A 135,458-nucleotide genomic window follows, 5' to 3' on the forward strand; every position below is an offset into this window, starting at 1 on the left:
CAGCAATTTGAAAAAACATTTCCTTTTCTCTAGCTTGCTTTATTGTAAGAATATAGTATATAATACATACAACGTACAAAATATGTGTTAATCTGCTGTGTTATTCATAAGGCTTCAACGGTAGGCTATTAGTAGTTAAATTTGGGGGGAGTCAAAAGTTACTTGTGGATTTCCAACTGCACAGGGGGTCAGTGCCCCTAACGTCTGCATTGTTCAAGGTTCAGCTGTAGTTTATTCTAAAGTATGAATGAATGCTAACACTGGAGAATCCAGTGGTTTTAAAAATTGTTCAGGTGCAAAAGCACTTTTTCTCATAGTGCTCTTTGTAGAACATTATAAAATGTATATGTACTCCCCCAAAGAACAAATTAATACCACTATGTTACATGTTCAAATCCATTTAAAAAAGAGAGATTGGATGAAGCAGGGCTTTCTTGAGTTTTCAAAGTAAACAGGCTGTTACCTATTTACATGTGTAGTCAGACTTCCAGCAAACGGTAGCAAGTTCCTAAAGCCTGGGAAGATGCACCTTTATGTGACGAAAAATTCAGATTGACAAAAATTCAGGACCCTTTCTGGGAATTTTTACATTTTGAAAGAGGTTTCACTTCCTTCTACCCAAAAAGGACAGCTCTAACAGTGGAATCTCACCCAATGGTGTAACATGTCAAAATAGGAGATCTAGGTGGAGGCGGGGATTCCAAAGCCACTCAACTCATGCCCTTGATGCAGCCCCTTCCTTGTCCTGGCAGTGGCCTCCCCAATGGGTGGGCCTCAGTGCCAAAACACAAGCTTCACCCTAAGGTAAGGTGGAGATAGGCATCCTTGGGAGCCCCCTTGATGGGACTTGACCTTTGTACAACTCCAAGGAAATGAGAAGAGACTATCAACTGAGAGAGCATGACCCAGTAGCACTTGCCCCATTAATGGCCACCTGGGTGGTGGAGCAGGTATTTGCAGGTGTGTCCAGGTTGTCATGTCTACAAGCACGTCAGTCGGCACCCACCCTGCTCTTTTCAGAGAAACCCTCTCCTCTTCCTGGTGTCCTTTGCTCTGGGGTTCAGCTTCCCTGGCCACGACTCGGAATGAGCCCAGGCTCCAGGGAAGACCTCTGTCCCCGCTCTGTCTCTCAGTAAATAGAAACACGTCTCTAAGTGGGGAAGGAAAGGCATAAAAAAGATCACTGACTTCAGAGTGTCAAACCAAAGGCCTGCTGCTTCCTAACTAGGTGGCCATGGCAAGCGTCTCAACCTCTTTTGATAATGTTTCCTAACCTGTGAGTGAAGATAGTGATAGACTCTTCATTAGACAGTTGGGTGGAGATGGAATAAAATAATGCATGCAGGTACTTTAGCACAATGGTGAATGCTCAATTAATAGTAACTTGTATGCTTAGCATCCTGAAAATTCAAGATATGGGATCACGGAATCCTTAGGGAGATGCATGGACCTAGCACGCACTTGTCTCCCTCCATCCTCTCCCTGGTGGCCCAGGGGCTACTTTGTATATGTCTCAGAAGAGAAGTGGCTTTCTCTGTGGGGTAAAGTCCCCCACTGCAGGAGGGAATTCAGAGGGGTGGAACAGACTGGGTGTTGGATTCCTATCTCTGTGGATGACTCACCTGCTTTGGCTTGGAACCTGCCTTTGCAAAATGGGGACAATAAAGTTTCCCCTTTCACTGCCCCTCCCTTGTCCCCCAATTTATGAGGCTGGCTGGGGCACTTGACTAAGCCTGTAAACTGTTCTTGTCTCCCTTGGAGAATAACATCTGATGGAAACGTTGAGGATGGTTGCAGTTTACAGAACTGAAGATTTGTTTTCAAGGCAACCTTTCCTGATACCTGGAATTGAAGACTTCGTCCAATCCGGGCTCAGGCAGGTGTAGGTAGAAATAGTACGGAGCTTATTTAGTCTTGGAGAACCAATAATCCTAGGGTATTTGTGCCTGAATCCATGTAGTAGGATAAATGATTCTCAGACTATTGGTAACAGCAGAGTTTTGTTTAAAACCTTGTGTTTAGGATCACAGGCTCTGGAGTTGGACTCTTGGGTCTGAATCCCAGCTCAACTCTTGATAGCTGTGTGACTTTGAGCTAGTTTACATAATCTCTCTGTGCCTGTTTCCTCATCTGTAAAATAGGAATAATGATATTACTTAACTTCTAGGATTGTTGTGAAGATTGAAAGAAGTTTTGTGATCTCTGGCCACACACTGTTCTTAAGTTTCTGTATTCAGTAATGGTTGAAAGCTGAAGATACTTAAATGAGCTACACAAAAACATCTTAAAGGTAGCAAAGAGCATAAGAACTTGTTTACCATGTAAGAACGTGTTCATTATGCTTCAGAAGATTGGAGACTGTTGAGAATTAGGCTTCGGTTTGATTAATGATTGTGCATTGAGTCCCCTATACAGAATTTTATTGTTGTTAACAACCATTTGATCAATAAATATGAGAGATGCCCTCTCAAAAAAAAAAAAAAAGTAGCAAAGAGCTAAAAGACAGTGAGATTTACTGGGTGAAATCTGGGAACAGATAGGATTCCAGAGGTGAGCCCTACCCTCTGGGCCACTTTTGCTTAGGAATAGTTGTTGATATCAAATGGGTAGCTGAATGACTGAACTGAAATTTTGGCAGCGTCTCAGAGCTAGGGGAACTAAAGTAAGATTTTGAATTCCATCAAGGGAAGGGATCCTGGTAAACCATTTCCATTTTTAGCTGATCTTCAAAAGGGCTATTCCCTAGGAAAATGGGTGAAATGGAAGTAAGCCAATTCTAGCTCAGACTGTAGCCAGTCTTTGAGTCAACAGCGTGGCCTTGAAAAACCTCAGTCTTTCCAATCTGATTAAATTGTCTTGGACAGTACTCTTAGGTGTTTGATAGATGCTAATGAAAATCTTCGTGGGAAGAATGTAACATCATCTTAGGCCTCAAATTATTTTAACAAGTACATTTAAGAATACAATAGCCAACAAGTAATTAAAGATAGTTCGGCACACTGAAAGACAAGACATCGTATGCAAGAGTCAACAGAAATAACAGAAACAGATTCATAGAGATCACTATTAGAATGATTAGAAGCCACCAATAAAACAATTACAGTTATGTTCAAGGAAATTAGAAACTAAGCTGGAAAATCTTGTCAGGATCAGAAAGTGATCAAAGTGACAAAGCAGATTTGAAAAAGAACCAAATAGAATTTTTGAACTGAAAAATATAAGAAACAAAACTAAGAATGCAATGGATGGTTTTACCCTCAGATTCGACACAGCTAAAGAAAGAATTCACAGCAGTGAACTGTAAGACAGGTCAAAAGAAAGTCTCTGGAATAAAGGATGGGGAACCAAAAATGTGTGAACTATAGAAGAGAGGTAATGACACAGAACATCTAATTTACGCTTAATTAGAGTTCCTGAAGGAAAAACAGAACGGAACACAGGTTATATTTAAAGAAAATTTCAGAAAAATGTCCAGAGATGAGGACACATTTCTCCATAGGCACAAGAAGCCCCGCAATTCCCAGACAGAATAAATAGAAATCCGGATACCTCTTTGTGAAACTGCCCCAGGGATTCCCTGTTCCTGGAACGTTCTTCCCACAGTGCCCACTCCAATTAAATCCACAAATCACATCTTATACGTAAATACATCTGATGAAAATTAAAATGCTTCCCGTTCCTCCCCTCCCGAGTTATGAGGTAGGTGTAGCATATGTGCTTACTTGCAGCATCCTGGACTTACTCAGATTTTCAAATTTACCATGCTTGAAACTGTCTCTTTATCTGGCTGTTTCTCACACCAGACCGTGAGCTCTGTAAACGCAAGGAATGTACCTATGTTGCTTCTTGCTGGTCCCGGGACCTCAGCACAGAACCTGCTATGCAGAAAAGTCTGTTGAAGAATGAAAGTTGCCTGAATTCTTTGAACCTTGGTTTTCTCATCTGGAAAATAGTGAAATAATACCAGTCTCATGTATTCTGCTGATGGTTGTGAACATTAAATTGGATAAAACATGTACCAGGCATCTATCAATACAATAATGCTATATATTTGACCTCCCCGACCATCTATTTTCTTATTTGTCCAATGAGCAATTAGTAATACCAGTTAGATCACTGTTACTGTGGGAAAGACAATCTGTCAATCATGTTAGAGCTGACAGTGAACTAACAGGAGTTAAGTGAAACTAAACCCATTTGTCAAATTCTTACTATGTGCCATTTGCTGTGCTAGGAGCTTTATATTCATTATCTCATTTTAAAGTGCTGAAAACATGAGACATTTAGTTTTCTCCTTCTCTTAGATGCTGGAGAACTAAAAACATGCAGGGGTCTCATCACAGAAGAACCATCCTGGAGGAAGAAGAAAGAGAAGGAGAAAAGGTGTTTTATATCCTGGAGAAGTTCTTGATTTTCAAGCTCCATTGTAAACTCTAAGCTCAAGGAGAAGAGAGGTTACTTTGTTGAGCAAGATTCTCTCCTCCTGCATCTTCAGGCAATCCAGAAAATATTTTGTTGGTTACACAAGTCTGCAAGATCCTTGAGGCCTAATATATCTCTTCATATAGTCACTAATCTTCCCAGAAATAAATATTCAGTATAGTAAAAACCATCCTCTTCTATAAAGGAGAGAAGGAGCAAGGGGTCAAAATCTCAGAAAGTTGTTTAAGATGTTTCAAAGCCCTGTGTGCAGTTATGCTCAGCTGGCAGCCACTTGGAGTAGGTACTGCATGACACACTCATACAATTTCCACAACACTTTAAGGTTGTATTACTGTAACAAAACTAGTTGCTACAGTAAATACACCCTGCAATTTTAGAGGTTGAAACAATCAGTTTGTCTTTCCCTCTCTTAACAGTTCAATGAGGGTGCCCCTGGTCAAGGGTGGTTTAGCTCTATAGGATGACTCAAGGACCCAGGCCTGGATGTGATGCAATCAATTCTATTCAAATCTCAGGAGCAAAAATTCATCTTTGGTTACATCTGGGTGCAAGAGGGTCTGGAAAATGTTTGGGCAGCTGCCTTTTAGCAGCAAGTTCATACTATGGGAGAAGTGTCATGGATTTCTGGTGGGCAGCTATTTATCTTTTTTGTAAAAAGTCATCCCCAGTTTTAGATGGGGAAACTGAGGCTTCAGTGCTTAAGTTATTCACCTGAGGTCTGTGGCTAGTAAATGGTGGAAGCAGAATTTGAACTCAGGTTGTAGTTTGTAAATCTCATGTGCTTGCCAGTGTATCCTGCTGGCTCACATGACGAATGAGATGTAGCCTCTCTGTCAAGAAAAAGATGATGTCAGACATGTCCTTGGAATTTTATCTTCAAGAATAAAGCACTTGAGATAAGCTAAATAAGCACTTGAGAACAAGTACTTTCACAGTCATCCATCCACAGGCAGAGCTCAAATGCCACCTTCTCGGAGGAGACCTTCCTGCTCCCCTTATCTTCTAAGTACCCTGTACCCACAGGCACTCCGTTTCATATAATCTTGTGTGTTTTCTTCATAATGCCATTGCCACCTGAAAGCAGGTACATATTTGTTTCCTTGTGGGTTGACTATCTCTCTGACTAGGATACAAGCCCCCCTGCAAGCAGGGAGCTTGTCTGTCTTTCTCACTTTCTATCCCAGTGCCCATCACAGAGCCTGGAACACAGCAAATCCTCAACACATCTTATGAAATGAATGAGTAGGCAAATCTACAGTGTTATTGGAGTAGCTGTGTTTATTTATTCATTCTCCCATTCATTCATTCATTCACTTACGAGTTATTCATTCATTCACAGACTCTTTTTCAAATGCCAGGGTCTGATCTGAGGATGGAGAGATGCTAGTCCTTGGTCTAAGAGTAGACTGTGATGCCCTGGAAAGCTACTGTAGGTTGTGATATTTAATTGTGGTATTAATTGTGGTTTGTGGTAGGGATGTCATATTATTTTTTTGATTTTTTTATATCTTCACTTGACATCTGACCAAATGCATTGCTACCACGGGTTTTCTAAGTTACCACTGTTCAGCAAGGAGACCAGCTTGGCTATCACTTCATGACTGCAAAGCTCCAGAACCATATAAATAATATACAGTAGAGATGGGCTCACAATGGGGTAAGGTGGGTTTGTCCCTTCTGTTTCACTTCAAGGGGACCACGGGCAGATTCTAGGTTTATAGCAAAGGGCTGGCAGCTTTCTTCAGCCTATAAATAAAATGGCCCTGCCATCCACATGATAGCCAGGCCATCTCGAATTCCTGAGGCCACAGCAATGCCAATGTCACAGCTGTAGACATGAGTGTCCCAAAGGAGAAGTACTCCCTGTTTTTGTTAAATCTGAGTTCTTGCTTTCCAATGTTCTTTTCTGGCAAGCCAAGTCAATGGGTATGGCAGCTACCTCATTCCTGATGCTAATGAACATGCTTAGATAATGTCACAAGCGGCATGCCTGGCACAAATCAAAGTTAGGGTCAGCTGTTGGAGAATTTAGTATTTGACATTTCCCCCGAGCCCTGGCACTGTGAGTCTGGTGCTGCGGGAAGCTTTAGGGAACAGAATTAAAGCAAAGACCCAAGTGTTCCAAGGACTATTTACATCTTTTGGGGGATGTTCTTCTTATAACGTACTAATAAAATTTCAATGTCTGAAATTTGAAAAATGCAAACATTCAACCAAGTGCAAGCAAAAAAGAAAATAAAAGTCATCTCCATTTTCAAGAGCCAGAGGTAGTCAACTTAGCATTTTTAAAAATTTAATATGTGTTTTATTTTGGTATCATTAATCTACAATTACATGAGGAACATTATGTTTACTAGACACCCCCCATCACCAAGTCCCCCCAACATACCCCATTACAGTCTCTGTCCATCAGGTAGTAAAATGCTATAGAGTCACTACTTGTCTTCTCTGTGTTGTACAGCCCTCCCCATGCCTCCCCTCATTATACATGCTAATCATAATGCCCCCTTTCTTCCCCCCCCCCCCTTATCCCTCCCTTCCCACCCATCCTCCCCAGTCCCTTTCTCTTTAGTAACTGTTAGTCCATTCTTGGGTTCTGTGAGTCCCCTGCTGTTTTGTTCCTTCAGTTTTTTCTTTGTTCTTATACTCCACAGATGAGTGAAATCATTTGGTACCTGTCTTTCTCCACCTGGCTTATTTCACCGAGCATAATACCCTCTAGCTCCATCCATGTTGTTGCAAATAGTAGGATTTGTTTTCTTCTTATGGCTGAATAATATTCCATTGTGTATATGTACCACATCTTCTTTATCCATTCATATACTGATGGACACCTAGATTGCTTCCAATTCTTGGCTATTGTAAATAGTGTTGCCATAAACATAAGGGTGCATATGTCTTTTTCAAACTGGGCTGCTGCATTCTTAGGGTAAATTCCTAGGTGTGGAATTCCTGGGTCAAATGGTATTTCTATTTTGAGCTTTTTGAGGAATCTCCATACTGCTTTCCACAATGGTTGAACTAATTTACATTCCCACCAGCAGTGTTGGAGGGTTCCCCTTTCTCCACAACCTCGCCAACATTTGTTGTTGTTTGTCTTTTGGGTGGTGGCAATCCTTACTGGTGTGAGGTGATATCTCATTGTGGTTTTAATTTGTGTTTCTCTGATGATTAGCGATGTGGAGCATCTTTTCATGTGTCTGTTCGGCCATCTGAATTTCTTCTTTGGAGCTGTCTGTTCAGCTACTCTGACCATTTTTTTACCGGATTATTTGTTTTTTGTTTGTTAAGGTGCATAAGCTCTTTATATATTTTGGATGTCAACCCTTTATCGGATCTGTCATTTATGAATATATTCTCCCATATTGTAAGATGCCTTTTTGTTCTATTGGTGGTGTCCTTTCCTGGACAGAAGCTTTTCACCTTGACATAGTCCCACTTGTTTATATTTGCTTTTGTCTCCCTTGCCCGGGGAGATATGTTCATGAAAAAGTTTCTCATGTTTATGTCCAAGAGATTTTTGCCTATGTTTTTTTTTTCTAAGAGTTTTATGGTTTTATGACTTACATTCAGGTCTTTAATCCATTTTGAATTTACTTTTGTGTATGGGGTTAGGCAATGATCCAGTTTCATTCTCTTACATGTAGCTGTCCAGTTTTGCCAATACCAGCTGTTGAAGAGGCTGTTATTTCCCCATTGTATGTCCATGGCTCCTTTATCATATATTAACTGACCACATAGGTTTGGGTTATTATCTTGAGTCTATCCTGTTCCACTGGTCTGTGGGTCTGTTCTTATGCCAGTACCAAATTGTCTTGATTACTATGGCTTTGTAGTAGAGCTTGAAGTTGGGAAGCAAGATCCCCCCCACTTTATTCTTCCTTCTCAGGATTGCTTTGGCTATTTGGGGTCTTTTGTGGTTCCATATAAATTTTAAAACTATTTGTTCCAGTTCATTAAAGAATGCTGTTGGTATTTTGATAGGGATTGCATTGAATCTGTAGATTGCTTTAGGCAGGATGGCCATTTTGACAATATTAATTCTTCCTAGTCAAGAGCATGGGATGAATTTCCATTTGTTAGTGTCCTCTTTAATTTCTCTCAAGAGTGTCTTGTAGTTTTCAGGGTATAGGTCTTTCACTTCCTTGGTTAGGTTTATTCCTAGATATTTTATTCTTTTTGATGCAATTGTGAATGGAATTTTTTTCCTGATTTCTCTTTCTTCTAGGTCATCATTAGTGTATAGGAAAGCAACGGATTTCTGTGTATTAATTTTATATCCTGCAACTTTGCTGAATTCAGATATTTGTTCTAGTAGTTTTGGAGTGGAGTCTTTATGGTTTTTTATGTACAATATCATGTCATCAACAAATAGTGATAGTTTGACTTCTTCTTTACCAATCTGGATGCCTTGTATTTCTTTGTTTTGTCTGATTGCCATGGCTAGGACCTCCAGAACTATGTTGAATAACAGTGGGGAGAGTGGGCATCCCTGTCTTGTTCCCGATCTCGGAGGAAAAGCTTTCAGCTTCTTGCTGTTAACTATGATGTTGGTTGTGGGTTTGTCATATATGACCTTTATTATGTTGAGGCACTTGTCCTCTATACCCATTTTGTTGAGAGTTTTTATCATGAATGGATGTTGAATTTTGTCGAATACTTTTTCAGCATCTATGGAGATGATCATGTGCAACTTAGCATTTTGATATCTCTCCTTTCTTCTGTGTGTGTTTTTTTACAGAAATGAGATCCTGACATCTTTGCAAACTGCATTTTTCACCTAATAACACATTATATACATTATTCCATTCCATTTCATCTGATTGTCTCCTACAAGACTATTTTGAATGGCTACAGATTATTCTATGGTATGGCGGCACCCTAGTTTATTTGAAAATCTCCCTATTGGACGTTTAGGCTGTTTACTACTTTTCTGATGAAAACAAATATTGCAATGGTTATTTTTGAGGTTAGGTATCAAGTCAAATGATGTGCACATTTTTTAAAGCATGACTTAGTTTTCACCAGCAAAAATGGAGAAACCCCTGTGGCTCTAGCTGTGCAAATTAAAACAAAGGCTATTTAAATAAAGCATGTGTATTGTACATTTGTGTGAGTGTGTGTGATATGATTAACTGTAAATACAAAAATTAAATGCTCATTGCTTTGAAGAAAGCTACTCCAAAGGTATCATTTTGATGCCATTTCCTTTTCCTCTAGCTGAAAAGAAAGGGATGTTTCCCTGGGGAGCAGTAGGTGTGGTGGGGCCACCAGATTTTACCTCTTTTCAGGACCCTTTTGCATCTGGAGATTTTACAGGGAACTTAAGAGGGCTTGGCAATACTCCATTTTGTTTGAGGGATTGATCCTGCCTCTAGGTTTGGGTTTCTCCTGAACCTTGCTCTTAGATGCTTTTTTATTCTCTCCATCTTCTCAAAGAAGAGAAATAGACACACAACCAAAGGCAGTTTCCTGGGATGTCAGAGATATACCTTTTTCAAAGGACAGAGAAGTTTTTAAGGAGCGCTAAGAATAAGGATTCCCAGCTGCTAGACAGGACCAACAGGTTGCACCAGCAATCCCAGGGGGAGTTCGGGTTCCTGTCCATGAAGAGTTTTAATTCTCTCTCAACAACCATGCCTGCTTCAATAGTCAAAGGCAGTTCCCTGCCAATCCATCTGGCTATTCAAAGTTGCTCCCACTTATAGAATGTGCACCAGGCAGTAAACCAGGCAGCTTATACCCATCAACTTGCAAGGTGGGCATTAGTTTCTCTATTTTGCAGATAAAGAGACAGAAATTGAACAAAGTTGGCTAACTTGTTCAGGGTCACACATTCAGGAGGTGGAAGGGTCAGGAATCTGCTCCATCTGATTCTAGAGCCCTCAGACTCTTGCCACTATGCCTCATTGCTCCAGTGGGTTATTGTTACCCCTGTGTTTTACAGTTCAGTTTATAAGTAAACTTTAAACTCATCAGGGTTAGGAAGATTTCTACTACTAAAGGAATGGTTGTTTTTTTTTGCGGGGGGTGGGGGGGTTGTCTGTGTGTCTGTGTTTTAAGGATCCAGCAATGACATTTCCTATGAATCGTAAATTTAATTGTCTGAGAAACTAGGAGATAAATATAACCGGAGCATCCTGAGAATATGTTGATGCTTTGATCTGATAATGTGGGCTTCTGCTGCCAATGATGAAGGAATCTACTCATCTCTCGGGAATGGACTCAGGACCTGCTGGAAACCTTTCTCGATTCTCCCATCCCCAGTTCTGGATGGGCTGTCCTAGCACCCTACGCCTGGCACCAGAGAGATGACATCATTATGAAATGTTCAGCTTTGATGTCAGTCTCTTCCAGACATGACAGCCTCTGGTCACCCATGCTCTCTGCCTTGGGTCCCCAACAAAGGAGTCTGGGCTTGATTTTCTAGCTCAGTGGTTCTCACTCCCTCACTTCCTGCATTCGTCCATTCCACTCAACACCCATTTAGGAGGCATCTCAAGCCCCAGGTAACTAAGCCAGCATGGCAGCCTGGGGGAGCCCAAACTAGTGGAGAGAACCAGAAAGCAAATCTGAATACTGAATAGCAAAGAAACGAAAATATATGAATAAGAACAACCTGTATCAACATGGGTTTTTAAATCTTTTTTAAAAGTTAAAAATATTAAAAAATAGAATGTTTAATAAGCATGAAAAGTTGCTGAGTGACATATCCACTATGTTATCCCTTATTTCTAGTGAAAAATACTGAACAATCTCTCACATTGTGAGGTGATACAAGCCTATGTATGATAAACACCAAATTTATGAGAATGTCTACCTCAAGGAGATAGGGAGGGGGGATGACCATTGGGGAGGAGCACATGTGGCTCTTCAGTTGTCTACGTGACATTTTATTTCCCAAGGGAGCAGTGTCAGGCATGCTAGTTACATTGCGTTATTCTCTATACGCATTTGTCCTCTTTAATATTTCATTTAAAAAGGCAGGCTTTAAAGATAGACACAAATACATACACACACCTAATCCCATCTCAATTTTTTACTTGAAAATGCATTTATGTTTGTTGTAGAGAAAAGATGGGAGAAAATACAAGATTAAAGCACGCGAAATTGTCATTTTTGTAGGTTAAAAATGGTCACTTACCAGCAATCTCATGTTCAACCTAATACACCAAAACACTGACATTCGCTGTCACTTAGAGTGGGATTTTGAATTATTTTTTCTTTTTAATTCTTTAATGTCTTACCATTTTTTCCTTTTGATGAACACGTTACCCTTTTTGTATCAGAACTGTCCGTGTGTATCGTCTGAGAAGGGAGAGAGCAAGCTTTCTGCTGCCCTCTTGTGTGGCGGCAGCATAGGGCTCCCCTTCCCTCCACCTGCCGGTTAGTTAACCTGGGCTGCGGGGCGGGGCCTGGGGCAGGTGCTGATGGCGCAGGTGCTGGGAGTTCACGCAGGATAATTATGTAACAACAGACACTGCGGGCGATTAGGATCCTCGGCATGGAAACAGCAAACAAAGTGGTTGTTACGGAGCTGCAAAGATTATCCTGCAGCTCAAGGACTAGCAAAGTCATTGAACGAATGTGAGCATCTAAAATCTAGCCCAGGGATAGAAGTCCCCCTTCCCACACCCCATGAGCTTTTTTCCCCTTTAAGGGCCATTGATGAAATGGAGAAATCAAGTGAGGGCTACAGGAAAACAAACCTGATGTTATTTATTCCATTTGAAAGCAGCATAAAATGTTCTATTAGTCGTTAGAAAAAAACATAATAATGGAGGATAGTCAACTATTCATGTTACATATGTAAATCACTTAGCATAGGTAATATATTCCAGTTTTACAGCCATTTAAGGAAGAGTGGAGACAATGAGCACCGGTGAGTAGAATAAAAGAGGAGTAAGGGAGAGGAGGGAGGAAACTAATATTTATTGGATTAGGTACTTTGTTAGGAACACGCGCTCAGTACCTCCACACAACTCTGAGAAGAAGCTATAACTGCTCTCACTTTCTAGATGAGGGAACATGAGCTTGGAAAGATTATGGAAAATATTGCTGGTCACATGGGCTGTAAGCAACAGCAATGGGATTTGGATTTACTTCAATCTGATCACTCCAAACTTCTTTCCTTCTGGTCCACTACATGCCAAACAGGTGAGACAAGAGGGGCAATGGACTACCAGGGAATAGGATGAAGGCTGAAAGGGAAAACGGGACAGACAGAGGCACACTGAGGCCCACCACCACCAAGACAAGGAGCCGCTAAGGGTTGACATAGCTCCATATGCTCATATGCACACACCACATGTGCAACACACACACACACACACACACAACAATAAAAGATGCAGAAACAAAGCCTGGCAGAGAGAAAAGAAGGATAGCTGTTGAATAACATTTTTCCTGGCTGCCTACCCCAGGACTGTCACAGAGGATAATCAAACCGTGATGCACTTTCACAACAGTAGGTACAAAAGATGCAATTAAAGCCTCCGCCTTGGCACCAGAGGCTCGCCATCCTGAACTGGTCCCTCTCAGAAACTCTGCCACTCAATCAGCTGCACAGAGCATCCATCCTGGCCACATTCACTTGTGGAATGGGTCTGGGTGGTGGGGTGAGGTGATGCTCTTTGCCTTGAGTATTTGATGTTTATGTTTGTCCTCTGTGTGCATCAAATAGTATGACATATACCATTGAGTCAAATTCTAGTATTACATAATCTGCGATAGCTTGGACGTGGCGGAGTCGATATTAATTTTGGCATAGAAAGCCCTGTCTTTACAGGAAGAGCAAATGGACAGCAAAACAAGATTGATCCGAGGGTGAAATAGTGAAAGAGGCAGGGGAGCAAGATGCCAGGGCCTCTGAATGGCCAGAAAAGCTTTTCTCAGGAAAAGCTATATGCTTACTACAAATTTGTATTAGCTGATAAAGCAGGTCCCTAGAAGAACTCTGCAGGGCTTCAACTTGAAGGACAGACTATATTTTGTTGTTCTAGGAAATTTTTTTTAATTAATTTAACTGTACACAGAGTACACAATGACATTGCCCTTATTAAAAAAATACATATGAAGATAAGGTCATTTTCACTCTTGTTCCTCCTTCTTCACTCTTACCAATTTGATATTTATCTTTCCAGGGCATTTATTACATATTTAAGTACATGTATATGCCTGTGGAAAACATACAGTTCTTGCATTTTGTTTTACGTCGTCATTAATTGTATTTTACCTAAAAGCTACATGGGAGGTATTACTTTGCCACATGCTTTTTCATTTGACTGCATGTCTAGGAGAAAGATCCGTGTGAGTTCATGGAGACCAACTTCATTTTCCCTCCACCTCATCCCTTTAAACTGTTGCAGAGTTCGAATATATGGCTGTTTATTTAAGAAGCTGTTTTCCTATTAATGGATATTTACATTGCTTCTAAACACCATATGCCTTCAACATCCCTGGACACACCTTCTAGTGCATGTGTGCAAGATTTATCTTAGGCTATAATGGGATGTGCTTTTCCTGGGCCATTAGGCTTTTAGAATATTACCAGGCACTGCCCAAATTGCCCTCCAAAGTGGCCAGACTAGTTCACCTCCCAACAGCAGTGTGTGAGAGTTCTCATTTCCCCATGTCCTTCATGGTATGTTTTTGTAAGTCCTAAACTCCATTTCTTTAATAAAATTCTACTAGTTACATTTTTTTTGACTAATTTGTATTAAATGCTCCCTAATGAGGTTTGATGATTCTTTTAGTTAACTCTGGTGAAGGTGGTACAGCATCCATTTGATTCACAAGTACTTCTTCCCTTTGGCCTTTAGATATAATTTATAAGCAGTATTGATTTGCACTCAAAGGGAAACAACGTCTAACACAGGTCTCTGCTGAGAGAGGAGAAACTAGCTCATGCAAAATTCTACACATGGGCTCAAAGGCCAAGGGCTTATGCAAGAAACGATTTTTACAAAAAGGACAAGTGTTGGCATTTCTGTCAGTATTTCCACACATTCTTCATTTTCATATGATTTGTGGTGACAAACCGTCTTCTCTGGTTTCTGAAGTCTTGCTGTCAGTCTTTGTCCCTGAGGCCACAAGTTTCTAGAGAGCAATGATTCAATGTCATTAAGCTGATTCTTTCAGTGTGTCTGGGGCTTGATGTTTTTACTTAATCTTTACAATTCTTCCTCCCATTCTTATGTTATCATGGTCATTTTCACTTAAAAATATGAAAATTATATGCATAGTATAATATAGTAGTTAGAGCATATATTCTGGAGCGAGATGGCCTAGCTTCAAATCCTGGCTCTGCTGCTTTGTGACTTTGAGCAAGTCACTTAGCCTCTCTGTGCCTTAGTTTTCTCATCTGTAAAATAGGAATTAAAAATAGTACACATTGCGCTGGATTGTTGTAATGATTAAATAAAATAGTATTTGTAAGGTTATTAGAATGGTACCTGAGTTCAGTAAACACCACAAAAGTTTGTCAATATGGCCATTTCTATTGCATTTAGCCTTCACCGTTATTATTGCCTATTTACAAGCGAGGAAAAGGAAACCTGGGAGGTTAAGCAACTAACCCACGATCATGAAGTCAGTCAGTGATAGATCTGAACCAGAACCTGGGTCTCTGCCATCCTGTCCAGGGGGATTTCCACTACTGGCACTGCCTCCCAACTTTACTAAATAGGAGCAGAGGGCTTGTTGCAGGCCTCAGAATGTCTGTGTAAGAAACGGCGAGGCCAGGCACAATTCAGACTCTTTCTTCCTGAAAAAAAAAAAAGAAGGATCTGTAGAGAAAGAATCTCAGGAACTTCAGTGAAGCATGTGAAACATTCCACACCAGTTCAGTCCACTTCCATTTGATGATCTTTTACTAGCACGCACGTCCTCTTTCCACTCTACCTCCTCTCTTCCCCCCCATTCCAGCCCCAGCAGCAGCATTGAAATCATTTGTCTTGGGACATCGATAGGAGCTGCCTACCCGGCATCCCCCTTCAAGCCATTCTCCTCACTGTAACAAGACATATTTCTAAACAGACTGATGATGTCAGGTCCCATGGTGGCTGTCCATGGTGCTAAGGACTTGGGCTAGGCCCCTTCATATGCCCCATGAGATTGGGCTGGAGCCATTCCCTGCTGCACAGCTCAAGCCCCATGCTCCAGCCAGGTTGCATGTTCTTCAGTTCCTCAAAACTGAGCTCTGGTGTTGGACACACAACCCCTCTCTGAACTCTTTTAGTCTGGCTAAGTCCTACTCATCCTTTAAGTTTCAGCTTAGAACTCAGCAATTCTGGGAAGCCTTTTTGTATGTTGCACTTCACTTTCTGCTCTGCAGGACTCCCTACCTCCTTTTTGATAACAAGTGTCCTGCAGTCTTGTAATTGCCGTGTCCTTGCTTGTATGTCCCACTGGAATCTGGGCTCCTTGAGGGCAATCACCATGTCTCTTTAGTTCAGTGTTATGCCTGGATTTTAGCACAGGGCCTGAAATGAGAGGCACAGATCTAAGACAGCAGATGCTGGTTAAAACTGAGGAAGTGGAGGCTATTGCCAAAGAGGGACTTGTAGGTAGAGAGAGAAGATGATTATTAAGGGCAGAAGTATTAGGGACATTCCCAGGGGAGTGAAAGAGGTTGGTTAGAGGTCCAAGAGAAGAAGATGGTAGCATCACGATGGGAAGAGAGAGTTAAGAAAGAGGAACTGGAATGAGAGAGAAAGACGGTGTTAAAGGTAACTAAACAAGGAGGCCATCAGGCTGAGGTGGCTCTAATGCCTCAAAGCCTACATAAGCAAGCCCAGACCTAAGCCAGAGTCCATGAACTCTAGTCAGAGAAAGTGGAATTTAAGAGCAAGCAACACAGCCAATGACGTTTCCCCCAGTAAGGCAGTGTCTTAAGCTATAGCCAATCAAATAATGTCTTTGCTTTGCTTCTGTGTCCTCTCTACAGAAACCTTTCACGGTTGGTTTGGAACTGGCTGATTCCAACTGATGTATGCCCAAACTCTTGAAAATGTTAATGTGCCTCAGTTTGCCTTTTATTGCAGAAGAGAGGGGATAATTAATGGAATTCGGTTCCTAAGTAGGTAGGTGTGGATTAGAGTGGCCAACTGTCCTGGTTTGCCCGGGTCTGTCCCTACTTCCCAGAGGAAAACCTAGGCTGGTCACTCTAAAGCATAATCCAGATTACCAGAGGAGCCAAAAGCTTTGGACAAGCGCTGCCTCTCCCTTGAGTTATGGGGGAGGGTGGAGAGGTAGAGGAGGGCTGGAGGAAATAAAGAGTATGGGCTTTGGAACCAGGGAAAACTCTGCTTATGTGGTGGGTGATCTTGAAATTACTTAACCTCTCAGATTGAGTGTCCTGTCATTTGGGATAATTAAACAAAAATGGGCCATGTGAAAGCGCCTATCCCACCTGCAGGTTTACAGCTGGAGCTGTGATTTTTTTAGTTTCCTTGCTTTCCCACTTTTGTCGCTGCTCGAGTCTCCCACTTTTCTGTCACCTTCCATCTCTCTCCTTGACCTTTCCCGGCTTTGTTTCCGGGTCCCACCTGCTCCCCGCTTAGAGTACCACCCACCGCTAGGGGGAAGCGCCGAGCCAGCAAAGACGCGTGCCCCTCTGGCTCTCCCAGGCGAGCTCTCTATGCTTCCTGCCCACCGAGCCACGCGCGCGGAGGCGAGGAGGGGGTGGGAAGGGGTGTGTGTGTGTGTGTGTGGAAGCTGTCACGTGATCAGGGTGCCCTGCGCGGGCGCTGGCGTGGTGGCCGCGTCGCTGTCGCCGCGCTCCGTCGCCCGCGCCCCTTCCCGGTCCTCGCGCCTGGGTCGGCTGCCCGGCGGTCCTGCGGCTTTCCCTCCCGCCGCCGCGGGCCGCGGGGCCAAGGCCATGTCCCGAAAGCAGGCGGCGAAGAGCCGGCCGGGCAGCGGCAACCGGAAAGCCGAGGTCGAGCGCAAGCGGGACGAGCGGGCAGCGCGCCGGGCCCTGGCCAAGGAGCGGCGGAACCGACCGGAATCCGGCGGCAGCGGCGGCTGCGAGGAGGAGTTCGTCAGCTTCGCTAACCAGCTGCAGGCCCTGGGGCTGAAGCTGCGGGAGGTGCCGGGGGACGGGTGAGGCGGGCCCGGGAGCGCGCGAGGCGGCGCCGGGGGACGCGCCGGGGGACGCGCCGGGCATGGCGACTGTCGCCCGCTCCCGTCCACCCATTCATTCAGGCGGTCCCGGGAACCAGCCGTTTCCCGGTGCGGGAGGTCCGGCGGCGGGCTAGGCGGCGAGGCCCCTCCGCTCGAATCCCAAATTGCCCTAATGGTGGCAGAGGCCACAAGGGCACTGTAAAGACAGAGAGAGTAACGGACCAGGTCTCCTTTATTTAGATCGGTGCCCTGGAAGGTCCCTCTAAAGGGGGCATATAAGCTGAGACCTGAAGGAATGAGATGGAGCCAGTCACTCGAAGAACAAGACAGCACATAGAGCAGTCATAATGACAGTAAGACAAACAGACGCGTAAGCGATACTTGGTGCAACGCCTTGCCTCTGAATTGTTACTGTTGGGTACTGCCCTCCTTTTACACTTGGGAAATTAAGTCTGTGAGGGCCTGTTGTTTACTCGTCTGAAGGCATCTTCTCTAATTCTTACTTCCACCGGCCTCAGTTTCTCCTGTTAGCAAAGATGCTTACCCAGGCTTACTTGGTGCTAGACTGGAATCTAGGTCCAGCTCTTTAAGGGAACACTGGATAAATAAGTGGGATGGGAGGGAGAGAATAGAAAAAGGAAAGGAAAAATGATCTCAGGAAAGGGGATAAGAACCCAGGAGCATAGAGGGAAGAAGGAGAAGGATAGGGGAGAAGGAAGTTAGCATCCGCATTGTCGCAGGGTAGGTACGAGAGGGTCTGGGTGCCAGGGTGTGTCACTCAGGAGGAGACAGTATTAATAACAGCCTGGCCTTTGTTGTTTCTCCTCCCTTCATTTGAGGGCTCGGATAGGGCAGAGGAAAGAGTAAGATGAAGCTAGAGTCCCTACAGAATTGCCTTAGCAACTAAGTGTGGAAAAAGGGAGGAAAGTGTTTTCTGGATTTCATATTACATTGCAGCTTATTCATCAGGACCATTTATGAACTGGCTCTAATTTACCTTTCCCACCTTTCCTATATATGTTCAGTGCGTTGGGCACATTGGATTTAGAGCCTGATTGCATTTCATTTACCACCACCTAGCAAGTACCTAGTACAGAGGCATTCAGTGCATTTTTGTTGAATGAATGAATGATAACAATATAGAGAGAAGCCAACTAGACCCTCATCAGGGCCTCTTAATGGCCTCCTAAGATTTAAAAGGCTTGCTTTTAGCCTAGTACTTTGATTTTGTCAAATATAGTTTATTAAGTATTTAGGGTCTTAACTTATCCTAATCAAACTCACAAGCACAAGACACTGCTATATAAACCGAAATATCAATTGAATACAGTGGAATTGGGGTGGGGCTGATCTTTGCAGTGGTTGGATTGCTTGTGTCTGCTATACTGGGCATGGTATTCTGAGTGTCAGAGTGTCCAGAAAACCAAAGTACTCAACAGAAGGTTGGTTATAAGCAGGAATCACAGCACAGGGAGTTGTAAAATCTTGGGGGTTTTCGTAATGCTAAGGGAAACTTTGGGAGTATGACTTCTAAACACCCCCACCCCCAAAGAAAACATACTTCTTTAGTTACTTACCCCCTCCTCCCCCAAGAGAACATACTTTAGTTAATTAAGCAAACATTGGTTGACCAAAGTGCTGAGAATATGTTGATGACTAAAATGCTGAAGACATTGATAATCTAGTAAGAAAGAAACGTAACAGTGGATCTCAAACATTTTGGTCTTAGAACCCCTTATACTCTTAACAATTAGGACTCGAAAGAGCTTTTGTCTTTGTGGATTATAGTTATCAATATTTTCGATGTTAGAAAGTAAAACAAAAATTAAAAACACAAGTATACACAAACATACATTCCATTAGCTATCAGAGTGATAGCCTCATATAGACCAGGTAGCCTTTGGAAAACTCCACTGTACACTTGTGAGAGAATGAAAGTGAAAAAGATAAATAACATCTTAGTTTTGAACTCAGATAACTGAAAGGATCCCAGAGACACACCCACTCTCCCCCACCCCCCAAACTGGGCCATGCTTTGAGAATGGATCTCACAAATGATTAAAATATAGTTTGATATATTCTTAGCGGTGACTGATTATAGTGGTGCTATTGAGAAGGAAATATTTCAAAACTTTCTTTGTGCTGAATGCCTCTCAGAGGAGGTCATACTCAGACTGGGTCATGAATGACCAATAGAAATATGCCTGGAGAATTTTCTAAGATATGTAAAGGCATCGGAGCACATTGTTTTTGAGAGATGTGCAAGTTATTAGGGATGACAGGAGTATAGGGTACAAGGGTAGAAGTCAGGGCTATCCAGGCTGCAGAGACCAGAGGCCAGCTTGACTGGAATGAGCATGTCTCTTCTGAGGTCCCTTTTCTTTGGACAATGTTAGATAAAATGATAATGATAATTCCAACTGTGTGGGCTCCATGAAGCTAACTCCAGTTCACAAATTCTTCCTGTGGGCACCATGAGATGGACTGTGGTTCTCCTCTCCTTTAGTATTGTGGCACTTTTGAATATGGTAATGGCAGGCTCTGTCACTGCAGTGAATGGTGTTTCCTGTGTGTGTGATGAGTGAGCAGTTATCAGCAGATTCTCTTATTAATATTTGAGTACTCTTGGTGAAATATAAAGTTATATTAACATAAAAAGGTAGTTCTGTTGTTTGGAGGTTAGACGTACAGAAACTGGATTTAATTTCAACACAAAAAATAAATATTTTAACCTTGATATTGTCCTTAAAAACGTGATTGGCTGTAGCATGAAAAGACTCTCTATAATTGGATTAGGTAGTATAGTATTAGCATCTCTCTAAACTATATCCAGTTGTATCTTACTAAATGTAACCCTAAATTACATTACTAATTAGAAGTCTTCTAAAATTAAAACATTAAAGAATTACTCATTTTAGCCATTTGCCTCTGTTCCAAATAAGTTGTTTTATTTTTAATTTTAATTTTGTTTTAATGTAGGATCTCAGTGATGGACGGGCATTTACATCATCTTGTCTAATTATCCATTAGTAGCTGCATCACCTGTACAGCAGCCCCGTCTTTTGTGTCTAACCCAGTGATTTTCAACCCTGGTGGTACAGTAGAATCACTTGGGGAACCTTGGAAAAAATATAGTGTCTGATCTCTTCCCAAGATCAGTTACAGCTACACCAGTATCTTAGGCAGCAGGGTCTGGTTATTGATAAGTTTTTTAAATGTGCACAGATGGTTGTAATGTGCAGCCAGACTTAAGAGTCACTGATTTAGAGTGGCTCTAAATTTAGATCTAGATTTTAGACTAGTGTTTCTCAAACTTAAGTATGCAACAAAATCTTCTGGAGGGCTTGTTAAAATCTGGGAGGGACTAGATTGCTGGGCTCCAACCTCAGAGGCTGACTCAGTAGGCCTGGGATGGAGCCTCAGGACTTTCATTCTGAACAGGTTTTCAAGTGATGCTGGATCACACCTTGAGAAGCAGTGATCTAGACCAGCACTGTCCAAAAGAAATTAAATGAGAGTCACATATGTAATTTAAATTTTTTTCCAGTAGTCTCCTTAAAAAAGTAAACAGGTGAAACTAATTTTAATATATATATATTTAAGCCACTAAATCTAAAATATGATTTCAACATATAATCAACATAAAATTTTTAAATCAGAGTCCTGCATTTTAAAAATGTTATTAAGAATCTTGTATGTTACACTTAGAGCACAGCTCAGTTTGGATTAACCATATTTCAGGTTCTAGTGGCTACTCTGTCATAGAGCACATGTAGCAAATTCCTGAGGATTGTCAAATGATAGAAGTTTGTAAAATCTTCATACAGCTTATGGACTACTTCGTAGAGATAAGATAAAATTTCTTTTCATTTCCCAAAGTCTGTGTCTCTGTAGCCCCCAAGTTGTAGTTTTATTGTGTAAGTATATAATCTCTTTGCCCATGACAAATGGTTGGAGGTAGCTGTCATGTCCCCCTGACGCTTCTTTAGGCTAAATGTCACCAGCTGTTTATGTTCTTCATGTTATGTAGTTCAAAGCCACATCCTCTCATCTGAACATATCTCTTTTAAAATATAACCAGAATTGAATCCAGTATTCTAGCTGTGGTCTGACCTTAGAGAATAGAACAAGACCTGCTCTCCGCCCCCTGTTCTGCCCCCCACGCTTTTCTGCACATTTACTATTATTACTGTAGCCAAGGAGCCCATTCATTTTTTTAAACATCTATGAGCTCCCCAAACTCTTATATGCTACTTCCATAATTGGTTATTTTTGTCAACTCAAATGCAAGGCCTTACATAAATTCCTACAGTGCAGTGGTTCTCAAGTGGGGTTGCTTTTGCCTCCCAGGGAACATTTGGCAATGTCTGGAGACATTTTTGGTTGTCGCAGCTGGCTGGGAGGAGGTGGCGGTGGTGCCCGTGGTGTCTAGGGTGTAGAGGCCGAGTGTGCTCCAAAACATCCTGCCGCGCGCAGGACGGCCCCCATGACAAAAAGCTAGCCCCGAGTGTCGGTAGCCTGGGGGTTGGGAAGCCCCGCTGTAGTGTAAGGGGTGAGGGTGTGGACTCCGGAAACAGCTGGGATCTCCTGGAGGTCCTTTAGGTGCTGGTCGCCTTGTTCTCATGAGTGTCATGGGTGTCCTTGCTGGGCTCCCTAAGGGACCCCTGGTCACCTGTAGTGTTTGTTCACATTTCCTGTGTCACTACATTGTAACTAGTCAGAAAAGGAAGTGATTTGTCCCCCTTGATTTTTCATTTTGATTACTTATTTTTCGTGAGCTGAAGGAAATTTTGGTAAATAGAGAAAGGTATATAAGTTTAACAGTTAATCCTGATTCTACTACCTAGGGATAAGTACAGCTAACATTTTGGCTTCTGTTTTGAATGCCTAGTTTTGTGAACTTGGGCAAGTTACCCTAGGGGGATAGTAATAGTACCTGTCTTGTACAGTTGTGAGGCCTAATGTATACATACAGGTATACATATAAATACGTATAAAGTATTTAGAACAGTCCCTGGCACATTGTGAGAGTTGTTTAAGTGATGGTGTTTTTCTGTGTATGTATATAGTGTGCAGGTGAACGTGGTTAAGCTCATGGAGTGTACAGTTTTATCCCCATTTTATTCATTTATATGGAAAGCATTTGCCATATTATTAAAAGTTCTTAGAAAGTGTGTTACTTTTTGTAGAACACCATAAATTTTGATACACTAAATATAAAATAAGTAAATGTGTAATTGTGTGCTGAATCACACCTCCATTTAAGCTAGATTCAGTAATAGACTAGTGCTGGCAGACACTAAAAGTTTAAGAAAAGTTTGAGAGAAAAACTTAAAATTGAAAATGTTTTATCCATTAGCTTACTTTTTTCTTATGGTTGAAAAAACTGCCATTGTTAGCAACAGACACCTCAGCCTTGTGTATAAAACTGCTATATTCCAACCCCTTCTAGAATCGAGAATTGATGAAGTTTCTTGGTTTCTAGTTCATAGAATTTTCTTTAAATTCTCCATTCATCCTCTGGGGAAAAAAAAGTATAAATCCTGATGTTTGAGAAGATTCCTGCCTCTCTATAAGTTTCTGTTGAAAGCTTACTTTTCTGAGTTGAAAAGCAAAAGACCTCTTTCTCTTACACATGAAGTCCTTCTGGAAGTGATGAGTTTATATTTTTGAGTCAGAATATCATAGATTTTCACTTGGAAGAGTGAACTGGAATGAAATTGGGTCGCTGTTAGACTTTATAGAGTCCATACTTTTAAGGAAGCCCAATGATGTTTGTCTTGTTTTAGTCTCTGTATCTGGGCTATTGTGTGATATAGTTTGGAATTTTAGAATCCTTTGAGGAGTTTGAAGGTGAAGATAACTCTTAAAGTTTATTATCAGCATTTTAATTTTAGAAACAAAACAAAAAATGGTGTTGAAAGTTTTCATTTGGCAGAAGTTAACGGCAGTATCGTGGCTTTCCGGCAAGAGGTGGGCAGCCGAGGAGAGAGCGTCATTGTGTAGCATGGCTGTTTGTTCTCCAAGTGCTTTGCTTTTCGTGGCTTTTTCTACCATGTTCTTAGGACCAAAATACCATGCTGAGTTCAGTGGTTTGTATTGGGACAAATTGCTCTCTCTTGGTAGATGAATGATGAGTTACCTGAGCAGTTGTAGTGAAACTACAGTTGAGCACTTGTTTCAGAAAAGAGGATTTATCATTTGAAAGGGGGGTCTGAGAATCATAGCCTTTAGGTGTGGAATGGCCTCTACTGTCTGGACCCTGCCTTCAGGCAGTTAGTGTATCACCAGCTCCACTTGAAGCAGCTAAGGCCCTGGGAAGTTCAATGGCTCTTCTGAGTCCACCAGCTGATAAGTGGGGAATAAGATCCTTGTTTATTGCCTCTCAGGAAGGTAAGATGATTGAACATCTGCCCTAGTGCCCTGCCCCCAGTATCTGGGAAGAATCCTACAAGAGGATTTATCTCTTCTCTGTGTGGAAGATTTCCACGGATGGCCTAGCATGAAACACCAGTGTTTTAAGTGGACTAAGTTCATTTTTAAAAGATCTTGACCAACATTTTTATTTTAATAGCAATTGCCTGTTCAGAGCTCTTGGTGATCAGTTGGAGGGACACTCACGGAATCATCTCAAGCACCGACAGGAGACTGTGGACTATATGATAAAGCAGCGGGAAGATTTTGAACCCTTTGTAGAAGATGACATTCCTTTTGAGAAACATGGTAGGTTCACCATGGGATATTGGGTACTCTACAAGTAATGCATTGGGTAATTAAATCCATCGTCATCCCCCACCTTCCCAGCCAGGGGTTTGATTGAATAAATTATGACATTGTTTTATTCAACAGATACTTATATGTCTGCTCTATAATAGGCTTCATGCTAGGCAGATGGGAATCAATAGGTTTAGGTGTATATACTCTTAATAAAAATGTTTATGTTAAATGACCTGAAGAGCTATTTATGACTTCTTATTAAAGAGGGGAGAAAAGCAGACTATAAGGTAGTGTGTATAGATTGGTTCCATTTTTAAAAGGTACATACACACAGAAACACTAGGAAAAGTCTGGAAAGATACTAACATTGTATGTTTGTTAATTCTTGGCCCCCTTATTTTTCAGAAACCACTCTTAACAATTTCTATTAAGAGGAGATAATAATAGCACCTAATTTATAGTTTTTTTTGGTAAAGATTAAATTAGATGATATAATTAAATAAGTTCTTAATAGGTGTAAGCCATCTGGGGATGGTGGGACAATGAGTATTTTATATTATCTTCTGTAGATATTGCTGATTTTAAATGATCATGTATTTCTTTATAACCAGAAAAATCAATAAGGTCGTTTTAATTTTTCACCAAAACCTCAAACACAACCTAGTATTTTTGAGGCAAGTCAGTGACTTTGTTTCTTAATAGGCTCAAATCTAGTAAGAAAATACATATGAGCTTTTAAACTCTTAATTTTGACAAATATTTACTGAGGCTCTACTATGCAAGGTGCTAATATAGTTTTACAAATACCATTTTCTATTTTCATCACAGGCCTCACAATCTTATCTGTCTCCTACCAGACAAGAGAATGTCTTGTGTTTTAGAGAGCTAACCCTGGCAACCATGTCAAGAATGGATGGGGAGAGAGACTGAGAGGGGAGACAAGTTAGAAGGCTCTCCACACGGGCCACATGAAGGACGGAGGGAGCTCCACTGAGGCAGCTCCTGGGATGGCGAGTAGGGTCCGCACCAAGGCACAGCTGGCAGTTGAATTAATTAACAGGACTCACTGGAGGTGGGGAAGAGGAGAGAGACAAAGGGGATTCTGCAGTTTCTGCTTGGGGAACAGCTAGATAGCTGTTCTGTTAGCAAGATAGAGGCCCGCAGGAGGAAGACATTTTGGAGGGAAGCTGTTCATGACCTCAGAGCCTTTCTCATTCCTCACTAGGAAAGAACTCATTTGTTGGGCACCAGTAGCAAAACATCCTTTGAGTAGTTTATACTGGTCACTGAGTTCCATTGGTTTCCTCTCCCTGGATCACTTTGTATCTAGCACATAAGTACCAGTTTTCCAGATGGTCAGCAATTTACAAATTAAATGTGGGCACATGGGGCAAGTTTTGTAGTTTAGTGCTGTGTAAAGTGTGTCATTGGTCCGGTTGAAATATCATTTTGGCTGAAGTGAGTTTTTAGTTTGTGACTTGAAATTCCACATTGAGCATCTTCAGTGAAGGTCATGGGGTAGATTGGGGTGTTCGGTGGACAAGGAGCTCAGACATTTAGTTGTCAATGTGGTACTCACTTTGGCTGTACAGTAGGAAGGTCTTTTCTTGGAATGTTATTGTGCATGCCTGTGTTGGTTGGTACCATGAGAATTTGAGCTTCAAAGAAGCAAGAAGTGCCTCTGACCGCCAGAGCAGAAATGAAAAGAAACAGAAATCTCCACACTGTGGGTCAGCTGGAGACTAGACCTACTACACTTATCTTTTAGTTCTCTGTTTTTAATGTTGGTCTCTATTGGTAAACTGAGGTTCTTGAGGGCAGGGACTGTTCCCCAGTGTGGCAATGCCTGCATATGGTAGGCACTTATAAAATATTTGTTGAATGAATAAATGAATACTTAACTCTTCAGGACTTGGTTATTCTTGTATCTGGCTGCATCTTTTAGAATTGTTCCTTTCCTTGCAACAGTGGCTTTGGAGAAAATCAGCAACAGTTTTTCCCCAACTATACAAATACTCAAGTCAGAGGCCTGAATATTCTTAATGCCTTCTCCCCCTCCCTCCTCATACCCAGTCATTCATTAAGCCTTGTCACTTTTACCCCATTGTTTTTTCTGTCACTGCTTCTGCCTCATAAAATCAGGCCTCCGTGGCCATTCACCTAGATTCTTTCAATACTTTTTGGACTGGTCTCCTTGCCTCTTGACCCCTTCAGTTTGTTTTCCACATTGCAGCCAGAATAGTGATCTAAATGTACACCTATATGTCTTTTTTTAATCTAAAACCTGTCAGCAACTCCTTGTTGACCTTGAATAAAGTCCAAACTCTAGCCCTTCATGATCTGTAATTTTCTTGTTTCTCTGTACTCATCGCTTGCCATTTCCCTCTATATTTTCTGGTTCCCCAGCCCTGCATCTCAGCATTCTAAGTGCCTGCCATCCTGTATAGTCTACACACTCATCCTTCTCTCTCCCCCCTCAGCTTGGAACATCATTCATTCCACTTCTGTTTCCTCTTTGTCATGTGGAAATCAGCATAGCTGAGGGCACAGTCTTCCACAGGCCTTCCCTCCCTTCTGATACCAGTTGCAAATCTGGAGTTCCCCAAAACCACTCTTGGATTTAATAATTTGCTAGAAGGACTCAGCTCACTGAAGGCTGTCATACTCATAGTTATGATTTGCTACAAGGAAAGGATACAGCCCCAAATTAGCCAGAGGGTAGAGGCTGGGAAGGTTACACAATACACAGAGAGTATTGTTAACTAGGGATGCTCTCCCAAACTTCATTGTCCAGATTACTGGGGCTTCATTATATAGACATTATTGATTGGTCATCTATGTGGTTGCACTCAGTCTCCAGCTCCCCAATCCCCAGGTCTTTCTAATATCCATGGTCAGAGAGGCCCACCAGGGGTCACTGCATTAGCATGAGCTATCAGGTATGGCCAGTGGGCCACCTAAATAACAAAGACAGTCACTTGGGAAATCCCAAGGATTTAGAGGTTATCTTCTTGGAGCCAGGGACAAAGTCCAGACTTCTCTTTAGTTAAGGCCAAATTCTTTATTTGCAAACCCCTTTCCTGCACTGATGCATCAGTGGTGTCTGTTTCTTCTTTGCTGCCCACTCGTTGTGAACTCGTTGAGGCCAAACCGTGAAGGGCTGTGTAATGGAGTGGCCAAGAGCCAGGGTCTTGCAGTCAGACTGCTTGGGATGAAAACTGCTGTAGACTGGCTCTGCGACCTGGGCACAGTTGTAAACTACTCCGTGTCTTTATCTTTAAGAAGGTGTGCATGATAATGCTTCCTTCAGAGGGTTGTTTTGAGGATTGAAAGTGATGCTCTATGAGAAGTGAGTGAGCAGTGCTTGACACATAATAAGCATTCATTAATGCAAGCTGTTACTACTGTGGTTATTGTTAACATTTCTCGTGTCTTTTATAGAGTCAGGCATATAGGAAGCATTCAGTAAATATGTACTGAAGGAATAAATAAATGAATCCACTCATCATGAGTAACAGTTGCCCTCCTGAGTAGCAGTCTACCACATACTGTTCAACCAACTAAATTCCTCGACTCTGACAAAGCTCATTGACTTGGCAGATGTACACCCTCATTTCTCATTATTTGGGATGAAATAAATACCAAAGCCTGTTTGCTTTTGGATTTTTCCAGTATAAAGATTTCGTTTTTATTTTCTCCTATTTCCATGCAGTGGCCAGTTTGGCAAAGCCTGGGACATTTGCTGGCAATGATGCAATTGTAGCCTTTGCAAGAAATCATCAATTGAATGTGGTGATACATCAACTTAATGCCCCTTTGTGGCAGGTAGGTGACCTATCAGGACTTTATTTTAAGCTTTTATTTATAAATTAGCTTTGGGGATGTCCTAGGATGATGGGGCTTGACCTGTGATGCTCAGCTATGGGGGGTAACTTGGACTGTGAGCCTCACCAGAGATGGGAGGCCTGTGGCGGCTTGGAATTAAACCCTGGCTATGTGCAAATGGAGTCTGAAGTACAATTTAGAAATATTTAAAATTCCAGAAGTATTCAGCAGTTAATAGGGTAATTTGAGGGCAGAGAGCCTAATGTGGAAATACTTTAACTTGGTAAAAATATGTAAGCAAGAGTTGAAAGAATTAGAGCATACAAATTTTAGTTTGAAGTATTCCTGTTCCCTGTGTATGTTTTTGTTTTGTAGGCAGAGAGAAACAACAGACCAAATTCACGGTAATGGTTAATTGCTAAGGAGTATGCTCTGAACAACAAAATTTTATTTCATGACCTAGCGTATTAGGTCCTATTTCTGTGTTGCTCAGCTATACGTAATTGTTTCAGTGTTTTGTTTTTTAACAAAATAAGATTTTACAGCCAGTGTTAAATTTCTGCTGTAGGGTGGCAGAGCACATTGTTGAGTCATTTAGGGCCCGTGACCCCCTACACTGTGAAGTAGCTGTCCATTCAACTCTTCTCTCCTTTCTTTACCTTTGAAGCATATCTACACATGTATAGACACATCCATGCACAGTATCCCTGTGTGTTATAATTATGAAGACATCAATGGCCATTTCCTCATGTTTTTCATATACCACTTGCACATATATATTCCTTCATAAATTGCTTATTTGTAGCCTTTGCACATTAAAAAGAAAGTCAACTTTATAGAGATATAATTTACATAGAGCAAAATCCAACCTTCTCTGGTCTACAGTTCTATGTGTTATGACAAACATAGTCATGTGACTACCACCACTATCAACATAGAGACTATTCTCACTACCCCAAAATTACTTCATGCCCCTTTGCAGCCCACTAGTCTCCTCCAGCCATCCCCAGCTTCTTGTAACCACTAATCTGATGTATTTCTTACAGTTCTGCCTTTCCAGAATGTTGTATAAATGGAAGTAGTGTTTTGTGTCTGACATAATGTCCTTTTAACAAAATTAGACTACAACAAAGTAAATTAGACACTCCATGGGTTGGTGGGGAATTTTACCTTACAGGGCAACAATGAGCAGGGGGGAAACAATATCTGTATGTATTGTTCTTTGGGGGAGTGTTGTCAGATTACTGATACCAGGGAGAGGGATCATATTTTTAGTGAGGCTTTCTCTTTCTAAGGAGGATCTTTGAGCCAAGAATACAGAGTACTGGTCACCTTCTTCTTTGTCCCATTTTTTTATCATTAAATTTTTATTGTTTAGCAGAATTCATCAGAATCATTTGAAGACTACATAATGACCCCCATTCATGAATGAAAATACTCGGTGCCAACTTAGTAACCGTAGCCTGACTTTTCCTCCATTGATAACTTTTTTTTTTTTAGTTTCTTTATTACCTAGGTACTTTTAGAAGACAATTCTGCATGGTTAGAAAATTCTTTTTCACACGTCTTAGTGGTCTCTTTCATGGATTGCTAAACATTGAAAGTATGTTTTTAAAATAAATGCATTTGCTGTATAATGAAATTATCCCCTGGTTCCCTCCTTACTTCCCCACCCAAGTGAAGCAATCTTACAAATTTAAGAATTGAAATTGCATTGGTTGATACTGTCATGGGTAAGAGCTCTTGCATTAACAATGAGTAGAATTATTCTCACAACATGGAGATACAAAAATCTACATTTTTTTCCTGTTTACAAACAGAATATATGCTTCTGTGAACAATATAGGCATGGGTGACAGGAAGAGTTCTCTGTAATCTGCCTCCCGTGAACATCACAGTTAACAATTTGGTGATTTTTCTGTCCAGTTATTTTTTCTATTCATGTGTGTATGGTATTGTTAAATATGTAAGTGCTCTAGGGATTATTTCACTGAAACATTCTAATTAACTAGTTTACTTTCTCGGTATTCTTCTGGGGAGATAAATGGTGCTCTTATTTTTTATGTGTCAAAACCAGACGCTGCACTGTGAGGCCTAGATATTACACCTGGAGAAAACTCCCATGGTTCTGACTTACAGACCTGTGTGGTTCCTGGCTTTTGCTGTGTTTTTAGACCACAGATGGTGGTTTGAATAATTAATAGTAGGATTTTACTATTTAACAAATAGATAGTTACTGGACTTTCTGAGGGACAGATTCAGAATTACTTTAGTGTTTCTGTGGAGGTGGTGGTATTGTGAGGGTATACCCAGACTGAACCTGCGGTTTCTAGGGAGCACCATTCTCTCGGGTTGTGCCCCGGGGGTACTGTGCACATAGAACACCTTGAGTGGTGCCTGCAGGGTTGTGCATTGCAGTTGTACTGCTTGGCTGTATATCATTTTGTTTTGAAATGGATATAAGTGGGAGAGTTTTGAGTTTGTTGTTAATGTTTTTCAGTATGTGGTTGATGGAAAAAGCTATTTTTGATTTAACAATGGGTGGATTTGCTGTGAAGCAAGTGAAACGTAAGTGTCAGGTCCCTCATTTTTATGGCCCCCTTTCAGGGTTTTGGGAGGGGTTCTAGCAATTTTGTATTTGTAATTTTTATTCTTTTTCTCAAAAAGGCCCCAAATTATTTGAGCTTCAAGCCCAACAAATCTGCATCTGCCCTGGGCCTTCTGTCTTGGAAGGGGCCTGTGCATTTGAGCGGCTGAGAGGTACTAATGTCCCTGAACTTAAGCTTATTTACCTTTCTTGTAAATCTGTCCTTGGTATTTGAATATGTTTTTATATGGATTTGTTTCCATATAGTTACATGTTAAGCACACAAAGCATACATACATGAGTGGGAGAAAAATAATTCAGAAATTGCCTAAGCAATTTTTTTTTAAGGAGAAATTTTTTTTGCCCACAAACTAAGTCAGAGGCTAGAAACACAGCCCTCTGAGTCCAGGCATGTAGCACCAAATTTCTTAGTGCAGCAGATACTTTTCAGATACTTAGTCTTCCAACCCACCCCTCTGGCACGTCCCAGTCATACTCCCAATTCTTGTTGTGTAGAGCCTGTTGACTGAGCTTCCTGGGCAACCCAGGTGGCATTTCTCTCCCGAAGTTGATACCATCCAAATTCTTGCTATCATCTCCCCTTCTTTGGCCTGCAGATTCGTGGTACAGATAAAAGCAATGTGCAGGAGTTACACATCGCGTACCGGTATGGCGAGCACTATGACAGTGTCCGGAGGATCAATGACAACTCGGAGGCACCTGCACATCTCCAGACTGATGTGAGTGGGGCCCCGTGTTCTTCTTTGTTCTTTTCTGTGAAGGAACCTGGACAAGAGTTTGTGTGTCCTGGAGATAAAAACCAGTGATGTTTTCACACAAAGTTGCCTTTTAAGAATCTGTGGGCTTTGTTTTTAAGTTTTTTTTAGCTCAGGTGAAAGCGGCAGACGAAACTGCTGTGACTCCTTTGCTTTCCCTAATAGCTACGATCACATGGATATAATTTATATAAAATGTCAAAATTACTTTCATGTTTTAAAATTAACCCAGGCTTCCTGTGTAAAGTTTGGAGCTAGAAAAAGTGAAGAAAATAGAACGTACACCACATCAACTGCCTGGACACAATTTTTGTTACTGTTTTGGTATTTATGTAGCTTTGTTTCCTGCTTTTTTCAGTTAGCATTATTTTATAAGGCTATTCTCACATTATTGCATACTTTCTGTGTAATTAAAACAAAGTAAGAGTCCCTCTCCCCACTGTGTTTCCTCTGTGGATGCAGCCTGTGTTACCAGCATCTCAGATGCAGAGGTGTCTTACATATAAAGCGGAAGTCTGTCTGTGGGTATGTATTCCACTTCGGCTTTGGCTGTTCTCGCACTGTCCTGGTCCCCGACAGTAGCATCCTACACATGCAGTTCTGCACTGAGCTTTTCAAATGGAGCATATTTTGGAGTTTAATTTATAGCAGTACAGAAGGACCTTCCTGAACCTTTTTAAATGGCTGCACAGTATTCTGTTGTATAGATGCATTGTAAGGTATGTCCCTTTGATGGCTTTTAGGTGGCTTTCAAACTTTTGCTTTTACAAACAACATGCAGTGCCTTATATGTACATCTTTTCACATGTGTGACTGTATCTGTGGGATAAACTCCTAGATGGTCCTTACGCATTAAAGGATGTGTGCATTTATAATTTGATAGGTATCACCAAAATGCTCTCTATAGAGTTCTTAACAGTTTACACTCCACTTGCAATATGTGTCTTCATTTGCCAGTGCAGCGTGTTAACAGAGTTTCTAATCTCTGCCAGTGTTATGGAGAAAGTTGTTTTCTTAACATTGTTCTAATTTGTATTTCTCTTACTAGTGGGTTTATGCATCTTTTCCTGTGTTTAAAACCTATTTGTATTTCATTTTATTGGCCTATTTTTTTCCCTAAATGTTCTTAGTGATTTTGGGGAGACAACCCCAAATTAGTCCTTGTCTGTGGTATGAGTTACAGATTTCTTTTCACAGTCTGTTATTTGTCTTTTTATTCTTTCCCTTAGAATCTTTGCTATGAAGGAATTTTAGCTTTTTATGTGGTTAAATTTATGAAGTTTTCTCATAGGTCTTCTGGGTTTTGGGTCATAATTAGGGAGGTCTTCCGCAGTTTATTTTAAAAACTTTTATGGTTTCATTTTTTTAAAGAACCTTATATCTTTATTTAGAATTTATATGTCTATAAATGTATGAGGGTATGGATCCAGCTTTGTATTTTTCCTTGTGGTTACCTCATTGTACTCAAACCATTTATTAATCACACAGCTTTTCTTTCACTGATTTAAAACGCCGCTTTTCTCATAAATTCCCATATATAGTTGGGCCTATTTCTAGACATTGGTTTTATTCCATTGTTTTCTCTACTTGTGTGAATGTGTTGTTTTAATTAAATAAGAGTATACTTTAAAGTCTAGGAGAATTTTTCACACATCATTACTTCCCTTTTTTATAATTTCCTATATAGTCTTGCTTTTTTGTTATGTAGATGAATGTTGGTTTAAATTTTCCTCAGTACAAAGAAGTCCGGTTGATATTTGTTTTTATTGGGATCTCATTAAGTTAATAGATGAATTAATAGATAATAATAACTTAAGGAAAAATTGTCATCTTTATGATGTTAAATGTAGCCAAGAACTTGATAAGCATTTTTATTGGTTTAATTGACTTTTTTGGTGATCTGCAGGAACATTTCATGTAGATCTTACCTATGGATTCCATGGATTTGCCATGATTATTTAACCAGACACACACTACAGACCACATGTCATTTATCCATTCATCTACTGATGGGCATTTGGGTTATTTCCACTTTTTGGCTATTGTGAATAGTGCTGCTGTGAACATCGGTGTATAGTATTTGAGGATCTGTTTTCAATCTTTTGGATATATACCTAGGAGTAGAATTGCTGGGTCATATGTATGCTTAACTTTGGGGAACCACCACACTGTTTTCCGCAGTACCTGAACCATTTTACGTTCCCACCAGCAGTGTATCAAGGGTTCTACTTTCTCCACGTTCTCACCAACACTTGTTATTTTTCTTTATTTTTAAAATTATGGCCATCCTACTAGGTGTGAAGTGCTGTCTTGTGGTTTTGGTTTATACTTCTCTGATGACTAATGATGGTAGCATCTTTTCATGTGTTTGTTGGCCATTTGTATATTTTTGGTGAAAAATGTCTGTTCAAGTCCTTTGCCCATGTTTTAATTGGGATATTTGTGTACTTCTTGAGTGATAAGAGATCTTTATGTATTCTGGATACTAGATTCTTAAAAATGTATGATTTACCAGAATTATTTTTGTTTATAGTAGTTTTTTGGTTGATTCTCTCTCTCTTTTTTTAGGTATAGAAGTACATCCTCTGCAAATAGTGATAACCTCTCTTTTCAATTTTATACTTCTAGTTTTTTGTTTTTTCTGTTTTTGACTAATTGCATTGGCTCTTACCTCCAAACATTGTTAAATACTCATTGTAGTAGAGAAAATCCTTATTGTGTTCTTAACTTTAATGGGAGTGAAGCATCATTCTTTTACTGTGGTTATTTAACTATACCCACACTATGAAACTTATAGGTTGCTTCCAGTTGTATACCACTGTCAGCACTCTGATGCTCACCTTTACAGAAATCTTTTCTATGTTTAACATTATTTCCTTTGGATAAGTTTCAAAGACTCTTGATACACATTGCCAAATTGTTAGGATATGTAATTCTATGATAGGTTGCTTTTCATTAACATTCTAAGGTATATAGTGCACATTGCTGGATTCCACTTGCACTTTTACACGCAAAAAGTAGCAGTGTCCTTGCATATTTCCCCTCTCCCTGTGTTAATAGGAGGCAGAGGGAGAAGGTGGCTGAACAGCCATGGAAGGATGATTTTAGCTTTTGTGAAATAGGCTTAGGCCAGAAAGGCCTCATAGCTACCAAGTGAACTGCTCTTTGTGTTTTTAGGCTTTGGATTGCCAGATTCCCTTGAGGGTGGTGGTGTGCACATGAGGTTAGTGGAGTCATGCTCAGCTGTGATTGTCCAGCTGGGATAGGAACTTCACACTGAAGTGTGTTGATGGTCAGAAAGGGCCTGGGAAACCAGGTGAGAGTTGTGTGTATGTTTAAGACAAGTTGTCCTGCTGCAAAAGCTCATCAGGTGCTAGTGCAGAGGATCTCTTATTTTATTAAGGTCACAGCTCTGGAAATCAGCTGAAACAAATGTGTGCTGTCTGAGTCAGCAGTCATTGCCAAGTGTTGGTATCTGGAAACTACAGCTCTAAAGCCATTCTTACTGAATAGTTTATCTCGTATCTTGGGCCTTTCTTCTTTTTTTTTTTTTTTTTTATACTTCTGTTGTGGCCTAGAATCCCAAAGTCTGCATGAAATTTAGCCTGCTCATTTCTATTCCCTTAAGACTGTTCCCGGAATCTTTTCCCCATACATTTGAATGTTTTTGAGATTAGAGTATCTTCCTATGCCGAAGATTTTGAACAGAGTTTGCTTGAGTTCCATGATTATTACTCTTTATATTTCCTTTAGTTTCAGATGCTTCGTCAGGATGAATCAAATAAAAGAGAAAAGATCAAGACAAAGGGAGCTGACTTAGAAGATGACCTGACAGATGAAGTAGAAGATGCTGTCCAGAAAGTTCGCAATGCAACTGGATGTTCAGTTAGTATTTCTGTTGGGAGTAGTTATGATTCATAAGCAGGCGTGGCTATGCCTAGTTCGCCTGCCTGCTCTCCAGCACCAGTCTAGCGTGCCACCGCCGGATGGGCCAAAGTGGGTTCACGGTACTTACAGTTTGATTAGGTCGTGATAAAACTTAATGAGAACTGTTTTCATTTCCCTCTTTGTTTGCTAGACTTTACCCAGTACTGCTCGAAATCCTAAGGAAGTATGTGGATTTACTTTTTTCTGACTAGTGTTTGCACTAGTAAAAGTGCAGCTTTATAAAAGGAGTTCACTTATGTTAAATGGTTATTTCAGATGACCAACCTTATTGAAAATTAAGGTATTTTATGATTGGAAGAGGTCTTGAAATCATGCCTCAATTCTCACTATTACATCCTTTTGTTTAACCAAATTGTTGAAGTAGAGGGAGGTAGAAGACTATACTCAGAGTCTTGAAGTGTTCCTTTGTTTCTTGGATAGGATTTTAATTTGATAGTCCAGAACCTGGAAGCTGAAAATTACAATATTGAGTCTGCAATAATTGCCATGCTTCAGATGAACCAGGGGAAAAGAAATAGTAAGTCTATAATTGATATTAATAATATGCTTTCAAAATGATTGTATTGGTGATTTTCCAAATATTTATTTTTAATCAAGTCATAGGTAGTAATTATACTGTCATTTATTTGTTCAACAGTTGTTTACTGAGTACTTTCTATCTGCAGGCCTTTTATTATGGTATCATTGAGCAACATTGTGGTTTCAACATTCACCCATATTATCAAGTCCTTGCTGCCCCCATTGCAGTCCCTGTCTGTCAGCATAGTAAGATGGTATCGAGTCATTACTAGTCTTCTCTGTGCTGTACAATATGCAGGCATTTTTTTACTGGCCCTACATCAGAGAGAGTATAGTCTGGGGGGAAAGAGGTGTGTCAGAGACACATGAGTGAACTGATACAAAACATATAGTGGAGTTGGTACTGGGTGCTAGAGAAATGCCTGGAAAGGCCGCCTGACCCAGTTTTGAGGAGATGGAGGTTGTCAGGGAAGACTTTGTCTTTTAAAAGTAAGATTCTCTTACTGAACCAAGATGATAACTGCAATAGAATGGAGCGAAAAATACCTTATTTTTCTAATGGAAATATTTAGATTGTAACAATCCATCAGCTGGCAATAATTGAGAATTATTTTACTTGAACTGAGTTTAATTCTGTGACTCAGAAGAAGGAAAAAAGATGTAACTTCTCACTATTTTTCCCAAGTTATTTATTTAAAATGATTTCAGTACTTACTGCCAGATATTATGTGCAACAGATATAACTGTCCCTGGCATTACAGTTTTCTATGTGATCGAGTATTGCATTATTCTTTATATATTTGCTGTACCTTCTTAGAAAGCTATAAGTAACTTGGTTGTTGCAACTTTAAAGCAGCACACTGTCCGGCATCTGTGCTGTCCTGTGTGGTGTGTCCTCGACTGGTGTCTAAGTAAGACTGAGAAACTAAATTTTAAATTTTATTTAACTTCAATTTTAATTTAAATAGTCATTATGTGGCTTGTGACTACTGTATGGAAAGGCTCAGCTTTACAACCTGTTTCTTTTCTGGTTTTGGAGTGCAAATGAAAGATTTTTCCCTAAAAATTTATGTTAAAAAGTGTTTTAATTTAATAAAACACAGTTGATGGGAAGCTGATGATAAGGTGGTCACCAGGTTACTTTTAAATTTATCCTCCAAATTTTATCAATTTTTTTTTTGGCTGTGTTCCCCACTATATTGATATCAGAATTTTGCTTCAAGGAAACTTGCTCTCCAGATGACAGCGATTTAGGGCCCTGGGTGATTTTGGAGCCATTTAACAATAACCACATTGCACAACTATCTTAGGTTCTCAATTGTAATAAGATTATCTTTTCTTGGAAGATGCAGAGGAGAACCTTGAGTCCAGTGGCCGAGAGCTGAAGCAGTGCGGCCCTTTGTGGGAGGAGGGTGGCAGTGGAATCGGAATCTTTGGAAATCAGGGTTTAAATGAAGGCAGGACTGAAAACAACAAGACGCAGGCCAATGCTACTGAAGAAAACAAAGCAAATAAAACCCGACTCCCAAAGGTATGAAAGCTGGGATGGCAAGGGCACATGATGGGTGGTGGTAATTCTGTGGCAGTGCTGGAACTTCAGCTCATTTTTGTGCATGATTTTCTTTTGCTATATAAAACTAGTTACTGTAGACAGTAGGGAGAGTGCATAAAAGGATATCCAGAAGCAGCATAAAGACCTTGCTTGCCCTGTTCGGTGTATGCAGTGACAATTGGAAGGAAGTATACCCTGGAATTGTCCTCTGTGTGCACATGTATAGCCTCTTTTTCCCGCCCAAAGTTACTGCATGCCTGAGTGCTTTCCATGTTAAGCCATATTTTAAAATCCTATTTTTTAGTGCATGCCATCATCTCCAGTGAAAAATTTTAACATATAAATCTTTGTATTTTACATTATTTTCTTGGCTCAAATCCCAGAAGAGGTCAGGTTAAAGGGTATGGATATTTAAATCTTTTTAAGGCTTTTCAGTAAATTGTCAGATGATTTCCAGAAAGGCCATGTATCTCAGTTCCCTCCCCCCACGCCCACAAGTAGTATATGGCACCGTTCACTTTACTGAATTTGGAATTCATTTTAAAGATTCATTCAAGAAGTTCTGGGCTTAAAATGCAGCATAATGTAAAAATCCAGAGGCAGAGGCAAAAATGAAATAAGCTTCTGAGGATTTTGTTAGGATTACCTGGGGCATTCAATCATGTAGGGAAGGGTGTCCTGTGGCATATTTGAGTGTTATCTCTTGCTGGACTGGGGTTAGTGTTCCCTGGGTCATTTTGAATTGGCTTACGAGGAGAATGAAACTGATTTTGTTAGCTAACTCAGCAAGGGGTATCAATTTAAATGTAAATTTGAGTGAGAATGGAAAACAAATCAGTTTTGGTCTTCAGTGGGTCTTTCTCTGTTCTCAGTGAGAGGCAGTCTGTGCCCTTTGCATCCGTCAACCGCGCGTCTCCCTTGAGCAGGCAGCAGCCCGAGTCAGCCGTGCTGGCTGCTCACCCAGTGGTCTTCTCTTTCAGGTCAGCAACAAGCAGCGGAGGGAGCAGCGGCGACTGGAGAAGCAGCAGCGGCAGGAGGAGCGGCACCGGCCCAAGGCGCTGGCGAGCAGGAGTAGCCACAGGGACAGCAGCAGGAGCGAAGCCGACGCGGGCGCCCAGGTCACCTTGGTGAAGACCTTTGCCGCCCTCAGCATCTGACCGTGGCCCCCTGGGAGTTGTAAGGAGCAAACGGAAAACGGATGCCGTGTGCCAGGGTTCCAGCGAGGCCGTCCTTCTACGAAACGGAACGACCCACAGGTCCACACGTTAGCTCACACACTGCGTGAATGTCAGGCGGCCTCTTTTTCCTTCAGTTTTGTTAGTGATGTGTTTTATTTCTCAGTGAAGCCATTTATGTTCTATAATTAAAATACTGAGTTTTAGGGGTGGATAGCTAGGTCAGGGAAAACCTTTAAGGTGTGTTTTCATTAGAGTTCGGTGACCCTGGGATCTTTCTTAATGGTTAGTGTGCGTTTTGCTGTAATTGTTCATGAAGTAGTTTAGATTAATTTCTATAAATTCAGAATGACAAATGTCCTTTGTTTCTCTTTCATTTTCAAACAGAGATTAATATACAAGATAGTTTATAAATGATCTCCAACTCAGGAACATGTTTGGATTTAATTTTCTTCTAATCCTAGTTAATCAGAAAATAATTCAGGAAGTGTTTTCCCAAAGTAATATGATATGAGGGTTGTGGCCTGTTGTCAGGGTGGGTATGAAAAGCTCCATTTCTCTCCTTCCTGCTTCGGATGCCATTTCAGACGAGGTGCAGATGCCGCTGACTTGCGTGCACTCGAACCATAGTGAAAAATACTCCTGACTGTTAGGCCTGGGCTTTGTGGAAATTTGATAGTGTTGTTGAGTTTTTGGTACTTGTTTCTTGGCAACGAGAAGATGGTGTGTTACTGTGTATGATAAAATTCCGCAGTTCCGATAGTATGGAAAGTAGAATCCATAGTTGGAAAGGGAGAAATCAAGAGATTCCTGAGTTTTTGCCTGGGAAGATTCTGAAGTTACTTGACTGTGTTTGGGAGAATGCCTGGAAGAATATCTAATGGTTTTCATAGTCATGTTTTAAATAACTGTATTTTCTTCCCTGCTCATCTAGACTTAGCGATATGCCTTAAGAGAAATAAAAGGGAACTTGTTGCTTAATTTTCTTAGTATTGTTAGAATGAAATCCCATAAAAGGCCGCATTTATTTCTTTTTACTCGAGCCCTGTTTGGGATCTTGATGTTGGAAAAGCCCCTAGTACCTGCCGGAAGGTGTCAATATCTCAGGTAAGGTCAGCGGGCAGAGAACTTCGGCTGAGGTCTTTGAATGACTCCTCAGTTCCAAAGTACACGGATAGGGGCAGTGGAGAGGTGTCATTCCTAGAACTGAGTTAGGAGGATATGAACTTTTAAAACTAATGTATGAAGTGGCTAGTCTTAGATAGTCTTTGCCTTTTGGGGACCTAATACTAGGATAAATAATAATGCTGGATCAAAAGGTAAGTTATTACTTTCCTCTCCCACCTCGGATTTCATAATTATCGAAGTTCTGAGGCCAAGGGAAACCTATACAAAAGTTTGGACATGTATAGAAGCGTCATTATTGTCTGGGCTGGCCCTGGATTCACTGAATTGTCTTTATCAGGAGGTGATATGCTTTCTTTGGTTTGGATGATGTATTTGAATTCTTTATTTGTTTGACTTTGCTGACTTTTTGTGGTTGGAGCATCAGTAGTATTCTGGAATCGCTCTCAGGACACTGTGCTGGGCTCCTGTCTGGTACGCTGCATTGTCATCCTTAGCAGATCTACAAACTGCTCAGCGTTTCTTCCTTGCGCACTGGGGAGGCCTGTGTTTGAGGCTCTAGTGCTCGGTGTGAGCAGAGAAGGGACTCGTTGCCTTACTGTCTCCGAGGGTGCGCTCTACGGTCCCTCGCCTCGCTGTCCTCGCGGCTTCCAGCTCCGGGCGCGTTCCTGACTGTGCCTCAGTTTTACCGAGTGAACAGCCTTGCTTTTCTGCTTGGCACTGTGAGAGCGCAGGAGACCAGACCGTCTCAGAAAAGATCAAGCTTGTGTACCAGAAATTTGGCAGAATTAGGAGTCAGAAATAGCTTAAGGGAGACCCATTGTCAGAAGTGGTAAAATTGCTTTATTTACTTGGTTAATGAAGGTGTCCTTGGGCCCTATTGGGTTTTAGAAGCTGCTATAAAAAATTACTAAAGAATATTGGACACATTTATTTATAATTACATAATTCCGGTAATAGGCTTTCATATTTCTGGGGTAGAATAACAGAGGATTTTTAAAACTAAGTGGCTTCAGCAATATTCTTTCATTACCATTTCACAGTTTTCCTGTTATAACTGGTCTGTGTGTAGTATGTCGGTTATTAGGAATGGGGTACATGCTTCCAACTATAGTGATATCTTCTAGTTAAGGGTGTGAATTTAGACTTCACTGTCTCAGTCTCACCAAAGTATGAGGTAGGTGGAATCATGCTTAGCTGCCATGGTGGGCACTTGACAATTACTGTATTCGTAGTCAAGATGGAGAACCAGTGTGTTTAGTCCTGGGATGCCTGTTGTCAGTAACTGTTACTATTATAGTTACTCCTGTGAGCTCCATATTAGAAAGGGAATCTTTCTCCTCTGTTACATCTTGGCTGTTAGTTTTATGTTATGTTTGATTATGTTGGTAGCTTTAAGTGAGGTCAGGAGAGAAGGGATGGGGCAGTGGTGCATAGCTGCTTACTAGTCTTATGAACTGTATATAAAGGTTTTAAGGATTAAAAAAAAGATTTTTTAAAAGTCAAAATAAGAAATAAAATTTTAGTGACAACAACTTTATACTAGAGAGGTAGATGTATTGAAATAATGTAGAACCACAACTTCTAAATGATATAGTTGCCATCAGGAGATATTAGAGAGATAGAATGTATATTTAATTTTTAAGTAATATAAACAAACATGCATTTAGGAGCAAGGACTGGTTGAGGAATTGTGGCAGAAAGAAGAATCTTAAATCTTGGTTGAGGTTGTCCATAGTTTCTTTTATAAGCTCTGAAAGCACTTCCAAACCCATTTTGATTCTGAGGGCTTATGAAGTGGGCCCTCCCTTATGGGCAGCTAGCTAGGCCCGGAGGGAATCTTTGTCCAGGTGACTTATACCTGCTTTCCTGGGGAGCTTTTACAATGTGAAAGAATATGCTCCTAAGGGGTGGAAGGAGGGCCATGTTAAGTGGGGGAGAGTTGCTCACATATTAAGTAGGCAGATATCAGATGGACTTTGGCATTGAACTGTACTCATAGTGAATCCCTGTGGTCAATGTGCAATTTCTCTCATTCTGAGAAACTCTAGAGTCTGCCTGGGTTTTACTGGGTCAGCATAGAATGCTATCAGTTTACTTCTCTGAGACGTTCATCTTGAGTATGTATTTGGTTAAAGGAAACCTGGACTCCTGGTCAGAGTGACCAGCAGTCACGCTGATCAAAAAGGTCTTTGTGGATGGGATGAAAATGTAGCTTCTTTGTGTCACTGTGTCACATCTGTGGCCCTCTCTGGCTCCTGTTCTGGGTAGACACATAGCTCTTTACCTTTTTACCTCAAGGCTCTGTCTGTAGCAAGCCTTTACACTCAGAGTCTGATGCAGTTTTTCTATTTTGCCATTTTCATTATTCACCATTTCATTCATCTCAGCTTTCAGAACAGGTGTTGCTAAAACTCTGGGGCCTTCTGACAGTTGTTCTGAGGTGACTTAATAATGGCACTTTTTACATGGTGTGTGTTCGTGACTCTAAAGCAATTGTATTTTTCCACTGACAATGTTGAATTGAAGATCTAGATGGCGTATTTAAATTACAGCAAATCTTCTGCCATCTCATATTAGAGGAGCAGATGGGTAATTGGTCTGAAGGGGAGAGAGCCCCAGTCACCAAGTGCTGGCACAGCGTGGAGCTCTCCTTGTGTGCCACGGCACCTGGCCCCCAGGGAAGAGCTGGGCCTTGTGGACCACCTGGTTCTGTTCTGTCCCAAGATAAAATGCCCTGTAAAAACCTCAGGCTCTCAAACCATCTCTTCTAAGGGGTTACTCTCTGGAGTCTGTCTGTCCTAGTTAGGACTACTTTGTAGCTCAGTTAAAATGTTTAGCATCTTTGCAAATTACGTGAGAAGGGGCTGGTACCAGTGAAAAATGTATTTCTCTAAAAGCACGAACTTCTGCATGGTGACTATTATAAGCAGGCCATACCCATGGTGGAGAGCTGCTTCCATTCACTGTGCTGGTGATCGGGGAAGGAAATGATCACTGGATGAGACCTCCGTGGTCTGGCCCTGATGCTTTGTGTGTCAGCATCCACGCAGGTCACTGTTGTCAGCTGCCTGTGACGATCATTTGAGCTCAGAGACCTCAGCCTGTGGTTTGATCCCCTGGCAGGTCCCTCGACCAAAACTTGAGGGATGCTGCTGTGGGGCTCCTCACATCTTCCCCCTCGTTCATTTTCACGGTGGGAAGGGCTCACGCTCCCCGGCCACCTTCCTGCGTCCTCCACCAGCACTGAGCGTAGGGAGAAGAAGGCAAGAGGCAGGAGCAGTTCAGAACTACGGTTTTCTTGCTGAGGTAGAAGTGCCGGTGGACGTTAACCCTCTTTGTGAAGGAGGGCAAGTGGGTCTGGAGAACATGGGCCTCCTCAGGCTCTGGAACCTTCTTTTATCTGGTTGCACTATATGTGTTCTAGCTTCAGTCTGGAGATACTCGAGACCTCCATGGGGTCATGACCCATGGACTTAGCACATCTTGCCTTACCTGTGGAGCTCAGCGGGGAGAAGTGTGACCATTGTCTGATGTCCCTAGTTCATTTCCTCTAGGTTGTTTCTTTCCACAGGTTGTGTTAATCTGAACCTTACTATTATTTTTTTAATTTACCAAAGTACTGTACTTGGCTATTTGCAGTGTTTTGAAAACCAAATGTTTCTTTTTTTGTGTGTTTTTAATCTTCAATACTTGGTGCAATAGAAGCTGCAAAGATGTGCCACTTTATCTATGAAATAGAGTTTTGTATACCAATAAATTCTAGTTTAAAGACAAAGTTTCAAGTTGCTTTTGTCACTCTCTGACCTCCGTTTGAGTGCGTAAGTTTTGAGCGTGCCAGCCCCTTTGCGTGGCAGGTGTGTACCGTTCCAGTGCATAGGTGGTTGGGGTTTACCTAGTTGAAAGCAGCTGGCGGTAGCTCTAGTCCAGGGGAGTTCAACCGTGACGCAGAGGCGTCCTTAGGGACTGAACGCTGACGAGCTCTGCTTGACAGCTGAGATCGCCTCTGATGAGCAGTTGTCCGGGTGGGGAGCTGCTGTCTGCTGGCCGCCACCTGTGGTTTCCCTAGGATCCTGAGGGAGCTTAGACCCCATTTTAGGAGGGGACACACTGCCCTGGACACTCAGAAAACCAGAGGGACAGGGGTCCTGCAGCATGTACAGGAGAGCAGCCCACACGAGGGCTCTGGTCAGTTGTGAGGTCAAGATGGGGGCGGCCTCATCAGGTCTTGCCATGTCCTTGTGATTTTGGCCCCAGCACCCCTAGTCTCTTGTCGTGATTTTGTGCTCCTCAGAGAGCCTTTGAATTGGCTCTCAGGACTGTGATACCACAAGGTATCCAGTACCATCCTGGATGCAGTGAAAGAATGTCCGGGCCACCAACAAGGATGTTCTCCTTCCATCACTGTCCTGTGATCTTCACCTCAGTCTGTGGTACATCTCTGGGTACATGAATGCTACACGGTTTCTGAGCCATGAGGCCCAGATTCTGGACCTTGTTAGCCCAACTGAGAATCTTTCTGAAGGCTCCTCCTGGGACCAAAGTGATGTCCTGATACAGGTGCACCCTCCCCCAACTGGAAAACTCCTGGCCGCCTTCGTTCAGCCCCTGCAGTGATTCAGCTGGGGCCAAGGGGTTGCTGCTAGGCCAGGTAGGGCTCAAGGGGCTTCCTGCCTGGGTTGGTGCAAGGTCCCGCCTGTGAGACCAGGACAGAGAAATGTTCTCAGGTCAGGTAGGGAACAGAGCATACAAACTGTATTATTTCTGTTTTCCTCTGAGCTATGGCCTTGCTTACTCTGGGTGACATTTATGCCAAGGATTGAAATACCATAGGGGGAAAGCAGCTGTTCCCGTGTCCTTCCTTGGTAACAGCTCACGGTTGCTTAGGAGAAGGCCAGGTTGAAAACCTGGGTTTAAATAAAGTTACCCGTTTGCCGGACACGCCTCAAGCCCTTGACCCAACTGCACAGAAAGTATATGCTTGCCTTGAGGTAGAATAAACATTTGTCATAAAATGTTCCACTGTGGTTTTGGTTGGACTTGCAGACCAAGTGGGCACTCTCAGGTCATAGTGATGCAGTGATTTACTTACTGGTTGTGAAGGACCAAGACCGGTCCTGCCACTTCATAGGTTCTGGCTTGGCAGAAGGAAAAATTTTCTATCTTGGAGAAACTTGTCTGAACCTGCGTTTGGAAGAGGGACTTAGATATCCCAAGATACTTGTTTTTTTTTTTTTCAATTTTTTTCTTCCATCTAAAAATCCAAGAATCCATCCAATATTTACTGAAACTGGACTGTGTGTGGGTCCTTATTTCTGGGCATAGAAGCAGACATGGACCTTGTCCTTGAAAAGCTTTCAGTGTAGGAGTGAACATGGACACAACCCATGACCCAGGAGAGCACAGGACTTGAAAAGGAGGTACTAATAGGAGGCTGTGAGTTCAGGGCGATCAAGGAGGCTTGACAGAGGAAGAACATCTGGGCTAGTTAGGAAAGTGGAGGTGGGATGTGGAAATGGCGAAGGTATTTTGTATGGAAGGACCCGCATAAGCAAAACCCCAGAGTTGGAAATCCCATGTGTTTAGGACAGTTTATAAAGGATATAGAGTTCGTTTGGAGAAACACAACTTCTTTCTTTAGACACTTGCCATGTGTCTTTTGCAACTGGAGGATCAATGCCATGCTGGCCGAACCAGTCCCAAAGAGCAGGCATGCCTAGCCCATCCAGACTGGTTTACAGGGTCAGGAGTTGGCCTGTGTGTGCACTTTAACTTTGGGACACATCTCAGGTGGCAGCCCTCCAGGAGAAGTGCTGCACTCTGTCTTCCCAGCCAGTTTAACCCCGTTCTCTTTGTGGGACATCAGCCCAGGACACTGAAGGTTAATCATTTCAACACATATCCATGTAAGATAAATGAGCACTCAAAGTAGCAAGCCAAGGGACGATTCAAGTAAACTACTCTAGTTTTTATCATCTATATGATGCCACTTCTCTAGAATAATTACAATTATCAGGTACCCTTAGGTTCAACTGAACTGATATTTACTTAGCATCTACTGTGTGATGGATGCAAATGAGGCAAAAATACATAAAATGACCCAGCATAAATGGAGCTTGAATAATGCTCCAGGCACTTTGAATACATTGTTGCATTTAAACCTTAAAGTGTCCTGTGAGGTTGGTGGTTCTATGCCCATCTTACACACAAAGTGAATAAATAACTGGCCTGCAGATTGGTAGCAGAGGCAGTATTTGAACCTGAACCCAAGGCAATCTGCCTCCACTATACGGGAGTCCAAAACAAGGATTGAAATAAGTAACCCCCAGGAAAGGTATAAACACGTTGCTTGGCAGGTCAGAGGAGGGTGGAATCTGCTCCATTTGGAAAAGCAGCACTGAAAAGGTGGCATAAACGCACCTGGATTTTAACATGGTGATGAGGACCCTGTGATCAGGAAGCTTCTGGCTGAAGGAAGCTATTGCCGAGGTGTGAAGGCAGGAAGGCAGTGGCCATGTTCTGGGAATGGTGAGGAGCACAGAGATACAACGAGGCTGGAAAGGCAGGTGATACTAAGCTTTAATGCTGGTGGACCATGGGAGCTGCGGATGGTTCAGGGACAGAGGAGTGATGCGGTGGAAATCAAACTAGAAAGGCGAAGCTGGCCTCCGTGGACGGGATGGACATGGATGAAGAGCCTCTGCTTCTGACTCCAGCCTCAGCCCTGTTCAGGCACTAGTGAGGAAAGCTGGTGGTGTCGCTCTGCCAGTTGGCCACATCTGATGTCATCTCTGTCTCTAGCATTCAGCAAGTGACACTGCAGAGAACCCCAAAGAAGCAGACGAATGTCCATGAAATTGTAATTGGACTCTTAACTCGGGAATTCCAGTGGGGCTTGATTCTAATCATTTATTCAGCAAGTGATTTAATTGAATACTTCATTAATAGCTTTTGTTAGGGGTTAAGTGGGAACAAAGGGAAAAACAATCCAAATCCTGTCATCAGATTTGGAGAGGCAAGCTATGAAGCACTGGGGTAACAAAATCCTTTCCCCCACCTTGATGTAGCCCCTGTGCCTCATTCATTCATTCATTCATTCATTAGTTTATTCATTCAGCGAATTAAGGAACATAAAACACAACAATGCCTAGTAAATGCCAAATGCTTAATAAATGTCAGCTATTATTGTTATTTATTTATTTCTTCATTTGTGGAATATGGATGTTTATTATATACTGGGCATTATTTTGTGTACTTTCACACCTGCTAAAATATTTAAACCTTGCCACAACCAACCTCCCAGGGAAATGTCATTGTGCCATTTCAAAAATGTAGAAAAACCGAGGCTGTGGCCATATGTCAACGTTCTTTGGACTTTAGGTGTACATGAATCACCTGGGGATCTTGTTAGCCCATAGATTCTGAATCAGTGGGTTTGGGGTCAGGTCCAATACCCTGTGTTTCTAACAAGCTCCCCACTGCTGTCCATGGGCTGCGCTGAGCTGCAGGATCTAGAGCAGACCCTGCTCTGTTCTACCTGGTGGAGCAGAAGTCTCTAACCTGGAAGCTGACTTCAAGTTCAGCATTCTCCTTTCCTTTTTCCAGTTCTTTCCACAAGTCTTCAGCTAGAAATCAAATGTGTGTACTATAGACATACACATTCACACACACTCACAAACACAAACAGAATTTAGACACATTGATTCATTCACCAAACATTTATTGATCCCTGGGAAAACAGGCTGCACGAGGGTCTTGTTCTGAAGTCCCAGTTTGCACCTTACTGGATGGTCACACACGTAATAAGATGACAGGTTCTGGTCCCTGGCTACCTCAAATCCATCACATCCAGAATATGTCTCCATCTCTCCTGAGCCAGTTCCTTCTGCCTGTGTTCCTCACTTATGCAGTGGCACCGTCATTCTAAGATGTTTTTAAGGACTTAATGTTATTTCTCAGCGTATTTATTATTGAAAACACGAAGGGATTGATTTGACTCTCCTGGAGGCATGCTTTGACCCTCTGATGAAGAAAAATTCAGGTTTAATACAGGTTTCCTCCTTGTAGCCTGAACAAAATGGACACCAGAGGGCGCCTTGGGACCACTTTTCTAACATGCTGGCTGGCTCCCTTCCCTAGGCAACCCAGTTTTAAGACCTGGTCTCCTAGTGATTCTTTACAGAGGAATAGCTTCAGCCACACCAGCAAAGCCGGGACACCGGCACCCCGCCCTTCTTTGCCAACACAGAACTTCCTCACCCTTTAAGGTTTATGATGATGATCCCTTTGATTTCTTCATGCCCTCAGTCCTAAATGTCATACACATGACATGAAAAGACAAAGGGAGTGAATTTATTGTATGTGCTGTGAGCTTTTCCCCATGCAAGTCCTTTCTCTCTCATTGAATAGGATCATCTCAATCCTGGAAGAGTTTATCTGCATATTAGGGATTGTAAGTATAGATTATAGATAGTATATTTATATTTAGGAGTAGAATCTGCTGTAGTACATTGCTTCCAGAATAGTCTGCATTCCACTTGGTAGAAATCCTTCGGCGCATTAAATCCTTCATGGCTCCAGAGGCAGCTCTGTGATGTTGGGGTCTGAAATATTTCCTCTTCCCCTCCCTGTGTTAGAATCCGGACCCAGCCTGGGCACCCTTAGAGCTGACCTTCCCTGGGCACTCTGGGCTTTCCAAGATAACAACCAGAGGGGCTGGTAACACGGCCATAGCAGAGTTTCACAGGCTGATACTGACTCGTGAAGAAATGGAGACACACTGGCCTGGGAGTGGGGACACCCTGTCAGGTAGGACTTCCCCTTTCTGACTCCTATATTTGCTGTTGAATCAAAGGAAGGGTTTGGATAAGATGATTCTAGAAGTTCTTTTCACTCTTAACCAGTCTGATAATGGGAAAGACTTGAGGCCTGATGACACATTGGGGACAATATTTTTAGTTATTTTTTTCATGCTGCTCACATTGCACTATACAGCCAGAAATACTCCTTCCAGAGATGGCTGTTAGGGTCTTGGGTGAGATTGTGGAATGTTAGAAAAAGAGAATCACAAAAACTTACTGTAATGGGAAGTTTAAAGGAGAGAATGCTGGAGTTGCACACGGGGGCTACCCGTGTCAGATTTGTCCCCACTGTATGCCAGTGCTCAGCACATTGCTGGCCCATAGTAGGTGCTTAAAAAATGAATGAATGAATGGAAGTGTAAACTACTTAAATCCTAAAAAAATGAATGAATGAATGAAAGTGTAAACTACTTAAATCCTACAGTGACAGAAGCTGAGAATCAGACAATGTTAGAATGATGGGACAACATTATTCACTTATTCTGAAGAGGGGACTGAGATCCCAGGCGTGGGTTCTCAAATCCTCTGAGGGCTGAAGTGCCCCGTGGCTCCCGGGGCACAGCTCTTCCTAAGGGGAAGACATGGCCTGGTTGGCCAGTGATGGTCCAGACCTCAGTCTGGGACTCTCAGGCAGGGATGGGCTTGCAGGAAAGGAACTCTCCAGAGGGAGGGCCTCTGGTGCCAATGTTCCCAGGCCTGGGGCTGCAGCAGCAGGAGGCAGACGCAGGGACGAGCCAGGACACAGCCTTAGCAGGGCGGAGTGGGTCCCGTGCACAGCTGGTTGGCGTAATGGGCATATTTGCTGTTGTAGGTGCCCAGGTTGTCGCGAAAGCAGAGCGCAGCCCTCTTGTCACACTCACAGGTCTGCTGCTGGCAGGTAGTTGTGCCAGCTGGATGGGACAGGAGAGTCAGGGACGGCGGCGCAGGCTTCCCGCTCTCAGACATGCCCGGGACCGCTCTGGGGTCCACATCCTCAGCACTGCTCTGCTGGTGGCCCCTACTCACCAGAGGATGGGGAAGCAGGGCAGGGCGCAGAGGCCTGGGGGGCCCAGGACCGGGGAGGCCTGCGGGCCTGTCCTCGCTGTCCTTCCCTCCCCTCCCAACCAGCTCGCCTGCCTTGGCCCTCTCCCCGAGGGAGGCCAGCTGGTTCACTGACTCGTCTTCCCCAGCCCCCAGGGGATGCACCATCCACGGTGGAGCACAGCCATGGAGCAGGGAGGAGAGCTATGAGATGATGGCAGGCGGACGTGTCCCAGAGCCTCCTCTCCTCCCCCCTGCCTCTGTCTGCCCCCAGGGGCTCTGGATCCTTTTCTTCCCGTATCAGGAACACCAGGGTTCCTCATGCCCCCAGACAGAGGTCAGCCTCCCTTCCTCATCAGGCTTCTGCCCCACGCCTGCTATTTTGGCAAAACACAGTGTTGGAAGGGGCGTGACAGTCCTTTTGGGCAGTTCTTGCCGGGAGCTGGGCTAAGCCAGGGAAGTGAGTGTGACTGTCTCCAATTCATAGATGAGGAAACTGAGGTTTTGAGGGGTTAGTTACATCGCTTGCCGGAAGTCACGCAGCAGGGGGCAGGTGGAGCCTTGAGCCCATGGCCCCATTCACCTGACACCTCCCCTCCCTCATCCCCTCAGCCGTCCCTGACAGAGGGATGTCCCACCTTGCCGAGCCCCCAGTGATGGGAGCTCACTGCCTACAAAGTTGTCTTGCTGAGTGGACGGCTGCGGCAGCCAGAAGCTGGGCTAAACCTGCCTCTGGGGCTAAGTCTTCCCCAGGACAGACGTGAGAGGCCTGGGCCTGAGCTGAGTCCCTCACCCTCTCAGCTCCTTCCCCTGGGCCTGGCCCTCCTTCCAGGCTGTTCCTGGTTTTACAGTTGGAAAGAAGGCTTCGTTCTCTGATCTAGGCTCCTTGCACTGGGCCTGGCTTTGTGGCTGCCTCCACCCTCCCGGGCTGGGGACCAGAGGAGAGCTAACTGGTCCAAGTGGGCACTGGATTTGGAAAGCTGAGCAAATGGGCTCACGCCGCCAGCCCCACTGTAGCGGGAGTCAGCCTTTGGGAATGGGGTCTGCTGTTCCAAATCGAAGCTACGTCCCTGCACCTGGGACCTCGAGGCCCTGTCCTCGGGACTTCACTCTTCTTCAGCTGCCACTCAGGCTCTGGGAGGGTCTGTGAGTCCAGCTCCTCTGGGCCCGGCTCAGCCCTGCGCCCCTTTGCTCCTCCGCCCAGAGGTCAGAGCTGGGGAGGCCTTTGCGGGGGGAAGTGCCTGGGGCCAGGGCAGGAGCCGATGGGTCATGGGGCTCTCTAGACAGGGTGCCATGAACATCTGGGCAGCTGGACGGGCCTCTCCATCATTCCGTGATGGTGGCAGAGCCCACCTCTCTAGCCCAGGGTCTGGCCCTGATGAGCCTCAAGGGCCACCGTCAGGAGGGGGTTCCTGCCTGATGCCATATCCGCTCCCTGCTGTCTGAGGTGCTCTGTGCTACTCACTTACCACAGGAGATGTGGTGCCTGTCAGCAGAGAAAATGTATCTTTCCAGTTTGGGTTCACAGCCCAGCTTCTCCAGACGTTCATAGCAGCAGTCATGGGCGTGGCAGCACCTATAAGGGGCCTGGCTGACCTGGGGGTCCTGTGAGCCAGGCTGGGCTGGACCTGGGGCTGCTTGGGGGCCAAGGGCTCCCAGGGGCTCAAAGGAGAGATCAGTGCACACTTTCTAGGTGTCCCCAGCTCTCCCCGCCCCCCCAGCTGCTCCACCCCCAGGGAGGACCTCCTGCTGGGCCACGCTCACCAGTCTGTCTGGTCCACTGGCCAGTGGGAGCCGCCAACCCCACAGTAGCAGCCATAGTCATTGTACTGCAGTGCCGGCTTCCCCGTCAGCCTTTCAATCATCACCCCAAACTGGACCAGGTTCCCACCAGCCAGGGCCACTGCGGGAAGGCAGGCAAAGGGCCGAGCCTGGTCCCCCGCAGCCAGCCTCCAAGACGGCCCCTCATATCCCGTGCCAGCCATCTCTCTTACTGTCCGGTTAACCTCCCCTCCCCAACAGCAATGATGCCAGTCAGTAATATATTCCCATGCCACCCATCACCCCTTGACCCCTCGAGCTCACCCCATGGTGCCTGCACACCCCATACCCTCCCGCATTCCACCCCCAGAATACCACCTGCTCTTCCTCCAGTTTGTTCCCCTCTGCTCCACACAGGTCCCCCAGCAGGTCCCCGGGTGTCAGCCCCGTCCGCCCTCCCCCCGCAGGAGCACTCTGTCCCCACCAAGTCTCATCAGATGCCACTGGGTGGCTTCCTGGCTGCCCGTGCTTCCCTGAGCGCCTCCAGATCCTGCTGATGCAGTGGTGGGGGCTGCTCCCCGGGAAGCTAAGGCAGGGGTGGAGCGCAGGTGGCAGGAGCTCTGTTGTGTTCCCTGGGACACCAGCCAGCCCCTCAGCCCAGCCCCCTCGTCTGCCCAGGCTACACTGTCCCCCTGTCTCCTCTCTCTGCTGGCTGGTGCCAGCTTAGCTCGGGCAGAACTGGCCTCGGGATGACCTACCACACCCTCCCAGGGCCAGGCTCAGGGTCCTCCAGGGAACTCAGGGCTCCTAGATGGGGTGGGGGAAAGATGAAGGTCACAAAGGTCACTTACCCAGGAGACAAAGGGGGGCCAGAAGAGGGGGAGGCTTCATCCTGAGGGAGGGGAGGTGAACAGGGGCTGAGGAGCTGGGCTGCAGGAGAAGGAAGTGAGTGGATGCCTCTGATCTCAGGGTGCCTCCCTAAGTAGTTAAATATCTGGGTGCTGTCCACTCCCCATCGTTAACCCTCAAAGGCCCAGTGATGCAAGATACTTTCAGGTCTGACATTTAGGCCAGATCCCCAGGGGAGGCGCTAGCCTGGGGCCCATGGGCTCTGCTTCCAGACAGTGTGGGGGCTGGGGAGGGGGCAATCTGTGGCTCTCTCTTCTCACTGCCCTTTCCGTCATCTACCCCTTTTCAGAAGTCATGGTGCCAGCTCCCACTGACGGCTGTGAGCCAGGGGCTGGGCCACTGGGCCAAGTGCTTTTCATTCTTGGTATCTTTTCCTCATCCCCATTTTCCTGGTGAAGCAACTGAGGCCCATAGAAGCTGATGAACTTTTCATGGGGCCAAGGCTATGCCGTCTCTGTGCCCCTAGCTACCTCAGCATGCCCTCTGCTCCCTGCCTCTCTCCCAGCCTGACAGCAGCTTGACCACACGACAGGCCAGACACTGGGGGCAGGGATGGCCATGTGTCCAAGAACACTTAGACTGAAAGTTGGGCACTCAACCAGTTGAGTTTAGGGGTTATTCTTCATTGTTCTTTCCTGGGCAGACTCCTGCTTGTTTGACAAAATGCCCCTAAATGTGACTTCTGTCTCCCCAAATCCCTGTCTGGTAGCAGAGCCTGGCTGCCATAGAAATAGGTTCTGAGTCAGCCGGAAAACCCACATTCCAGCCTGGACTGAAAACATCCGTCCTTTTGATGTTATCTTAGGGGCTGGGTTGGGGAGACAGTAGTCCCCCCAGCCCAGCGTGCCCCTCAGGGAGGGCTGCTGTCCCCACGGTCAGGTCAGGACATTGAGACCAGGCGTCAGAGCTCGGCCAGGAGTCAGAGGGATGGAGGGGAAGGCCCAGCTCTGTCGTGGTCAGAAACTTCAAAGCCCCACAGGTCACCGACTCACAGTGGCTCCATTTGCTAGCTGCCGTCCACTCAGGTGGAGCTGGACGCAAGGCACCTCTGTCCCGGCCTGTGGCTTCCTCCTGGCTCCTGGTCTGTGGCTGCGATAACTTGACCAGCCGCTTCCATCAACGTCCAGGGCCTGTGACCTGCTTGATCTGTGCTCTTGAAGTCCTGGTTCCACTGCTTCGTACGTGGCTTTGGGCAGGTCCCTTCCCCGGCCCGGGCCTCAGTCTTCCTGTTTGTATTATGGGGTCAGAAAGCATCCCACCCTTGCCTCACCCACGGGGAAGCTGGGAAGCTCCAGTGCAGCTGGGCAGCTAGCCCCACTGAAAACTTGCTCACCCCAGGACAGTGCCAAGCCCTTCTCCAGCAAGATCTCGTGGAGCTTTCAAACACCCTGTGACTCAGTGCTCTGATTATCCCCATTTTACAGAGAGGCAACCTGAGGAACGCGCGTAAGTATGTGGTGAGCCAGAACTTGAGCCCAGGTAGTTCAAAGGGCTTAACTTGTGCCAACAGGAGGCATGGGGCCTAAGCTCCATGATACTTTTGGGCACTCACAAAATACCTCTAGGGGCTCCCCACAATGTTCTAATTTCTTTAAAATCAGAATGACTATAATCCAGCCTGGATTGTATTTGTCTTCATACCAATGCGGTCATAACATGTTTTTCCTTTTTTCCTTTTTTAATGGCAGAAAGGGCCCCCGAAAGCCCACAGGCCTAGAGCCCACATCAAAGGCCATGTGGCTGCCCTGAGCTTGACACCAGGCCTCTGGCCTCTTCAGGAGCTGATTCTGGGCCTGGCCTTGGCCTTCTTTCCTGGGAGGAGGCTGGGTCTCCTACCACAAACAGGAAAGACTCCCTACACAAATTCCCTGGCCCCACCTGTCCCTGGGGAAGTGTCCTCTCCGAGTGGGGAAGAGAGGGCTGGGTAGCAGGGTTCCCTGGCTGTGATTTGGGACTGAAGGTCTTTGCCCCATGTGGAAAGCCGGGTAAATGCTGACTTGCATGGCTGTAGCCCTGCCTCCTGCCTCTCCCTTTTTCTGTTACTAAGGCCTTCTGGAACCCTTTTCTTACTGGGCTCCGTTCGCCCACTTAGAGTAGGCTTGGTGGAAGAGAAACAGGGAACTGCATGCCCCGGGCTGGGACCACCCAGCAGCTGGGAACCATGGTTTCCAGAGAAGGGGCTCCCCTTTGCTTACCACTGCCTTTTGATTTTAACGAGGGCACCTCCTGGCAGCCCCTGGCTCCTGGCCTCGGTCATGAGAGCTCAAACAGTGAGTCACTGAGGAGCTCCATCCTCAACAACTGAAAATTAGCTTTGATTCCTAGGGAGGTTTGGCCCAGAGCCCTTCCTGCACGGCATTAAGGGTGTTTCTGGGGAAGGGCCGGTTTCTGAGATAATCCCTTTGGTGAGCCATTTAAAATCCTGGCCTGGGCAGGATGGGGCCTCTGCAAGTCCCTGCCAATGTGTACTTGCAGCAGAAAACAGAGGACTATGGAGCCAGAGCCAGGCAGGGAAATCCTAGCAGGCTTCCAGGCAGAGGTGTTCTCAGATGAGGTTTGACATGGGGGTGTTGGGAGGATTTAGACTTGGAGGAAAGTTTTAGGTATTCAGGAAATACAGTTGGTTTTACGGTTTTCACACTAGTGGCACAATGTGGTTCAACGTGCCAGGTTTTTGCATCAAGCAAGACTAGGACTTGAGTGTCTGCATTGCCACTTAGGGGCTGTGTGACCTCGGCCAGTCCCTTCACCTCTCTGAGCCCAGCTTTGTCATCCATAATAATGGGATAATTAAAACTAGCTTTCAGAGGTTGAGACCAGAGGAAAAGGAAATGAAATATGTAAAGTTCTTTGCAGGATGCCAGGCCCATCTGAGGAACACATAAATACTGGGTCCTTCCTCCCCTCCCGCATTACCTGGCCACATAGGAGGCTGCTACTGTCCCAGGAGCTCAAAGCACTTACCTCCACTGCGGTGCAGCATGCCCCTGGACCAGGGCCCCCAGCGTCTCAGTGGCATTATTGTCCCCATTTGGTGGATTTTAACTTTCACGGTGGAGTGGGCTGGGGTGGAAGGGAACAGAGAGGAGGGAGCCCAGTCTCGCAGCAATGTTTTCTTTCTCTTGGTGTGAACTTGTCCCTCATAGTTTACAAGTCATCATCATCTCCATCCTCACGTTAAACATGGCAAAACAACTGCCATTTACTGAGCTCCACATGGGTTGCAGGCACTGTGCTTAGAGTTCTTAATGTGTTTATCTCATCACTCCTGTGGCTTCCCTCAGTGTGTGAGAATCCTATAGACCTTTCCCAGCAAAGGGGGATAACCTGAGTCCTGGAAGGATTCATTGCCTGTTCAGTTAATAAACTGTATTAAAGACTTATTAAGAACTGCAGATACACTGGAGAGCAAAGCCAGGTATGATTCCTGCCCTCATGGAGCTGACAGTCCAGCAGGGAGACTGACATTAGGACTTACATACTGAATGGCAACTTATGAATAGGGATAAATAGGTTGATGGACTGTTCCATGGGGCTATGTGAACATTTAATGGGGGTGTCTGACCTGGGCAGGGGGTCAGTGAGGGCTTTTCTGTGAAAGAAATAATTTGGCAGGGATCTCAAGAAGTTCACTGAGTGAAGAGGGAAGTGGGGAGCCTGTGCAAAGGCCCGGTGGTCTGAGGGACATGGCTCCCAGGAGGAGCTGAAAGGAGGATGGGGTAGCTGGGCTGGTGGTGGGTGAATTTTGCAGGACATGGTTCCTTGGGAAGCTGAGCCTGGGACCTTAACCTCACCCCACAGTATGCCTTTTGCTTGTGCCTGATGGGCAGGCATTCTAGAGCTTGCAGAATGGTGGAGAGGGCCCGGGAGGCCCCCAGGAGAATGAGGTACCTCTCCGAAAGAGCCAGTGGTATTTTCACCCCAATAGAGAGCCTCCAGGGGCACATCATCCCACAGCTGGGGTCTCCCATTTGTGATGGAGAGTAAAGAACAGGAATCCTTGGCGTGGGCCTGTTGTCCTTGTAAAATGGCACAGCTGTGCCTTCTTGGCTTTTGTCCAGGGAACAATGGAATGCCAGTGAAGGGCTTTAAACAAGGAGGCGTCCTGCTCATATCTGTGTTTGGCAAGATGGTTTGGGCTGCTGAAACGAGAGGGACACCAGGGAGGATGAGAAGCCAGTGAGCTGGGACCCCGCACTGGGTGAGTGGTGGAGCCTGAGGAGGGGTGTGGCTGCATTTGGCCAGCAGCCTTCATGGGTGCAGGGTTTGTGGGGAGGGAGAGGAAACAGAGGACCCTTGTCCCACAGGAGCTCCCCTGCCCCAGGTGACTCAGGAAGGTAGAAGTGGGGAGAGATGCGGGGTAGGGACGTCCACGCAGGCACAGGAGGGCGCCCCATGCAGCAGGAGCCTGTGTGTTTTGCTGGGCTGAGTGCGTCGGTAAGTTCCTGTATATGCTGAGGGACATAGGGACCCAGCCCACTCTGAAGGGCCCCTTTGCCCCAGAGCATATTGTGTCCTGGTTGGGAGGATACCATGGGTTCTGGGATCAGTTGCCTGGCTTTACCGCTGGCTCACTGGGTAGTCTTGGGCAAAGGACCTCACTCCCCAGGGTCTCAGTTCTCTCCTGTACAATGGTGATGATAATCGTATCTGATTCCTAACATTGTTACACAAAACGCTTAGAAGAGAAAACTGCATAGTATAATAGTTATGCCTATTGGTGCTATTAGTAGCAGTAATAAGCACAGGTTTGGGGACCTCCCCTACAAAACCCCTTTCCTGCCTGGAACTGCCTGCCCATCCCTCTTTCCTGCAGGCCTCAAGAACCTGTTCTTGTTGGTGATGTCAGGCTCACCCCTAACATTTTAGGGTTTGTGAGGTTTGGGGTAAGAATGCACGTGGGAGCCTTGTGCTGTGTGTCTGTCTAAATATTCAAAAATTATCAATTAAACTATCAAAGTGGGGAATAAAGCATGTTCTATCTTATCTAAATATACTTTCCTAACAACAAAGTAAAGAATATATGGAAAGCCACAGTTTTTATAAAACTGAAAGTCAGAAATATGTCCAATTGGATTGAGTTTATTATTGCATGTGTCTGAGTGTTCTGTTGATGGGCTAGCAATATTTGAATGACTTATAAAATAGAGACATACATACTTCATAAATTATTATACATTTATTCTATAAAATTTGTTTTTCTTGCTTTCATTTCAGCAAAATCCCCAATTATAATAAAATTTCATGCAATTTGTCTTTCTTTGACAGTAATCATCTAAACGGTTTTTTATATGCATAAAATCTGATTAATCTTAATAAGTTAAAATTAGTTTAAGAGCACTAAATTATTTTAATATGATTTTAAAAGGATTTTTCTTATACAATGCTCTAAAACCTCTATAAAAATTAAAAGACAAAATATAAATTATAGCTAATGAACATAAAAAATTTTTAATAAAATTATTTCAATAAAGTTGTCTTTTTAAATGCTTTTATCTATTTATTTTTAATTGAGATGTAATTAATATACAATATTCTATTAGTTTCAGGTGTACATCATAATGATTTGATAGTTTTATGTTATGAAATGATCTCCATGATAAGTCTAGTTACCATCTGTCACCATACCAATTTAATATAAGATTATTGACTCTGTTCCCTATGCTGCATATTACATCCCCATGACTTGTTTATTTCATAACTGGAAGTTTACATCTCTTAATCCCTTTCACCTGCTTCACCCACTTCTGGTAACCAACAGTTTGTTTCCTGTATCTGTGAGTCTGTTTGTTTAGTTTTGCTAAGTAAAGTCCTATGGTATTTGTCTTTCTCTAAATTATTTCACTTAGCATATACCCTCTGGACCCATCACATTTTTGCAAATGGCAAGATTTCATTTTTTATGGGGGAGTAATATTGCATTGTGTATACATACCACATCCTCTTTATTCATTCATCTATTAATGGGCACTTAGGTTGCTTCCATATTTTGGCTATTGTAAATAAGGTTTTAGTGAACAAATTCTCTTTGAATTAGTGTTTTCATTTGCGTTGGATAAATACCCAAAAGTGGAATTGCTGGATGGTATGGTTAGTTCTGTTTTTAACTTTTTGAGGTATCTCCGTACTGTTTTCCATGGTGGCTGTACCAATTTACATTCCCACCAACAGTAGATAAGGGCTCCCTTTTCTCCACATCCTGGCCAACACTCGCTATTTCTTGTTTTTTTGATACTGGCCCTTCTGGCTGGTGTGAGGCGATACTTCATTGTAGCCTGGATTTGTATTTCCCTGATGCTCAGTGGTGCTGAGCATCTTTTTGTGTGTCTGTTGATCATTTGTATGTCTTCTTTGGAAAAATGTGTATCTAAATCCTCTGCCTATTTTTTAATCTGGTCATTTGCTTTTTGATATTAAGTTGTTTAAATTCTTTACATATTTTGGATATTAACCCCTTATCACTTTTTGGTGGTTTTACTGCACAAAAGCTTTTTGGTTTGATGTAGTCCCATTTATTTATTTTAGCTTTTGTTACCTTTGCCTGAGGAGACTGGTCCAGAAAAATGTTGCTGAGACTGATGTCAAAGAGCACACCGCTTATGTTTTCTTTTAGGAGTTTTATGGTTTCAGGTCTTACATTGAAGTCTTTAATCCATTTTAAATTTATTTTTGTGTATGGTGCAATATAATGGTCCAGTTTCATTCTTTTGCATGGAGCTGTCCAGTTTTCCCAACACCACTTATTCAAGAGACTGTCTTTTACCCATTGTATAGTCTTGCACCTTTTGTCATAGACTAATTGACCATATATGTGTGAGTTTATTTCTGGAGCCTCTTATTCTATTCCACTGGTCTATATGCCTGTTTTTGTGCCATTACCATACTGTTTTGATTACTATAGCTTTGTAGTATAGTTTAAAATCAGGGGGTATGATACCTCCAACTTTGTTCTTCTTTCTCAAGATTGCTTTGGCTCTTCAGGGTCTTTTGTGGTTCCATATAAATTTTAGGATTCTTTTTTCTTGTTCTGTGAAAAATGACATTGTTGCTTTGATGGGGGTTGCATTGAATCTGTCTATTGCTTTGGGTGGCATAGACATTTTATTTGTATTATCTTCAATTTTTTCCATCAGTGTCTTATAATTTTCAGAATGCAGTTCTCTCACCTCCTTGGTTTAATGTATTCCTAGGTAGTTTACTCTTTTTGATGCAAATATAAATGGGATTGTTTTTTAAATTTCTCTTTCTAATAGTTCATTATTAGTTTACAGAAATGCAACTTATTTCTGTATGTTAACTTTGGATCCTGTGACTGTACTGAATTTATTTATTAGTTCTAATAGTTTTTGGAGGGATCTTTATGGTTTTTAAATATGTACTGTTATGTCACCTGTAAATGAATAGTGACATAAAATAGTGACAAATTTATTTCTTCCTTTCCAATTTGGATGATTTTAAATTTATTTTTCTTGCCTAATTTCTGTGGCTAATACTTCCAATACTATATTGAACATCAGTGCCAAGAGTGGGCATCCTTATCTTGGTCCTGATTTTAGAGGAAAAGCTTTCAGCTTCTCATGTTGAGTATGATATTAGCTATGGATTTATCATACATGGCCTTTACTATGTTAGGTATGTTTTATCTATACCCATTTTGTTATGAGTTTTTCTCATAAATGGATGCTGAATTTTGCCATATGCTTTTCTGCATTTATTGAGATGATCATTTGATTTTTGTCCCTTTTTTAAATTAATGTGGTATATTTTGTTGATTTATTTGCAGATGTTTAACTATCCTTGCATCCTTGGAATAAATCCCACTTGATTATGGTGTAATGTACTATTGAAATCAGTTTGCTAATATTTTGTTAAGGACTTTTGCAGTTATGTACATCAGGGATATTGGCCTGTGATTTTCTTATTTTGTAATGTCTTTGTCTGGTTTGGGTATCAAGGTAATGCTGGCTTTACAAAATGAGTTTGAAATCATTCCTTCTTCAATGTTTTGGAATAATTTGAGAAGGCTGGGCGCCTACTCTTCCTTGAATGTTTGGTAGAATTCACCTGTGAAGTCATCTGATCTGCAAATTTTGTTTTTTGGGAGTTTTTACATTACTGATTCAATTTCATTACTTGTAATTTGTCTATTTAGATTTTCTATTTCTTCATGATTCAGTTTTGGGAAATTGCATGTTTCTATAAGTATATCCATTTATCCTAGGTTTCCAGTTTGTTGGTGTATAATTGTTTGTTGTAGTGACTCATGATACTTTGTATTTCTGTAGTGTTGGTCGTAACTTCTTTTTCATTTCTGATTTTATTTATTTGAGACTTCTCTCTTTTGTTCTTGATGAATCTGGCTAGACATTTATTGATTTTGTTTATCTTTTCAAATAACCAGCTTTTGGCTTCATTGATCTTTTCTTTTTTAGTCTCTATTTCATTTTTTTCCACTCTGATTTTTTAATTTCCTTTCTTCTACTAACTTTGGGCTTTGTTTCTTCTTTTTCTAACTCCTTTAGGTGTAAACTTAGATTGTTTATTTGGGATTTTTCTTGTTTCTTGTGGTAGGCGTCTATTGCTATGAACTTCTTTGTTAGAACTGCTCTTGCTGCATCCCATGGATTTTTTTTTTGAAAGTTGTGTTTCCATTTTCATTTGTCTCAAGGTATTTTTTGATTTCCTCTTTCATTTCTTCATTGACCCATTGGTTGTTTAATAGCATGTTGTTTTGTTTCCATGTGTTTGTGGGGTTTTTTCCCAGTATTCCTCTTATAATTAATTTTGTAGTTTCAGACTGTTGGGGTCAGTAAAGGATGCTTGATATGATTTCAGTCTCTTGAATTTATTAAGATTTGTTTTGTGGCTTAACATGTGATCTATTCTGGAGATGGTTCTATGTGCACTTGAAAAGAGTGTATATTCTTCAGTGTTTGGATGTAGTTCTGGATGTAGCCACTATGTCCATCTGGTCCAATGTGTTGTTAAGGCCAATGTTGCCATATTAATTTTTCTTTCTAGATGATCTGTCCATTGATGTAAGTGGGTTTTTAAAATCTTTTTTGTTGAAATATAATCAAGTCCCACCAAATATTTTAATAAAAATGGAACTATTTGCAATTCTAGTGTTCAGTGTCATTTAGTTGCCAATGTAAATAATTGCTATATTGACACACATGTTTAGACCTACATTTACATAATTTTTTAAGTAACATCCTGTTGGGAGCAAATCTGTGGGCCTTTAAGCAGATTCGGTCACAGGAGCCTTAAGACAACAGCAACGTTTTGAGTAAAAATCTTTCCTGTAAAATCAGCTGGAAATCTTGCCTATAAAGTCAGCAACAATGAACCCATCCACACGTTGGAAACAAGTTTTCGCCTATCACTAAGAGGCACATTTGGTGAACTCCTAGGTTAGAGCTGGGGTTAATTTACCTAGCAACATTTGCATTTCTAAGTCAGAGTTAGCAGTTGGGCTACCTCACAGCATGTGCCTTTTCTGTCCTTTGTTAAGCAAGAAACACCTCCCCCGCCCCCAGAATGGCAAACCCCCCGCTTCTCTTTCGGGTCCTCCGTTCCCGTCAGGGCCTACCAAGACCCAATCACCCTTCTGCACCTCCCCGCCGGCGCCACCTAAAGTCCAGTTATCTCCTGACCCACCCCTTACTTGCTACTTGTATAAATTGAGCCTGTAAACAATAAACTTTGCCAGCTTGATCAGACATCCTGTCTTGCTGGTCATTCTTTGTGTCTCTTGCTTGTCTCATTTCTGCAGGCGTCTCCGGTACACTCCACGTTCGTCCCGCGGACCGGGACAACATCCATTGTTTGATATTGCCAAATATTCCTTAGTAACCCAGTGAATACCTCACTAGTTCACAAACCCTGTCAGACACGTGAATTAGAAGAGAACAGATACAAGAAAATGGATGTTTGGAATCAGTGGAAAGTGATATTTTACTGTGCAAGAACTAGTGCATTCATGCTCTCTGAGGGGAAGGAACTGATGAGTTCATCCATTCTCAAGTGTCCTGCTGCTCAGTCCTCCCTTTGACACAGCATCAGTCGCTGATATGGCAACCGTGCAGCCTAGAGCCTTTGTCCTACTTCGATGCAGTTGCCTTTTGTCTCGAAGACACAGGGCAAGAATGTGAGGGAGTTCTTCACTATGGCCTGAGAACGAATGGTTGGGGGTTGTACTACTTCCATGCTGAGTGCCCAGCAAGAGACAGAGGCACAGATGGGCCTCTTAGTAAGTTAAGTGTGTGTGTGTGTGTATCTCTGTGCATGAGCATCTGTGTGTGCATGTATGTGTACGTATGTATGCGTGCATATGATGGGGGTGTGCACGTGCATCTGTGTGCATTCATGTGTATGTCTGTGTGTAAGTGTGTGTGTGTCGAGGTGTGTCTGGGTGATATATGAGGTCTTCTAGAGCGGGGACCCTGAGCAGGGGCCTTTTGCCTGAATCTCAGGGTGGTACTGGTGGTAGAGATTGCCACCATCCATTCAGCACCTCCTATATTGTTCTAGAGGCTCTACATTTAATGTTCACCAACCCTGTGAAGTGGGTATCATTGTTTTCTGTTTTACAGATGCTGAAACTCAGGCTCAACATTCTGCCAAAGAAGTAACCAGCCAAGGCCACACAGCTACCCAATTCACAGGATGTGCCAGAAGCCGGATGAGCCTGGTGCCGCTCCATGCTGCCTCCCAGGGGTGAGTTAAGAGCAGGCCTGATGTCTGCTCACTGAGACACCCCAGAGGCCCAGGGTCCTGGAGTTGTGTCCAGCTCCATAGAATGCCTGAAGCTGACCTCAGCTGCCTCCTCTGACCATTTGTGTTTCAATGTTCCAGAGCCTGCTGCTCTGCCCTCCCTAGAGTTACCCAGATGCCCAGAAGCTGAGCCTTAGGGCTTCTTTGGCTCCTGACCTGGATTTCCTAAAACTGCAAACTTTCTCTCTCTGGGAATCCATCATCTGACATTACCAATGCCCCAATACTCAGGATGTTGCCCCATTAGAACTTAAGGAGCCTGAGATACAGGCTGGAGGAAAGAATTCTAAACAGGGTAGTAAGAGGTCAGGCTTCCATCTCTGCTGCACCTGCTGGGCCTCTATTTTCTGTGAGAGCTGTGAGAAGATGATGTAAATGAATCTGCAAGAGCCCTCGCAGTTCTAAATCACACCCGTGCCATGGCCATGGACCTGGTGGGATTCTCAGCCAAAGGTCTGTGGCTTAAAGCAACAGCAATTTACTATTTCTCGCAATTTCTCCAGCTGTGAGCTGGAGGGTCCACTGTGTGGGAGGGTCCAAGATGGCCTCACTCCCATGTTTGGTAGTTGGTGCTGGCCGTTTGCCGGCGTACCTCAATTCTCGTCCCCCACCAGGATGAGAGGTGTGACAGCTCATTCTCCACTGGGCTAGACCTGCTCCCTTACATGAGGGTCTTGGTGTCCCAAGGGGTAAAGGTGGAAGTGGTGCCCCTCCTGAGGCTCCGGCCCTGAACCTGCACAGGACTGTCCCTCTGCCACATTCTATTGATCAAAGCAAATCACTAAGCCCATCTGGATGCAAGGGGTGGAGAAACACGTCCCACCTCTGAAGGACTGGAGTGGCAGAGTCACGTTACAGAAGAACCTGTCTACGGGAATGGCAAGAATCTGTGGCCATTACATAATTTGTCACAGACTGATAGAAGAGGCGCCATCCTCAGGGATAGCTTCAAACAAACTTGCACCACGGATTGGCAAACTTTTTCTGTAAAGGATCAGACAGTACCTATTCTAAGCTTTACAAATCATATAGTCTGTTGCACTACTCAGTTTTGCCCTTATACCTCAAAAGCAGCCGTAGACGGATGCAAACAAGAGGGCATGGCTGAGTTCCCCCCAAAATTATTTATGGACACAGGCAGCAGACTGGATTTGGCCCGTGGATCACAGCTTGTAGTTTGTCATCCCTCGACTCTCACACATGTTAATAGCTACCCTGGATGCATCTGGCAGGTGGAACAGCATTTCATAGAAGTGGCCTCTGTTTTTAGACACAGTGAGTTCCTTTAGGAGCTCACACTGTTAACAGTGCTAGACATGTTACTTTCAGCTTATTTATTCATTCAGTAAATATTACTGAGCTCCTACTATGTGTGAAGTGCTGTTCCAGGTACTGGGTAAGCCAAATAGTTCACTTACTTTCTTGGAGCTTACTTACATTCTACTGATCGTAAGGAACAGAAAACAAATGGCTGTGGGTAAAATCGCACTATTTTCAGAATCTCGACTGGCTTTAGGGCAACTCCATATCAATAGGTGTTTCCAAGGGCAAACAAAGGCTTATCTGGACCAGAGAAGTTGGGTGGGGATCTCTTCTTCTGTGGCTGGGTGGAGAGAGATGTGGGCTGGCTGCTTGTAAAAAATAAATGGGTTTCTCCCACTTTATTTCTCCCTTTGACTGATTTCAGTTTCAAAGGTAATTTGTCCCAGGTTTTTCCCTTGGAGTTACAATGGCTTAAACATTACCCGGAGTTTTGACTCAAGTAACTAAAGACTCCATAGGCACATCTTCCTTCAGGCAAGGCTAGATCAGGACGCAGGCCAGGTTTCTCTCTGATTCTCCGCTTGCGCCCTCTCTCCTCCATGTTTGGGTTTGCCCTCTTTCTTTTCAGTCTAGCCTTACTCACGGAAGTGACATGAGCACCGGCCAGTGGCTTCCTGGGGCTGCCTGCTTCCTTGTTTTCATTCCTGAGCGAGGCTTTGAGACAGGGACAGTGGGTGTAGTCAGAGTAGGGTGAGGGCCTCCGGGAAAAGCTGGGCAGAATATTTACAGTCAGAGCAATGTAGCAATGGGCAAAGAAGTCCCTATTGAAAGTCTGTGCTAAGCATTATGCAAAGTCAAGGTCACACTAATTCTCTAGGGTAAAGATATGGGCATCTTCAGGGAGATCAGTTAAAGGTCAAAAGGCCAGGAGCAACTTGGTCTGGAATGTTTGAGTGTTCTGCAAGGGTATCAGCATAACCCATGACCTGCTGTCAGCCCCAGCAATCAGACTGTGACCCTGCCCACCTTGAGGACAGGGCAGATGAGGGAAGTCCACACTCCTAAGTTTTTTTCATGTTCTTGAAAAATCCTCAACTGCCTATAAAACCCCCTAGACAACGCACCACTACAGGCCCTCTTGTCCCCCCCCCAACCCCCCTGGCATGAGCCAGGAGCTCTTCCCTCTCACTTTATTTCTAAACAAAAGCCTGTACCTTGTCTCCTACCTTGAGTGTTTGTGAAGCTCATTCTTCGGCTTCGTGAACAAGAACCCCGGCATCAGCTTCGCCCTCAAATACCAACAAGAGCCCTAATGGATCCATCTTGGTTCGTGCGCTGACTGAACCATTCTTTGTGCCTGGGAAAATGGCAAGTGATGGTGGCTCTGATTTTGGTTAAGGCCAGAAGGATGGTAAACCCTGATGGTGTACACCAATCAGAACCTACTCCCTGGGGCTGGATCTAGGGTCAGTCTCATCCCTTCCCTCTACACAGTGGTGAGGGGTAGGATGGATGCTAGAGAGGCCATCACACTGAAAAAGAATGATCACAAAGCAAAAATCACAATGTTTCTTCCTGTCATTCTGTAAGAATCAGTGAACGAGGGGGCAAGGTGTCAAGCAGTGGAGTGCTTTCCATCTTTGTTCTGTGGTTTCCGAGTTGCCCTGAGCAGTGACCTCAGCCAGCAGATAGGAGAAGAGGGAAGGTGGGGAAGACACACCCATTTCTTAACCTGTTTTAGCCTGGAAGTGATAACCATCACTGCTGCTTACATTCCATTGGTGAGAATTGATCATATGACCTCACTCAGATGCAAAGGAACCTGGGCAATGTAGTTCCTGACTGACTGGGTTGCTCCCCTTATTCCAGTAACCAAGGAAGGGGAGCCAGAATCTTTGGTGTTTCTGCCAGAGAAGTCTATTCCATGCTTTTAAGTCACCTATTCTCTTCCCTCACAGTACTCATCACATTTTATTAGCATTTAGAAATTTTTGATGACTATTTGACTATCCATCTCCTTTTGCAGACTATTAAGCTCCAAGAGAGTAAGAAATTCATCATTGTATCCTCAATGCTTAGTATATAATGTGTTCAACAAAAGTTTATTATTGAATGAATAAAAGAGAGAAGATATATGTATATATATCTTATGCATTTGTTAAGTGACTTTTTATATGACCCTATATATTTACATATTGGTGCTTTCCATTGCAAGTAACAAAAGAACCAATTTTCCATATTAAATGATACGGTGGATTATGGGCTCAAGTCAGGGAAGATTCTGGAGGCATGGTAGCTTTCAGGCCTGGTGGGATCATGGCTCTGGCTCTGTATCCTTTGCAGTTCTTTCTGTCCCGCTCTCTCCCAGTGTCACCTGTGTTCTTCAACTGGCTTCTCTCGTGGTCGTAAGATGGCTACGCACACCCAGGGCCTCATACTTCCTCATTCGCACTGGGAAAATAAGGGGACGCACAGCTGCCCACAGGAATGGCATCAAAGTCTTCTGCTTTGCTCTGATAAGACTAACCTAGGACAATCTCTGCTGCAAAGGGGATGAGATGGAAGCTCACCCACCTATCCTTTGGGCCCGTCCTTGGATCTGCGGTTGGGAATATTTGGCCCAATTGAATGGCTGCTATGCAACAGGGAAGGAGCAGATTCCCAAAGGAAATGCTGGGTTCTGTTAGGAAGGCTTTAGAAGTCAAATGGATGCTACAGAAACACAGAGCATGTCCCTTTCAGTACCATGTTTCCAGAAATGAGGGCATTTCTAGAAATGCTTACTGTAAATCCAGAAATGCTTGTTTAATTGGAGATGAGGTAGGGAGATGGGCCCGCTATTGTGAGGGTGCCGAGAAACACCAAACCCAAGCCAAGTCAATGAAACTGTGGAGCTGAAACTACTCATAAAGAAAAATCCAGAAGAACCCCAGCTGTGTTTGAACAATTCTGAATATTTGCTCTAAGCTCCAGGGTGTTAATCTAAGGATATGAAGTTTGCTGCTATAATTTGTGGGAGATAGGTAAGTGAAGTCCAGGAAGTGAGCATACTAAGAATTTCTCAGGGTGCCTCCCTGTCAGCCAAAGCACAAAACGAATAATTGGATTTCCTTAGAATTGGATTCCCTTAAGAGAGAAATGACAACCTGAGCAAGAAAAACCAGCAAGATAAGATGCAAGAACAAAGAGCACATCTCAAAAACAAAGCCAAGCAGTTCTGATGCTCCCGGAAAGTCTTACAACACAAATAAAGGAGCTGCCAGAAGCCAGAGCAGGGTAAACACTCCAGAGCTGCCTGGAGAAGCCCCAAAATAGGTGCAAATTAATGGTTCCCAAGTCCTTACAAGGAGAGAAAAGAATTCAACACATTCAGTTTAGCAAACATTTAGGATTCTAACACCCGGTTGGTTGCCAAGATGAAAAGACTCCATGCCAATCCCAGTGGACAGAGAAGTAAATGTGTGAGTGGCTGAAACAGAAGTGAGGTCTTAGGCACCCGGGAGCAACAGAGCGGGGGACAGTTCATTCCGCCTGGATGGCCCTCACTCAAGGAGAGCTGCAAGGAGGAGCTGTCCCCTGAGCTGAGGCCTCCAAGAGTGCTTGGCGCTGAGCTGGTGATCGCCCCAAAGTGGAAGTCCAGTAGGAGCCCTGGGTACAGAGGCCCAGGGGCTCAGAAGCGCTGCGGACGTCTTTGCTTTTTTCTGCTCAGAATCCGTTCTCTCCTGCTTTGATACCATCATCTTCCCCACCTTTTTTTCCTTTTCTTCATTCTATATGGTCCTGGTGGAACTGACAGTCACAATGAGGCTCCACTCCACACAAGGCCAGCCAGTCAGCCTCTCTCCTGGGACTCAACGTCCGCAGAACGATGCACTAGCTTAAGATGCAGCAGAGCCATTTGGTCCTCACTGTCATGAAGTGATGGCTCGTCAGGTTTTGCTGCTGAGATTTCTTATCTTTTGTCCCCCCCAAGGCCTGCTGCATGAGACACCCAGCTTCCTTTAACCAATTCATTTTTGGCCTTGGTTAGCCAGAATAAGTTTCTGTAGCTTGCAAACAAAGCTCTTCCATTGATGTAAAAACTGAAGATTCTAAGTACTGGCCCTGAGGGAAGTGGAGCATCTGGGATAGGTTCCCGGGACCATGGAACCATGACTTGGCACACTGCTGCCCTTGATACCCACAGTTGCTAAATAGCCACATGCTCACCAAGGGCAAAGCTTGTGGGGGCTGGGGATTGCTGACATATAGCAGTTTAAAGGGGATGAGGAATGCACAGGCCTCGTGATGGGACGGTTGACAGAACTAAGCTAATTAAAGAGGGATGTAGTTACCATGATCTGGCACCACCTTGCATGCACTATGTCATGTTTCTTTCTTTATTTCTTCTGTTGGTCCCTAGTAGGATGTGGGTTCGTGGAGGGCAGGCACTTTATGTTCCTCACTGCTCTATCCCCAGTGCCCAGACCGATGCCTGGCACATAGCAGGCATGTACACATTCGATGAGCAAATGCACGTGTGAATAAACAGCAGGCTCAAGTTTAGGATTTCTGGAATCTGAAGCAGAAGGGCTATCCCAGAAAGAATGGAAGGAATCTGCCAATTCATATTATCCAAAATCTGGGGAGAAATTGCAGGAAAAGATGTTGAGGTTCCTCTGAAATGTTGGGTCAGGTTGGATGTATTTCCACGGGCGCTCTGGCCCAAAGTTCTGTGATTCAATGTGCTAATTTGGACAGCATTGTGTCTCATGTGGCCTGGGTTTGTGAATTCAAATGCTGGTCCCTATCACATGACGTGAAAAAGCCAGACTCGTCATCTTAACCTGGGGGAGGAATGAAACAGCGTTAAGGAGACGTGAATTCCTGATTGTTTCTATCCTGGGCATCCCGCCTCCCACCCACCCTCTCACTATCCTCCTGAGAGGGTCCAGATGCCTTCTCTGTCTCTCTCACTTTGAGAACCAGATGGGTGAGGGGGGAGGGGAGCGCACCATAATTTTTTAAAAGGCTTGTCCTTTCCTGGGCTTTTCTTTCTTGGCCAGCAATGCTGGTGATGATTCCAGAGGGGCTGAGGGATGCGCGGGAGGCCAGCCAGGAGGCAGTGGAATCACCAGGGCCAAAATGAGCAACATCATCATAATAGGCAGTTGGTGAGGTGATGAGATCCCACCATATGGGCCAATCCATGTGAGTGTCACCAGAAGTGAAATGGGCCAGTCACCACTGAGGTCTTGTTTGATTCGTGTAATTGACACATCTGAATGACAGGACGGTGACATTCCAGCATCTCCACTTCACTGAGGTTCCTTAGGGTCCAGCTGCCTGCCAGGATAGCCCTTCTAAATTAGAGGGCCACTCAGACTGGCATTAGAATTCCATCAGGCATAGCTGTCATCATTCTGGGACAACCTTTTGTTATCTTTGCGATTCTGAGGCTTTTTTTTTTTTTTGGACTTTGTGTCTTCACCTTGGCTTACCCTCTCATGTCGTTGGAATGCACGCTCACGTAATTTTCTAGGAAAAAGACGCAAACTTCCAAATCCTTTCGTGCCCCAAGGTATCTTGGTTGCCTCATGCTTTTCTGGATGTAGAACTTGAGCCCAGGGATTGGCAAACTATGGCCCACGGACCATATCCAGCTCTCTGTCTGATTCCTGTTGCTTTGTAGATAATCCATTTATTTCCCCCTCTTTCTCTGAAGCTTTTAGGACACTTTCTTCATCTTCAGCCTTCAAAAAACTTACAGTGTTAGTGAGGCATCCGTGTCTTCCCCAGCTGATTTCCTAGCACTCAGTGGGGTCCTTCAATCTGAGAATTGTTGGGCTTCAGCTCTGGGAAATTCTGATGTTTCTTTGAGAATGTATTTTGCTCTGCTTTCTCTTTTGGGGTTTCCTGTAAGTTGAACTTCCTGGGTTGTTTCTCTGAGTCTCTTATCTTTTCTGTTGTATATATTTTAAACCCTTTTTGTTCTGTTTTTGAGAATTACTTTGACTTTGTCTTCCAACCCTTCCTTGATTAAAAAAATTCCAGCAGTCATATATTTTCTTAAAATTTCTAAGTGCGCTTTCTTGTTATCCCATTACGACTTTAACATAACTTCCTGGTGTTTTATGAATGTGTTATTTTCCTGAATCTTTCTGAGAGTAACACTTCAAGATTTAAAAGTATGATCTCTGGTTCCTGAATTATCTCTGTATCTTCTGGACATCTACCCCCCCACCCCAACCTTGTTTGATTATGTTGGCCTCCTTCATTTTTTAGTGTTTCTTAACATTTCTGGTGGTCCTTGATTGTTAATATTTACAAACAAGACGCTAAGCATCTCCATGCCTGTGAGAAGGGTCTGTCACTCAGCGGGTTCTGCTCTCAGGTAAATGCACAGGGACACAGAGCCCTTATGGCAGCATGAAGAGCTCTTTTAACTTGGGCATTGAAATCCACACTCGTTGTCCTAAATTATTCCCAGAGAGCTTGTTGAAGTAGAGAAAACTCCTCTGACTTTTTTTGCTAATAATGTAGTGGTGATGGTATGGCAGGGGAAGAATGGATATCCTGGCCCAGGGCATCCTTTGACATATGTGTGTTTGTGTGAGTATGAATGTGTGTGCATGTGTGTGTGTGTATGTGTGTGTGTGTCCACGTGTATGCGGTGTAGTCGGAAGGACTTTTATCAATACCTTCTCTCCCTTTTCTTGGTAATAACTATTTTTTACCATTCCTCGCCTCCAGTCCCTGTGATCCTGCAGGGTTGTGTGTCATGCCCTGTACTTTCCACTACAAGGTGGACTAGGACCCAAGATGTCCAAGTGCATCCTTCTTTTCTCTTGGCCCCAGGGGTGTTTCCAGGTATAGGCACCCAAACTGGACCTATCAATGTTTCATTAACTTTGATTTATGGGTCTTCCCTTTGTGGATAACGTGAAGGTTCCCTTTGTGGATAACGTGAAGGTTCCTGCAGCCAGGATTCTCACCTAGTCCTGGTTGGCTAGCTCACTACACACATGTGGGCAATACATTGTTATTGACTCTGTATAAAGAGCTCCACCCAGTGCTCTGGGCTACACAGTGGCACAGCTGCAGGGCTGCAGGAGAGCAGAGGCTGGAGTGGTGGCAGTGCTGAGGACAGAGACAGAGACAGAGACGGCTGCAGGGGCGGAGAGGCCCAGAGGCAGGGACCAGCTTGCTGCACGCAGACTCGCTCTGAGTGGACGGGATTCTAGTGACTGACCTGCCACTGTGGGAATAAAGTTGGGTATAAACCCTTTCACCCCAAGAACATTCCATTGTTGTTCCTTGGTCTCACCCAGGTGCTGTGGTTGGAAACCTCAACAGAGATCTGAGGCTCAACCTTGCCTTGAAGAGAGTATCGCCCCAGCCTTTCAAATGGGCCAAAGTCTCCCTTGCTCAGTGGTCAGTCACACCATGTGTGAGCTCTCAACAGCCAAGCTCAAGCTCATCCATTCCTCATTCTTCCTCACCAGGAGTTAAAATAGCTTCCAATCTTTTCCCACCCAAGGTCTCCTTGTTATCCTCTGATTTGAGAGAAAAATTTCAGATCAGAAATAATCTGTTAATCCCCTCCTTAGCTGCTGAGATAACGGAGCAAAGGGATCTAAGAAGAGATGAAAGCAAACGAGATGAAGTGACTTCCAACATTAAGAAAAGGCCAGCAGTGAACTAACTATATAAGGAAAAACCAAGCAGCAAATCGGACAACATGACATACAATCTGCAACGTAGGAATAGCTTCAGAGTTCCACTATGTGGGAGGGGATCTGATGAGGGTGGGCTGACCCAGACCTAGGCTTCATGTCATACCTAGAAGGTGTTGGGGAATTACTTAATTCATAAATAAAACAGACCAAGGGGCATAGCACAAACAGTTGTGATCGTTCACTAAACAAATGTTTTCTGAGCATCTTTTACATGCACAGTTTCGTCTGGGTAGAAGACAAATAAAGTAGGTAGCCTGTTCTCCAAGTTTATTGTCCCACAGAGAGAGAAACAGGTGCAGAAATAACTAACTCTCAGTGGAAAGTGATTAGTGGCATTGGAGAGCTAGAGATACAGTTCTATAGTATTTGTGTTAAAATGTTTAAAGAAAATTAGTCTGTGAGATAAGTTGTTCTTTGGATCTGAGTTAATAAGAGACAAAGTTTAAAGTTCACTGCAAAAGCTATCTACGTGCCAAGGGGAAAAGAGTATTCTTTAATGACCTTGCCTTCAAAACCCAAATCTGACATCAACTAGGAATTTAAGAAATAGATAAGGAATAGAATTAGGAAAGCAAATTTCAAGTGGTGTTTGAGGAAAGCTGCTGTTTCTGTACAGATGGAGCTTCAAGTGACAATCTTAGCACACAAAGGGAGGTTCATGGGGAGGGACTTAGCAAAAACATGGGCCATGCAGGCCTTAATGAGTAGGCTACTTCAACCTGGCCTTGAACTAGAAGGGCCTGGCTTTAGCACAGTGCAACAGAGAGCAGGGACCTTCAGCAAATACCTAAGGTCATGGGAGCTTCAGGCAGCCTGCACAGTTGAGGTAAGGACACAGTGTGGGGCGGAAAGAGGCTTCCCTAGGCAAGTCCTGCAGTCCCTGGGCCAGAACAATGATTGAGTGCGCGTTCTATTTCTTCAGCTTGGTCTGCAAGCCAGGACTTCAGCTTCAGTTAAATTCTAGTGTGTTTCTACAGGGCAAGGCTTCTCAAACTTTCATATGCCTGTGAATCACCTGGGGATTTTGTTGAAATGGAGATTTTGATTCACTTAGTCTGGGTTGGACCCTACTGTGAGTACCCAGGAAGGTCCCACCCCTGACCTCTTGAACCAGGATGTGCATTTTAACAAGATGCCCAGGGTAATTTTCAGGCATGCTGAAATTTGGGAAGTGCTGCCCTAGAGCATGAGGGTTTTAGCTTTCAGCAAAGGCCTACGAGGGCCACATAGATCCGCTGCCCAAATTCCTTTCCGTTTCAGATGCTCTGAGTGACCACAGAGCCACAGGACTAAATGGGAGAGGCATGCTCTCAAACAAGGGTGATTGAGGCCCCCAGGTGATGTTTGTCAATGTCTGGAGAGGTACTTGACTATCCCAAGGGGGAGGATGCTGCTGGGATCCGGTGGATGTTGGCCAGGGATACTGTTAAATAACCTGTAGTGCCCAGGACAGTCACACCAGAGAATTCTCTGACCCAAAATGTCAATAGTGCTGAGGTTGAAAAACCCTCCTGTGGAGAGATCAGCCTTGAATTTAGATGGCTTTTCCAATGTGGTCAATCCCGCTTAAAATCTAAGTTGGGCCTTTAGTATGTATATTTTATTAATTACCAAAGCCAGACTGTGACAAAGTACTGAGTTCACCCATGGAAAGATGGTAGGTCTTGTAATAGAGAAAAAAAGCGAAAAAGAATGAGTACTCTTATTATAAACATAACATACCATCTACTTGTAGCGAGGTATAGAAGTGATGCAGTTAGATTGTCAACAGGAGGGTTAAGAAAGCAATTAACCTTCTTAGTTAAAGCAGCCTGAATTTCTAATACTGTCTCTAGGGATCAAGTTCTTCAGGAAATTCAAAAAGGAGCCAGAATTATGTGGGGACTATGCTTTCAAAAATGAGTTTTTTGTTTGTTTCCAATTTGAACAGGAGAGGCGAAGGAGGCAAACAAAAAGGAAAAAGACAGGCTAATTTAGGGGGAAGATTACCTTAGCAGAGTGGTTCTCAAATGTGGACCCCCCACCAGCAGTGTCAGCATACCCCGGGGATTGTTGGAAATGCACATTCCCAGGCCCCACTCCAGAACTCATGAATCTGAAACTGTAAGGATAGGGTCCTGGAACGCATTTTTACAAGCCCTCCAGGTAATTCTGGGGCTCCCTCCAGTTGGAGAATCACTGCCTTAGCAGAATGTCCTGAGATCTGAGGGACTGCCTAGAAACATAAAAGGAAAAATGAGATCTTGAATCTTCTAGCTGAGACCAAACCAATGAGGAATTGAGGAGATATATTTTGGACCCTAATTCCCTTGGGGGTTAGCCTGCAAGGTGAAAATCATATTCTTCTTAATATGTTTTGGTGCTCACTTTTCTTTGATCTTATTTGAGGTGGTCAGTGGAACGCTTGTACACAACTAGATTAAAAAGTTGCTGCCTGTCAGACAACTGTGAAGTGACAGTGATTTTAAGATATATCTGGATTGCATTCAATCTACATGCACTAAAGTGAGGTGGGGGGAAACGTGCATTTTAGAGTAAATGAATTAGGGTAATTTTCAGACTACTTTCTTCCTGTGAATTTAGTAATAGGAGAGGGCTCATATTCAAATGAAGGGTACTTTATTGTTGAAATTTATTATTGGAGTATGTTTCTGATGTCCTTTGAACTCATTGCAGAACTTCTAATGGGCTGTGCTGGCCCAGAGGCTGGACATGAAATGGGAAACAGAATGTGGAATGGATTTCCTGCTTTGGGTTTGGGGTGGTGTATCAAGATTAGGTTCAGCTGTGAATGATAGAAACCCAAAATAATGGTGGCTTAAACAAGATGGAAATTTTCTCTCTCACAGAAAAGAAGCCTGGAAATAGGCAGTCTTGAGTATAAAAGTGAGTCCACAGTCATCAAGGGCTAGGTGTCCCCCATCTTGCTGCTCTGCTATTCTACGTGTAATACCTTATAGTTCAATATGGTTGCTTGCATGCCAGCCATCGCATCCACATTCCACTTAGCAAGAGGGCTCAGGGGAACCCTGGTCAAGTAAAGAAGGAAGGAAGCCTGCAGAGGAGATAGAGAAGGAATGGCCAGTGAGTTGAGAGACCAGGAGGGCTTGGTCAAAAGGGAGGAAGGCTCATCCCACAGGAACATGTAATGTTTCTCATGGCCTTGTCATTTTTAGTTAAAGAAAAAAATCTTTCATCTAAGTCATAAGTGTGTACTTCTCTCTCTTGCACCTATTGCATATATTGGGCACAATGGAATAGAAAATGCTGGAGAAATGCCTCAAAACTAACCATAAGCACAGCAACCACTGTTCCCCCCCAAATCCTGTGTCCTGCACATTTTGTATTTGCCCTTCCAGCTCTGTTCCCGAGGTCCCTGCATCCCAGGAGACTGACCTCTAGGCTGCATCAATTGGTCCCTTTGCCCTCTGGCTTCCTGTTTGGTTTGGCCACTGTGAGGACCAGCAGGAGAATCAGAGGAGGGAGGCGGGTGAGGTCAGAGAGTCTGTTCCCCTGGGCCCTTCTCTGGGGTGTCCCCTGACTGCAGCCACAGCTCCTGAGTCCCTCCCTCACCACGCCCTAGGGTTCTGGTGACCGCTGCTTTCCTTGGACTTTTCAGGCATTGGGATGGAAACAACTACCCCACTGCTCCGTCCATATCCCTTGAGACTTCCCTATACCTTCCCACACCTTTGCCAAAAGTCCCTTCATCAAAGTCTCCTTGAGTTACCCAGTTTGAAGGGGCCCCTCTTTTCTGTGGGACCTTGACTGACACACACTCCGGTCGGTCAGTCTCACTCCCAGAGTTTCACCACACAGCTCTCCCTAAGGTCACCAATGACGACTATGTCGCTGGCCCAATGGCCGATTCTCAGTTCCCGTATTAGTGGACCTTCCGCAGCATTTAACATGCTGATCCCTCCACCTCCTCAGCCCAGGCTTGTCCTGGCCTTCCAGGACCTCACCCTCTCCTGGTTTCCCTCCTGCCTCCCCGGCCACTCCTGAGCCTCCTTTGCCGGCTCCTTCTCATCTTCCCTCCCAGCCTGCCCCACTGGGGTGCCTCTGGTTGCCCTTGAACCCTTTCTCCATGCTCTCTCCCTTGCTGATGTCATCAACTCCCACAGCTTTTAAACACCATCCACTGCTGCCATGTTTGGCTGGTGGCTCTCAGGTTTATATCTGCAGCCCAGCCACTCGAGAGGCCTTCATTCGTCTGTCTACTGGACATCTCCACGTGGATGTCTAACGGGCAGCTCTTGGTGGTGTGGACCACCACGAGCCAACTCCTGACCCGCCCCATAGAACCTCTCCACGGTCTGTCCCAACTCAGCTGATGGCATTTCTCCTAGGTGCTCAGGCTAAAGACCTTGAAGTCATCCTTGACGCCCCTTAGTCAATCTGTCAGGAAGTCCTATTGGCTGTCCTTTCAAATTATATCCAGAAACTGCCACTTCCCAGTGCCTCCACCAGCCCTACCTTGCCCGCACTGCCACCGCCCCTCACCTGTGGGCCAGCAACAAGGTCCTTCCTCCTCGCATCTTTTGCATCCTCCAGTCTTCTCAACACGCTGGCCAGAGTGATCAGTTATGTGCAAGTCACTTCATCTCAGTCTGTCGCAGAGCGAGCGACAAAGTCTCACTGTGGTCACAGGGCTCCACGAGGCCCAACACCCTGTTCTCAATCTCTGTTATGTTCTCTTGCTCACTCTGCTGCAGCCAGGGTCTCCTGGCTGGTCCCCCAAAATGCCAGGTACGCCCTGCTTGGGGCCTGGGCCCTGGCTGTTCCCTCTACCTGGCAGGCTCTTCCCGCAGATATCTGCCTGGTTGACACCTCATGTCCTTCAATTCTTTGCTCGAATGTCACTTTCTCAATGAGACATCCTTCCCCCTATTTACAATTACAACCCCCCAAGCCCACTTCTCTTAACCTGTTGTGCTTTTCTGTTTTTATAGCATTTGTTCCCTTCTAATATACCACACAACTTACATTTATTGTTCATCAGTTATTTCCCCCTACCCCTGCCCTGGCCAGGGCAGGGACGTTGGCCAGACATCTGTTTTGTTTGATGTGCTCTGAGCATTTGAAACAGTGCTGTGACATAATAGATGCTTGAGAAATACTTGTTGAATGACTGTGTAAAGAACCTAGTAGGTCTAATTCTATGCTCTATAAATAGAGGCTGTTCCTTCTAGTCAAGTGTGTGGGGGATGTAAACAAAAACGAATCATGTGTTAGGTCTCAAAGAAATCATCAGTTAATTTTTTGAAAAGTAAAGATAGTACAGACTTGGTCTACAAGGTAGTAAGAGCAACAATGACTAACGAAAGACGAAAGAAAAACGCCCCAATCACTTGGAAGGGTGTTTCTTCCAAACATCTCTTACATACATAAAGACATTTTAAATACTACAGCACATTGAAAACATAATAGTGAAAACACAGTATTTCAAAGTTACAGTTAGGATCAAACTATACATAGAAAATGTATAGAAATGTATAGCCTTAAATGCATTCATAAGCCAGGAAGAATGAAATGATGAATTAACCATTCAATGCAAAAGATTAGAAAAAGAATGACAAACAGAAAGGAGTGTAGGAAGGAAATGACAGAGATACAAACAGGTGTTAACAAGTAAAAATATAGAACAATGGCAGAATTGACCAAAGAGCTGATTAAAGAAATAACCTAATAACATAATCTCTAGTCTGTTTAATCTTTGGAGCTCTGAGTTGGAATCCTAACTGCCATTAATTAAGAATTGTGTTAATTGATTTTTTTCCACTCTGTTTCTCATCTATACAGCGAAGTTAATAATAGTCACTTCATCAGGGAAGTTGAAAAATAGTAAACATTAGAAATGTGTGCAAATCATTTACAACGATTTTAATACAAATAACAGAAAACCCGACTTGAACTGCTTAAACAATAAAAGAAGCTATCGACTTATGTAAGGGAAAGAGTAGAAGCTTTCAGGTATGGTTTGATCCAGAGGCACCAGCTTATTATTATTATTTCCCAGACTGTCCAGATAGCTGTACATCTCTTTCCATATTTTATTCCAGAAACCTAGGATTTTTCTTCTTTTTCTTCCTTTCATTTTCCTTTTTCCTTGCTAATCTGCCTGAGAAGACATTTTGCACAGAGGTAAGATTAAGCAGCCTCGATTTCATGTCCTGCACTCCTCTGCTGACTGACCACACCTACTTTTGGTTCTTTCTGTTTCTGTTCTGCACCATCATTTCCTTCCTTCTGTCAAATATATCAAGCTGGGTCCTGCCCCTGTGCACTTGCCTTGGCTGTTCCCTCTGCCTGGACTGATTCTCCCTTGATCATATTAGGGCTGACTCCTTCATATCATGCATGATCTCACTACAAACACCTTCTATGCAGCAACTTTCCTGGCCACTCTATCTCCGATACATATCCTGCCTGCCCCCTACCCTCTCCTATTCTCCTGTTTTATTTTCTTTATATTACTTACTACTCTTTTTTTCCCTATAATTTGTTTACTGGCTGCATCTGTCTCTTCCCAGTGGCTTATATATGCCAAGAGGCAGGAACCTTCCCTGTCTGGCTTTTGCTGTATCCTTAGTGCCTGGTTCTGTGCCTGAAACATTATAAGTGCTCAATAAATGTCCTGTTGAATGAATGAAATGGAGAGGGGGGAAAAACAATATTGTCTATCAAAGGCTTGCTAAGAGAATTGAATGAGAAAATACATTTAAAATGTTTGGCCTGGGACTGGCCACAGATGTAAGTGCCAGTAAGTGGGGGTTGTGGAGACATCTGTTTTTGCTGCTGTTGTCAACATCCTGGCTTCTGAGTACCTTTCTCCAGCACATTCTCATTGGGATGGGAGTGACTCCCAGGCCATGACCCAGCTGGAAAGTGGGAAAGCCCGTCAGCCAGCCAGCTGGCTCTTCCGTCTCCGTGCTGCATAAAGTGGTTGCTGTGATTTATTTCCCTTGGGGAATGGGACTCATCAGTAGCTTTGCCCTGGCAAAGCCTCCTGGGCTAGGGTTGAACTAAATGTGGGAAGCTCAGATGGTCTGGATTTCATTTTCAAGGTCTTCAGAGACCAGTCAAAGCCTCATCACTTCACTGGCCAAAGAAAAGCCATGGAAATCGAAGTAAAGCTGTGGGTGTGGGAAGGTGACTGCAAAGAAGGCTGGCTTTTTCTAAAGATTTAGCCTTCCCTGAAAGAGCCTCTTCTCTGGAACAAATCTTTTTCTCTAAGAGCCCATTCTCAGAGATTCTTGACCCAAGCAGAGCAGCAGTACTTCTAAACCTGGGTAGCAGGGCCCCTGCCGTGGGGTGAGGACTCTGCAGGCCGAAGGACGTGCCTTCCTGGGGCCTGTGGTCCCCCTTCTAGACCATGACCTGGGTGCCCGTGACTCTGGAATTTCCTCACGTGGGATCCACGTGGGTTGGTTGCCCAGGTTCTTGCTCTTGACTTAATGCTGTGTGAACAAGAAATAGGCAAAAGTGGTGGCTGAGAATGAGAGGTGTCTGGAATGGGTGCGGGAGGAAGGAGATGAGGAGCGTCCGCTGAGAGCTTGGAAGCAGCTCACGCAGTGGGGACTGGGGCTACTTCCTTGAGCTTCCTGCTTAAAGTCTTTTAGGAGATCCAGACTAACTCCTGAGGAAGACTCTTAGCCCACTGGCCGCCTACTTCGCTCTCAGTGTGGAAGGGAGGGCATCTTGTTATCAAAAGATACTGGAGGCCCCATGTGGTACAGTGGAAGCTGGGTATAACGGGAGGGCATGAGTGGAGCTCAGTGACTCAAGGCACAGGTGTGTTAGGCACCATTTATGTGTCTGCCCAGATTCTTGCAGCCCCACCTGTGCCCTGGGCCCTCAGCAATTGTAGCATCCTGGCTAGGCCCCAAGCTAAACCAGGTGTGGCTTCTATCCTTAGGTTGCTCCCAGTCTACCATTCCTTCATTCAACGACTTAATTAATGTCCCCTTTTATCATGTGTAGATTTTCAGTCTCAGATGGTCACCTTTCTGCCACTCAGAAATGGACCTGACTTTATCCTATGTGCTATCAGGCAGGATGCATCCTTTTAACTCCATCCTAAAACTGGGGTAACAGTGATTTTGGGATTATGCATGATCTCTGTTAATATAGATGAGAGATCACAACCATTGAGAAATGGGTATTTCATTCAGGCCAGACTGTCTAACGTAGGATCCAGAGGCCCAGCTGGCCAGCATGTCCACTGGCACCCATGCGCACATTCCAGTCAAGGTTTCCAATGTCATGGGTGGTAGAAAGAACAGACTTTGGTTCAAGACAGCTCTGGGTTTGAATTTTTGCTGTCCCTTACACATTGCTCATGTATCACTGTGTGTGTGTATGCATGAACTCAATTTTTAGGGCAAATTTCCAGAAGTGGGGTTGCTGAGTTAAAGTATAAATGCATTTATAATTGATCAGTTACCTAGCCTGTCGCACCACAGTTTCTCCTCATAGCACACAGTTATTATAGGTTTGTGCAAGACATTGGCTTTGTTTTATCTCATTCATTTTTTTTCCTTCATTCTCCGGCTCCACTATCGATCTGTCCTTCATGTGGTTATTTAGGTATATGGTTCCTTGAAGAACCTCCAGTCTTTGCATACTTTTAAATCACACACAAGATTTCATGCCCTGCATTACCCTTTTTCTTCTGCCAAGATTGCAAACTGACACAGGCTGATATCTCCCTTTGCCAAAACCAATCTGGCAAAACTACAGATCTGAGAGGGAAGCTTGGAATTGAAAGATAACCAAAGAATGTATCCAGGGTCCTGCAGGGAAATTGGAAGCTGTTCTGGGCTGCTGGCTATGGCTGTTGGGGAGAAGGGGCTAGCCCTGCCCTGAGCACAGGACAACCATTGTGGCAAGTACTGGATTGGTTGGGAGGAAGCTTCTTAAATCCTCTTCTCCTCTCCCTCTGCCTGTTCACCCCAGAAGCCAGAACTGAGATGCTCCAGTTCTGGAGGTAAACATTGGAACTGTCCAAGAGCTCTACTGGGGCAAGGAATTGTTGAGGAACATGCAGGCTGCTCAGCTACTCTCAGGCTCTCATCTGCTCATGTCATCCTTCACTATTTCCTCCCTGCACCCCCCCAGTACCAGGCAGGGCCGATTTCAATCTCTGGAGGCAGCTTCCTGTCAGAGCTGCTGCTTCCCAGGAGTTGAGTGCTGAAATGCTGTCCAAGGCACCTGTCTGTGGTGGCAGCAAATGACAGTTGCCAATCTAGGACTCATCCCCTCCCCTCACCCTAAACTGAGGCACACAGACTACACTACGAAAAAAGGAAATGTACGTGACAACATATACCATCTGAAACAGAATCGTCAGATGGCTTAACAAGAAATTAAGCATGTCAAAACATATGGATGTAAGTAAGGGAAGACACAAGCCAAAAATAAATCATCAAAAAACAACCCTAAGTGTAAATGCTAGTTATGAAGAATATAATCATTGAAGTGGGATAGTCAGCTGAAGAAGGATACAGGGAGTTAGAAGCTTAGTCAGAATCCTCCTAAGAGAAAGTGGAAGGAAACAGTAGAAATAGAAAGTATAAAAGAAAACCTAAGAGATATGGAAGATAAACATGCCAACATGCAGATAACAGAAGTCCAAGGAGAGAGGAAAAATGGAGAGAAATAGTCAAAGAAATAATAAATATAAAACTCTTATACTTAAAGGTGAGAGGACCCAAGGACGCACACAGGATAGATGAGAAAAACTGATGACTGGACACGTTCTGGTGAGAGTGAAGCACATCGAAGACAGAGGGAAGTTCTAGAAGCTTCAGAGGGAAAAGCATATAACCAACCAGAGGTTAGGAGTCAGATTCCTGTCAGACTCATCAGCAATACTGGATGCAAAAAGAAAACAGAGGAATATGTCTAAGGCATAAAAGAAAAAAATTGAACCTAGAATATTACATCCTTTCCTATTGTTACTCAGTGTGAGGTTGTAAAAAACATGTTCTCAGGAATAGAAGGCCTCCAAAATTTTGCACATAAAGAATTTATGTTAGACATTTTCTTGGAAGAACACTCGATTAAAAAGTACAAAGTCATTCCTGGAGTGAGAAATGTGACGGAGCAAGTAAGCCACCCCCTTCTCTCCCCTCAGAGCAAGGCAGAAGAAAAGAGCCGTGGCTGGCTGGCATCTGACTGCGGCTTTTCTGGGAGGGCATTTCAGAGCCTCTCTTGCAACTGAAAAGCGCTTGTGGAGAAATGTGAGTCCATCCTCTGTCTGGGGGTCCTGAAGGGTAGGAAGAAAGGAGACAATCTATATACTCACCCTGAGTCAAAGACTGAAACATGCTGCTAATTATGAAACCACTTAAGGGCCTTTGTCTTTCCTCAATACAGGGTCCACCAGTGCTTCCCCAAGTGGGGTTCACGGGGTCAGGACCCTTGGGTGAACTGTTTCCCAACCATGGTGAGGGACATACAGAGATTAAGAGTGTTTAGAAATTTCAAAGCAATTTGACAGGGTAATTTTTGTTTATTAAATCAAATAATAAAACATCTGTATTCTCATATGTCTTTTCTTTTGCAAAAGTCTTTTGATCTTTTTTTGTCTTTTGATCTGAGATGACCAAAGACAAAAGGAACTGGTCCTCCACCAGGGGTAGTTTGAGAAACACCTGATTAGCCTTGGGATGGGCAAATTTTTCCTGTCAAAGGCCACACATTCTCTGTTGCAATTATTTTGTTGTGCTATTATAGTGTCAAAGCAGTCGTAGATAATGTGTAAACCAAAGATCATGGCTGTGTTACAATAAAACTTTATTGCCACTAAAATGTAAATTTCAGATCATTTTAATGTGTCACACAATATTCTTCTTCTTTTGATTTTTTCAACCATTTAAAAATGTAAAAACCATTCTTAGTTTGTGAGCTGTACCAACACAGGCAGGATACAGATTTGGCAGGCAGGCTGTGGCCTTGTTGCTGGGCAGCTGCATCTGGGGAGGTCTCTCCCTGTGTACCAGGTGAAACCTCAACCAGGACAGGGGAGCGTTCTTGGCTCTGGGCAAGAAAGAATTCTCGAACAGGTAGGACAAGTGTAGGTGAGGAAGGAGTTCATTAAAGCATAAATACAGGGAATGGCAGCTGCCTTGCAGGCAGCAGAGCACAAGGAAAAACAGAGGGAGGAAAGGGAAGCTCACTGAACTCCTGCTTGGCATAGGGCAGATCCCTTACCAACTCCTAAAGCCAGGGTCACCTGGCGTCCAGCATTCGCTTGAATCTGCATAGTGTGGGAACTAAGCCCCTACCACCCCAGGATTTAGGGGAGCCACAGAGCACTGGATGGAGTGAGATTATGTTCTGAGAACTTCCTAAAGGCAAAGAAGGAGATTTTCTGGCAGGCTGCTGAAGAGCATGATTGTACAGCTGCAGACCTGTCCAGGTCACCCAGGCAACAGGGACTTGCAAGCCCAGATCAGAGATCTCTGTAGTCCCTCCCTACTTGTCTGAAAGTAGGAGAGAGAGAGAGTGAAACCTTGTAAGTCTAGAAAATAGAAAGAAATAACAGTAACAAAGGTGCTTACCACTGGAGGAGCACAGAGACAAAATGTAAGTTGAGCAGAGAAGTCTTTATTTAAGGCAAAAAGTACACACTCGAAGAAAGGGGAGTGTGGGCAGCCTCAGAGAGGAGGTGCACTTGAGGGCTTTCAAGAATGGGGCAAAGGGCGGAGCAGTGGGGGTGGGGGTGGGGTGTAGGCTTGACATGTGGTCTCTGATGTCTCTCTCCTGTGAGAGACAGGTCACCATCCAAAGTCAGTCCTCTAGCTATTCTTTAAGATGGACTTAACACAAGGAATTTGTTGATCCTGTTCTTCTCTAGGATAGTGGTTATCCTCAAGGTCTGGGAACATATCCGTTCCGACTGCCTGCCCTGCTTTAAGATAGGTTGTTGGCTGGATACCAAAGAGTATGTTCGGAAGCTTACCTCCTAACTCCCTGGTTTTTAAAATGGAATCAGCTTTAGGATGGCGCCCATCCTGTTCTTACTCTGCTGTTTATATCTCTGCTTTTTAAATCACAGGCAGGAGAAATTAATCATGCTGCTTGTCCCATGTCCCTGCCCTATCTCAGTTTGCCAATCCCTGGATTAGACTCTGTTGTCTCCTAGAATTACTGTCTGTCTAAGGGAGAAGAATGCTTATGTGTGTTTGATGAAGCTAATATTCTTTTGAATAGGAAATACATTCACAGGACTAAACTGAAATTAAGAATTTTTTTTATATTGTATATTGAGAAATCTCCCTCTCACCCCATCTGTGCCCACTGCATTTCCCTGCCAGCCCTGCTCCCTGTAGAGGTAACCATTTTAATTAACTTCTTGTGTGTTCCTTAAGTATTTAAGGCAATATTAGCAAATACATATTCACATTTCTGCCCTTTCCTATAAATGCAGCACACAGTTCACAGTGTTCTCCACCTTTGCTCTTTTTAGTTGTCATCATGTCCTGGAGATTGTCTATACTGCACCAGAGGAAGCTCCCTCATTAAGCAGATGTGTATTCCATTTTGAGGCTGTTTCGTTGTTTATATAACTAGTCCTCTCTACTGGGCACTTGGGTTGTTTGCAACCTGATTCGGAGCAATGTGGCAATAAGAGAACTTCCTGTGAATCACTGAGTATCCTTCTGTAGGTGTGCATGCACCCAGAGGGTACATTTCCAGAAGTGGAGTCTTGGAGCCAAAGAATAAACACATTTATGATTTTGATACATATTGCCAATTTGCCCTTGGGGTGGGTGTTTTGCCCTTCCACCAGTCACCTCGGAGAGCTGCTTCCCTCGCCAATGGAGCAGGTTGTCTCACTTTTGAATTTTACCCATTTTAACAGATAAAAGTGGTATCTCTGTGAAGTTCTAATTTGCATTTCTCTCATTATGAGAACGGACATGATTAGGGCTTCTGCCAGCAAATGGAGCGTCTTGGTGCAGAATTAGAAAAAGGCGGCCCTCCTGGGAAGATGAATTACAGAAAGCCACCCCTCTGGGCTGAATGCAGAGCTTGCTGAGCCGTATGTGCATGGGTGAAGTTCAGCTCTCACCGCCACCCTAAGCAGGGTGCCTTTGTGCAGGGGTCCATGCTCAGCAGCCTTGAGGATTACTAAAGACACAGATGGGGCCATAGCTGGTCCCAGTGGGAACACCCCTCCAGAAGCCAGTCTGCAGGAGGGGAGGTAGCATCCAGGTGAGAGTAGGACCAGCTACATAATTTGCTGGTCCCATGCAGAATAAAATGTGGGACCCCTGGTTATGAAGAATTTCAAGACGGCTGCAGTGAAGCATTCAGCTAAGTGTAGCATCTGCACGTGCGGCCCTGGGGGACTGCACGGGTTGCATACCCAGGAAACCAGCACCTGGGTGAAGGCATAATGGCCAGAGGATCCGCTGGTGGCCAGCATTACACTGACCCACCTTCACCAGGCTGACAACGCAGGAGAAGATACCGCGCGGATGTGGACTGTAGCTCGCAGAACATTCAGACCCAATGTTCCTGTTTTCTCACAACAGGCCAGCAGGAGCTGCTCTCGCCCAAGGAAGCAGAGACGGACAGCTGGGTTTCCCGGGTAAGAAACATGCCAGACCCAGTGCTACACATTTGCAGACCTCTTTTAATTCTCCAACAAGCCCATGCCGTTGGCACCAGTGTCATCTCTGTTGAGATGAGGGCACGAAAGCTTAAGGAGGTGGGGGAGTGGGGAACAGGTTCAGCCATTCTGACTCCAAAGTCTGTGTTTTTAACCTCTTACACTATACTCCTTGTACCAGTTTGGCGCGCGCGCACACACACACACACACACACACACACACACACACACACACACACACACACACACACACACACACACACACACACACACACATTCAGGTTTTACCAATGAATTGCTTTATTCAGAAGAGCCTCCCAGGTGTGGAGCTACCACTGCTAAGCAGGACGTTGGGCTTGGAGGAGCAGAGTGGAAATGGAGAAACCTCCTGTTGGCCAAGAAAGCAGATGGAAAGGGGCCAGGCATAGGTGCCCTGGGCTTTGGGCTTCTCATTCTGGATAGAAGGCTTCTTTCTGGGGATAAAAGTGCTCCTGGCTCGTCTCTAGAAGTGGAGAAGGGTGTTTTCAAATTCACTGTCAGGGAGCTTGGGTGAGGTAGGGATGGGGGGTAGGCTTCCAGGGTAAGGGGCCCCCCACTGTGCCCCAGGTTGTTGTCATATTGGTACTTTTTATTATAGATGTTCAAGATTCTCACAAAACAGTAGGCAGCCATTTTTCACATTGACACAGTTGACTCCTACAGTGGTCCTGTTTTGCTGAAATGACAAGAAAATAAATCAGATGGATTTTTTTCCCCATATGCTATGGCTACCTTGTGGGAACCCTGGGAGAGAAAACATAGCCCCTGTCTTCCAGATGCTTCTAGTCTAAGACAAGCACCCTAGGCTGCTGACATCTGTGACTGATGGGCAGGCAGAACTCCTGCACTTGGGAAGTTAGCCCCCCGTTCTGATGGGGCCACACAGGAGCCAAGCAGTGGGCGTTCGCGTCAAAGGCCTTCCTGATAGCCCTTGCCTCTCTCTTCTTGCTAATAGATGATGCCATCTCATCCTGGCAAGGTGAGGCCTTGAGACTTGAAGCTGCAACATGTGTCTTGGCACCACAGGTGTAGATATTGCCAACACTGCAGAGCATAAGGTTGGGGAAGGCTGGGTCCTTGATGGCGTGGCCCTGGCACTGCTCTCTCCCAGACTTCTGTTACGTGAGTTCGACTTCCCCACTATCCAAGCCTCTTTCACTTAGGCATCTTGTGGCTTGCCATCAAGGCCTGCTAAAAAGGATACATGACTCTATGAAGAGGTCATGATGGGAAGACATGATTTCGGCCCTCAAGCTGTTGGGCGAGAGCCCATACTTCCTTAGAATCTTTTATCCTGCAACACGTGCTAAGAATTTAAGTAAACACTCCCTGATGCCAGTCCTGAAAAAATCAGTGTGGCAGAGGTGGTGGCACTCATAAACGTCTTGTCGGTTCCCCACATTCTCCAGGACCAGGACCGGGAGACCTGTTCTAGGCAGCACAGCATGAGCACTGGCGCTGAGGACCCCTTCCAGTCTGAAACAAGGTAAAAGCCATGCGCAACACCTCAGCCTTTTTCTGCCCCTCATGTGGAACTAGAAGGGGAGCAGGTTGGATCCCTGAATCACAGCATGGAGGTCATCTGTCCTGGAGAGACCCACAGACCCTCAGTGGTCTTAGTGTGAGCCAGAAATCAACTTTTGTTGTTTTAGGCCACTGATCATGACCGCAGCCTAGCTGTTGTGTGCCAGGCTCAGCCTATCAATAACTGATGTTGTGTCTGAATCAGCCCTGATTGCAAGATGCCCTTCCTGCATTAGCTGTCAGGAAACTTTGAAAAAAATAAAGGTTTATTACTTACAGGACCTGGAAATCACATGGCCACCTGGAGCCACGCAGCGAGGTCATAGGTAGAGAGAGAGTGTGTGCAGGCCTACGATTCTGCTTTATTGGGGCCTAGGGTTTCTTGGGGTCACACTTTATTGGTGAATTTAAAACATAGAAGTGGGAATTTAAAGCATTATGAAGAGAAAAAGCCAGTGGTCCCAATAGTCACTGTCTTAGTGGAAAGACAGATCAAAATGAACCAAGATTTCTATAACACAGGAGCTTCAGTGTGGGGAGGCAGCCTGGCTCTATCTAGTCCTGTGGTTGCAATGTGCATATTTGAGATAGGTATCTTTGCGGGGGGTAAGGGGGATATGTCTTGAAATCAAAGCTTAAGTCAGGCACTTGCATTATAAAAAAGAGAAATAAATAGCCCACCTGTCATGGTTTACACTATAATAGCCTTGACTGGCTAACACCATCCAGGCAGCTCTCATCTTGAGGATGCAATTTAATCGTGTCCCCCACCAAATTCCTATGTTGAAGTCCTACCTTCCAATACCTCAGAATGTGACCCTGTTTGGAAACAGGGTCTTTGTGGAGATGATTTGTTAAGATAAAGTTATCAGGGTGGACCCTAATCAAATACAACCAGTGTCTTTATGAAAAGGGGGAATTGAGACACAGAGGCACACACACAGGGACTCCTGTGAAGATGAGTCAGAGTTGCCTCCACAAGCCAAGGAAAGCCAAGGACTGCCAGGAAACGTCCAGAACCAGGTAAGAAACTGGAACACACTCTGCCCCCACAGCCCTCAGAAGGAGCCCACCATGCCCACACCTTATTCTCTGCCTCCAGAACTGGGAGACAATACATTTCTGTTGTTTAAGCTACTCAGTTTATAGTACTTGGTTACAAAACCCTAGCAAATTTACAGCCTCCAGGGATCTCTGTCCGTCTGCCTCGGTCCTTGCACTCTGGGATGTTCGCTGTCCTGGTGCTTTAGGCCTAAGTCAAGCTTCAGGGGTGATGGGCTAGAATTTTTCCTCAATGTTTGGAACACTGCCAGTCTATGATAGGCAAACTGTCTCCCTCTTCTGGTGGCCCCTGGTGTCATGTCCAAGCCACATCACTCAAGGACTCTGGTGACATCACACATGGCTTCTCCTTTTCCTGTCTTTTTGGGAATTTTTCCGAGAATTCAAAGCCCATGATTTGGCCTTTTGTCAGCCTCTTTCATCCAAGGACTGATTTAAACCCTTTGAATGCACCAGTGAACAAAACAAAAATTATGCTCCATGGGGCTTCTGTCTTAGTGGAAAGGCAGACAAAAAAACAAAAGACAGGGTAAGTAAATTATATTGTATGTTAGATGGTGGCAATGCAGTGGAAAGAAGCAGTAGAGATGGTGATGGACAGTAGGAGTGTGAGAGGCTGAAGGGAGGTATGTTGCAACTTTACACAGGATCGATGTATTCAGAGGGGATGCACTGTGAGAAGAGTCAGTGCTCAGAAACGTTTTTTTAAGTTATTAATAATTTAAAGAGCTTATTGGTAGAGTTTGTTTTCAATATAGGATCATGTTTGAAATTTTTCTACTAATCTGTTTCCTAATTTTGTGTTGGATTTTGTCAAATGATTTTTCTGCCTCTGTTGTTATGATTCTGTGGTTTTTCTTCTTTAACCTGTTGATATGACAGAATACATTAATTGATTTTCCGATGTTAAATCAAACTTGCATATCCAGAATAAATCCCACGTGGTTGTAGGGTATACATTTTATACACGATTGGATTCAATTTGCTAATTTGAGGGATTTTTATACCTATGTTCATAGGAGATGTTGGTCTGTAGTTTTTTATTTCTTGTAACATCTTTATCTGGTTTGGGTATCAGAATCATGCTAGCCTTACAGAAAGAGTTAGGGAGTATTCCCTCCACTTCTTTTTTCTGGAAGAGACTGTAAATAATTGGTATAATTTCTTCCTTAAATATTTGGTAGAACTCACCAGTGAAATCATCTGCGCCTGGTGGTTTCTGTTTAGGAAGGTTACTAATTATTGATTCAATTTCTTTAATAGACCTATTCAAATTATCTACTTCTTTTTGTGTGAGTTTTGTTAGTGTCTTTTCAAGGAATTGGTCCATTTTATATAGATTCTCAAATCTGTGGGTATAGAGTTGCTTATAATATTCCTTATTATCCCTTTAATGTCCATGGTATCTGTAGTGATACCCCTTTTTAAGATATTAGTGGTTTGTATATTTTCTCTCTTTTTTCAGAAGCCTGGGTATTGGTTTTATTGATCTTTTCAAAGAGACAGTTTTTGGTTTCATTGTTTTTCTCTATTGATTTTCTGTTTAAAGTTTCATTGATCTAATTTTTCTTTCTTTCCATCTGCTTACTCTGGATTTAATTTACTTTTATTTTTCTAGTTTTCAAGGTGAAAACTTAGATTATAGCTTTTAGATCTTTCTTTTCTAGTGTATGCATTCGATATTATAAATTCCTCCCTAGACACTGCTTTCACTGTATCCCATACATTTTGATAAATTATGTTTTCATTTTTATTTAGCTCAAAATATTTTCAGATTTCTCATGAGACTTCTTTGACCCATCTGTTACTTAAAGTGTGCTGTTAAATTTCCAGGTATCTTGAGATATTCCCAGCTATCTGTCTATTATTGATTAGTGTTTAATTCCACTGTGGTCTGCAAGCATACATTGTATGATTTCTATTCTTTGCAATTTGTTAAAGTGTATTTTATGGCTCAGTATGTGGTCTGTCTTGGTGAACGCTTCATGTGAACTTGAGAAAAATGTGTCTTCTGCTGTTGTTGGGTGAAGTTCTCTATAAACGTCATTTATGTACAGTTGATTAATAGTGGCATTCAGTTCAGTTTTGCCCTTTCTGATTTTCTGACTCTGTCCAGGCCTGATACGGGGTGTTGAAGCCTTCAGCTGTAATAGTAAATTCATCTATTTCTCCTTACAGTTCTATTAATTTTGGCCTTGCCTTCTTTGAAGTTCTGTTGTTAGGCACACACACAAAAAGATTTTTTACTTCTTGGAGACTTGTACTCTTTATCATTATGCAATGCCTCTCTTTATCCCTGATAAATTTCCTTGCTTTATCTGAAATTAATAGAGCTAGTCCTGCTTTCCTTTTATTATTGTGGGCAGGGTATAGCTTTCCCCATCCCTTTATTTTTAATCTATGTATGTCTTTATATTTAAAGTGGGTTTATTGTAGACAACATTCCTGGGTTGTGTTTTTTTTTTTTTGCATCTAGGTTTCTGAATTAGATTTAGGTGCTGTCAGTAAGATACAATCTTATGAGTCTTGGATTCAGCACTGATTTGATGGGAGAGAGCCAGGGTCTGTGGCATCCATTTTGCTGGCACAGTTTATAGCAACGGTGTTTCGATTCTGGAGCTGTGGTCCACCAGCAGCTTCTGGATTTGACCTGTCAGTTTCCTGATTATGTCAGGGGCAGCATTTCTCTCTGTAGCTTACTTGGGAGATTAAAATATGAGTGTCCAAGTGAGGAAAATTTTCACTAAGGTATGCAAAATTGGTTCAATTAAATAGTAAGTTAATTCCATATGGAAATACCTCATGGCCACTGTGGGCTCCTGCTGCCACTGGGACACTAGGCTCAGACAGAACACTTAGTTGGCAGTGAGGTACAAATATGGAAGAAAGGGTGTGCATGGCACTTGAATAAACAGAGACAGACTATGGAGAATAAGGATGAACTGGCTTATTCTATATCTATTTCAACTCCTTTCAGTGTGCCTTTCTGCACTGCAGAGGCTGGGAAGCTTAAAACTACGTTTAAGATAAGACTTCCTGGCAGGAATATTTTGAGATTCTGCCTAACAGATATATTTGAGATTTGAAATCAGACCTGAGTGTATGGGAAATGGGGCAGGATGTAAGGCATCTGTTTGCTGGCACAATGTCATCGCAGTGGCACGATTCTGGTGATGGAAGCTGTGACCACAGCTTCATGATTTGATGAGTGGAATCCTGCTGCGGCAGGGGCAGTGGCTCCCTTGGCAGACCAGTTTGGTGATGTGACTCTGGGAGTCTTTTCTGGAAGCTTAGCCTGCTTTCCCAGCATTCCCAGTGATTCTGTAGGATGCACTGTCCTTCTGTAAATATTTTTCTTCAAAATAAGCCTGACCTTCAGAAAGAAAGGGCAGTGAAAACAGCCTCTTAAAGATGGATTAAAAAAAAACACATGCAAAACACTGATTAACATTGTTATGAAATATCTCTTATCCCCTTATTTAGAAAACAGATTACAGAGCAGGAGCCTAGGTCTTCTGTTCTGTGTGTCTGTCTGCATGTCCTGCTGCTCCAAGTAAGACCACATACCAGTGGCCTTGCGATCACCAGGGAGCTTGTTAGAAATGTGGAAATCTCAGGCCTCACTCCAGACCAGTTCATCAAAATCTGCGTCTTAACAAAATCGCAAGTGATTTACAGACACAGTCAGATTTGAGAGGCACTGCCCTAGACCATGAAAGCTAGTCCAGTACAATATTAGGCTCTGAACAAAGAAAGAAAATAATCTTTACCATGTAATCTGTAATCAAGAATGTGTGTAATATATAAAATCATTTACTGCAACAATGCTATTTTTTAAATTAATAGACTTTGAACAGTTATGGCTTTACAGAAGAATTGTATAGAATTTCATATATCTCCTCCCAGCCCCGACACATGCATGATTTCCCCTATTATTAACACCTGGCATTAGTGTGGTACAGTTATTACAATGAATGAACCAATATCAGTACATAATTATTAACTGAAGTCCACAGTTTATATTAAGATCGACTCTTTGGGTTGTATATTCTATGAGTTTTGACAGATGCATAATGTTATGTGTTTACCTTCCTTCAGCAGATGTTACAGAACAGTTTCATTGTCCTAAAAATCCTCTATGTTTCATCTATTCATTCACTCTCCCCATCCTGAACCCCTGGCCACCAGTGATCTCGTTGCTATCTCCGTAATTTTGTCTATTCCAGAATGTCATAGAGATGGAATCATACAGTATATAGACTTTTCAAATTGTCTTCTTTCACTTAGGAATATGCCTTTAACCATCTTCTAGGTCTTTCTATGGTTTGATAGCTTATATATTTTTACTGCTGAATAATATCCCACTGTATGGATGTACCACAGTTTGTTTATCCATTTATTTGTTGAAAGACATCTTGATTACTTGTGGTTTGGGACAGTTATGAATAAAGCTGTTATACTCACTAGTGTATAGGTTTTTGTGTGGGCATAAGTTTTCAACCGAATTGAATAAAAACCTAGGAATGCAATTGCTGGATCCAATGGTAAGACTGTAAGAAACAAACTGTCTTCCAAAGTGGTTGTCCCATTCTGCATTTCCACCAGCAATGAAAGAATATGTTCCTGTTCATTCCTATTTCCCCATATCCTCACTAGCATTTGGTGTTGCCAGGACTTTGGATTTTAGCCATTAAAAGAGGTATGTAATGGTTGTTGTTTTAATTTGCATTTCCCTGATGACATGTGATGTGGAGCATCTTTTCATCTGTTGATTTGCCATCTGTTTATTGTTGGTGAGGCATGTGCTCAGCTTGTTCAACCATTTTGTAATTGGGTTGCTTATTTTCTTATTGTTGAATGTCAGGAGTTCTTTGTACAGTTGGATAAAGTCACTAACCATACGTATATCTTGCAGGAGTTCGCTCCTGGTTGTGGCTTTTGTCTTTCACAGAGCAGAAGATTTTAATTTTAATAAAGTTCAACTTAAGAATTCTTTCCCATTTCCACATTCAGTGGTGTCATATTGGTAGGTTGAAGTCAGTGCTAGTGGAAGTACTTACACTTTGGAAATTGGCAAACTGTACAAATTAAGGTTTTTATTTCCCCCATAAGAGTTGGATGTCAAACATTTGCCAGTATCCCACCGCCTCCTATTGAATCATCCCAGTTGGTCTGATTATTACTTTACTAATGATTTTTTAATGTACCAGAGAAGGGTTTTGTTTTATGTGAATATGTAAAATACTGGTATTTTACTTTTCTTTTGATATAATTGCTCTTATTTTTCACATTTTCCTCACAAACATAGGAGATACGGTTATTTTTTATCCTAAGTAACAAAAAAGTTTTTTTCTCAATTATTGCTGTTCTTTATTTATAAATTACTTAATATTAACAATAGATAAAGTTCTGATTATTGATGCAATGTCATCACAAATTATTATTTAAGACATACAAAATAATTTTATATCTAAAATTAATAATCACACAATTTAATTAAACCAATTCAATAAAGGAGACAACAAACTCTTATAACTTCAGAAAACAGATTTTTTGGAAAATATCTAAAATCAGTCAAAGTGTAAGTAATAATGATCTTTTGTGAATTTTTCAGAACTTAAAGAATCAAATGCAATTGATATGACAATACCCTCTTATATTGCTTTACTGCAATCTTGGTAAAGCACCTGTCATATAGTAGGCACTCAATAAATACATGTTGAAATAACGAATCTATTAAGGTCAAGAATAGATACCTGCTATTACACCTGGAATTCAATATTTTACTAGAAATCTTGGGCAATGGACAAAAATAAATAGGAATAAAATTTAGGAAAAACAGATAGTTGTCAATTGCACACACTATGATTTCTTTTGTAGACAATCCAAGAGACAATCACAGTTATAAACTGATAAGAGAATTTGAGAGTTGCTAAATATAATACAAACATGCAAAAGCCAAAGGCATCCTCACATATCACATAATCAATTAGAAAATGTAATAGAGGAGAAAATATGCCATTCACAGTAGGATAAACAAATAAGGGATTTCTAGAAAAAAATTAATATGTGTAAAAACCTTTAAGGAGAAATATCATATAACATTACTGGAGAACATATGAGAAGACCTAAAGAATGGAAGGTAAGACGTGTCATGTTCAAAGTTGGCAACACTAAGTATCAACAAGCTATCTATAAAATTCAATGTAATTCCAATAAAAATCCCAATGGGAGTTATCATGAAACTTGAAAAGCTGATTCTAAGATATATATGGAGGATTAAAAATCAAAATATTTCTAAAGAAGAAGGAAGAAGAGGGACTTTCTTTAGTGTATGTGAAGACTTAAAAAGTTATAGTAATTAGGCAAAGTGATTTCAGGGCAACTGTAGACAAATAGATCTAAGCAAAATAAAGAAAGCACAGAAACACTGGGTATTTATCTGAAGAAAACAAAACACTAATTTGAAAAGATATATGCACTCCTGTGTTTATTCCAGCATTATTGACAATAGCCAAGACACAGAAGCAACCTAAGTGCCCATTGATAGATGAATGGATAAAGAAGATGTGGTACATACACACAATGGAATATTATGCAGCCATAGAAAGAATGAAATCTTGTTGTTTGCAACAACATGAAGGGAACTAGAGGGTATTATGCTCAGTGAAACAAGTCAGAGAAAGACAAATACCATATGATTTCACTTATATGTGGAACCTAAATAAAAATTAAGCTAACACACAAACAAAACAGAAATAGACTCATAAATACAGAGAACAAACTAAAAGTTGCCACAGGGGATGGGAGTGGAGGATAAGTGAAATAGGTGAAGGGGATAAAGAGGTATAAAATAAATAAGTCACAGGGATGAAAAGTACAGTATAGGGAATATAATCCATAATATTGTAATAACTGTGTATGATGACAGATGGTAACTACACTTTTTTGTGGTGAGCATTTCGTAATGTATAAAACAGTCAAATCACTTTGTTGCACACCTGAAACAAATATAATATTGTGTATCAACTATACTTCAATAAAAAAAAAAAGAAAGCCCAGAAATAGATCCAAGCTTTGGCGGGAACTGATGTGAAAGAGGAAGCATTAAAATCAGAGGGAAAAGGTTGGACTGTTAAGCAAAAGGTGTTGAGATAATTGACCTTCCTTATGGAGGCATGAAATGCATCCTGCCTCGTGCCATACACAAAAGCAAACTCTAAATGGATTAAAGGAGTGAAGACCAGAATGTAAAAACTAAAAATTTAGAGACAGAGAAGAAAATGCAGAAAAATATTTTTTGACCTCCGAGTCATAGGGACATTTCAAAGAAAATACTAAAACTGATGGATAACTTCTATTATGTAACAGTTGAAAACTTTTATATAAAAGATGCCATACATAAAGTTGAAAGACAATTGGCATACTCAGAGAACAACATATATAGCAAAAGATTGATGTCTTGCCAGTCTCCAGCTTCCTGAAAGTGGCTGATCTGGGGAGGAATGTACCCCTTTCACCTCATCTCTGCCCCTAAATAGAGCTGAGCAGGGGAAAGATAGGGATGGAGCTGAGGACAAAATGGGCGGGAATTAGCACAGACGTGAACAGACCATTCATTCATTAAAGAGGAAGTCCAACCAGCCATTAAGGATATGCAAGACTGCTCATGACATTAATGGCCAGGGAGTGAAAAATGACAGTGATACACTACTTCATACCGATCAGATTGGGAAACACTGGCAAATGTGTCTTTATCAATTGTTGACTATGGTGCTGCTGTTTTGGAATAACAAGTAAAGGTGAAAATGTGCATAAAATGCTTAGCCCGATTACCATGAGGGAACAATCAGACGAACCTACATTGAGGGGTATTTTGCAAGACAACTGGCCTGGATTAAAAAATGTCAGTGTCATAAAAGACAAAAAAGAAAAAAAAAGATTGAGGAACTCTGTAGATTGAAAAAGACTAAAGAGGCACAGCAAATTGCATCTAAATACAATGCCTGATTCTTGTTTGTATTCTGGATTGAAAAAGAGCAAATGAATTGGATGTAAAGGACATTATTGGGACAACATGGGAAAACTGGATATTAGACATTTAAAACATTTTTTTAAATTGAAATATAGTTTCCATAATACAGTAGTTTCAGGTGTACAACCTTGTTTTATGATACTTATATAGACATTAGATATTTTTAATGTATACGAGATGGCAGTGTTATTGTATCAATGTTAAATTTCTTGAGTGTCATCATTGTATTTGGGTTATTTAAGAGATGTCTTGTCCTTAGATGATAGATGCTGAATTATTTAGGCTGAAATGTCTGCAATTTGCCCTCCAAACTGTATGTGAGAATGAGAAGTAAAGTAGTTGTAGCCAAGCCTTAACAATTGGTGAACGTAAGGCTTTATGGGTGTTAATTGCACGGATCTTGCAACTTTTCTGTAGATTTCAAATTTTTCAAAATATAATTTTGGGGAAAAAATGTGAAGACTCTATGACTCAACATTACCCTTTTCAATATACACCCAAGAATAAATCAGATCTATAGGGATCAATAGGAATAGAGTGAATAAAAGAAGTTGCCAGATGCTAAGTACATTCTCATTCCATTTGTGCAGAAATAAAAAACAAGAAACACAGTTACATATTGTTTACGGACACACATTTGTAGCAGGAGTACAGACTCTGGCCTGGATACACATCAATTTCATGATCTGGTTACCCAGGGGCAGAGAAAGAAGGAACAGACAAGGATAGAAAGAGGGCAGGGGTGGGGGCAATGAGGAATTCAAGCTTAATCCGCAAGACTTTAGTTCTTTAAAAAAAAAATCTGAAACAAAAGCAACAGTCAATATAGACAAACAAGAAGAAAGAAAAATAAAAATTATTCTTAACAGTTGTTATCTTAGATGGATATGGGAAAGTTTCACTTGTAACTTTCCACATTTCGGATTGTTTTTTAATGATTTGTTTCTCCTCTCTGACTAAGAGGAAAAAAGGATTTAATATCTGTATTATGTTTAAGGACTGTATCAGTCCAAGTAGGGGCTGCCAATCTGAATAAACCGTCTTTCTAAGCTCTGGGAGCCTCTGGTTAGCTGTGTGACCTTGGCCAACTTCCGGGACTCCCTGGCTGAATAACACTTTTCCCCATCAAGTTGATGTCTGTATTAAATGGGATACCCCTAATATTATTACTGCTGTGATGGCCGTTGTTATTATTCCCCAGCCTGCCTGCCTGACCCCCGCTGCTGTTCCCTGCCCCCTGCCCCTGCCCCTGCGCTTCGCCAGCGTTTTGGTGAACTGCTCATTCACATGCTGTCTCCACCTTAAACACCAAGCAAGCAGTTGTGGGTCCCCCGCCCCCCAGCCAAGTCTGGCCACTGGTCCCCACACAGAACTCACTTACGGAAGTTTGCTTCTCCGAAGGCTCCACCACCACTCACTCTACTCCAACTGTGCTCCTCCCCACCTGCTTTCCTGGGTGTCCCACCCCCAGGCTCTGTGACCCCGCTTCTGCCTCAGCCAAGACTGAGGACCCCCAGTCCTCAAACACTTAATAGATTGTCGGATCCTTAAGAAAGTTCTGAGCTCAGGGCCCAGGTGGGGGCGATGGCTCCAGGCTGAGGGGATTAGCAAAGGTCCTGTGAAGCCGGATAAGGCTGTGACCTGGCTGTTCCAGGACTCAGACCCACTCCCACTGGAATTCTCTGGGTGACTGCCCAGGCCCCTTTGGCAGGAGAGCCAGCCCCAGGCTCTGCGTTTTTGCTGGATTGCCTGTATCTGTGCGGGCAGTTGGGGGCCGACAAGGGGAATGTCTGCCCAGGTCCCGGCAGAAATTTCTTCTCACCACCTCCAGGCTGGTCTTCCCAGCGCGCTCCCATTCACGGCTTTAAGATTCTGTAGGCCAAGAGTCTTTGGGGATCCACAGTCCACGGACCCCACTGCTGCGGCTGGAGGCAGGGAGCCAGCAGGGCCTGGGGCGCCAGGCTCTGCCCAGTGAGGCTGTTCATAAGAGCAGGCGGCAGGAGCAGGAGCTGAGGCCAGGCCGAAGAGGTCAGTTGGGGGGCGGGGGCTGCATAAACCGGGGAGGGCGAGCTAGCTGGAACGGAAGAGACTGGAGAAGGTGGGCTCTGGAGAGCAAAGAGGGCTTCCTGGGAGGTGTGGGCAAGGCGCAGAGCCTGTTAGAGGAGTCTGCCTAGGGCTCTGGGGGCCTTTCCCCTGAGATGCCAAACCTGTGAGCTGGGCTGTTTTTAAGGAGGCAGGAGGGCGCCTAAAGGGAAGACGGAGAGCACACAGATCATCTCTGACACTAGGGCAAAGCCCGACAGGGTTATAAACAGTGTCAGAGTTGGGGTTTGTGTTTATGTTCATCAGGGGCCTTGCCTGAATTTCTTTTTAACTCAAGCCACAAGGAAATAGCCATCATTGGGAAAAGGAATCGCCAACAATTCCTTCACCTTTTCTGAGCATCCACTATATGGCAGCCACTTTCGTACACGTAGAAAGAATACAGAGACGAGGAAGGTGCCCTTCTTGACACTTGTAGGGAGATCTTTCCACTCCCTTCCTCTGTCTCTTTCCAGCCTCCCTCTCTGTGCAAGGCAGTATAGCTTTGGGGTAAATATATGTGGCCTTGGGAGTCAAACTGATTAGGTTCAACTCAGAGCTTTGTCACTTACCACCTGTGCGCTGTGGGTGAGCCATTTCTTTTCCTTTGATCCTCGGTGTCCTAATCTGCAAACTACATGACTGCAGTGCCTACCTCATAGGATCACTTTAAGGATAAATTGGGATAAGCCACATGAAGGACTTAGCATGGTGTCTGTTTCATGAGCATTCACTATTTCTATTAGTCATTCAACAAACCTTTTTTTCTAGGACCCAGTCTGTGCCATACAGTGTGCTAGATGCTGCCAGAAGTAGAGATGAATGAGAGCGCCTCAAGGATCCGTAGTCTAGTTTGGTCATTCATTCATTGATCCAGATGACACAGTATCCATCCCCAAGTTGCTCTCAGTCTGGTGGAGAGACATTGCAATGTACGTGACTGGTGCTATGATGAGGACGCTCACGGGGTGCTGGGGAAGCACAGAGAAATGTCACCCATCCTGTTGTCAGGGGGCAATGGGGTCCCAAGAAAGCTTTTAGGCAAAGATAACCTAATTTCCTTAATGTTTCTCCAACTAACAGGCATGCTTCTGCTTCAGGACTTGTGTACCGACTCTTCCCTCTTCCTGTAGCCTTCTTTTCCAGGATAGCCCCGTGGCCGGCTCCCTCACCTCCGTCACTGCTTTGCTCAGACATCACCTCTGCAATGAGACCTTTCCTAGCCGCCATCCAGCCCCGCCTCCCACAGCACTCCCACCCACCTTTCCTCAGGTTATTGTTCCCCGTGGCATTTCTCACCACCTGCCAAACTGTATATTTTATTCATTTACCTATTTCCTCCTTCTCCCACCAGAAGGCATGGTCCATGGGGGTCAAAAGGGCAGAGTTCTTCTTCTGGTTTGTTCATTGCTGTTTACCCAGAGCAGAGTCTGGCACATAACAGGTGCTCACTAAACAGTTATTGAACAAGAAGCATGTGAAGCCTAGAAAGATGAGTAGGAGTTGAGTAAGAGAAGAAAGTGGAGGGAATAGCCAGGGAAAAGGAACTGAGGGAGAAAAGGAGAGAGACTGAGAGGGACGGTAAGGAAGGGAAGGTGGGAAAAAGGAAGAGAGGAAAGAGGCAGGGAGAAGGATGTGTTTGGGAACTGAAAAGGTTTACGTCAGGCTTCTTCCCAGAATGCCCTGGGGAGTGGGTGGTAAATAAGGCAAGGCTGGAGAGGGTGGCAGTGGGGCCATGTCGGAAGGGCCACGTGCCCATGGAGGGAGACAGGTACCTATGTGATGCACACTGACACAGAGGGTACGATTGACCCAGGAGCACAGGAAGCCGTGAACTCTGCTCAGCAGGTACAGTGTCAGGGGCAGTCTTGAAGAGGCCTACCTTCTTTGGCCCAGGACAGAGTTCAAATGTTAGTCTAGGTGTCATGGGCATTCCAAAGGTCAGGGCTCATGTCCACCCTCCTTACAGACAGACCCTAAATCACAAACTGAGGAGTTTAGCTTTGCATCTGTTCCCAGCAGTGCCTAGCTGGAGCGCTGCCCACCGGAATTTGCTCAGGAAATGGTTGCGGGGTTGGACTGGGATTAAGACAGTGGAAAGGCCTAGAATTGTGAGTGTCTCAGGATCAGGAGCCCTTGGGTGCCATCTAGGGTCTTGCCAATCAGAGCAATACCCCATTCTAGGGTTTCTCCCTCCTCCAAAAAAAAAGAGATAATTTTAAATAGGCTTTTACCAGGTGAAAAAGGAAGTGAAGAACATTCCAGAATGAAGGAACAGCAGAGATAAAGAAAGAAAGGAAGGCTATTTCAGGGCATGTTCTTGAGAGTGAACAGTTTGATTGGTTTTTCAAAAATAAAACAAGTATTTGCTGTCAGGTGGATGTTTGGATTTTCACTGTTCACAGAAGTTTTGGTGAAAGGTGGACACCAGGTTATGACTGAACAATAGCTGTCCCATATGTACAAATAGACCAAGACCAAGACAGCACTAGCTGTGTGTATTGTCAGGGCAAGCTGCCAACTTGCAGAATGGCTGAAATCCACTGAGGCTGGCTCCTCCTCCTAGACTTAATTGGTTCATCCACCCAATCATTCTTTCATTCCACAAATAAGCATCCACCATGAAATATGCATCAGGTAGGTGCTGCGCTAGCTGCTGATAATATGAAGAACAACACAAGTTTCCTGCCCTTTTAGGGAGGGGTAGGAGATGTGGGTCATAAACAAGTAAAGAAGTGAATTAAAGGATCAAAGCTGATGCTATGTGATACAAAGGGAAAAACAGTGTTAGGAGATTAACAGGAGGGGGAGGAGCTACCTTGGGTAGGTGGTCAGGGAAGGCCTCCAGGAAGAGATGACATTTCAGATGAGACTCAGAGCAAATACTAATGCTAGGTATTAGCCTTCTAAGCAGACGGAGCAGTAAGTGCCAAAGCCCTCAGTAGGAAAGCTTGGAATGTTTAAGAACCAGGTTACTATGACAGCACACACTGTCACAGGATGTCAGACTTCCTGGGCACCCTGGGGCTCTTCCAGTCCATACCCCCACTCTTTGCAATGTCCCAAACTGTTGTCACTCTTTGCAACATCCCTGAACTTGACTCCAGCAGGAATCAATGGGGTGGGGAGCACAGAATATTTGACAGCTCTCTCCATGCCATAGAGAAACCAAAGGGCTCCTGATTTCTGTTTGTTGTTTTTAATCTTGGTAAAATGTAATTTTTTTTTTTACACTTCCAGTCTAGGTAGAACCTGTGCTTCATATTTGACATAACTGACTTCATGTGCTTTGGAGTCTCATGTTCCCAACTCTTAAAGAAAGCTGGGTGTCACGATCCTGTCTCCACCCCAGAGATGGCCACTACAGAGATGGCTGTATCACCCCCTCTGCCCTTGTGTGGTTTCTGTTTTGGGGGATTTCCAGGCAGGACCTATCAAGTCTCTTCCTGTTGAGCTCACATCATTTTGCTATTGATCAAAGTCTGCGACACCATCAGGAGAAAAGTCTGAACTCCTGAGCCAGACACCCAGGACTCTTTGTGATGTACTGTGCTGCGTCTCTTCTCACCACTCCTAAATTTATAAGAAACATGTAAAGAAAATTCCCTTTTTGAGAGATCAAGTAGGGGCCAGTCCCACATTCCTAGTAACAATCGCAAACATTTCTTGAGCCCTTATCTGTGTCAACACAATTCTAAACACCTGCAATGTATCAGCTCCTTGTAGGGATGAGGCAGGTACAATGATTAGCGCTGTTATTTAGGTGGTACACTGAGGTACAGAGCAGTTAAAATCAAGCCCAAGATCACACAGCTAATAAGTGGTGTTCCAGAATATGGGCTCTTAAATACCTGCATCCTGCCTCAGTTAGTGGTGTGTGGCTGCTTACCTCCTCCCAACTTCTCCTGCACTCAGTGACAGTTGTCTTTTCGAGACTGCCTTATTTCACTTAGCATAATGTCTGCAAATTCCACCTATGTTGTAGCATTTGTCAGAATTTCCTTCCTTTTTAATGATGAATATTCTACTGTCTGCCTGTTTATCTATTATCTATCTATCTATCTATCTATCTATCTATCTATCTATCTATCTTTCTATCTATCATCTATCTGTCTATCTGTCTATCATCTATCTATCTAATCTATCATCTATCATCTATCTTATTGATGTATCTACCTCACATTTTGCAGCTAGGAGTCTCCATCCAGAAATTCGCTTTTAGAGGGAAAAGAAAGCTGGTGAGAAAGGTCGGCAGAGGCAAGGGGTGTCTTCCATTTTCTGGCATCACTTTGCTTGGTTTAGGGTGCTGAGGCCTGTGTGTGCCCACAGGCACAGGAAGGAACTGACCGGGAGCGAGAGGTGGAAATGCAGAACAGAGAGGAGTTTCCTCACAGCAGCGATTGCCCTGGATGTAGTGTATATTTATCTGATGCTTTACTGTCTGTTTCCAGCTGCCAGAAGGGAAGCATGTGGGGGCTGGGACTCTGTCGTGCTCCCAGTGAGTCCCCAGAAGTGCCTGGCATGTAGGGGACACTCAATAAGTACTTTTTGTATTGAATTGAATTCACAGGGTTCTACAGGGTGCCTAGTGGTTAGTCTTAGGAAGAGAAGAGCTCCTCAGGCTTGAGGAGGGGCTTGAGGAGAGAGGGAGTAATTCAGTGGCTTTTTGGCAGGGGTCGGGGCAAGGCCCTGGTTTGCCATTAATTGTAGGTATAATTTTGGGCTTTTATCTCTTTAACGAGCTGAACATGTTCACGCTTTTGTTGTAGTATCTCTTTAAGCGAAGAGACTTCTTTAATTAGAGAAAGTTTTACTTGCCTGATGGGGTCAGTGGAAGAAGATAAGTTATGAAGTACTTCTAGAGTAGGATTTTGAGGTATGGGGGCGCCTTTTGGAAGAGAGGGATTATACGGAGGGGGTCTATAACCTATGTAGGTGGTATTATAAAAGGGTGGCGCTGTAGGGCGCCAGGGGTCTCTTTCAGCCTGGCAAGGGATGGTCTGATTTTCTAGGGGTTCTTCAGTTTGCGATTTAAAGGACGTAAGTGCAGGATAAATATTTGGAATCTTAGGGGGATCAGCTATGTCCTGGGTATCAATTTTATCATGGGTATTTGGAGGTTCTGTGTCTGGTCGAGATTCGGGGGATTTGTCAGTATGGGTTATGGGTTCATCAGGAATATCTACGGCTACAGAAGGGCAGGCAGAGGGCGGTCGGGAGTCCTCTCTGAGAGCTTTTTCTCCTGTTTTGATTATAGTTTTAATGTCAGGATCTTGTGAATGAACCTCAAGGACGTCATGAATAAGAAAAAGAAGTTGAGTGAGAACGACCAGCAAGGGAGACCTTAGGTGGCGCTGGCGGGGAGGTGTTTTCACACATCCTCAAGGTCTCCCTATTTTCAGAGCGAGGAGTCTTGGCTCATCTTCAAGGACAAGATATGTTTTTGTGAGCAGATAACTTCCAAGGACTGCACCGGTTGCTCTCAAGCTTGTGCTTTCCCATGCTGCGTTCAGACGTGGGGGAAGGGACATAGCCCCGGCTCCCAACATGAGGGGAGGAAGGAGCTCACAGACATGTCTTCTCAGGAAAGTGTGTTATGCGGAGGTCAGGGGTGGGATGGGGCGGGGACTAACAGAAGTAGAGAATGGAGACTAATAGTCACCTATGTCCTGGTAAGAACATTCTAGAAGGTTCCTTATCATTTGTTAGTGTTCTTTTGCCACTGCTCTGATACAAATGTACTAATTCATTTAGTTCTGACAACAACTGTGATGTTAATCCCCACCCAGACTTATTTTATACAGCTGTTCCTCTCCACGAGCCTCTGGGGTGGCAAGGAGTCATTATTCTCACATTTCACAGAAACAAATAGAGAAGTGTGGTGACTTGCCCAGGGTCACACAGCCACTGGGTGGCTGAGCGGGACTTCAGCTTGCATGTCTCTGACTGTAAGCCTGGTGGTTTCTCTTTCCCAGAAGGAATTTGGTAGGGAGTCAGGTGCCAAAAAGGTGGTGCCAGCTGGGCTTGTGGGACAACATTTTATAGCATCTCCAGAGTGGGACTTCCCTAGGCTCTGGAGTCACCCCAATCTGGGGACAGGACAGAGAGAATCAGGGGGGCTGGCAGATCGGGACCAATAAGAGGAAAACCGGGGCAGGAGGGGTGCCCCTGCCTGCCATCCTGTCCCTGAGCTGAGACTGAGGAAGACAGGGGAAATGTGAGCAGGAGCCATGTCCGGAGGAGGGGGGGTCTGCTCCCAGGAGGGACGTTCCAATCCCTCTCCTGGTGAAGAACCCCCGACTTGTGGGTGGCCCAGGAGACCCTCCTCCGTGTCCCTCTGAAAGCTTCCCAGGTGCCTTGATGCCCTCCAGGAAAGAGCTGCTTCTGAAACCAAGAGGGAAAAAGCCCCAGCATTCTTGAGGGGAGACGTAGGGCTTTCTCTGTGACTTATCGAGAATCCTGGGACTGGCCCACGCAGGGGTGGGGGAGGCCCTTAAAAGCAGGCAGGCCCAGCCCCTGCCTCCTCTCCCAGGCTGACCGGTAAGAAAGCTCATTCTGGGCACTGCCTTGCCTGAGGCGGGGTGGGGGGAGCAGAACACAGGGAGGGCAGGCACAGGACCTGGTCCCCCACAGCCTCCCTATGGATTGAGGGGAGGTTTCAGACATGCCATCTGTACAGTGCGGTGCAGGGCTGTTCATCCTTTCCAGCCAGGAGATGTGGACATGGTGGGGTGGGGTGTGTTCCTGGGAGCATGGGGGGCTGCTGTGTGTGAACCCGGCCACTCCCGGCACCACCACCCTCTCTGTTTTCCTGTTCTGTCATGCAGTCTCTCTCTCCACCTCTCATTCCGGCAGCCGCTGCTCTGCTCCAGAATTACCTTGGGCTGCTCTCATTCCCGTCTGTGGCTGCTGGATAAGAATAGCCAACCCCACATCCTTCCCCTGGGGCCTGCTTTGGGCTCTGTTAATGGCCCACCAGGCAGCAGTTTCCATGCGGCTGCACCCTCTAGGAGAGACTCCCTTTTACTCCTTCATACCCCTTCCCATGGGACCTGGTTTTCTCTCCCACCAACAGCCTGCGGCCCAGGCGTTCTAAGATGTACCTGGGATTTTGGTCTTAATCCGGCAAGGTGAGGCCAAGAGATCAGGTGACACTACTGATGCTGGGGTTCTTGTTTGCGGAGCTGAAGAATGAACTTCACAAACAGTCAAGGTGGGAGAGCAAGGTACAGGCTTTTATTTAGAGATAAAGTCAGAGGACAGAGCTCCCAGCTTACGCCAGGAGGGGACAAGAGAGTCCCTAGTGGTGCGTTGTTTTATAGGCAGTTGAGGATTTTTCGAGAACATGAAAAAACTTAGGGGTGGGGACTTGTTAAGTGGTCCCTGAATATTAAAAATTAACTTAACTGTAAGGAATTTCCTGCCTTGGTTTCTCTCTGGGACACCGGGCGCCTTGGTCTGGGAGCACATCAAAAGGCTGCCTGCCCAGCCCCCAAGGTGGGCTGAGGTATTGTCTACTTGCTAAAGAATCTTGCCTCTTGAACTTCCTGGGTGTTAAAATGCAATCTTATCTTTAAGATGGAATTCTCCCTGCCCTTTACCCTGCCGTCTACAGCTGGGTCTGCAGCTAAGTTAGTTGCTCAGTTTGCAAAATCACCTCGTCAGATCTGAAGGAGGAAAGACAGCACATAGGCCCGGGCCTTTAGCACGCTAAAGTGAATCTTACACATGGTTACAAATGATTAGCATGATAAAACATGTGCTACTCTTCTTTATTTGGGGAACATTAACTGATTTCACTGAAGAATGATTCTAGAGCTCAATGTTTAACATGGAGTTTTAGCAGGGGGTTTTCCTTTGCACGTAGTTACACTGCTCTGACTGCAGATATCCCACCCTGCCCCCTCCGGAGGCTCTCACCCTGCTCTGACTACATCTATGGTCCCTGTCTCACTACCATTTCAAAGAGATTGTTAGGCAGAGTTTCCAAGAGGAGACACACCAGGCCATGCAGGGCCTCAGGGGGAAGCACCAGGGTAAATCTGGGGGGAGAGGAAATGAGAGAAAGCAGAGCCCAAAGTCTTTACTGGGTTTTCCACTGAGAAGGCAAGGCAGGGCCAGGCAAACAACTTAGAATTGGCCAATCTGAGTAATTTTAGCAGACTCAGGGGGAGAAGGGCTGTCTGGAGTTGTCTGGTCTGGGCCCTGGGCTGACTTAGGACAGGGGCAATTACAGTGTGACAGTTAGAGAAAGGAAGCGAGTGGGCAGGTCGTTAAGACTGGTTGGTTTGTATATGAAAGGCAGGCTTACAGAGGAGTCTTATGCTACCCTTGGGGATTAGCTAGTTCTGGGAGGGGCTGTCTCCTCCCAGCCCAGCCAGGTCCCCAAGATGTCAAAGCACCATAAATATGGCCCCTGGGCAACCTGATTAACACCTGAGCACAGGGGCTGCTCAGGGGCAGTGGAGGTGAGTCAGTAGAAGGAGCAGACCGGCAGACCTGCAGACCCACAGTCCTGGGCTGGACTCCTGGGCAGCTCCCTCCCCTTCCTGAGCCTCGATTTCCTCAACTGTAAAATCAACAACTTCTGTTCTCTCAGTCAACAAATGACAGTTAAAGGGCAGACACTGAGCCTGCAGGTGTAACAATACCAGGGTCACTGTCATTGGAGACCATGGACAGCGCCTGGACCACACAGGTGTAATATGCGGCCCCTGGCATCTTCCTTCTGTTCAAGCTCCAGGAAGCAGCCAAGAAAGATGTCTGCCCAGCCATTTTGCTTGGCTAGAGTCCTCAGAGTGGAGGCCACGGGTGGACAGAACCCTCAGGAATGTTCCTGGAACTCAGAGGAGCTGCTGGACAAAGGGTGGCATGGAGGCCAGTCCGGTAGCCAGGAGACCCAGGGAGTTGGAGATTGTGTTTTGGAGCCAGGTCTTGGGAGGTGCCCAGGGCCTGGGGCAGAGCACTGGCAGAAGGGATCACTGAATTCAGGGACCGGAGATGGCAGACCACAGGCCGACTGAGCCACTGTGGGTAAACGAGGGCTCTGGGCTCTGGAGAGGGAAGGCAAACAGGCGGCCGCTGCTGGGAAGGAGCCTCTGCAAGGCCAAGTTAGAACAGACACATGGAATTTCCTCTGCCTTCTAGGTGTGATTTTTTTCTTTTTTTTTTGGACTCAAGGACAGCAATTGATATTTGCCAAAACTAAGTACTGGGGAGGGAAGCTGGGGCCTCCAGGCCTGTGGGCTAAGGCTCCACATGGCTCAGAGGAGTTGCCTCCTTCTGGGGACCGAAGCTGCGTGGTGTAGTGAGGGGGCACACAAAGCCTGGAACCTGTGTGTACTTCCTACCTCTGTGAGTTTGGCAGGTTCCTTGAGCTCTCTGAGCCTCCATTTCTCCTCTGGCAAAATAGGAACAATGATACAAATTGATACATGGATTCAAAAGACCCCCAATGCTTCAAAGCTGTCATGAGCCCCCAAGGTCAGCTTGTCTTTTAGGTAGGCATAGTGCCTGGGCCCATGAGAATGTTTTAATTTTAAATTCTTTTAAAATCAGGAGGAAAAAATGAATTTAACAATGAATATATAATAATGAATCCAGCCTGGATTATATTTGTTTTTATATCAACGCAGTTGCAAAATATAATTTAAAAAGAATTCTTTTTGGAGGAAAGGGTTCTATGAAGGCGAAAAGCGTTTGGGATCCACAGAAGCCATAACGAGTCCCTGAATGTCACGTCCTATAGGGGGCGCTCACGCTCCGATCCTGAGGGCTGACACATCAGCGGGGAAGACGTCCTTGCAAACGCAACTCCAGCACCACAAAATAAAGGGACTATGAGACTCAAAATAGTTCCCTTCTGCCCTCCCGCCCCCTGCACCAATCGCTCCCATTGTCTGGGATTCTTTTCTCCCTGTCACATCTTTACGTCCTCCATCAAAGGCCATGTCCAGGTTGTGTTGATTCCTGCCCCTCACTTGTGCCCCAAACCTCCATTTAAGAATCCCATCGCCTATTCCTCTGGTTTCTTTCAGTCGTTTTTATTTGCAGGGCACTTGCTTCAAGGCTGTTTGTGGTGGGAAAGTCCTCTCTATTAGGCCACATGAATGTCCCCCTCACCCCAGGGACCCCTTGGACCAACTCCTTGAGGATTTTGCCTGTTTCCCAGTGGGGTTGCCCCATTTACTGCCCAACACGAGAGGGCTGGGCCTGACAAAGCATAGTGGGGAAGGGGGAGTGGGGCATGGAGGGCTTGATGGGGTATCTGAATGGGCCATAAGGGCATCACCTAATGGGTGTGTCATGCGACATGTTTTCTTTTCCAGAGCCCCAGAGATGAAGGGCCTCCTCACACTGGCTTGCTTCCTGGCCTATAGTAAGTGCTGGCCCCATGGCTTCTGAGTGTGTGACCTTCCACCCCCTAGGAACATAAGGCAGTGGAAAGTAGAGGTAGAGGTCATAGAGACTTGAGTTTGAATCTTGCCTTAGCACTTGCTGTGTAGACATCAGCAAGAGCCTTTGCCTCTCTGAGCCTCTGTTTTCTCATCTCGGATGTAGGATAATGTCCAGCCATCTGGCAGGCCTGTGGCCGGGTGCTAGGAGGTTGCATGTAAAGGTTGTGCTGTGTGAAAACATGTGGCTTGCAAATGTGGAAGGCAGATATGTTACTCTGATGCAAAACAAAATAAAATAAAGCCAAAACAAACAAAATCCTTATATAAATATTCCATCCCGTGACTCCTGGGCTGTGCTCTGTCCAGGCCTACACACCCTACCTGCTGTGCCTTCCCAGCTGGAGGTCAGGGCACAGCGTAGGTGGAGCCTGGCTTTAGGCCCCCCCTGCAGCTCTGTAACTACACAACCCCTGGCAGGCTGTCCTGATATGTGATATCTTGCCAGATCCCTGGACACTCCAGGAGGAACAGGAGGCCTGGTGCATGGAGAGAGCCTGGTCACTGCTATCCTGAGCAAGTCACCTTTGCCCTCCAAGCTAGTTTACTAATATGGCAACCGAGGCAGCTGGCCTCAGTGATCTCTGAGGATCCCATCCCACTCTAAGATTCTGAGCCTTATGTTGTAAAGGGGTTAGTGGCGGGCTGGGGGTGCACTGTCAGGAGAGACAGGACAGGATGCACCTGTGTGCCCCCTTCATATAGACATCATAGTAATTATACCTGAGATTCCTTGGTCACTTACTATCTCTCTGTCACTGTGCTCAAAATTTATAAACTTCCTCTTAGTTTAACCTTCATGGCAGCTCTCAGAGGTACACTTTCATTTTAGGTCCCCCATTTTGCAGATGAGGAAACTGAGGCATTGAGGGATTCAGTGACCTACTAAACATCACACTGTGAGTTAGCGGCAGAGTCAGGTTTTGAACCCAGGTTTGCTCATTCTCCGAGTCCAGACTTTTAACCACTTCCCTGTACTGCTTGTTCTCACCTTTCTTGTTCCCTTGCCACTAACAGGGAGAATACAAAAGAGACACCAGGGACCCTCCAAACCCTGAGTGGGAGAACGGGCAGGAGCATGCTGGGAAAGTGGGCCTGGTTTCACCTGTGGGTGTGGGCTGCCTTTCAGGTGTGCTTGCTGTGCCCGGGGACTTGCTAGGCCTGAAGTCTATGATCGAGAAGGTGACTGGGAAGAATGCCCTGATCAACTATGGCTTCTATGGCTGTTACTGTGGCTGGGGTGGTCAAGGGACTCCTAAAGATGGCACCGACTGGTGAGCTGATTTTTATAACTGTCCTTTATGCTCTAGGGTCTGCGCCCACATAAGCTCATTTAATTCTATGTTGATTCTGGAAGATGGCATTAAAGCATCCTTTTACAGATAAGGAAACAGAGTCTCAGGGAGGTTCACTGACTTGCCCCAGATACATCTAGTAACTCTCCACATCTCAGTGGCCTAATGTATCAGGTGGTCTATTGCTATATATCATCCCAAAACATAGTGGCTTAAAGTGATGAGGACCACTTATTTTGCGAAGAATCTGTCATTTGGGTGGGTTTGGTGGAATGGCTCATTTCTGCTCCCCCAGCTTCAGCTTGGGCATCTTGACTGAGGCTGGAGAAGCCACTTGCCAGGGGACCGAGATTCTGGCTCACTCACGTGGCATGTTGTTGGTCTGCTGTCTGGGTGCTCAGCTGATGCTGCGGGCAGGAGGCCTCAGCTCCTCTCCTTTAGGCCTCACCAAGGTTGTTTGGACTTACAGCACAGTGACTCTTGGAGTCCGAGAGTCAGTGTCCCAAGACTGCAAGACCAAAGCATATGGCATTTTTATGATCTAGTCTCGGAAAGTCTATGGTGTCACTTCCATTGTCTTCTGGGTTTTGGCAGTCACAAAGTCTTTAAGAGGGAGGGGACCTAGATTCCACTTCCTGATTGGGAAATGTCAAAGTTCTAGAACACGTGGGATGGGACAGATTGTTCTTTGAAAATGCAACCTGCTGGATTAACAACTGTGGTGCTGCCAGACCTGGGTCATGGAATGGGCAATGAAGCAACTGACTGGCAGAGGGCTGAAGCCAAGTTTCCTACTGCTGGAGGGGTAATAACCCCATGTGGTGGAGGATCAGAGTTGGAGACTTCAGTATGAACTCCTGTTTAGTTTAATATAGATGCAGATGATTACATATCGAAATATGTATAGATACGTATATATACATGGCTTAATAGAGAATGTGTATTTTTTGCTCTGTCAGCTGAGAGGACCTAAAAGGAACAACACCCCAGTCTCGATAAGCCCACCCAGTGTCCAAATCTGGTTTCTAACACCATTCCCCAATAAGAGGAACCAAGGCTCTTTGGAAAACTGGCTGATTCTAGGACTAAAATAGGAAATATACAAGATGAGCCTGGAGTTTCTGTGATGGCAAAAAGTAAGGAATGCTCAAAATCCCCAACTGAGATTTCAAAATCCCAGAACAAAATCCAGCTGAGACTGAGATTTTTCCCAACCAAAAGAGCTCCCAATGGCCAAAGCGAGAGCAATTTAAGCACAAAAAAATTAAACCCGTCCCCCAGTCTTAGCATGAGAAAAGCATCAGACAAATTCCAACAGTGGGGAGTCCAGCAAAATGCCCATGTAGGTTCTCCTCAAAACTGTCAAGGCCATCAAAAACAAGGAAAGTGTGAGAAATTGCCACAGCCCAGAAGACCCTAAAGAGACAGGACAACAGGACAACTAAACGTAACAGGGTGTCCTGGATGGGATCTGGAATAGAAAAAGGACTTCAGGTAAAAACTAAGGAAATCAAAGTAAACTATGAACTTTTTGCATTTAATGAATCGGTAATGATGTATTACCATTAGTTAATAACGTATCAATATTGGTTTGTTAGTTGTAACAGCTGTACGTATTAGTATATTGATGATAGGGGAAACTGGGTGTGGGGTAAAAGGAAACTGTATGATCTTCTCAGCTTTTATTTGATTTCTGTAAATAAGAAAAAAAAATTTAAATGCAATCTGCTATGCCTAACACACCGGGAGTTCATTTTTGCTCACATGACAAGTCAGTGTGAATCCCATGTTGATTCTAGGACCCAGGTTCCTCCCATCTTGTGCATGGCCATCCTCTGTGGTCTCAGAGTTCTCAGCTGGGTCACCTCCATCCAGTTGAGATGGAGAGGGATAGTGGGAGAGGATTCTGTGGGAAGGCCTGGAAGTGGTGTATATCACTTCTGTCTGCTTCCGCTGGCTGGAACTCAGTCATGTGGCTACACTCACCTGCAAGGGAGGCTGGAAAATGTGGTCTCACTGTGAGCTCAAGAGGAAAAGGTGCATCAGTGAACTGCTAGCCAGTGGCGGGCAGTCCTACTGAAGAGTAGAGACGTATTCAGTTATATTATTAGATTCTTTCTCAGTCAGACCACATGCACCTTCGGCCGCCTCTACTGAGGTGACATGTCCTTTCCACTCAGCATCTAAGTGTCTTGCGTTGACAGGTGCTGTTGGGTGCATGACCTCTGCTATGGGAGGCTGGAGGACGAAGGCTGCCACATCCGGACACAGCCGTACAGATACAGATTCGCACGGGGTCTGGTCACCTGTGGTAAGGCTGGGACTTACCAGTCAGGCCACTAGAAGGGCCTGGGTCTCTACTGGCTGTGAGGTCAGCTGCATCTAGAGGTCAGCCAGCCTCTTATCTTGGGGGCAGAACTGGGAGCAAGACGGGCAGCATTCTTGCAGCTGTATCTGACCTTCAGGGGAAGGGCTGAAATATCTCAGACTGAGCTTTCGCTAGGTGCCAAATGCTTTGCCTACTTTCTTTTACTTGCTGCCCCAAAGACCCTGTGGAGTGCGTTTAGTCTCCGCATTATACAGATGAGAAAACTGACGCTCAGAGGCTTGCCAGTGCATGTAGCTGGAGCTGGGATTCCAGGTCAGGTCCATATGAACTCAAAGCAAAGTCTTCGGATGGTGTCCTTCTGTGAGAACGGGCATTTTTCTAGAGCAGGGACTGTCTCTGCCATCAGACTGGGAACCCCCAAGGGGAGGGAGTATGTGTCCTCCATCAGACTGGAACTGCTGGAGGGCAGGAGCTGTGGCTTCCTGGGCTGAAACCTCGCCCTGGGCAGAGCTGTGCCTCTTAGGTCAGATTACGCATTCCCCCAGCATAGGAGCTGGGGCTCCCTCACCAGACTGAGCGCTTCCTCAGACTAGAAGCAAGTCCCAGCTGAAGTTAGCCCGGGAGTCAGCGCGGGTAGAACATACGCTCCTTGCTCATTCTGCGTTCTGTGTCCTGTCTGCAGAGCTCGGGCCCCTCTGCCAGCTGCAGCTCTGTGACTGTGACCGGAAGCTCGTCTACTGCCTCAGGAGAAACCTGAACAGTTACAACCCTCACTACCAATACTTTCCCAATATCTTCTGCACCTAGTCCCCCTCAATGAGCTCCTCCCAGAGCAAGATGTTTGTCCCTCTTCTCCGGCAACATGGAGCTCACTGACTCTGCTGGCTTCCCGAGTGAGTCTGGGTCTGGGGCTTCATTCTTTCTCCGTGGTCCACTGGGCTTGGAGGAGCCCCACGGCCACACCTCACCCTGCAGATGCAGAAAGCCACAGAGAGTGACTGCGGGCACAGGACTTGGTACCATCAGGGTCCCTGCTCCAGTCGTGAGGTCGGCAACTCCGGTGCTGAGAGCTGACCCCGGACTCCAGGCCAGCTGTCTCTCCCCACCCTGAAGGCAGCACCCCCTCACCAGGAGGATTTCTGGGGATGCCTCGATTTTTCAGTTCAACAGTTGGATTATCACCACCGCCCTCTGGAGAGTTTTGCTCAAGTAGAAGCAAAATTAACTCCATACATCTGCCAGATAGATTTTCAATAAAATTCATTCTAAAGATGAATAGAAACCATGCAGGCATTTTCCATTGCTGTGGAGGACTGCCTGTCACTCTTCGACTGCCACGGGGGCCCTCAACTCAAAGCTAACCTCAGAGACTCTCTCAGAGACAGAAGGTGCACCTTAGTAAATAGAAGGTTTTCTGGGATAAGTGTCAAGCCTTCTTTGGGGCTCATCTCCTTAAACTTTGAGGGTCCTCTGTAGCCAAGCACTGCATCTTAGTCCTCTTTGAGAGACTAGAGAGAAGATGGGCAATGATGCCATCTTGGGCTTCTGGGCCAGAGAGACCCACATTCAAACCCCAACTCTTACTCCTCCAGCTGTGTGGTCTCAGGCCCATCACAGAACCTCTCTGATTTCCAGTCTCTTTAAAAAAGAAACTGTAATGTTTCTCGCAATGTAAGGTGGGAATCCCAAAGCCACCTTGAACAGGAATGCTGAGGTTCTGGGATTTCACAGAACAGGCCATTAAAAAGATGGGTTTCAGATATGGGGTTTATTTTTACCAAGTGAGGACATTAAAAAACCCACCTCCTCTATCACTTCTTAAAAGAAATGGTATGCTAATGCCAGGACCATGGGAAGAAGAAAGGATGCACTCCAAAGCAAAGGAGAATCCTTTCCAAGGAAGGATTGACACAGACAGAGCTGAAAATAACCCCATGATAAATGGGATCTGTATTTTAAAACCTTCAATCTATATTTTAAAATATTTTTTCAAAGTAAAATCAAATTTTATGAGATTTCTCTGAGTGTACTGGTGTTTTAGAAAAGTTGAATATGGACTTGTGTTTATGGTTGACAGTGTTACACAAAAAGGGGCCTCATTTGTCTAATTTGCTCATGTGAATTTTTAGATCAAAGCCATTTCCCAAATCCAGTTTTGAATAGGTATATAGAAATATCAGAAGCTTCACTATTTTATGCCATTTCTCTTCAATTATGATGTTCTTCTAGATGGTGGAGAAGAGACCCCAGGCCAGGCATCTCTGTTCCATCATCAGGGTCAGGTGGCAGCTGGGTCACATCTTGCTGGAAAGTTCTTCAGGAGGGGCAATGTGTGCAGACCCTTCTTACTGGGGCTTCCCAGCTCAGAGCCCTGGTCCTCAGACAGACACTTGTGAACAAGGGATGCTGTGAGGTCATGAAAGCTACATCACAGGCTGACATGGCTTTGATCTGGAAGGGTCTATGGGGAATCTTCATTTATCTACCAGGAAATTGAGATCCAGGGAGGTTAGGAGACTTTCCCAAAGTCACACAGCATATCAATAACAGAAGGAGGATTAGACCTCAAAACCTGGTTCCAAACCTGGGCTCTGACCACTATCCCACTGCCTTCATCTCCAGCCCACAAACAGAGGAAATGGAACTTGGAGCAGCTCAGGGACTCACCAACGTTGGGAGCTCTCAGGAGGATCCCCTGGATTCCACCCCAGAGCCAGCTCCAGTTCTTCTCTGCTCTAACTGCCTCTCTGGATGGTTAGTCTGGCTGGGGCTCTGGATTCATTCTCAGGAGAGGGGACCCCTGAGGTCCTCCAGGGCTGCTGCTGTGGACCCTCCCTAGCTGCCGAGAACAGCTCTCGGGGGGAGGATGAAAAGCAAGCCATCTCCAAAACCCAGCAAACAGCCGTCTCTGTTTTTTTTTGCCGATCCCTTGGCCATCAGGGAGGTCAGCCCTCTCAAAATGCATGTCCCCCTTTTAAGAAAGATCCTGAAATGTAAGGACCAGACTGTGAATGCCTCCCTGCATAGGTCTTTATGTAAGAGCAGGCAGATGACACAGATACATTGACGCTCACAGAGAGGCTGCTTTATAAACACAGGCCCTTTACTGGCACTTGAAATTGGGCTTCAGCTACAAATGCAACTCCTAAACATATATAAAATCATCAGTGTGAGCACATGTACATTTAGGGGATGGCTACTTTTATCTGTTAGCAAACTGAAAGTTGTGGTGCCACTGGTTGAGATCGAGGTGGGGGTGACAGCTAAGGAGTACTGAGGTGCAGTAGGTGTCTAAAGTCCCTTCTCTGGGCCAGACACCGGGTAGATAAGATCATCTGACCTGTGAGGCAGGTGGTCTCATTACTGTGGTAGGGGTGGCACCTGAACTCAGGAAGTCAAGTGTTTTGCCTGAGGCCACTCAGGCAGTGAGGAAGACAGGTGATGAGGATACAAGCCGCCTGATTCCAAATCTGTGCTCTTAAGCTGCAGGACAGATGGCATTATACAGGGGAAACTTGGAGCCTTGGGGCAGGGACTGGGGGAAATGCATTTGGTTTTGTTTGGGGTAGAAGAGGTAGTCTGTACTGTCAGCTAAGCTGTAATTACATTTCCCAGAATTCCTTTCCCTGCCGAGTTCTGGGTTAGCAGGGGCCGTTGTGTGAGATCTGGAAGGGAGAAGTGAAACAGCAGCATACTCTTTCCACACTTGGGAAGCTGTGGCATGTTGTCATGGATCTGCTGGCTTGCCTTACTGGTGTGAGCCTGCTGCCTTCCTGTTGGGCCCACTGTGTGTTTAGCTCAAGCAAAGGAGCAGCGTCTTCTGCAGGACACATCCAGCATCGAGGTCACACTAGCATGGAGATCAGGCTGGAGGTGGTGACAGATCCACACAGGCTCCAGGGCATCCTTTCCAGTTTTGCTCAGCCTGCGGGTTCCACTTTGCCTCTCTTGCCCCACTGCACATCCTCCTCCCCTTCGGGACTGTCCGCCCTGTGAACTTCAGGCCAGCCTCCTGCCGAGTGCCGAGCCAGCTCCCGCCTCGGTGCAGGGTCAAAACCCTACAATAAGGGGATTATGGTAGGGTAAGAGGTTCTGTCTCTCTGCCTGAACTCCATGATGGACAGAGAACTCGGTGCTAGCCGTAGATCCTAGAGCCTGCAGGGTGGGTTCTCTGAATTGTTCTGGGTTATCTGGAATCGGTTTCCTTATCTGATTCGATTTAAAGGCATTCATGGCTGGTTTTTAGTGGTAAAGGGGACATGGATTATCCATGGCCTACAGACATAAAACAGCTTCTTAAAGATCTCTGCACACCCTAGACCACTGCCTCATCTTCACAGGCTTGGGTGACCAAGTAATTGACACCATAGGGCAGTTTAGTGGAAATAAAAGTATTATGAGGTTGGAAGGTCTTGGAAGAAGAAAATGATGTTTAAATTCCCAAGATCTGCGTAAGGGAAATGAAAGCATCAGATGTCTGTAGAGAATGACGGCTAAGTAATGCAGACTTATTCAGAGAGTGGCTCCAATCATACTGCTGTTCTAGATATGGTTTCGTCGCAAATCAGAATATACTCTGCACCTGTTGTGCCACTCTTCATCTGGAGAGTGATTTTTTTCTTTCTCTCTACTTTTTACTAAAGCCCTCAGAAGCATTTGCCTTCAGTTTGCAGTGCCAGCAATATACTTCCACATGCCTGCTGCAGGGCCATATCAACTCTCCAGCCCTGTGTCACGGTTCAGTCTGGAGGAAGCTCAGTTGTCTCCATTCCCCAGAATATCACACTGATCCGTTACGTGGGTATCATGCTGATTTGACCTGCTGATTAGGAAGACATAACTACTTTAGACTCAATGGTCAGATGCCCATGAGCCAGGAGTGTGGGGTGTGGGGGGATAAATCCCATAAAACTTCAGGGCCCAGCTATCTCAGTGGCATTTCTAGGGGTGCTGTGGTCTGGTGCATGTTGGGATACCCCTTTCCAAATATAAGACAAACAATAGCATCTGGCCCTTCCATTTGTCGAAAAAGATGCACAATGGCTTGTATGCCCCTTTGGATTTTAGAGACAACATGGAGCTCATTGGGTTCAGCTACTTCAACCTATTTACCAAGTGACCTGAATGGCTGCCAGTTTTTGGTGAGGTCCAGAACCAGAGAAGGTCCTGCAGCAAGTCCAAGCTGTCACACATGCCGCTCTGCCACTTAGCCCAGCAGATCCAGTGGTTCCTGAAGTTTGTGCAGATAGAAATGACACATGGAAGCTTTAATAGGCCTCCATGGGTAAACACAGGGCAGACTTATGATTTTGGAGCAAAGCCCCAACATCAGCCAGGTAATTGTTCTTTTTTTTGGAAACAGGATCTGGCTTGCTAATGGGCCTTATGGAGATTGAATTCTTGATCTTAGCAGGTCATCATGAGACCTGAGGGGTCTATCATGAACTGGATGTCATCTGACCCACCACGTTACAAAGTTGGGTGTGCACAGCAGCAATTCCATCATCAAATGAAAGTGGTATATGTGAAATAGGACTTGAATAGATCCTGAAGGTACAGGTAAGTTACATGAATGAGGGGCAGAGATACTCATGACCCCTCCACCTGTCACATGGTCCCCTCTTTCTTAACCTGTACCAATGACTTCATGAGTCAGTTGACCAAGGAAGAGAATGATCAGGGCCTGTCTCACAGATGGCTCTCCATGGTACGCTGGCCCTCTCTGAAAGTGGATGGCTGCAGCATTACTACCTTCCTCTGGGGTGGCCCTACAGTCTCCCAGAAGGTATGTTAATGTAATTAAATGTATGTCTCAGTATTTAAATCAGAGACTCACAAAAGGGGGTTCTGACTCAACTAGAACAGAAGTGAATATGATCCAAAGATGGATAAAGGACTTGGTGTCCTCTTTGGGGGAGGTTACTTTGTTTTAGTTTGTCCGAGGGATAACTGCATCACGTTAGACAGAAACATGACTTTTCTGTTGTCTTTATTTGAAAGTTCAGAGCGGTTGGAGGAGGTCTGTGTGGGTGCCAAGTCTACAAGGGGTGGACTTAGATCTGTGTTGTGTCTCTTAGCTATGCTGAAGCTACGTTTCCATCTTTGCAGAGTTCTGGGTTAGCATGGGTCTCAAAAGATGTTTTCTATGAGATCTGGAAGCAGATATGGAGCAGAAGGCATATGATTTTTGCAATCAGAAAGTTGGAGTAGGGCCTGAGTTGCTGTTGTGGCTAAGGCATGTCGTCCCTTATCTGCCAACTCACCGTGTTGGTGTGGAAGCCGACTCCAGGTCCTGCCATGTCACCTCCTTTAGCTGTTCTTGTTGAAGACTTGAAGCTGGTGGGATGCCAAAGGATGTTCTAGGCTGTCCTCATGGGTTCCACTTGTCCTTGCTGTTCATTTGCCCTACGACTTGGGCCACAAGGCTTCAGGCAGCAGCACCAGTGGAAAAGAAATGGCCTATTTCATTGGTTCCCACAATCATGGAAGCCAAATTCCTGTAAAAAGATTCCTTATTGTAAATGTAGGTGTCTCCTAGGAATTCTGCGGCTCCAATCAAACCCTGGTTGATATAGTAGCTTCCTTGTGCCTAGCAGTGTGCTTGGCACATAAAGGTGCTTAACAAGTGTTTGTTGGGTGAATGCACGAGGCACAGTCCCTGTCCTCACGGAGTTCACACACCAGTGTGGAAACAGAACTGAGGAGCTGGTGGCAGTAGAGCACTTGGGGCATTTTGACCCCTCTGGTGGGCAGTCTGGACAAGCCCTGGGCTCACTCCTTGACCTCCCAGTCACCAATGTCCCTTTCCCCTGGGTGAAGGGATGGGCACTTCATCAGACCGCCATGCTAGGTGGCATCCTCAGGGGGTGGGGAGAGATAACTCAGTGCTCTGACGTCTAGGCAAGCAGGTGTGCATGGCTTGCTCCTGGAGGTGAGGTTCCCAGCCATTGTGCATGTCCACATGCTGTTGCTGACACAAGGCCAACTTCTGGTCATACCTGGAGATCCACTTTGGGCACTTGTTCCTGGGACCTGTACCAGCCAGGGAAGGAAACTGGAGAGCTCACCTCTGGTTAGCCAGTCGAGAGACCTTGCCCATCCACCCACATGGCAAGAGGCTCCCTTGGGAGCCTCAGAAATCCTAACACCTCCTGGAAGCTTCTCTGGAGGGTGACAGAATCCCCTTTCCTACTGAATTCAGAAAGGCCACAACTATGCAATAAATAATAATAAGTAAGTAAGCCTCTGGCAGGGGTATGCTACTATCAATCAAGGGTCCTCCATTTATTCTTTCATGCACTCTGGTAGCATCAACTCCCTTCCTCTAAGGCCTTCAGTGGCTCCCACTGCCAAGTTCTTCAGCCTGACCTTGAAGGTTTTTCCACTGGGGGCTGTACTGCCTTTCCACTTTGATGTCCCAATTATTCCCTACTTCCAAAAATCTCCACGCCCCAGATCTTGTTCTGTTTTCCACTTTGCCTCCACTCATGCTGTTTCTTCCCCTCCTGGATGCTTGTCCCCTATCCTTAACTATGAATTGCATTTTTTCTTGTCAGCGATAATAGTAATGAAAGCTACCGCTTACTGATTGCCTGCTATGTGCCAGGGACTTTCATACAGCTTATCTCATTCAATCTCCCTAATAGACCAACAGGTAGGTGAAGTTATCCCATTTAATGGGTAAGTAAATTGAAGCCAAGCAGGTAACCTAGGCCATGCAACCAGAGAAAGGCAGAGCGGAGATTTGAACCTGGGACTGTGCAAATCCAGAGCCTGAGCTCCCTGGGTGCAGGGCCTCAGCCTCACTGCTGTCGGCGCTCCCTACCTTGCCAGAGGGGGAGTGTCCAGTAAGCATCTACACAGGGTCAGGCCCTTGCATGTTGCTGTCTCGTTTGCCTCTACCAGAATTGCCTTCTATCAGGGTCTAAGACAGACACCCAGACAGCAGGGGTCACCTGCATCCTCTGGGGAACCACAGCCAGGAGTCAGAATGAGGAACTCAATACAGAAAACCTGGTTTGGAGGCAGCCTGGCCACTGAGTCTCCCACTGGCTAAGTGAAAACTGACGGCCACAGGGGTGATCCGGAGGCACAGCAGTGCCTTCAAGTGCCTCCTAAATTCTTTGAGAAGCACAGAAGTAGACCCTGTCTAGCTGGAGGGATTTTATCTCCCAAACCATCCAAATACCTCCTACACACCCAGCTGGTTATCATTCTATTCATCAGAATTTGGATTACCTTCAAGTCCTGGGAAGTAGACACCAGGCTCTAGTTCTGGCTTGGCACATGCCCTGGGTGACCATGGGCCGGCCTCTTGCCCTTCCTGACCTCAGCTTTCCCATTTCACCAGAGCAGATTTGTTTGATAATCTTAACTGTAGCCCTGGCCATTCAGTGGGTAGGGAAATCAGCTTGGAGGGTTGCATGTGTTTGCATGAACATGTGCATGTGTGTGTGTTTGTACACTGTTAATACAGTACAAGTAGTGAAGGGCTGTTTCAGCACATTGTGTTGCTATTGTGGGTGTGTGCGTGGGTTGACCGGAGCCAGGTGTAAGTTTTATTACTTCCTGGAAATTGCCATCAAAAGAATTTGGAAAACCCTTGTTCACATGGCCTCTCAGGGCCTGCCTGACTCTGAAGTTGGGGATGTCTGAATGGTTTCAATGCTTTAGCCTTAGTTATGCAAAACCCCAAAGGCTCCTCTGGGACTCCACGCCTCTAGACCCCTCACCCTTCTCCTCCCACGTTAGATCAGAACTGGGCTTCTGGCTGTGGATCTCCATGCCTGTAATGGCCTCAGTATGTAAACATTCAATAACCACCCAGTGGAGGGACTGGACATAAACACAGGTACTTGGCTCCATACTGGGAAACAGACTAAAACTACTGAGTTAAGTCATGGGGAGCTGGTGTTTAAAAGCTTAGAATCAGATGCAGGCTCATATTGTAGCTCGGTGTATTTCCTCGCCATGTGACTTCAGGCCTGTGATTTCCAATCTCTAAGCCTCAGTTTCCTCAGATATCAATCACATCGGCTAATAATACCTTCCTCACTAGGTTGTTGGCATGTTTGTTGATATGATGCACATAAATTACCCACTGCAGTGCCTGGCATACAGTAGGCACTCAATAAATTGCACCTGTCATGGGAGAGGAACTCAAACCCACGCCTAGAAGTTTTGACTCCAACCAGTTGGACCTAAACCCCAGCCCTGGGGGCCGTGGTGGGTGTCCAGGATGGGAGGCAGCCCCTCTTCTTGCCCTCCCAGGTTGCCCTGGGAAGTGCACACCCACTGGCTGTGGCCACAGGTGGCGCTGTGGTTGTAGTGATCCCATCTGGGGAGCCCTGTGAGCTCTCAGGAGGGAGTAGGGGCACCTGTGGGAGACCCAAGCTGGGCCTGGGGCAGGCAGACCCTGCAGCCACTCAGTGGGCGCATTTCTGCACCGCCAGCTTTGTGCTGTGCCCTGTGCCTGGAACCCTGGTCTGCCCACCCCACCAGCCAAACCCCTTCCATCCGCCAAGGCCCATCTCTGATGCTACCTCCGGTGACATCTGTGCCAGCTTGCCTTGGACACACCGCCACTCCTCTTCTGGCCTCCCACAGACACCAGCTTTGTCCCCTCACTCACCCTCCGTCAGTCCTGCAGCTCACACTTGGAGCTCCTGTGCCAGACCTGGGCGAGGCCCTGGGGACACACAGACTGAACAGCAACACCCACAAAGTACACGCATCCCTCCAGAAGCTCAGTGGAGGGAAGGAGACAGACACCAACAGACAAGTACTCCACAGTGTGATAAGAATCAGGTGTCTGGTGAAGGAGTTTTGAGTTTAGCCTAGAGGCTGTCTAAGCAGGAAGGCGGTCGGCTCCCGCCCCAGGCCCGCCTGTCTCCGTGGGTCCCTTGGGCTCTGTCCAGGACCTCTCCTCACCACCTCCACCAAGGCTAGCAGAGAGCCGTGTGCCCTGCGCAGGGAGGACCTGACGCACATGCTCTCAGGCCCCATCTGCCAACACGAGCCCTGCTGACTCCAGCTCAGAGATCACGCTTCCCAGTGCCGTGCATGTTCCCCACTGGGGTAGAAGCACTAAGAATTTACTCCTAATGGAGACGGCAGAGCTGTGCCCAGGTGGAACCCCATGCATCTAAGGCTGCCCCAGGGACTGACAGGTTTGGGCTGCTTTGGAGCTGCCTGTTAAAAATACAAATCCCCACGCCAGATCTGAGGGCCAGGAATCTGTACCCATAAACAAGCTCCCTGAGTGACACAGGTAGTGGTCAGATTTGGGGAGAAATCCTACTTGATAGACTCACATATGTCTATGGGTATGGCCTGATGACGTCCACAGAGACTGGGACAACCCGTGGTCCTTATTTTTTACTTGCTAAGTTTGGGATGGTGCCCTGAGGGGTAAAAGTGTAGGAAGCATGTCCTAATAAGTAAATTTCATGTCACCATCCCTGTCTACCTGATGTATGTACATTTAATAACTTTTTCTTTTAATTATAAAATTTATTTAAAACAAACTATATCTTTTATGACAGAACATTTTCTTAAAATGTATTATTCATCTCCCTGCCTTTTAAACCAAGTACAGCTCCTGTAACTGTTACTGACAAAGACTTTCCTTAACCAAACTTTAGTCAGGCGACTCTAAGCCCCTTTTCAACTGGTCTCTGTCCTTGCATCTTGTCCTCCAGAGCAAGAATCTTGTTAAATCGGTTTTGTAAGAATACCCACCTCTGGATATTAGATCAAATTCCTTATTGCCCACTGTCCCCCTGGTGATATTTGATCATCTTGGCCTTCAGCAAGAATCCTATTGAGTTGGTTTAGCAAGAATCTTCCCTTACCCATGATGTTTCTTTTTAGTAATTTTCCATCTGCTGACCCCCACCCTGCTCCAGGGCTATAAATCTGCCTGTATCCATACTGAATTCAGAATTGAGCCCAGTTCTAAATGAGCTCTCTTTTACCCTATTGCAATCATTTCTGGTTAAAATCTGCTTTTCCTTCTTAAACTACAGTCCAGTTCTGGTTTTCTTGAACAGTTATGTGCTTGAGATTCAGTTAGGATCTGATTCATCTTTGGGCCTCCAGACTTCTTACTCAGGACCCCCAAGTGTGCTCCTTTGAAGCCTTTGTCCTTGATCTGGACTGACCGACTAGGGATCCATTGATGAGTCCAAGTCCAGGGCCACTGCTCCAGACAAACGTCCTCTGAAGCATAGTTAAGGACAGATTTTGATTCTTAAGATTCAGAGTATGCCCTAGAAGCTGCGTTAGAGCCCCAGGCACCCAAAGAAGCTGAGCTGGAGTCCAAGTCTTCTCTGCCTGTTGGAGGCTACTCTCCGGAAAGAACAAGTGTTAGGTGAGAGCCCCAAGTTTCTCTGTTCATAAGAATACAGGCATCGTTAATTAAGAACATAGGAGCTTCTCAGTTGACCGAAAACTCCCTTCTCAAACTCCTGCTGACTGTGTGCTCTGCCAATTCTGCCTGCTTCTTTTCTTGGTGGATAATATGGAATTTCAGTGGTCTCTTGGGGAAACTTGAGATGTCCCCAGACTAGTTCCTCTAAGACCTCCCTCCCCTTCTTCCCCCTCACCAGCTTTGGTCTTCCCTTCAGTCCCCTTGAATCCCTTATGACCCCTGCAAACCTCTGCTCCACCCCTCTGTCCCCTTAACCAGACCTTTTCCCTGCCCACTCCAGCCCTCCGTCGCTTGACTGGTCAGCCTCCTGCCCTCTGTCTAGGGTTCTCAAGGGGCTCAGGGACCCCTGAAAACAACTACTGAAGCTATAAAGGAACAAGGCTCATTGGAAACAGACTGATACTTAATTCACTCAGATGGGCTTAGGGGACATCCAGATGGCTGCCTGACATACTCTCAGTCTCTCTCCTAAAATGTACTCCACAGCCTCCTTAAGATTACACATTGAGGCAAAAAGCCCCAAAAAAGTCTGTTCCACAAATATTGGTACAAAGCTTTAGCTTTCATATTGAATAAGTAACCTCAAGTCGTCTCATTTGCCAGAAACACAATCTGGATACAAATACAAAGTAGAGCGAAGGCAGAGTGTTACTATGTCTGCCTGACTCATGGCGAACATTTCAGGATAAAAGCCAGAAGAGCTCCATTTGCATCTGTCTGTATGTTAATGTATGTGTGTTATATTATGTGACATGTTCCCACCTCTGGATGGTATTGCCAGATTAATATATAAAATCTCTTAAAGGAGTTCTATTCAAATGGACTTAGAAATAAATGAGCAACTATATAAATTAAATATTCCTGAACCTCCCAGAAATATGGATCCGACTCACATGTTTTTCAAGTTCATATGAGTTGAGTAAATCTTTGATAAATATGAATAGCTAAATATTTTTGGTTTAATTATAATAGCTATGTCTTCTGAATACTCAACATAAGTAAAAAAGGAGCACACATTTTTATTTTGTATGGGCTTTCTAGTAAAGTAAGCTCATATTATATCTACTAGTATTCAAGATTATAAAATTATAACTTAAACCTAAGAAAAAACATACAACTCAAGATGGAACAAAAACAAATTGCTCAATATCCATTACACTTGTGTATATCCAGCACAGCAATAAAACAAAACGACCTCCATGTATTTAACTTTTTCAGTTTTTTGGTATTTTCTCCCCCACTTCTTATAATACTTGCCTAACACGTGTGGACTGTAAAAATAGTTAATGGGGAAGTAACTTGAGATTAAACTTCGTTTAATGTCTGCCTTAAAAACAGTTTTCAAAGGCATTTTGGTAACTCGCAAACTTAGACCTATCCTAAATTAAATTAGTAAATATTTATTAAATATCTAAATCATTTATAAGAAAGACAAACTACCAAAATACTAATTACTGAACATAGCTTAAGTTTATATATTTTGGCTTCTTATTTTCCTATGGCATAGAGAGCTAAATGTATTTGGATCTGTTAATAAACATGTTCTTTTTGCCACACTGGAAAATTGTACTATGAAGAAACACACATCTGTAGAAATTGTGAGATGCAGTCCTAGCATTTGCTAGTCTACTACAGAATGTTGGTATGTGACAGGCAAGTTACAGTTCTCTACCTCTTAGTTTTCTCTGTAAAAGAAAGATAGATTACTTGTGGTTAAACTTCTGCCAGATACGAAAATTAAATTTCTAAACATAATAAAAAAAACAATGTATGCAAGGAAATTAGGATGTGTTTTCAAAAAGGAAAATTACACAGGGTATGAAGGACATGTTTTTGTTAAGGAAAAATAGAGTGATTTTGTTCTAAAGGAAGATGACAAGTTGTTCCGGAATGAGAAAGAGGAAAAAGATAAGACCAAACCTGAATGGATATAGAAAGTGGTAGGTTTTGCAGAACAGGGATTTTATTTGTGGTCAAACTGGCTGAAATGGAATAGAGTAATTTATAAGGGGTCTTTTTACAAAATGAACTTTGATATCAAAAGTCTATTAATGCAAAACTAAAATTTGGTTTTCTCTCTGTTAAAACAACAAAGTTTTCTTGGATTATTGGTCTGGTATTAATAAGAACATAAAAGGTAACCTGCCTAGGAGCTAAGCCTTTGTCTTATCAGAGTAATTTCCTGTACTTTATGTTGTATTTTGTCACGTCTTTGATTATTTGAGAACCGAGATTTCGCACTTTTAAAAGCTCTAAGGTTTTTTACATTTTGGACAATCTAGCCTTCCCCAAATCAAATTCTAAATGAAATATTTTTATTCTTGAACTGACCTTGAGATTTCCCGAAGGACCCTTGGAAAATCTCAAATGATTTGTTCCTTCCCTTTGTAAAAAGAGAGATGTTGGAAATAGTTGGGTTGATTCAATATGTTAAATTGTATGGAAAGCATTGTCAAAGAAGAGCTTCTTACCCTTTTGTAGGGTGGATTTGTATGGGTAACACATTTCAGAAATTGTATGAAATTCCTAGAAATTTGTCAATGTCCTTGCTGTCCATGATATGTCCTGATATAATGTCATATTTCCAGTCATGTTTAAATGTTGGGTGCCACAGAAATAACCAAATTTCCTTGTTCAGTGACTCTTCAGATCTTTAACCACAGCCATTCAATGCCTTTTGTAACTTACATATAGTTGCTGTTTTCATCTGATTCTCCGAAAACATTTGCAAGCAACTGCAGGCCAGAATACTTCAGGATGGCATTGCTTAAGTAACTTTAAGCCCATAGCACTGAGTTGAGTAAGGATTTGCAGAATTAATGGAGAAGCTCATGAGTTCAAACAATTGCCAAACCCAAGATCAAGCAGAACAAGTTCCAGAACAAGTTCAAGGACTGGATGAACTGATGAAGGGTGATCACAGTTTGGTGTGGAACATTACTGTTCTATAATGTTCTGTTTTCCAGATATAAGGAGCTCCTCTCTTTCCCTGTCTCTTAAGGTATCTGTGCTCATAACAGTTTAGTAGACTACACTTTTGTAAATAGAAATGAAATATTTATCTTTTCTCCTTACCTGATCCCTCAGAAATTCAGAACTCTTATTGAGTATTCATATTTTCACAGCAATGTAATTATTTGCATAAGTTAGTAAGAATCTGTTCTCCTTACAGCAGGAAATGATTGGAAACACTGGTCATGTAACCATGGCTTTGACTGGAATGTCATATCTGAGAATGATGTGCATTCTCACATTTGGTTTTCTCGAATTAGATATGACCAGACAGTTTTAAAGGCCAGTGGTTGACTTCATGGAGCTGATGCTAACAAAGTTCTCTTGGAAAAACTGGTTTGGCACCTGGCCCACAGGGCTCCCAGACTTACAGTTGAGTAAGAAAGGTTATTTCTTGTTAGGTCCAGAAAACAGGATATCTTGGGGACCTCCAGAAGAGAAGAATTCACCCAAATCTGTAGGTTCTGAAGGCAAAGTCTGGTGGTGAGTTCCTGGTTTGGCTTTCTAGCCTTGTGAGGCTTCTAAAAGTCTAGTCTGAGATTCTTTATGAAAGGTTCAGGCAAAGAAAACTCAAAAAGGCCTTTGTGGTCAATTATTATTCTTGCTGCCCTTACATAAATAATCATGCCAAGTCTAGTGAGATCAGACTTATTTTGTAAGCAACAATAATCTTTGGTTATCTTTGATCATAAAAGGGAATGGTTGTAGACAGAAATTCTGTGTATCAGCGGAAAACTATAGCACAATTCTTGGGGGGTTCTCTAGTATCTGGCTTCAGTTCTCTGATTAAAGTTTCCAATTATTCTCCTACTTTCCTGACTTGGCATCACTGAGAAGTGAAACGTCCCTTTACTGGAAGCCCTGCGAACAGAAGCTGGAGGATGTGATATGAACTTCAGAGTAATCACCACAATAGAACATGTACGGGCAGCCTTCACGCTGTTGCTCTGTGGGTCACTCAGCAAGTGTACTAGAACGCTCGATGCCATCACCAAAGACATTCAGACTGCAAACCAGGACATTCGTTGGATTGTCACTGCTGGGCTCACTCCAACATCTAAAGTTGCTTCCAACCCAACAACTGGAAACACACTCAACTGGCTGCCTTGTGGACTCAGAAAAGTGGGTTCTCAGCTGCTAATCTTGGTTTTTCTTCTATTGTCACAGCAATTCTCCCATTAAATTCCTGCCTGCTCATAGCATCCAGCAAACACCCTCTACAACCAAGTCCCAACAGATGGTTTCGCTGATCCATAATGAACCAAACCAGACAGAAGGAGAAATGGACTTGTTGTTCAGATGTAAGAATGTGTCTTCTCTCCTTGAACAAGAGGGGTCATTGACAAAGACTCCTAGTTGATCAGACTTTAGTCAGGCTCCTCTAAGACCATTTTTGACTAGGCCTCATCCTCCAGAGCAACAATGCTGTCAAGTAGGTTTAGCCAGAATCCTCACCCCTGATTCTGAGCAAATTCCTCGCTCCCCACCAGCCCCTAGCTGACATCTAATCACCTGGTCTTCAACAGGAACCCTGTCAAGTCAGTTTAGCAATCCCCTCTTTCCCCTGATGTATCCTCTAAATAATTTTTTATCCACTGACCCCCACCCTGCTCCTTGGCTGTTAATCCCAACTTGTCCATGCCGTATGTGGCCTTGAGCCCAGTTCTATTTGAGGTCTTTTTTTCCCGAGTGCAATCATTCCTGGTTAAAATCTGTTTTTACCACTTTATCTACTGTCTGGCTCTGGTTTTCCTGGGACCTTATCTTTGCCCAGAAGATTCCTGGTTATTGTGTCAGTTCCTCTGCATTGATCTTCCCACTGTACCTCAGCTGTCCCGTTCTTGTTTCAGCAAGATGCTGGGGAGAATGTGAGGGGAATCTTAGAGAAAGGACAGTTACATCTCAAACTCACTGATCCATCCACTCATGATACATTCTGGGAACTGGCAAAAAATTCATTTATCAAGTCTGAGAACTTGATAAATTCAGAGAATCTGAAAATTGTTTGGTGGCCATGTCTAAAACTCCTTGACTCATCACTTCTAAATGGCTGATTTAATAAATCTGGAATGTTGCATCATTGGTTTCCTATAAATCAAAGTGAGCCAGCTGTCAGACGCGGAGATTAGTCAGGTTTCAAATAAACTTGGCTGTAAACCTTGAACCTGTTATTATTTTCTCTTAGGATCTCTCTAGCTAGAGACGATCGTGCTATCATACTGTGCATCCAGTCAAAGCCCTAACATGTTTCAGCTTGCAGACTTCCTTTCTTGGTAGAACACCCCAGACCTGTTAATATTGTATGCTTTTCAAAGTGTTTTCAAATCCATGATCCAATATGGCCTCAAAACATCCTATTTTACAGAGTGGGAAATTGAGAGAGGGAGAGAAAATTGTCTTGCTTAAGGTCACACCCAAGTTAGTGGTGTTTGGACCTAAACCTAAAGTCTGGGGGGTCCTCCCCAGCCTGAGCTGGTTCCCTGTAGCAGCATTAGAGCTCCTTGTGGGAACAGAACCTCTTGAGGACTGAGACGGGGGCTTCTTTATGAACCCCTCCGCCTTGCCTGGTGCTGAACACAGTGGAGCAGACCCAGTGCGGACAGTGTCCTTGGTGTGCTTGACGATGGTCCCACTGAGTCCTCCTATGAACCCGTGAGGGAGGTACTGAGGCCCAGAGAGGTCAAGGAGCCAGCTGGTAAGCAACGCAGAAGGGTAGGACCCCAGGGCCCACTCTCTTTGCCCAGGAAAGGTGTGCGGAATCAATGTGGCTGCCCTTTGCTCAAGCTGACACCCAGGCAGGGCTGCAGTTCAGACCTTGGCCAGTTTGCCTGCTATCCCAGGAAGGGAAAATTACCAGTTGATGGCATTCACAGGCTGTAACATCCCCACTCCCTGCAAGGTACAGTGGCGGCCATAGGTGCGGTAATTGAAGAAGGGCCACTTCCCTGGGGCCTGCTTGAGAGGTGTGGAGCTCCAGCAAGCTGGCCTTGGTGAGGATGTGCCTTGCAGGGAAGGAAGGAAATGGCAATAAAACGACTACGTTGATGCCACCGCCTCTGCTGCTGACAGCCATCCAACAATAGCCACAGCAATCACAATAAAAACAGCCGCTCTGGGTCCCAGCGGCTAGTCTCTACATGCCAGATGGGTGCTCAGTACTTTCTGGAGGTTTGTCATTCATCCCTCACAGTACCTTGTGAGGATGGTATTCTAATTCCCATTTTATACGTAAAGAAACTGAGGCCCAGAGATGACCTAAGATTGTGCCCAAGATCCCACTTCCAGGAGTCAGGTGACCCCAGAGATGGCAACCCTCTTGTGTGGGACCCTGAACCCACCCCTTTGACTACTGTATTAGAGTATTTCTCCTGTGGACCTTTCATGTAGCACACTTTCCCCTTTGAGGCAAGATGGATACACCATTGTACATCCTGTTTTACTAATTTTTCCATTGAACATGAGCTTTTTAGCCTTGGTTATTTTGGTGTCAGCGGGCAACTGCAGGCCAGTGTTGGTGAGGAAAAATATTTCCTCTACCCTCTTAGGCTTAGTACATGGGTGCCTGCGAATTAAACTAACAAAGGACAGATTAACAGCAGAAAAGGCACATGGTATTTGTTAATGTTTAGGGCACAGGAGTTCACAGAAAAGAAGTGAGACTCAAAGAAGTGGTTAGACTCAGGGTCTTATCTACCTTTTTAACAAAGGAAAGAGGGTTTGGACTTCAAAGGGCAATAAATCGTGGGGAAGGACTAGGAAGTATGTTGGGGGATGAGTGGAAGACAGGGCTATTTTGGTAACCTCTGTTTGAGCAAGCTCATCTGGGCACAACTCCCATCTTCAACGATAAGAGTCGCTCTTCTGTCCCTGGTCAGGGCAGGGAGTCACCTTCCTCAATGGGAACGGTGTGTCCTGCGTTTAGGTAAATACAGGGAAGGCAGAGAATTCTTCTTGCCTCTGTCAATTCCCAGTTGCCTTCAGCTCAGAGTAATTCATATGCCAAAGTGGCACATTTGGGGGTGGCATATTCTGATCCCTTCCGAGACCATACCACAAGGGATCAACAGAAGCAGGCCTAGTATTGGGGGGCTCCCAGCCCAGCACTCTTTGACTGCCCTCTTCCCCTGTCAAGCTCTGGCTTCCCAAGAGCAGAACCCATGGTCCTCATCCTGTTTCCAGGACTTTCTACCGTACTGCCCAGCTAGTGTTCCCCATGTGGGGGGGCTTCCCAGAGTAGAGGACAAACAGCACCAGCTCACAGTATGTCCGGCTCATTGCAGTTCCTTTCATCCTTCAGAGGTCATCAAGGCCAAGGTGGTCTCAGCCTAGAGCCTGGGGGACCTTGGCACCTCTCTAGCACTTGCCAGCTCACCCAGCTATTGATTGGGCACCTCCTCTCTCTAGTAAGAGTTTTATTTTCATTGCATTTATTTCATGGCTAGAATGATATGTTTCCTTCTTAAGTAAATGTATTAAGATGAAGAAAAGTTAAAAAAAAAAGTAAAGTAAAAATGAAATATTAAACCAAATCTCAGGAAGGTGCTGTGTGAAAGGCTGGGATTTGGGAAGCATTAATTTCACTCCCTCCTACCGGACGGATGCAGCAGTGGAGGCTGACAGAATAGGGCTTGCATGGGATCTGATCTAGAATGTCGGTTTGCAATCTTTCAGCCCAGTGAGCTGTGCCCACATAAACCTGGTATTAACAGGCTAATAACCCTTGGGGCGGGTCATGGGGACCCTCTGCCTGCTCTAGATTCAGGGTGGAGGAGAAATGGGGGTAATGGGAGTCCAGTGATAGAGGTGAGGGGCCTGCACCCTTTATGGATCATGATCCTCTGCCGGATGCATCAGAATGTCCAGCAGCACACACTAAAAACAGGTTCTTGGGCCCCCCACCATGACCTATGGAATCAGACCCTCTGGGGTCCAAGAACCTGCATTTTAAAGAAAATCCCCAGGGGATTCTTGTCCAAGGTGAAGTTTCAGACCTGCTGTCTTAGGGAGTGCCCCACTGGGCTGGAGAGGGTGGCACCAGGATGGGGGGCTCAGCATGGTTTACTTCTCGGCCTGGCTGTGCCACTTCTCGCTAAGTGAGTTACCCTGGGTGAGAAGTTTCACTTATCGGAGCCTGTTCCCTCATCTGCAAAATAAGGACAGAATATCCACCTGGCAAGGATGTGTAATGAGGTTTAAGTGAGAAAACTTATAGATGTCTTAGAACATGGGAACCCAGAAAATGGAATTTGCCCATCTTTGGTCTTAGAAAGCCAGAAGCCACCATGGCTGAATTTTTTCGTCTTTCTTCTGCTCTGCAGCTTCCAGACCTGGGGGATTTGGGACCAGGGAGGGGTTCTTACCGCAGGCCAGCAGCAGAGCCAGGACCAAAGGCAGCCTGGTCTTAGGGCCGGATCCTTGAGGGGAGGGGACAACCTCAGCTTCTGCTTGCCCCAGCCCAGCCTGGCTCCTGGAACGAGCTCCAGAAGAGGCAGCCCATCCAAAGAATGACCTCTGACCCCACTTTCATGCCCCCTGGATGTAGTGAGTGTTCTTGGTAGTGGATGAAGGGCTGATTTCTGATAGTCCTGACAGGAGGCAATCCAATACGCCCCCTGTCCAAGCTGTGCACCCCACCCCCCCTTGCACCCTGTCCCAACCTTCTCACCAATCAAAAGTGCTCATCAGCGAAGATGAGGGTTTCGTAAAAAATTCTCTTTCATGGGACTCATAAACAACCCTATTTTACTGATCACAGATTGAGGAATAGAGATATAACCACTAGTCCAAGGTCACAAGGCTGGGAAGTAGGCCCATTGAGAGAAACAGGATGAGCTTTCCTATCAGCCCTCATTCACTCATGCGACAGACGCTCCATGTGCTCCACGTGCACCTGGCGTTGTCCTGGCCCCCGGCGATGCCGTGGTCCCTCCTGGCATCCTCGGGGCTCACATTCTGGTGGAGGGCTGGGGTAAGGTAAACAGATGGTTGAATGAGTAAGTGTTGAGGTAAATCATCAGAAGGTGTAAAGCAGAGAACTAAAATAACACAGGGAGACAGAGTAAGTAAGGATAGGGAGGTGGCTGCTTCAGTTTTGGAAGGAGGGACATTTTCCCCGAGGGGGTGACTGTCAGCTGAGCTGTGGATGACAGAAGGGCCAGTCTTGCAAGGAGCCTGGGGACATGTGCCTCCTGGGAGAGGCCTGGAGGTGGGCAAGGCTTGGCCAGGAACCTAAAGCAAGAAAAAAGGAAGGAATCTCGTGGCCTGACTTCTCTGACCTGCACCAAGGTTTTGAAAACTGTTTTAAAATCTCCTGTTTAAAGTGAAAAACAATACAGAGGACCCCAATGTAGAGAGAGCCAGCCAGGTCCTGACTCTGGGTTGCCCAGGCTGACTTCAGTAGGGAGCAAGGGTGCCAGGAACCCCAAGTGCGAATGCTCCCATGGCCCCTTAAGGGGGCACTAGACAGGGGTTGAGGGACAGGAGCCCCAGCCCTGCCTGCACATCTCACCAGGGGTATGGAGGTACGAAAGGAGCACAGGCGCTTGGCACTGGATCCAGCAGGAAACAGCATCTGCCCACCATTCCCTGGGCTCACCCCCACCCCACAGAGCTAGGACCCCAGATCAGAGTGGCCTGAGGACTGGGTCAGCCAATGGTGGGAAGGGGTTGTCTGGGGGGTAAAGTGACTCCACGTGTGAGGGCTCCGTCTGTGCACCTCTGTTATCATCAGTGTCATCCTGACTCACTGCCCCTTCTCTGCGGGTGTCCTGCCGTGTCTCACCCACAGCTCCCCTCCCCACCCCTGGGCGTGGCTCTTCCTCTCCCAGGGGCACCCAGGGCTGAGTCACCAACTATCCTGGTTAACAATGTGGGAGGTGAGGTGAGACATGGCCCTGCAGCTAGAGAGACCTGGGTCTGGATGCCAGCGAGTGATTCATGCCCAAGTTTTAGTTTCTACAGCTGGAAAATGCAGGTGACAATAGCAGTGCCCCCACAGAGTTAGAGGAGTGGGTGAGTGGGCACCACAGGTGTTCAGTGTTCACTCCATCCCTCCCCTGTGGGAGGACCGGGGTAAGGTAACAGATGGTCACCACTTGGCAAGCCTGGCCCTGGAAGGAGCAGCAAGCGTAGTGACTGTGCGCCTCCTTCGGCCCCTACATCCAAGGCTGCTTGGAAGATGGGGGTGGAGAACAGGAGATGCCAGTGAGTCTCTGCTTCCTTAGCTCCTCTTACCCAATTTCAGTAACTAGAAATTGGCCCAGAATGAGACCTCACAGGGTGGGAGCGTCTTGCCTTACTTCTGGGACTCAGGCCTGGCTGCCTGGCATGCCCACCGACCCATGCCACCGCTTGGTCCAGAGTCCCATGTCTACACCAACCTGGGATCCACCTGCTCATTCATTCATTCAACAGATCCCTACTGATTACCCACTATGTGCCCACCAGGCCCTGCACTGGGTACTTTGCTCACAGAAGGGGGCACTGCAGGTGCCCTAACCAGGCCTGAGCTGGCCACCCAACACCGATCTTATCAACAACCCTACACCCCGATTCTAGCAGCTGCCCACCACTCAGGGACATTGACCATCTCTCCTTCCAGGGTAGATAAATCCTAAGGAATCTAAACCAAGCAGGGTGATCCCCCATCATCTTGAGCCACCATGGCTTAGGTAAGTAGTCCTGAGGGGGAGGTCTGCCGGGCGACGGTAGCAGGGCTGCTGGACATTATGTCTTGGCTTGAGTTCCAGACCCAAGCTCCCATCTTGGAACTGAAAGTATCCACCCAGAGGGCAAAGCCCGCACAGTGAGGGTGGGCAGCCAAAAGCAGGAAAGGAACTGGTCACTGATGACATCATCAAGCCACTCAAGAGCCGCCTTCCCCCTAGACCTTCATTATTAAGCCCACCGAATCACAGTTTTCTGCTGGAAGCTTCCTGACCAGGGGGGCAGGGTGCCAGGGAGCAGGGTGGGGAGGCTCTGGGGTGAGGTCCTAGCTCTGCATTTTGCTGGTTGTGGGACTTCAGGACGTTCCTGTCTCTGTTCTGAGCCTCATGTTGCTCAAATATAACATGGGAGTAATGATGCCCATACATGCCAACACTGATATTGTCACAAAATCCCAGAGCCCAGCTGGCATGCAGGAACTCTGATGCACAAGTAGGGGTCACCAGCTCTTGAGCAGGTGTCTTGAATAAGTGGGCATTGTGCATCAGGATCTAACGGACTCAGCTGCCACACAGAAGGACAGAAGAATTGGCTGGGAAGAAGGGAGCATCAATGAATAATTTTCTCTTCTTGATTTATCTTGGGGGTGGCTTCAGGTTTGGTCTGTACACAATAATAGCAGGAACAATACCGTTAACACTGAAGGAGGGTGACTATGTGTCAGGCACAGTGCTAAGAGCTTAATATGCATTAATCATGTTTAAGGCACTAACCTTGTCTTATTTTCTTAATTTCATCTATAGTTCACA

General features: G+C 44.7%; 3 protein-coding genes and 2 long non-coding RNA genes across 6 annotated transcripts; 3 read left to right on the plus strand and 2 right to left on the minus strand.

Moving 5' to 3' along the window:
* Positions 1 to 17,106: 17,106 nt before the first annotated feature.
* Positions 17,107 to 43,586, plus strand: OTUD3 (OTU deubiquitinase 3). Its single transcript, XM_036999942.2, has 8 exons — positions 17,107 to 17,544; positions 24,140 to 24,288; positions 27,995 to 28,107; positions 31,312 to 31,434; positions 35,224 to 35,355; positions 35,839 to 35,935; positions 37,284 to 37,468; positions 38,470 to 43,586. Exons 1-8 carry the CDS (start codon positions 17,324 to 17,326, stop codon positions 38,644 to 38,646), a joined length of 1,197 nt encoding a protein of 398 aa, XP_036855837.2. The 5' UTR covers positions 17,107 to 17,323; the 3' UTR covers positions 38,647 to 43,586.
* Positions 43,587 to 47,492: 3,906 nt separating this feature from the next.
* On the minus strand, positions 47,493 to 53,680 carry LOC108406034 (group IIE secretory phospholipase A2). Of its 2 annotated transcripts, none has more exons than XM_017674531.3 (5): positions 53,333 to 53,680; positions 52,283 to 52,323; positions 51,435 to 51,573; positions 51,140 to 51,246; positions 47,493 to 49,540 (listed from the first exon to the last, which is right to left on the minus strand). In XM_017674531.3, the coding sequence occupies exons 1-5, from the start codon at positions 53,341 to 53,343 to the stop codon at positions 49,398 to 49,400; spliced, it is 441 nt and encodes a 146-aa protein (XP_017530020.3). In that variant the 5' UTR covers positions 53,344 to 53,680; the 3' UTR covers positions 47,493 to 49,397. The 2 variants fall into 2 exon arrangements, with proteins under 2 accessions (XP_017530020.3, XP_017530019.3); XM_017674530.3 differs by having other exon boundaries at positions 52,283 to 52,361; positions 53,333 to 53,678.
* A 9,255-nt stretch (positions 53,681 to 62,935) lies between these two features.
* Positions 62,936 to 86,961, plus strand: LOC140848835 (uncharacterized). Its single transcript, XR_012130039.1, has 3 exons — positions 62,936 to 63,059; positions 85,645 to 85,700; positions 86,716 to 86,961. It is a non-coding gene; the product is annotated as an uncharacterized lncRNA (long non-coding RNA).
* A 3,828-nt stretch (positions 86,962 to 90,789) lies between these two features.
* Positions 90,790 to 101,529, minus strand: LOC140848834 (uncharacterized). Its single transcript, XR_012130038.1, has 4 exons — positions 101,282 to 101,529; positions 99,795 to 99,914; positions 99,223 to 99,665; positions 90,790 to 91,719 (listed from the first exon to the last, which is right to left on the minus strand). It is a non-coding gene; the product is annotated as an uncharacterized lncRNA (long non-coding RNA).
* PLA2G5 (phospholipase A2 group V) lies at positions 98,119 to 114,501 on the plus strand. The gene is made up of 5 exons (XM_036999575.2): positions 98,119 to 98,409; positions 108,792 to 108,841; positions 110,047 to 110,191; positions 112,417 to 112,523; positions 113,224 to 114,501. Exons 2-5 carry the CDS (start codon positions 108,802 to 108,804, stop codon positions 113,346 to 113,348), a joined length of 417 nt encoding a protein of 138 aa, XP_036855470.1. The 5' UTR covers positions 98,119 to 98,409; positions 108,792 to 108,801; the 3' UTR covers positions 113,349 to 114,501.
* The last annotated feature ends 20,957 nt before the right edge of the window (positions 114,502 to 135,458 follow it).

This window comes from Manis javanica, chromosome 4, assembly GCF_040802235.1.
Source record: "Manis javanica isolate MJ-LG chromosome 4, MJ_LKY, whole genome shotgun sequence".
Taxonomy (NCBI): domain Eukaryota; kingdom Metazoa; phylum Chordata; class Mammalia; order Pholidota; family Manidae; genus Manis; species Manis javanica.

What these genes read in the sequence shown, in the direction of transcription:
- LOC108406034 (XM_017674531.3), bottom strand. An exon ending in GGCCCCCCTTTGTCTCCTGG is followed by an intron (nt 51,574 to 52,282) that starts GTAAGTGACCTT and finishes GCCTTCCCGCAG; the next exon opens with TGGCCCTGGCTGGTGGGAAC. An exon ending in CCAGTGGACCAGACAGACTG is followed by an intron (nt 51,247 to 51,434) that starts GTGAGCGTGGCC and finishes GGCCCCTTATAG; the next exon opens with GTGCTGCCACGCCCATGACT.
- OTUD3 (XM_036999942.2), top strand. Translation starts at nt 17,324, where the DNA reads ATGTCCCGAAAGCAGGCGGCGAAGAGCCGGCCGGGCAGCGGCAACCGG. An exon ending in TTAATGCCCCTTTGTGGCAG is followed by an intron (nt 28,108 to 31,311) that starts GTAGGTGACCTA and finishes TTTGGCCTGCAG; the next exon opens with ATTCGTGGTACAGATAAAAG. An exon ending in GAACCAGGGGAAAAGAAATA is followed by an intron (nt 35,936 to 37,283) that starts GTAAGTCTATAA and finishes TTTTCTTGGAAG; the next exon opens with ATGCAGAGGAGAACCTTGAG.
- PLA2G5 (XM_036999575.2), top strand. Translation starts at nt 108,802, where the DNA reads ATGAAGGGCCTCCTCACACTGGCTTGCTTCCTGGCCTATA. An exon ending in GGCTTGCTTCCTGGCCTATA is followed by an intron (nt 108,842 to 110,046) that starts GTAAGTGCTGGC and finishes GCTGCCTTTCAG; the next exon opens with GTGTGCTTGCTGTGCCCGGG. An exon ending in ACGGGGTCTGGTCACCTGTG is followed by an intron (nt 112,524 to 113,223) that starts GTAAGGCTGGGA and finishes TCCTGTCTGCAG; the next exon opens with AGCTCGGGCCCCTCTGCCAG.